Raw genomic sequence first — 132,755 nt, forward strand, 5'->3', positions numbered from 1 at the left:
ACTGAATAATTCCATTTATATAAAGTCCGAAAACAGACAAAACAAAATCATCACATTGAGGGATGCCTGCTTATCTCGTGCGATGGCCTGGATGTTTGTGTCCCCTCCAAATTCACTGAAACCTAATCCCCTAATGGTATTAGGAGGTGGGGCCTGTGGGAGGTGCTTAGGTCATGAGGTCATGGGGGTGAGGTCCTCATGATGGGATTAGTGCCCTTATAAAAGAAGCTCCAGAGAGTTCCCTCACCCCTTCCACCAGTGAGGATACAATGAGAAGTCTGCAACCCGGAAGAGGGCCTTCCCCCACCCTGATGGCACCCTAATTTCTGACTTCCAGTCTCAGGAACTGTGAGCAATAAATTTCTGCTGTTTATAAACACCACAGTCTGTGGTACTTTGTCATAGCATCCTGGACGGACTGACACAATTGGTAAAATTATAAAAACCAAAGAGATTACCACAAAAATCAGGTTTGTGGTCACTTTGGTGGAAGGGAGAAGGAAGTGATGGGAGGGGGATGAGGGGGTTTGGGGAGGTAGACATTTGAGTTCTTGACTTGGGTGATGCCAAGGGAGTGTTTGCCTTGCTAAGTCATTGCGCCGTACACCTGGATTTTGCAACTTTTCTTTTTTTGGCCAGCGTAGGGGTGGGGGGCAAGGAGTGTGTGGGGAAGGCAAGCCTGGGAGGGCTGAGCAGTGGTCTGGGTGAGCAGGCTCAGGGTGTGGACTCCACCTTGCCTGGAGACACACTCGAGATGATGTGGGATGCAGGGGTGAGGAGGCGGCGCCCTTCCCGCCCCTTCACCTGTCTCACACCAAGCATAGCATGGAGCTCACGGTTTCAGCAGCAACGTTCCAGTGCCTAGTCACTTGCTGTGCGGGTGTTGTAACACAGGACCCCTGGTGGTCTCCTGATCCCTGGATCCCAGCTACGGTGGGGTGCCCTGGAACCTGCCTCTTCCAGTGTGTCTCCTGGCTGATGATGGGCAAGGAGGGGTGCTCCTAAGGGAAGGGGGAGACTGAATCACTGTGAACGACGGTGCCGTTTGCCACGGCCCCTGAGACATCTTGCGTTCGTAGGTCATGAAAAGCCTCCCGGCAAACAGGGCCGGTAGGGAGCACCGGCATCTGCCAAGGGGAGAGTGAAACCAGGGGTCGCGGAAGGCTCACCACCAGACTAGCAAGGACGACACGATGCCACCCGCGTCCCTGCGCAGGACTACGAGCAGGACAATGCCATTTCGTCAAGTACGAGCAGACTGAGCACTAGACTGTAAGAGAAAAAAAGAGAGAATGATAAACAGCAAATTCAGCGTAGCCATTACTTCTGGGCGTGGGGCAGGAAAAAGGGATTCGGGGAGACAGATTCTTGCCCAGGAACCGGCAGCGCTCTGTGAAGTCTGGGGTGGGTGATGAGGGCTCCTTTTATTGTATATCTCACATACAATAACGTATCATGTGTAACGTGTGTAAGACACAGGCCACACGTGTCTACGTAACATATGTAATCTATGTAGCACACAGATATTACACATATTTTGGGATGTGTCCAATATTATATTAAAACAATTTAAGAAGACATGGAGATGATGAGGGCCCAGAAGGGTTTTAATGAAGAAATGCTTTTACCCTAAAAATGAAGCACCGGACAGAAGGTGCTTGTGGGCGCTATCAACATTTAGTGAGTGACTCAGCTTAGATGTCATCTTGTGGTCAAAGCAGACTCAGGTGGTGCCCCTCTTTGCGCCTCCCTCCCAGCCCTGTGTCTCCCCCTTTTGAACATCCATCACCCTGGGTTGTGACCCACTATTCTGCATCTCCTCCAGATCAGATTGTGAACTTGAGGGGCAGGGTCCGAGTCTTACTCAGTGCCTGGCCCATAGCAACCGCTTCAGGAAGCCTCGAGGGTCACCATTCCAGGGACCTCCGGGAACTGAGGGAAGAAGAAAAGTAGCCACGGGACTTTCTCCCTTAAGGATGGTGAGCAAGAGACTGCTGGCCACCAAGGTCACACTTTTGAGAAAGTCTTTGCCTTGAAACTTTATTTAAATGGTGCCCTTTGTGTTCCTAAGTCTGCCCATGGCCATTGGCTCCTCTTTTTTTTTTTTTAATATTTATTTATTTATTTGGCTGCATCGGGTCTTAGTTGCGGCATGTGGGATCTTTAGCTGCAGCATGCGGGGTCTTTAGTTGTGGCATGTGGGATCGAGTTCCCTGACCGGGGTCGAACCTGGGCCCCCTGCATTGGGAGCGCAGAGCCTTAGCTACTGGACCACCACAGAAGTCCCATCAGCCCCTCTTGTCACCCTGTGTCACTGTTCTGATCCCTGGGGCCTCTGTCCCTTCCCTCGACAGCTTTCACTCCTGTGGCATCATTATAGAACTTTCCTCTCAAAATGTGTCCCTTGCCGGGTCTGTCCTGGGCCTGGAGGACTTTGACTTTACTGTGATGCCCCAATTGGGGGTCCTCATTTTTCCCCCCCCCAGGCGCTGGGCCGAGCAAGATTTCTAGGACTTTGGTGAGTGACGGAATGACAGACCGAGGGGATGCAACTGACCCCCAGGGCAGCGCGTGAGAGCAAGGCCAGGGAAGGACTTGAGCATGCGGGGATCTGGTTTCCCCACCCCCCGCTGGCTGCCCTGGCTTCGACCTCTCACTTCGGATGCTCCTGGGGCCCTTGCCCCACCATCATGCCACCTGGTCGAACCTCAGTCCCGCACCAACACTGAGGCAGCGACCTCTGCAGTCTCTTTCGCCTTCCCTCTCTGCCCCTCCATTACCCTGGCCAGGCCCCCATCATCTTTCTCCCAGACGATGGCGACAGCCTCCTCCTGGTTTCTGCTGGCACTCCCATCCCTATAATCTGCTCTGCTCCCACAGCCAGATCCGCCTTTTCAAATACAAATCAGATCGTGGCACTAGGACTTCCAACCTCTCCCAGGGTTCTGGGGACACAGCAAGATCCAGCACAAACCTCTCCCCTCAGCTGGCCCGGACATGGCCAGTTGGGGGCCCCACAAACAACCCAAACTAAACTGTCCCCAACTGACCTCATCTCCCAGTCCCCAACTCAGAGACATCCAAGAGCCACCTTCAGCCACTGTCCTCCCCGACCATGGCAAGCCCACCTCCTGTCTTCAGCTCAACTGCCACTGTCTTAGTCCGAGCCACATGTGTGACAACCATGACTACAATCTCATAAGCAGTTTTTCAGACAAGTGCAGGTGATCAATGGTCTGTCAGCTCCGTGGGGCTGGGTGGGAGTCACTGTGTACACGGTGCGGCGGCTCCCAGCATCTAGTCCCCCTTCTGGTGTGCTTTCCTGTGCTGCATTGAGGGTTCCGCACGCAGATCGAATCCTGCCAAGGAGATGGTGTTTGAGGGGCAGGGGCGGCAGCAGCAGTGGCGGGGCACAGTGTCCCAGTGTCTAGTCACAAGTGCCCACATCTTTGCAACTACAAATGGCGCTGCAATGGATCTCTTTGTATGTACATCTTGTGCTTGGCTGAGTATTTCTGCTGAATGGATCCCTAAGAGGGAAACTGCTTGGTTAAAGGTCATACACGTTTTAGTTTGTTAGATGCTGCCAAATTATCCTCCAAAAAAGTTCTACCAATTGATACTCTCACCACTGTGTAGGTGAGACTCTCTTTCCTAACATCCTTGCCAGCAATGGGCCTGATCAAACTTTCATCTCTCTCTCTCTATATATATATTTTTTAATAAATTTATTTATTTATTTATCTTTGGCTGCGTTGGGTCTTTGTTGCTACGCGTGGGCTTTCTCTAGTTGTGGCGAGCGGGGGCTACTCTTCGTTGTGGTGTGCGGGCTTCTCATTGCGGTGGCTTCTCTTGTTGCGGAGCACAGGCTCTAGGTGCGTGGGCTTCAGTAGCTGTGGCACGTGGGCTCGGTAGTTGTGGCTTGTGGGCTCTAGAGCGCAGGCTCAGTAGTTGTGGCGCACGGGCTTAGTTGCTCCGCGGCATGTAGGATCTTCCCGGACCAGGGCTCGAACCCGTGTCCCCTGCATTGGCAGGCGGATTCTTAACCACTGCGCCACCAGGGAAGTCCCTCCCTATATGTTTTATTATGAAAAATATCAAACATATAGTGTGTTAGTTTCCCAGGGCTGCCATACAGATTACCACAAACTGGCAGGCTTAAACCAACAGAAATTTATTCTCTCCCAGTTCTGGAAGCTAGAAGTCCAAAGTCAACAGGGCTGTGCTCTCTCTGAAAGCTCTAGGGAAGAATCTTTCCTTGCCTCTCCCAGCTTCTGGTGGCTCCAGGAGTTCCTCAGTTGGCAGCTGCAAAACTCTGTCTCCATCATCAGTTGGCCTTCTTCCCTGTGTGTCTGTGTCTAAATTTCTCTCTTCTTGTAAGGACACTAGTCACTGGATTTAGGGCCCACCCTAATCCAGCATGACCTTATTTTGATCACATCTGCAAAGATCCTGTTTCCAAATAAAGTGACATTTACAAGTTCTGGATACACATGAATTTTAGGGGGATACTCTTCAACCCAGTACATGTACCAAGGTCAAAAAAAGCTTACAGTGAACACCCATATACTCACCCGCGAGATTTCAATGGTCACTAATATGAGAAATAAAAAATGGCACAGAAAGGGACTTCCCTGGTGGTGCAGTGGGTAAGACTCCGTGCTCCCAATGCAGTGGGCTGGGGTTCGATCCCTGGTCAGGGAACTAGATCCCACATGCATGCCGCAACTAAGAGTTCACATGCCGCAGCTAAGGAGCATGCCTGTTGCAACTAAGGCCTGGCGCAACCAAATAAATAAATAAATGAAAAATTTTTTTAAAATGGCACAGAAAAAGATGAAAGTCTCCCAATTTATTTGAGGTGGTGTCTCTCATCTTCTGACTCTAGCTGTCACTCTGTCTCTTTCCTCTCTTTAAGGCAAACTTCGAGAAAGGACAATCTATACAGTGTCTCCACTTCCTCACACTGACATCGCTCTCACCAAACTGGTGTTGCTAAGTACAAGAAAGTTTTCTGTCCTCATCTTACCTGCTTCCTGGCAGCAGTCGAGAATGACGTTGTTAACCATGGTGTGCTTGAAACGTCCCTGGGTTTTCCCCTTCTCTTTGATGCCCCTTCTCCCATCTCTCTTCTGGATCCTCCTCCTCCCTGCCCATAGTAAGTGCTGGTGTTCCTCTGGACGCTATCCTGGGCGTCCTCTTCTCTCCTTACCTGTATAAAGGAGGGTCCATCTGCAGGAGAAAGAAACCACTCTTGCTACTTTAAGCATTAAGAAGATTAAAACAGGGAAAGGGGAAGCTGTGCGCGTGGAAACCAGCAGAGCCCGCTCCGCCCCGTTCCTTCTGCAGGGTTGGAACCCGCGGCGTCCTCAGAAGTGCAGGAGGCTGTGGGAGCCGGCGGAGCTCCGTTCCGCCCCCTTTCCTACTTGGAGCGTGCGCGCCTGGAGACACGTACAGCCAACCAGTGAAAAGGAGCGGCTGTGAGTGGCATCCACTTCGTCCAATCACCTGAGGGTATGGAAAGCGGTCTTGCGCCCGGGCCAATGGCGGCTCGAGGCGGAGCTCGGGCGGGGGCGACGGTCACCTGATCTGCGGCGGCCGCGGCGGGTCCAGGCAGTGGAGGCCGAGAGGTTATGATGGCGGCGACCGCGGTGGATCGAATGCGGGCGGGGATGCGGCGGGCCCCGGCGCTCTGGCAGATGCCATGGCTGCCGCTGGTGATGGTGGTGGCGGCGGCGGCGGTGGCGTCGGAGCAGCAGGTGCCGCTGGTGCTGTGGTCGAGTGACCGGTGAGCGGGGCGGGCCGGGGCGGGCTGCGCTGCGCGCCGCGGCGGCTGAGGTGCCCTCGCCCGACTCCGGGGCTGTCCTTGGCGAGGGGCGGCGGGGCCCAGAGGGGGACTGTCCCTTGCTCGGCGGCTCCATAGCGAGTGGGCTGGGTCTGAGCTCTGGGCCCCACGCATCAAGCTGGGAGCCCGTGGGTTTCCGATCTCAAGCCATGAGCCCCCGCTTGACAGCACCTCTTCTATCCCCTGCCAGAGACCTCTGGGCTCCTGCGGCCGACACCCACGAGGGCCATATCACCAGCGACATGCAGCTCTCTACCTACTTAGACCCCGCCCTGGAGCTGGGCCCCCGCAACGTGCTGCTTTTCCTTCAGGACAAGGTGCGCCTGCCACAGCCCTCTCTCCTTCGGTCATCAGGAGGCAGGCAGGCCCCCTCCCCCCCCAGGACACTGAGGCCCATTCCTCAAGGGAAGCTTCAGTGACCTTGTCCCAACTCTAGGGAGGTGTGGTTCCTCCCTTGGGAAGGCATGTAGGAGAACGTTCAGTGGGAATGGTGAGGGCCTTGAAATGGCACCCACTTGATTGGGGGAAATAAAGGGTCAGAGGCCAGATGCCCAGTGAGTGCCAGACCCTTATCTGATCTACTCTACATGGTGGGGATGATGAACCCTGTTTACAGATCAGAAGAGTGATGCCCAAGGATGGCAAATGACTTACCCAAGGTCACACAGCTAATGGGTGGCAGAGTCGTGATTCTAACTGTAATCATCGTGAGGGAGAGAATCGAAGAATGATCACTTACTGAGTGCTTCATTCGCACTATGCTGAGCTGATGTCATTATCTTGGTTTTACTGCCAAAGAAGGATTGGCTGAAGTTGTGTGGCTTGTGCAAGCCACAGCTGGTTCCAGCCTGAGTCTGTTGGACACCCCTCCACCCCAGGTTTGTGCTCATATCCAGCACACTGTTTACCCTCCCATCTGGGTCTTTATGCTCCCAAAGCAGGCCTGTAGACCACAAGAAGGTTCGAGGGCAGTGTAGGATTGTCGTTTGGGAGGTTATCGAGCTTCTGCTTGTCTGTTCCTCATTGGTGGCCTGTATGGCTCATTCCCCTTTTGGTCTTGCTCTGTCGTTCTGTGGGCAGGTGGTGGTGGCTGTGCTGGCCTGTAGTCCTTCCAGGAGGTGGTAAATAATGTAGTCAGACTGGAACTCAGTTCTAGTTCTACTACTTACCGGCCTTTGGACACGTGAAATACTCTGCAAATGCCCCTTTCTGCATCTGTAAAATGAAGACACCACTGACATCAGAGGGCTGTGAGGAGCATTTCTCATAGGCCATGTAAAACGTTTAGCTGGCACCCCCACCCCGTCTTGTGGCATTCCTTCAATTCATTCATTTGTCAAATATGGACTACCTACTGTGTACCAGGTATTAAGTGTTGGGGACACAGCAGTGAGAATAACCCCAGCCCCTACCCTGGAGAAGCTGACACTCTCGTGAGGGTGACAGGTAAATGCTAAGTTGGTGTATGATATACTGTCAGTTCTGTAGTCCTTAGAGAAGAAGGAAGCAGACTAAGGGGACAGAGTGACTGGCAGTGCTGTTTAAGATAAGGGTGACCGGGCAAGCGCTCGCTGTGGAGGTGATATCCGAGCAGAGACCTAAGTGGAGGGAGGGATGGAGCCGTGTGGCTGTGGGGGAAGGGCATTCCTGACAGAGGTAACAGCAGGTGCAAAGGCCCTGGGCAAGGAGCGCTCCTGGTGAGCCCGTGGAAGAGCTGGTGTGGCTGGAGAATAGTGAGCGAGAGAAAGGGGTAGGAGATGGTCAGCCAAGGAACCAGGAGACAAGGGGGGAAGACGTTGGTTGCAGTTCTAAATGTGGCAGGAAGCCTTGGGTGATTTCGAGCAGGGAGTGCCATGAGGACACAGCGGTGGTTCCTGGGCTTTCAGAATGAGAGCTTAGGTAGCCAGACAGGGTCAAGATTCCTGCCCAGAAGGGAGAGGAGGCCGGGCAAGTATGTATACTAAACAGGATGAGGTTAGGGAAGCTGATTAAGATCTCCTCTGGGCCTAACTGGGAAAAGCCAGAGGAAGCTGGGAGTTGGGATGGAGGGGCAGAGGTTGAAGGACATCTCTGGGTTGCAGAGGAAGAGGGATGGGCTTGGGGTTACTGTGGTCCAGAGAGCTCAGGAGACTGCAGTGCTTTCTCCAGCATGTTCTGAGATCCGCACCTCTCTCTCCCCTTCCACCAAAACCAGGCAGGGAGGGGCACTTCTCCCCCTCCTTTGCAAAGGGTCTCATCCAGGCCGGACGGACGCGGCTCTACCTGTGGCAGCTGGCGCGCAGGCTCTCCTTGTCTCTGACTTCTGCCCTGGGGGGCGTGCAGTCAGTGCTCCTGGCCGCCCCCCAGCTCCTCCCCACAGCTTCCCTCTTCCCTCGGCAGCTCCTCCTGTCTGCTTGCAGGGGGCGGCTGACTCTTACTCCCGAGGTTACCGTGAATCAGCTGCCCACAGACTTCCTTCCAACCCCGTGACCACCTTCCTTGTTCCCTCACCCTGCCAAGAGGGTGCTGGAGAAAAGAGAACCTTCCACCGCCCCACCCCACCCCTAAAATGTACCCTCGCTCACTCTTCGGAGCAGATCAAATTTGACTCTAAATGAGATTTTGCAGGCCCTGCAAATGCACAGGGAAGGTGTCTGCCCCCTGCCCTGGCCCTAGCCCAGTGTTCTGAGGCCGTCTCCCTGCTTCCCTACTAGCTGAGCATCGAGGACTTCACAGCGTATGGTGGCGTGTTTGGAAACAAGCAGGACAGTGCCTTCTCTAACCTGGAGGTAAGGGTCCTCTCCCAGCTGCAGGCCCTGGAGGCCATCCTGCGCCCCCTCTCCCAGCACAGTAAGAACCGTCCCCTCAGGAGCCAGAGATGCTGGCTGAAGGTAGAAAGGCCTTAGTGTCAGGGCCAGGGGTGTGGCGTGTTTTCTTTGCCACCTGGAATGAGAGCCGGTGTGGGTGTGGGCGTGGGCGTGGGCATGGCTTTCCAGAGAGGTCTGGTAGGCTGGCCCGGGTCCCCTGGCCCCTTGCTAACTCATCCTCTCGCCTGCCCCTCTGTCCCCAGAATGCCCTGGACCTGGCCCCCTCCTCTCTGGTGCTTCCGGCCGTCGACTGGTACGCGGTCAGCACTCTGACCACTTACCTGCAGGAGAAGCTCGGGGCCAGCCCCCTGCACGTGGACCTGGCCACGCTTCGGGAGCTGAAGCTCAACGCCAGCCTCCCGGCCTTGCTGCTCCTCCGCCTGCCCTACACGGCCAGGTACGGCCCGGCCTCTAGCCTCAGGGCCCAGGCTCCGGTGGCGCAGCTCAGCCAAGGGGAGCAGTCCTCCCGTTAGCACCTTGAGGCCCTCCCAGAAGGTGCCTGTGTGGCCAGACGAGGCGGACGCAGGCCTCGCTGGTGGGGAGCCGGCCCGCCTAGCGGGGACCATACACGGAGCAGGAGGCAGGGACTTGAGCGGGACTCCGAAGCTGGGGCAGGAGGGCCGGGGGATTCCAGGCAGGGCTGTGAGGTGAGCAAAGGTGCCGGTGGTGGGAGTGAGCCCCCAGCTCGAGCGTGCTAGGTGGCGGGGCTACCAGGCAAGGACGGCGGCCCAGGGCGGCGGAGGCCATTTGGATTTGGGCGTCTCTAACGTTCTGTCTCTTCCCTAGCTCGGGTCTGATGGCGCCGAAGGAAGTGCTCACAGGCAATGGTGAGCGGGGGCGGGGTGGGGCGCGGTTTCTGTCCTCATCCCACCCTTGGCCGCAAGGAGCCCGCGCTCCTCAGCCCCTCCGCCCTCCCAGGGTGGCCCCCCTGCTTCTTGGCAGCAACTGGCCAGCTGAGCAGGGCCCCGCCGGTCCCCAGGCCTCGGCCCTCTCTGGCTGGGCCCAGCCTGGCAGAGCTGTTGGATGTCCAGGGGCCTTCTGCGTGCCGCCTGGAGCCAGTTTCCACTCAGGTGGCCTGAATCCTAGGGTTTGGGCTTGAATATACCAGCAACGTTTCAAAAAACAGTTCCGAGGACTGGTCTTCCTTTGGCTGTAAAGGACAGTCATTCCTCCTGGCAAGGTCACTGGACACTTTCCGGGGGTAGAGTTGGAGTTTTCTGTGTCTGTCTGTCTCTCCTCCTTCCGCTGAGTTAGGGTGTGGCATTAGGGACTCAGTGACTGGGGCCACGGTGGCCGGGGGAGGCTGGGGCTGGGGGGATGATGAGAAGCGGCTGCTGGAAACAGCGAACACTAGTGAAGGTTGCTGGGGCCCGGCTCTGCGAGTGTCTCAGCGTCCCACCAGAGGACGGTTGCTGGTGTGTGGGGACTGCGCAGGGCAGACGTCCGGTGCGCCCCACCTCGACACGGTGACGCCGCTGAGCACCGTCAAGAGGCGGCGCCGAGAGGGTGCATGGAAGGGCCCAGCCTTGCCTCTGCAGCGCCACAGTCAGACGGGTTCTCGTGGGCAGTGGGAGCGTGGCCGTGAGTGGCGGCCTGCGACTTGCTTCTCTGCTCTCCCCGTTGCTCCTCAGATGAGGTCATCGGGCAGGTGCTGAGCATGCTCAAGTCGGAAGACGTTCCGTACACGGCGGCCCTCACGGCAGTCCGCCCTCCTAGGGTACGTGCCCTTGCCCGGGGTTCCGGGAGGTGTGGCCGGGGGCCTGGAGGGGGGCCGGCTTCTCCTCTGGGCAGATGTCGGGGCGGGGGGCGTGCATGAGCCGTGAAGTCCTGCTTCCTCCTTCCAGGCGGCTGCTGCCCATCTCACCCCAACAGCCTTACTGTCTGGCGTATTCGGACCATAAGTCCAAGTGTTCCTAAGGTGCAGAGACGAGAAACCTCACACAGGCTTAGGGGCCACCAGGGGAAAGCTTCCCAAAGGAAGCTTTTGAGTATGAGCGTGGCTGGTGGGACTTGCGATGGTGGAGGGAGTGCCCAGCGGGGACCGCGAGGGCAGGCCGCTTGGCTCAGGGCCTGCTGAGAGAACCAGGGCTGTTGAGAGAAGGCTTGTGGGCTCTTTCTGCAGGTGGCCCGCGATGTAGCCTTGGTGGCCGGGGGTCTGGGTCGCCAGCTGCTGCAAAGACAGTCGGCATCGCCTATGGTCTTTTCCCCTGTGAGTTACAATGACACTGCCCCCCGGATCCTGTTCTGGGCCCAAAACTTCTCGGTGGCATATAGGGACCACTGGAAGGACCTGACCTCCCTCACCTTTGGGGATCAGGACCGCCTCAACCTGACCGGCTCCTTCTGGAACGACTCCGTTGCCAGGTAAGGGCGAAGTACATGCCACTGAGGGGGTATGTGTTGGGGGCTGTTCGCCGTGGGGATGCAGGTGGCATTGTGGTGGGGGGAGGCTGGCGGAGGGCTCCTGAGTGGGCATTGTTCAGAGTTCTGCCTCCTCACGCCTTCTCGTCCTTGGCCCGACCTCGGTGCTTAACACCTTGGATCCTGCTGCTTCCCCCTTGAGCAGCCTCAGCAGTCCCAAGGGGGAGCTGAAGGGAGTGGCCGTGGGTTCAGGGGAACCAGAGGGAGGAGCTCTCAGCTGGAGGTAGGGAACCTGTGTGCTGGCTGGTTCCTGACTTAGGGTGTGATGGGGCCTCAGTTTTCCTATCTGTCAAGTGGAGGCACTGCCTCTTCAGGTGGCTGTGAGGACCCCGTACAGCTTAGGTAGCAGGATACCCGAGGAACTTGCTCTGAGATGCTCAAGGCCGTCCCAGAGCCTGAAAACTCACCTCTTCCCCTGACTCTGCAGGCTTGTGCTGACCTACGAACAGCTCTTCGGTACCACAGTGACATTCAGGTGAGTCCGAGAGGCAGGTGCGGGTGGGCTCGTGCGGCTCCGGCCTCTCCAGCTGCCTGACACCTCCACGGCCTCCCCCAGGTTCATTCTGGCTAACCGCTTCTACCCGGTGTCCGCCCGACACTGGTTTACCCTGGAGCGCCTTGAAATCCACAGCAACGGCTCCGTCGCCTACTTCAATGCCTCCCAGGTCACGGGGCCCAGCATCTATTCCTTCCACTGCGAGTACGTCAGCAGTCTGAACAAGAATGGTAATCTCCTCGTGCCCGGCACACAGCCCTCTCTCTGGCAGATGACTTTTCAGGACTTCCAGGTAGGAAGGGGGAGGGACCGCGCCTGGAGGTGGGGAGCCCAGGTTGGAGGTAGCCCAGTACTGGGAGGGGCTGGGGGAGCAGAGGCCTGCAGTCTCAGTGTCCTTTGGGTTGGGGTTAGGGCTTGGGAATGTAGTTGAGAGTCCGGTCCCCTTGGTGCTCCCACGCCCTTACTGGGCCTCCCTGTGTGGGGCCACTCGGTGCTTTCTGCCCCCCAGATCCAGGCCTTCAACGTGACGGGTGAGCAGTTCTCCTACGCCAGTGACTGTGCAGGCTTCTTCTCCCCGGGCATCTGGATGGGGCTGCTCACCTCCCTGTTCATGCTCTTCATCTTCACCTACGGCCTACACATGATCCTCAGCCTCAAGACCATGGACCGCTTTGACGACCACAAGGGCCCCACCATAGCTTTGACCCAGATCGTGTGACCCTGCGCCTGTGGGGGGTTGAGGGCGTGCTGGTGTCCAGGTCGTCGCGTTCCCACCAGAGGCATGCTGGCAGGAGGGCTTCCCCTCTTCCTACGGTAGCATGACTCCTGGCTCCCCTCAGCCTGTCTGGCTCTCTGTTCCACCAGCTGAGGGTCTTCCCTGGGCTGCCCACTCCCCATCTCTATCACCAAGGTGTATGTATTCTGCGTAGATAGTAGGCAAATTTCCCAGGCTTGGTCATTGTGAAGGAAGGGGCCGTGAGTTCTAGGGCCCGTCCTCCTCCCCCTTTCTCCTTATTTATTCTCATTTCTCCGCCTTCGCCCCTTGCTGTTTATAGTGCTTTTGTGTAGCCAGTGCTCCCTCCCCAGGCTCTATGGGGCTCCTTGTAGCAGCCAGGAGCTGGAAGTTCCCTGAGTGTGGGGGGTGTGGAAGTACTATTTAACTGTCTGTCCTGCTTGGCTGGTGTTACTGTTTTTTGGTGATGTTGTGCTAAGGATAAGCAGTGCACTGGGGTTTTTTTTTTTTTTTGGTCTGAGAAGGAAGGGACCTCCATGGCAGGGGGGCTGGGTGTGATCACTGGGTGCCTGGCAGGAGCCTGGGGTGCTCGTGGTTTCCTTCCTAATAAAATAAAGACGGGTCGCCATGCTTGGGCCTCTTGTTACTCATTTCTGCGCTGGGCACAAGGGAGGATGCGCTTGGCTGAGGGCTGCCGGAGGAGGCGTGCGAATGTACCCGTAGCCTCGCGCGACCAAGAGGGAGGCGGGAAGGTCTCGCACGGGTCCGTCCTGCGGGCTGCTTTTCCGGGGGCCAGGGGAGGCCGGGAGGGTTGTTAGCAAGCTGCGTCCCTAACCGACTAAAGGAGGGCGGGGGCGGTCAGCGCCCGGGAAGGGGGTGGAGACGGCCGCGACAATGGCCGCCCCCACGTCCCTAGGGGGCCGCCTCGGGCTGCCGCAGCGGCGCGCACCCAACCCGCGGGGCCGCGCTGAGCTTCCCGGGGGGCGGGGCGCGTGCGGCTCCCGCGCACGGATCCCTCGCGGACCTCAGTACCGGCTGCCGGGCCGCCCCGCCCGCCCCGCCCCGCCCCGCCGCTCTCCCCTCAGGGCCGTTGGCGAACGGGCGCTGCCCGCAGAGCCGCGCTGGTGCTGGGGCCCGGGCCCCAGCAACCCTCACGGGAGACAACCCGGGGAGGCGGTGGCCCCGGTCGGCGCGGCGGGGGCGGGGAGGGGCCGGGACTCTTTGACGCGGCGGAGGGGTCGGGCTACGGCCGAAGCGCCGCCATCTTTGGTCCAGTGCGGCGGCGGCGGCGGCGGCGGCGGCGGCGGCGGCGGCGGCGGCGGCGGTGAAGGAGGAGGAGGAGGAGGAGCTGACGGGCGCTGACACCGAGGCCTGACCATGGACGAGGAATATGATGTGATCGTGCTGGGGACCGGCCTTACCGTAAGTGCGGCCTCTGGCGTCCGGGGCTCCGCATCGCCCTCTCCTCCCCGGGATGCTGCAGCCCTCGGCCCCATCCTCCCATCGTTGCCATCGCGGCGCTGCCGCCCCCGGCGTTCGTGTGCCCGAAAAGACAGCCCCATGCCCATCCCCCCTCGACGTTGCTTCTACCCACTGCCATGGTCCATCTCCAAGAAGCGGCCCCTCTTCTGGCCGCCCCCCCCAACTCCCCGGGCCCCGACCCCTGGCCCCTCCCGTCCTCCCTATTCCGGCCGGCAGGGCCGGAAAACGCACCCCCGCTCGCCCCGATGTCTCCCGTTGCTCCCTGACCCCGCCCACCCGGCCCCCACCCAAGGCCAGCCCAGCATCACCTACCATCTTGCGCTAATTCTGGTGGGGATGTAGTAGTACAAGGACCGCCGGTCAGGTCGGGGGACCTCGCCAGGATGGGCCCTCATCCCGCCTCGGGGCCCAGGGACCCATGGAATGTTCCAGAAGGAGCAGCAGTGGGGACAGTGACAACATTCCCGTTACCCCACCCCGGTTTCCCGTGGAGACCTCAGGCTGAGTCGTATTTGCAGCCTTTGTCCTTGGGCTGGTGACAGTGACTGGTGAGGGTGTTTACCCTCCCCCAGACCCCCTCGGACTGCTGCCTTGAGAGATGCATCCCCTTCAGTCGGGCGCAGAAGCCCCTCCCGTGGCTGGGAAGGCTCACGGTCAGGGGCTCTCCTCTTTGAGGAAAGAGCAGCCCAGGGTGGGGCCTGGGATTTCAGTACCATGCTAACTAAGCCTTTCTTCGCTTCCCTTTTGGGTCCCTTTGGCTGTGCAGCTAGGTCTTCCCCGTGGTTCATTGTGTTTTATCTGCTTTTCTGTGGGGCTCTACATAGGTAGATGATTTGCTTGGTATCTGGGTTGCCGGAAGACCGTGCGTGTGCCTGCTGGATACTCTCTTCCTTGTTCACCTTTTTGCCCAGCAAGGTTATGAAAGGAAACCGTGGTCAAATGAAGCACCACCCCCGATTTTAGGCAAGGCGACCAGCCACGGATGGAAGGAGCTGTCCGTTGGGGCACAGTCCTTCCAGCTTTGCTCTCCTCTCAGGGTTGGGGTGGGGAATACATCAGGGCTGCTGGTGGGAATGTGGGCAGGTAGGAGTGCAGCGAACGTCGCCCCTCGCCCAGGAATGTATCCTGTCGGGCATCATGTCCGTGAACGGGAAGAAGGTGCTGCACATGGACCGGAACCCCTACTATGGGGGCGAGAGCTCCTCCATCACCCCCCTGGAGGAGGTGGGTGCTTGGGGCCCAGGCCCAGCCCTTGTTAACCTCGCGCGTGGGGTGCAAAACGAAGCAGCTCCCCAGGTTTTCTGGGCGGGGGGTGGGGGCGGGAGGGGGGTCCTCGGGGTGCATCTCTGTCTCTCTCTCCTGCCTGCAGCTGTATAAGCGTTTTCAATTGCTGGAGGGGCCCCCTGAGACGATGGGCCGGGGCCGAGACTGGAACGTTGACTTGATCCCCAAGTTCCTCATGGCCAACGGTGAGGGAGATGAAGGAGGTATTATGGGGGGTGATTGGGATGACCAGAGGAGGGTCAGACTCCAGAGAAGGGCAGCCAGACCAGCTAGAGCTTCTGGAGTGAGCCACGCTGACTCTGTTGCCTTGCCCACACCACCCCGCAGGACAGCTGGTGAAGATGCTACTGTATACAGAGGTGACACGCTATCTGGACTTCAAGGTGGTGGAGGGCAGCTTTGTCTACAAGGGGGGCAAGATCTACAAAGTACCGTCCACCGAGACCGAAGCCTTGGCTTCTAGTGAGTGTGGGTCCCCTGAGCCAGGGAATCGTGGGGGGGGGCAGCTGTCCAGAGCAGGGCGCCCCTTGCCCGAGGTCACGTTCCTCACGCCGTACCAGAAGCCCCTTGCTCTGTCGTCCCTCTGCGCCCGGGGCCACGCCTCCCACTGGTTGCCAGGAGGGGAGTCCGCGTGCGGAAGGAATGTGGGGTCCTTGACAGGGGCTCCACCTGATTAGTGAAACATCCCCAGGTGTCGGAGCCGGGAGGGCCCTCAGAGCCTGTCCAGCCCGACTCGCTCTTCGTACGTATGGGGAAACTGAGGCCAAGAAGCACAGAGGGGTTAATCTGAGGTCCCATGGGGGTCAGCTGGGAGCTAGGGTGCCCGCTCGCTCCGCCTGCTTGGCGGGATGGAGAGTTTCATTGTCTGTGGTGCAATGATTGTTTTCACGTTGCCTGCGTAGATCTGATGGGCATGTTTGAGAAACGGCGCTTCCGCAAGTTCCTTGTGTTTGTGGCAAACTTTGATGAGAATGACGCCAAGACCTTCGAGGGCGTCGACCCCCAGAACACCAGCATGCGTGACGTCTACCGGAAGTTTGACTTGGGCCAGGATGTCATCGACTTCACTGGCCACGCCCTGGCGCTCTACCGCACCGATGAGTGAGGGGAAACTGGCATGGCAGACCACCCCTCATCCGGCCCACACCCTGCCCTCCCTGCTCCTGCCTGCTGTTCTCTTGGCCCACGCCTCTCGTACTCAGCCTCGTGCTCGCTTGCCTGTCGCCTTTTCTGTCCCTTCCCTACATTTGACCCGTGGTCTTCCCCAGGCCATTGAGGGTGGTGGGAAGGCTGGCCTGGTGCCTGGGTGGGGTGAACTGGGGGTCCTGCTGTTGGAGCCTCTTCTGACCCCATCCCCCCAGCTACCTGGACCAGCCCTGTCTTGAGACCATCAACCGCATCAAGTTGTACAGCGAGTCCCTGGCCCGGTATGGCAAGAGCCCGTACCTGTACCCACTCTATGGCCTTGGCGAGCTGCCCCAGGGCTTTGCAAGGTAAGGGCGTGGCTTCGGTCGGTTGGCGGTCCCAAGAAGGACTGAGGCCAACGATGGAAACGGCCCCCTTGGGTATCTCCACAGCATTTTGTACTTTGCCACTGTGGTCCTAGTTCATTTCACACCATCCTTGGGTGATGGCACTACAGTGGGGTATTGACGTGCAGAGTTGAAGGACCACAAATGGGGGCTTGCTTGGCTCCTGGCCTGAGTCAGGCAGTGCTAGGACTGGGCGCGGGGCCTGGAAACCTCGAGTCGGATTCTCCAGAGCCCTTCGTTCTGTCCCCCAGAACATTTCCGTGAGGAGCCACCCTCACGCTGGCCCTTCGCAGAACATTCTGGCGTTCAGCTCCAGAGAGGAAGGAGCACTCCAGGTTCAGTCCTGAGTTTGTAGCGGTGACAGAGTTGGGAAGGACCACCAGGTCTCCTGAGCTCTGCCTGCCTGGGGCCGCCTTCTCTGCACCCTCGTGCTGGTAGGGGCAGGTGGTGCAATAGCACTGGTCCCCGTTTGTCCTGGGAGGGCGCCCTCACCATCACTCTCCCCACCACAGGTTGAGTGCCATCTACGGGGGGACCTACATGCTGAACAAACCCGTGGATGACATCATCATGGAGAACGGCAAGGTGGTGGGCGTGAAGTCCGAGGGAGAGGTGAGCCGCCCCCGCCGCGCAGGCACGCTGGTCTGGGCGGGGTTCGCCCCCTCCTTAGAGGCGCGCTTCCCAGTGACCCTGGCTCTGCTGGGTCTGCTGCTGCTCGGCTCTGAGGGCCTCAGGCTGGGGACCGGGGCTCCAGAAGAAGACTATGTAGCCGATCCTGTTGGCAGACATCTGCGTATCAGGGCCCCCCTCCCCGAGGCGCAGGAGGAGGCTGCACGTTGTGGGAGTGTCCCGCCTGCTGGAGCTGCCAACCCTCATCGTGAGTCCGGGCCCTGAAACACCGAGGGGTGTGATTAGATAGGGACAAGGCCTTTTGGTGCTTTCATAGGTGGCCCGCTGCAAGCAGCTGATCTGTGACCCCAGCTACGTTCCAGACCGCGTGCGGAAGGCTGGCCAGGTTATCCGTATCATCTGTATCCTCAGCCACCCCATCAAGAACACCAACGATGCCAACTCCTGCCAAATCATCATCCCCCAGAACCAGGTCAACAGGAAGTCAGGTAGGCCAAGCCCCACGTGACTTCCTCCAGCGTGTTCTCTTTGGTGTGGCTCATGCCTGTCCCCCTCAGCCTGGGGGCTGGCTCTCTGCCAGATCCCTCCATGGAAGAACAGGGACCCACACTGCGGTCCCCGTGACCTGAGGCTCTAGGGATTGGCGGGCTTGGCCTCTCCTCCTCTGGGACGGCGGCAGGGCTGGGGAGGGCGGGCGGGCCGAAATTGAGCTCGGGCCCCCACACGCCCACGTTAACCGAGCCCCTCCTGCGGGCAGACATCTACGTGTGCATGATCTCCTACGCACACAACGTGGCCGCGCAGGGCAAGTACATTGCCATCGCCAGCACCACGGTGGAGACCGCAGAGCCCGAAAAGGAGGTTGAGCCGGCCCTGGAGCTGCTGGAGCCCATTGACCAGAAGTGAGGGGCTGGGGGGCTGGGGCTGAAGCTGGGGGGAGGAAGGGAGCCAAGGAGCCGGAGGGTGGGCATCAGGGAGGGCAAGGCTGGTTGTGAGACCTGTCTCGTCCCTTCCATCTGCCCGTCAGGTTTGTGGCCATCAGTGACTTGTATGAGCCCACCGACGATGGTTCCGAGAGCCAGGTAAGCAGCCTGTCCCGGCCCCGGCTCCTGGCTGCCCGCCCAGGGCCCCTGCCCAACTCACCTCGGGCCCCGGGCGCTGGCTGTTTCCAGGTGTTCTGTTCCTGCTCCTATGATGCCACCACACACTTTGAGACAACCTGCAACGACATCAAAGACATCTACAAGCGCATGGCAGGCTCCGCTTTTGATTTTGAGAACATGAAGCGCAAACAGAACGATGTCTTTGGAGAAGCTGACCAGTGATTGCCGACCCCCGCCCCAGCCCCTGGTGCCCTCTGCCCCAACCTGAGCCTGTTCTCCTCAAGGGCTGGGGAGATGGGCGTGGCTGGGCACCCCCGTTTCCAGCATCCTCTGCTTCCCCCACCACATTCCTGTCACCCACCTCATTGATTCACTGACCAAATCCTTAACCTTAGTGATGGTTTGGGAGACGGCGGGGGGGGGGGGTTGGTTAGTATCCTCTTTCTTGGCCCTTCCTTATTCAGGGAGAAGGGGGTTCCTCTCCTTGTGTGTGTCTCTCCCCCCATCCCTAATTCTTCTGCTCTGTTCGGGAGGAACGTGGAGGAAAAGCTGACTTCTGCCCCCACCGCTCTTACCCCCGCTCTAGTGGCCTTTGGAGATGCCCCCTGCCTCCCCCCACCAGCTCTTGTGTGTTGGAGAGAAGGGGCCCTCCCAGCACAAAGTTGCAGTCCTTTCCCTACCCCACTCCCGTAATTTATTCTAATTTATTAACTTCGGCCCACCCTGTGTGAGAAGGGAGCACTGTGCCCCGCGGCCTCACGGTGCGGCCTGGGGCTGTGGAGCAGCTACCCTGGCCTGGCCTTCCTAACCCTGGCGACCCTGGTGCAGCCTGGGAAGGAAGAGGGCTTGGGTGTGGCCCCATTGGAGGTTGATTTGGTTTTTGTTTCTTGTCTTTGTGTTTGTTGGTACTTGCTGAGAGAGAAGAGACATGTGAGCAAAGCAGAAGGAGGTGGGAAAATGGATCCAAACCCCGTGTGCCCTGCCCTATTCCTTCCCCTTAGTGGTGGGAGACCCTTATCTCGCAAAGTGAATGTGTCCCCTTCCCCAGCCTCTAGTGTATTTCACAGAAAACAAAACCTCCCAATAAAACTGTGTTGAAACCTGAGCCCATATCGTTAGTTTTATTTCCCCAAAGCTGCATCTGGGGTGGGGCCTTGGCTCCCTGGGCTGTCCTGCTCTCCTACCCAGGCTTGGGACTGCGTGTGGCTTAGCTTTGCTCCTGATGGCTATAAGAGGTGACTTTCTTCATCAGGAAATTGCAGAGCCCCTGAACTGAAAGGGCCTATAGAGGAAACAGGTCACATCACCCTGCCCAAGGGGTTAATGTGAGAGGAATCGAGGGAGAGGGGTCTGGCCTGGGGTGGGGGCTGAAGTGGAGGAAGCAGAAGCGCAGGCCCAGACTCGTGGCCTGGGGAAACGCGGGACTGGGGCCCAGTCTTGGGAGGGGAGTCAAAGCCAAGGAAGCAGGGGGAACCAGGGCGCCCTCAGGCAGGGAGGCAGCGAGGGGATTGGGGGGATCTGCCCTTAGACTGGGATCAACATCGAGGAAGTGAAGGGCCCGGGGGCCCAGCCTTGGGGTCAACAGAGGGAAGCAGGACTGGGGACCCAGCCTCGTACCGGCGGTTATTGTTGAGGAACTGATGGGGAACCTATAAAGAGAGGGACCGGCGTCCAGCTTCCGGCGGCCGGCGGGGCGGGGCCGCTAGCGGGGCGGGGCGGGGCGGGGCGGGGGAAGTCACGTGCCGGGGGCGGGGCGCAGTGGCAGCGCTTCCCCCGGAGGCGGACGTCAGGGCGCCGAGGTCGGTTGACTGCACGGCCGCCTCTACAGCCGGCGCAGCCCCGGAGACTCGGCCGGACCGCTGTCGCTGCCGCCATGGCTCAGTACAAGGGTGCCGCGAGCGAGGCGGGCCGCGCCATGCACCTGATGAAGAAGCGGGAGAAGCAGCGCGAGCAGATGGAGCAGATGAAGCAGAGGATCGCGGAGGTGCGGGCCGGGCCGGGGCGCTTCGGCGCATGCGCGCGGCCCGCCGCCCGTGGTCTGCTCCCGCCGCCTGGGGTCGCGCGGGGCCCCGGGAAGCGGGAGCAGAGCGCGGGCGGCGAGTGGGGGGTGGGACCCTTGCTCGCCCATCTCTAGCAAGGGGCGGAAATGAGCCGGCGACAGTCTGTTCATCTGTAAAATGGACGCAGAAGGCTGAGAGGAGGTAGGTTGTGACAAGCCTCCAGCAGGAAGGAGCCACACTCAGTGGTTACATTTTTGGCATTGGGGCGACCGTCGAGGGCACAGAGCACTCTTTCTCTGGCCCTTCAGCCCTGAGAGTCAGGCCCAGATCCAATGGATATCAGGAAGGGTGGGCCCCAGCCAATGCACTGGACTCATTCTGGAGCCCTTTCCACGGGACAAAGGCAGGCAGGAAGGTCTGGGGTGCTCGCGGTTCACTAAGGGCTTCAGTGAGTGGCCAATGGCAGTGGGCCGTCAGGAAGGAAGGAGCCCTTCCCTTAGGCCTTTGGGGGCGACTCGGTGGAAGAGGAGGGACTCGGCGCAAGGGGAGAGCAGGCCTTAGGTGCAGTGGCGGCCGCCCGGGCCCAAGGAAGCGGCTGCATGCCGAGGCCCGGTGCTGCCTCGGTTTACACTCGTGCCCCAGCCCCACCGTCTCAGTGCGAACTCAGTGGCGGGACGGAGGTACATTTCTCTGCTGGCCACCTCCTGTGGAGGCTGCTGGCCAGAGAGGGACCTGCTTGGTACCAAGTGGGATGGGACTGGGCTGGAGCGAGGAGGCCTCGTGGGAAGCTGTTGGCAACATCTGGGGCCAAGAGGGAGCAGCATTGCTCGGTGAGGGGCTCGGCCGTCAGCCACCCTCTGCTCCCCTTGTCACTCCTTGCCTTGGGTCTCCAGAGCTTCAGCTTAAGAGCTGGGCGTGAAGAACACCAACGGCAGGGAGGACCCACGGCTCCAGACCACTGAGTGAGCTCTGGTTCCCAGCGGGACCTGTGGAGGGGCCGGAGCAGCGCAGATGGCGCGGGGAAACGGCCCCACTTGGTCCCCTCGGCACTGGAAGAGCCTCTCACAGCCCCGTGGAGCCTTCCATCAGTCAAGGGAAGGGGACGTGTCTTTCCCAAGGTCACATCGTAGTGAGTCTAGGGACACACCTGGGACTAGAACCCAGGTCCCCACTTGCATGGTGGGGTGGCAGGTGGCCCTCACTGCTGCTTTCTCTCCCGGACAGGAGAACATAATGAAATCCAACATTGACAAGAAGTTCTCTGCGCACTACGATGCCGTGGAGGCGGAGCTCAAGTCCAGCACCGTGGGTGAGCAAGGCGCTCGTGTCCCCGCTCCCGGGCTGAGGCCGGCTGCGTGGCCGACTCTGGGTGACCGCCTCTTGCCCCCGCGTCTCCTCACCTCGCAGGTCTTGTGACGCTGAACGACATGAAGGCGAAGCAGGAGGCCCTGGTGAAGGAGCGGGAGAAGCAGCTGGCGAAGAAGGAGCAGTCGAAGGAGCTGCAGCTGTGGGTCGCCTCCTCCCAGCCAGCGGCCTCCCCCTCCGGACGGGGCTCGTGCTTGGAGGCGGGTCGGGCTGGTGCCGCACGTGGAAGGGGAGGGGGACCCTTCGTCATCGTCAGAGCCCTGCCCGTGAACTTGAAGTGCCCCGGGCCAGTAGGACTCCTCTGGGCCTGCGCTGAGTGGGACCCGCACTGAGCACACAGGTGGCTCTGGGTCGGGGAAGGGGCCTCGGGGGTGGGGACATGCATGACGGCCACCCATGCCTTGGCAGGAAGCTGGAGAAGCTGCGCGAGAAGGAGCGCAAGAAGGAGGCCAAGCGGAAGATCTCCAGCCTGTCCTTCACCCTGGAGGAAGAAGACGAGGCAGGCGAGGAGGAGGAGGAGGCGACCATAGACGAGGAGGAGCTGGAGAGGGAAGGTGAGGGCAGGCTGCGGACGGGGCGCGGTCCCGCTGGCAGAGAGCTCTGTCCTGGCTTCTGGCTCTCAAGTGGAGAAGCACATCTACCAACAGCTTCGACGGCCCGCCGCATTCGGGGTCCCGGACCTCACAAGTTGGGGCAGGAGGGAAAGGGCCAAGTCTTCACCATGGCAAAGTTGAGTGGGGGGCTCGCTTTCGGTGGCCGACTGAGTGGGAACCAGCTGTGCGGTCCCTGGGCAGGTGTGTGGGGCTCGTGTGGCTGGGCACCAGACTTAATTCTGTTTGAATAATTTCAGTGTAAATTGACCCAGCCGCAGAAACTAAGCGGCTGCTCACTGGACAGTGCAGGCCTTGCCCAAGGGAACAAGGGGCCACAGGAACGACTCGGGAAGGCTGAGGCCACCACGGAAACCCTTGTGTTTCCTTTTGCTCCAGAGATCACTGCAAAGAAGAGGAAACTGGGGAAGAACCCAGATGTGGACACGAGCTTCTTGCCTGACCGAGACCGGGAGGTAAAGGCGGCCTGACCCCAACCCTGGCAGAGGCTTTTGCTCAGGAAGTGGGGCCCTGCGTGCCCCCCTGGGCAGCCCTGGGCAGCCCTGGGCCTCCCTCCTTTGCTTCTTTCTCTTCTAGGAGGAGGAGAATCGGCTCCGGGAGGAGCTACGGCAGGAGTGGGAAGCCAAGCAGGAGAAGATCAAGAGTGAGGGCTCCTGGAGCGGGATGCACGTGGCCCGGGGCTGGGAGCCACGCCCACTCTCCTGCCAACGCTGCTCTGGGCAGTGCCCCGAGCCCCAGGGAGCTGGCAGGGAGTGGGGACACCGGGGTCTGGAGGCCAAGCGGCAATTCTGTTTTGTAGGCGAGGAGATCGAGATCACCTTCAGTTACTGGGATGGCTCTGGGCACCGGCGCACGGTCAAGGTGACGCTGCGGGGCCTGCGCCCTGTGCCCCACGCCCCTTGCCCCTCGGGCCCGGTCTCCTTTGGACTCGGTGGGAAGGAGCTGTCAATCCCGACAGAGCCCTCAGGCCCCTTGGTGTGGGTGGCCCCTGGGGGTTCGGGGGGAGCAGGGAGGAGGGTTCCGGGCTTCCGTCCTCCCTTCCCAACTCCTCGGTTGGTTTCCCCACACGGTTGCCCTCTCGCCTCTCCTCGGGTCACTCACACAGATGAAGAAGGGCAACACGATGCAGCAGTTCCTGCAGAAGGCCCTCGAGATCCTGCGCAAAGACTTCAGCGAGCTCAGGTGGGGCTGCGCGGCCGTGCGACGGGGTGCTCCGGAATCTGCAGTCTCAGCCCTGGCGCTCGGGACCCCAGGTGGCAGCTGCCGCTCGCGGCACGCTGGGCGCCGCGCTCCTGAGAAGGGGGCCGGGCCCCCTTTCCCATCCCCCTCCCAGCATCGCGGGCCTCTGCCTCCTGGCTCTGGTGCCCCGGTGTCCTTGGCCACCTGCTTCCTGGTCCTTTCTCCCTCAGGTCGGCAGGGGTGGAGCAGCTCATGTACATCAAGGAGGACCTAATCATACCCCACGTGAGTCCCTTCTCTGTCCCCGCAGCCCCGCCTGGGGCTGCGGGGAGGGTCTCGGGCTGTGGCACACCCGGGGGCTTCGAGGGGGGCCCCGCCTGCTCTGGGTCTTCGGCTCAGGTGGGCAGGGCTGGAGCCCAGCTTGCAGGCGGCCGAGGTGGCTCACCTGCCGTCGCTTTCCTGCACTCTGCTCCTAGCACCACAGCTTCTATGACTTCATCGTCACCAAGGCGCGAGGGAAGAGCGGTGAGTGTGCCTGGCCCCGCCCCCCAGCCACTTGCCCGTGTCACAGGGCGGCAGCTGAGGGGGCCTGGCCTCTTGTCTCCTTGTCCCTGCAGGGCCCCTCTTCAATTTTGACGTTCACGATGACGTGCGGCTGCTCAGCGACGCCACCGTGGAGAAGGATGAGGTACGGTGGGCGGGGGCGCCGCGCGGGTAGGAGGGGGCCAGCCGCGTGGCCCTGAGCCCTGAGCTGCAGCGCCCGGCCCTCCTCCCGTCCTCAGTCGCACGCGGGCAAGGTGGTGCTGCGGAGCTGGTACGAGAAGAACAAGCACATCTTCCCCGCCAGCCGCTGGGAGCCCTACGACCCTGAGAAGAAGTGGGACAAGTACACGGTACAGAAGCCCTCGAGCGCTGGGTGGGAGCTGGCCTGGCTGCCCGGCAGGAGGCCCGCCCGGCCCTGCTCAGCTCGCCTTTCCTTCTCTGTGCCCTGTTCCTGCACCAGATCCGGTGATGTGGCAGCAGCGTGGCCCCAGCTCCTCCGGCTCCCTGCGGCCCCCTCCCTACGTCCCCAGGATTCCGGGCGCCCGGCTCCCCGCTCCCGAGACGTGACGGGGCCTGCTCAGCCCCTGCCCCTGGCACTGTTGTTTACCGCCTTTTTCTTTTACGACAAAGAGATACACGCGTCAGAGCTGGAGCACCTGTTGTGCGTTTTATTTTAAAGATTTTTTTTTTTATTGAGGTAAAATTCACATAACATAAAATTCACCGTTGTGACCATTTGAAAGCGTACCATCCAGGGGTACTTAGTACGTTCATAATGTGAATCACCCCGAAAGGAGGCCCCACGTCCATTAGCAGCCGCCCCCCAGCCCCTCGCACCCCCTAGTTTACTTTCTGTCTGTATGGATTTGCCTATTCTGGAAGTTTCACATAAGTGGAGCTATACAATATCTTTGCTGTCTGTGTCTTGCAAGCAAGTGTGTGTTTGGCAGGGGTGGGAGGGTGGAAGGGATATTTGGGATCCACTGGGGCCTCAGCAGGCCCAGCTGTCCCTGCAGCCAGCTCGTCCCCACCGCGGCACCTACATGGGTAGGAAGGGCATTCCCCCCCGTGCTTCCCGCCCAGGACTTTGGGCTCCTTTGTGTCTCCTAGCTGCCCGTTCTATAAGGGACACGGCTGTCCTGTGGCTCCCAGCCACCCTGTAACCCTGTCACAGCATCTCTCCCCAGTCTGGACACGGGAAGGCCGCTGTGGCTGCCCTGTACTCACGGCTTGCCCACCCCACCCACGGCCAGCTCTGCTCAGGCTGCCCTGGGGCTGGTCGCTGTCACGGCCCCAAGGGGGGAACCTGGCTTGGGGGTGCGTGCTCCTGCTTCCTGCCCCGCCTTGGCGGCCAGCTCCCCTGGTTCCCCTGGGCCCGGCTCCGGGAGGCTGAGGAAGGTAAGCTCGCCACCCCTGCTCCCCCCTTATTCCCCTTGCCGGAGACCTGGCAGAGGGGACAGGGGACAGACCCCAGCCGGCAGGGAGCGTCTCAGCTCTGGGTCCGGCCCCACCTCCCTGGCCAGTGTGCAGATCTGACGGTGGTGGTGGGCTTTGCCGGGTGCACAGGCTCTTGTGCCTTCCTCCTTTGTGGCAGGGCCCTCTGTCCTGTTCAGCCGTGGCCTGCGGAGGCCCATCTGGCAGCTAGGAGCTGTCACTGGGCTTCCTTACCCTGTGTCTGGGGCGGGGCCATCCAGGGTCACTTGGAGGAGGGAGGAGGGTAGACTAGGCCTGGGCACCTGGGGCACAGCAGGGAGGGGTGGCCAGGCCTGACCCTGAGTCCTGGATGTGGGGAACAACTCTGAGGAAGTCGATGGGGCTTTTTGTTGGGTTCCAGGAACCCTGGGGAGGGGATCCTCTGGCCTGCGCCAACCCCTCCTGCCCTGTTTGAGAAGCCACCAGAAGAGGAGGCTTCCTCGGGAGAGGGAGCCCCTCAGCCAGCTCACCCAGGACTGGATGATTTGAGGGAGCCGCCTTTGGCCCGGCAGCTTCTGGAAAACAAGCCCCTTGAGGCCCAATCTTGGGTCCTGTCAGGGAAGGAGCTGGTTTTTAGAAACAGCCCTAAGTTGTTGGGAAGTCAGGCTGGGAAGAAGGGAGACGTCTGGGGTCAGGGTCAAGGGGGCAGGGAGACTGTCAGGGGAGGAGACCCCCTTCCCTGTGGCCATTGGAGGGATGGAAAAGACACCATGGTTGGCGGGGCCCAAAGGAGGAGCCCCTTATCCTAAGAAAGGGCTGCGGCAGGGCCAGCTTTCTGCTTGGCGGTCTTGGGCTCCCTACTTCTGCCTGGAGGCCAGCGCAGGCCAGCACTCCTGCCAGGAGGGGCACTGTCGTGCTGGGGGCCCTCTCCTCGGGACCTTGAACTCGTGTGAGTGTGGCGTGTAGGGGAGAGGTCTGGGGGCCGCAGAGGAAAGTTGGGGGCTGCTGGGACAGGTATTATCTGATGCTCTAGAACTACACGAGGTCACTGAGTCCAGTGAGTGGTCACCAAGGTTTCTGGGGACTAGTGTTTGCCGGGGGTGGGCTAGGCGGTGAGAAGAGCAGGTGTGGCGACACAGGCAGGCAGGCTGGAGGTGAGTGGGGTGGAAGGGAGGGAAGGAGAGAGGGGAAGGCGGGGAAGGGAGGAAAGGTCAGAGAGGCAGTGCCGGGAATGAGCGGGAGGGGCAGGGCCAGCTCTTCACCCTCCGGGTCCAGTTGCCCCAACAAAGCATCCACGTTTGTCGCTTAACAATACATCCCCCAGTAGCCTACGTGTCTCTCCAGATCTGTGCATACAGAGCCTCCTCCGTTTTAAATCTTTTTAAAATTGTTTGGCCGCGTCATGCGGCCTGCGGCCTGCGGGATCTTAGTTCCCCAGCCAGGGATGGAACCCGTGCCGCTGCAGTGGAAGTGCCAAGTCCTAACCACTGGACCGCCAGGGAAGGCATAATTAATTTTCCAGACAGCGGCAGACTCCCCCCCAGGCCCCTCCCATTTTGCAGCACCACCACCAGGTGAGGGTCCTGGCTCCCAGGCTTCACGCACAGTGCACTGTCACTCCTCAAGGGGCTGGGGGACATACGCAACCTGAGATGGCACATCTGGTCTCTCACTGTGGGATTTTGTTTTTTATTTTCAATTTTTTTCAGCTGAGGAAAAATTCACATAACATAAAAATAACCATTAACCATTTAAAAATGCACATTTCAGTGGCATTGAGTATATTCGCAATGTTGTGCAACCATCACCTCTATCTACTCCCAGAATATTTTTATCATCTTAAAAGGTGAGAAGAAATGTCTATTGTTTTAGCCACTCAGTTTGTGGAACTTTGTTACAGCAGCCACAGGAAACTTATACGCCTTACTTAGACCACACAGAAAAATGAACTTGACATGGGTTGTAGACCTAAAAGTAAAAGCTAAAACTAAAACTATATATAAATAAAACATGGGGGAAAACCTTTGTGACCTTGGTCTATGCAAAGTTTTCTTGGACAGGAGACTAAAAACAATCATAAAAGGAAAAATTGATAAATTGGACTTCATCAAAAATCCAGGGGCTTCCCTGGTGGTGCAGTGGTTGAGAATCTGCCTGCCAATCCAGGGGACACGGGTTCGAGCCCTGGTCTGGGAAGATCCCACATGCCGCGGAGCAACTGGGCCCGTGAGCCACAATTACTGAGCCTGCGCGTCTGGAGCCTGTGCTCCGCAACAAGAGAGGCCGCGATAGTGAGAGGCCCGCGCACCGCGATGAGGAGTGGCCCCCGCTTGCCGCAACTGGAAAAAGCCCTCGCACAGAAACGAAGACCCAACACAGCCATAAAGAAATTAATAAATTAATAAATTAAATTTAAAAAAAAAAGATTTGAATACACAATGTCACAAAAGACGAATAAGAATGGCAATAGCAACACAACATTGTAAATCAATTATACTCCAATAAAAATTTTTTAAAAGAAAAAAAAAAGAAACGGCAATAGCAAGTGAAAAGATGCTCACCGTCTTCATGGTGACAGCAAGCAGGTGGGCAGCCACCTGGGGCTGGGCAGAGGGGCACCGGCTGCAGAGGGAACCCAGAGGGGCCTCTGGGCTGATGGAAATGGCCTGTATCTTGACTGGAGGGTGGTTATGAGGGGTATGCATTTGTCAAAACTCATTGAACTGTACCCTTAAAGTGGGGTCATTTATTGTCTGTAAATTATACCCCAATAAAGCTCATTTTAAAAGAAAAAAGGAAGAGAAGGCAACTAATGAAACTGGTTACCTAAAGGGGTAGGAGGGAACTGGGTGATAGGGATACGAGAGGGAGTGACGCTCCTCTGGATGTCTCTTCTGATGTAGTTTTGACTTCTGGACACATGTTGCTATTTTACATACTAAAAAAAAAATCAACAGGATGGGGGGAAAAGCTAAAACTGAATACAAATTCTCCCAAGTGTATTTCAAATGAATAACATAGCTATATTAAAAGGAAAGATTTTTCTTTTTTGGCCGTGCTCTGCTTGGCTTGTGGGATCTCAGTTCCCTGATCAGGGACTGAACCTGGGCCACGCAGTGAAAGCCTAACCACTAGGCCACCAGGGAACTCCCATAAAGGGAAATTTTTTTTAAAAGCTACCCAAGGGACTTCCCTGGTGGTTCACTGGTTAAGAATCCATCGTCCAATGTAGGGGATGCGGGTTCGATCCCTGGTCTGGGAACTAAGATCCCATGCGCGGCGCGGCCAAAAAAACAAAAACAAAACCAAAAAACAATAATGGATTACAGTCCATCGAATAAAATCCACATCCCCGAGTCCACACTGATAATGGATATACAGATAGATGAACAGAGGAGCTCTTCCTGACAGGAGAATGCCATGAATGAGTGTAGGAGGGATCATGGAGGGAGAAGAATCACTGTTTTGTAACCATCAGAGGAATCATTGATTTAGGCAAGAATTATCAATGACTGGTGACATTTTGATAAGGAACAGAATATTTACCTAGTTTCAAAGTATCTTCCTACAAGCTACTTTTTACTTACAAAGGGAAAAATAATAACTGTCCACTTGAGAAACTGGCAGTCACCACCTTAACCAAATGCTTAAAGTTCACATGACAGTGAAGGGACAAAACAAGAACACTTGCCTCCTGATAAGAAGCACAGAGAGGGCCTGGTAGCCTCCCAACACCACACAACCCAAATCGCACCTGAGAAAACATCGGACAAATCCAACCTGAGGACGTTCCGCCAAACACCTGGCCTGCACTCTTCAAAAATGTCCATGTCATGAAAGGCCAAGAAAAGCAGAGGAATGTTCCAGATTAAAGGGAACCAAAGAGACATGAGAACGAATGCCACGTGGGATCCTAGACTGGATCCTGGATCAGAAAAAACGTCATGAGGACAATTGGTGAAATTCGAATAAGACCTTAGATAAAATAATATTATCGTATTAACATTAACATTTCTGATGTTGATAGTTATACTTTGGTTATGTAAGAGTCTGTAATAATTATACAGTAATTATGCTGTGGTTATGAAATACAGAGTGAAGTATTCAGGGGTAAAGGGGTAAGCTGTATGCAACTTACTTAGACATAGTTGATAAAAATACTATTTTTATATATAATAAATACATATGCACCCACAAGTGAGAGGGAGAGAGAGAGAGAGAATGAGAGAGAGAATGAGAAAGCAAATGGAACAAAATATGAACTCTTGGTGAATGTCGGATAAGGGTACATGGGAGCTTTCTGTACTAGTCTTACAGCTTTTTTGTAAGTCTGAAATAATTTCAAATTATAAAGTTAAAAAGAAAGCTACCGCTTCTATCCAACATTGACTGGAGGGTGTAGCCAGGGCAATTAGGCAACACAATGAAATAAAAGGCATCCAGGTTGGAAAGGAAGAAGTAAAACTATCTCTATTCTCAGATGACATAATCTTGTATATGCAAAATCCTAATAAATGTTCTAAAAAATATATTAGAGCTAATAAATGAGTTCAGCAAAGTTGCAGGATGAAAGATCATTACACAAAAATCAATTGTACTTCTGTACCGTAGCAATAAACAATTTTGTTTACAATAGCATTATAAAGAATAAAATACTTAGGAATGAATTTAACAATAGAAATGCAAGACTTGTACACTAAACTAGACAATGTCATTGAAAGACAATAAAGAAAACCTGAATAAATGGAAAAATATTTATTTAGTTAGGGTTCTCCAGAGTAACAGAACAGGATACACACACACACACACACACACACACACACACACACACACACACACACACGATTTATTTAGAGGAATTAGCTCATGAGATTGTGAGGGCTGGCAAGGTGGCAAGTCTAAAATTTGTAGGGCAGGTCGGCAAGCTGCAACCTCAAGCAGGACTTCTACATTACAGTCTTGAGGCAGAATATCTATTTCTCCTGGAAACCTCAGTTTTTGCTTTTAAGGCCTTCAATTGACTGGACAAGACTCACCCACATTATGGAGGGTAATCTTTACTTAAAGTCAACCGATTGTCGATGTTGACCACACCTACAAAATTCCTTCACAGCAACACTTAGATGAGAGTTTGATTAAATAACTGCAGACTACAGCCTAGCCAAGTTGAAATTAATACACATAAAGTTAATCATCACATCCCATGCTCATGGATGGAAAGAATCTTGTTAAGACGGCAACACTCTCCAATTGATTTACAGATTCAATTCAATCCCTATCAAACTCTTGCTGGCTTTTTTGCAGAAACTGACAAGCTCATCCTAAAATTCACATGGGGCAGACTGGGAGGACTGCTAAGGGGTATATGGGGGCTTGCTTCAGGGGTCATGAGAACGTTTTGGAATCTGGTAGTGGGGATGGCTGCACAACTTTGTGAATATACTAAAAGTCATTGAATGTTACACTTTACATGAGTGACTTACATGACAGATGAATTATAGGTCAATAAAGCTGTTTAAAAAGAAAAGGAAAAGGAAACCAAGGGAATGAAAACCTCCGATTCAGGGCCGGGGTGGCTGGCTGGGGAAGGGGCCAGGTGTAAATGGCCGACAGCCTCGAGTCCTCGTGCTGGGCATCTGCATGTTATTAGCCGCGGGCCCTCCGGATTAAGGACCGTCAGGGGGAGAGTGTCCTGAGCCAGGACCGCGAGTCCCCGGCTGGTGTGCGCCCTAAGGGTTGGGACAGGGGAGGCCGCGCACCGGCGGCAGGTGGCCCCGGGCGCGCCTCCGAGAGCCGGGGCGGGGTCTGCGCGCGCCCCGGGCCCTAGTGGGGGTGTGGCGCGGGCGCGCGCGGGTCCCAGGGTTGCGGGAGGCGGCGGGCCGGGGCGGGGGATGGCGGGGGAGAGGCGCGCGCCGCGGACGCGGCCATTGCGCGAGGGGGGTCGGCTCGCTGGGTGGGGACCCGGGCCGCTCACGGGGCCCCGGGCTAAGCACTGGGCCTCTCCCGGCCCCAGGGAGGGGCGGCCCCCGCCCGCGAGCCCTGCCGCTCGGCCCTCCCTGGGCGCCCCCGCCCGGCGCGGTGGTACGGTCCGGGTTTAAAAGGCCCTGGCGGCCGCTGGCCGGCCCACTGTGTGGGCGGCGGCGGCGGCGGCGGCGGCGGCGCGGGCGCGCGGGGTGTAGGGCGAGTGGTGCGGCGGCGGGGGCGCGCGAGCGGAGCGGTGTGGGGCTCGAGGGCGCGTCCACGTGGCCGGCGGGCGGCCACCCGGAGCCAGCGGCGGCGGAGGGACAGGTAGGTGGCCTCCATCCCCCGCCGCCCGTGCGGGGCCAGCCTGCTCGGCGGCCCTGGGCTCCGGCAGCGCGGGGGTTCGTCTCGGCCTTTAAGGGGTCGGGCCCTGCCCCTGCCTCTCGGGCGCCGGCCTGACTGGTCCTTCGTGCCCGGCGCCGGTAGGGACGGTCCGTCCGCGGCTAGCCCCCGGCCCGATGGGGACCCTTTGTGGCGGAGGAGCGGCCCCTGCAAGGACTGCTGCGGCGCCTCCATCCACTAGGGTCCCCGTGGATCTGCCGGGGGGGGGGGGGGGAATGTCCCTGGTGGGGGCGGGGCGAGCCGGGCAGGCAGCACCGCGCGGGGCGTTGGGGAGCGGGCGCTAGAGCCGGGTCTTTGCGAGGGTCTGTCCCCACCCTCGGGCTCTGCTGGCAGGGCCGTAGCAGAGAGGCTGGGTGTGCCTGTGATGCCCGAGGCTCCCGGTTACAGGCTGAGGTTTGGGATGGGCACTTGGGCTGCAAATTCTGCCTTTCCAGGTCTCCCTCCCGACCTGTCCCATCCCCATTCTTAGGCCTGTATTCCTGTGCGGTGTGGAGGAGGTGAGGGTGGCATGAGGCCTCCCTTCTCCGTCTTCCTTTCTTCTCTGGCTCTTGCATTAAGGATCCAGGATGCGGACCTGACAAAAGAGCCCCAGAGAGATGATCAGCCTGAGCTGAAACTTTGCAGTTCCAAGCTGGGTCTTCTCCTTGTTCTAGCAAATGCATTTTTCCCCTTTTCCTTGGTTGCTGCCTCGGTTTGGTTCCCCGCACCCTCCCCAAGCTGGGTAACTTGTGTCTCCCTTGGGGCTTGGGCACTGAGAGGGTATCGCTGAGCCCTGCCCCCTTGGCTGCCACGACACTTCTCTGCTGTCTTTGCTGCCTGGAGCTGGCCGAGGGCTGGGTGTGGCCTGGGGGTGAAGACCCAGCCAAGCCCAGTACTGCTCCTGTGGTCCCCCACCCCATCTCCCCAAAGTCTCAGCTGTATTTCAGAATGTTGCTCCCCTTCCATAGGGCTCCTTGGGCCCCCTGCGTCTCCCCTTCCCCAGCTAACGTGTGGATTTGGAGGGAGAGCCGCGCAGGGCTGCCTGTGCCTGAGCAGAGCCTGACTTATGTCTGTCTCTGTGCTTTGCTCTGGGGGCAGGCGACTTGGCTTTGTGTTGCAGCCGGTAGGCTAGATGGCAGGCTCCTCCTGGACGGCCAGCAGACGGAGGACCCTGGGGCGAGGAGGAAGGTGGAAGTGGCAGCCCTGGTTCCCATCTGGTCTCAGGCTTTGACGCCTCAGACCTCTGTCCTGGGGTGGTGTCCTGACACCCCCCCACCAATTTGCGATTGTTCTCTCCCTACCTTTTCTCCTTTCCCCAGCTAGGGTGGGAGGCACGTCTGTGGCCTTGGCTTGCCCACGGTTGGGTTGCTCTTGTGTGTGGCTGGCCACCCTCAGCTCTGGGATCTGGTGTTTGGCTTCTCCTTCCTGGAGGGCCTCCCACCCTGCCTTTCCTAGCATCTGGCTCTGCTGACCCCTTGGGTGTGGCCCAGCTGAGGCGGGGCCTCCTGGCTCCTTTCCAGCAGTGGGTGGGGGATGATTGATGGCCCCCAAGCCTGCCTGCGCTCGCTGCTCACTCGTGTGCCCTGGCGGAGGCCCCTCCTCTCTCCCAGCCGTGGTCGCCATCTGGGGCTCTGGCATGGTGGTGGGCGACTGGCCTCCACCCTCTGTGGCGTGGCTCTTGGCCTGCTGGGGGCCCTAGGCCAGGCAGGGCCGGAGGCGGCTGGGCGCCCTGGGCCGGGGGCCTCTGACCGGCACTCCCTGTCTCTCCTCAGGCCCACCCCCGGGGCAGCCGCCGGCCATGCCCGCCGTCGGCCTCCTCCTGCTGTTCCTCCTTGCCATGGGGCGGGCCCTGGGTGGCAGCACGCCGCCCTTCCCTGCCTTCTCAGTGACGGACACCTCGCTCACCCACCTGGCCGTGCACCGGGTGACCGGGGAGGTGTTTGTGGGCGCGGTGAATCGCGTCTTCAAGCTGGCCCCCAACCTGACCGAGCTGCGGGTCCACGTCACGGGGCCCGTCGAGGACAACGCTCGCTGCTACCCACCCCCCAGCATGCGTGTCTGTGCCCACCGCCTGGCGCCTGTGGACAACGTGAACAAGCTGCTGCTCATCGACTACGCAGCCCGCCGCCTGGTGGCCTGCGGCAGCATCTGGCAGGGCATCTGCCAGTTCCTGCGCCTGGACGACCTCTTCAAGCTGGGCGAGCCCCACCACCGCAAGGAGCACTACCTGTCGGGGGCCCAGGAGCCTGACTCCATGGCGGGCGTCATCGTGGAGCAGGGCCAGGGGCCCAGCAAGCTGTTCGTGGGCACCGCCGTGGATGGCAAGTCTGAGTACTTCCCCACCCTGAGCTCCCGAAAGCTCATCGGCGACGAGGACGGCGCCGACATGTTCAGTCTGGTGGGTGAGCCCGCCCACCTGCTCGGCCTCTCGCGCCGCCGGCTGTCCGGCCCCCGACCCCTGCCCTCCCCTCCCCTCCCTTCTCGCCCCTCTGAAGAGCCAGCTCCCGTGCCCTCCTGCCTTCACTCTGTCCTGGCTCTGCGTCTGGAAGAGCCCTGGTCCCAGAGGGGGCAGGCTGCTGAGGACGGGAGGGCGGGCCGGGTCCCGGGACGGGGCTGCTCAGCCTGCCCTCTGGAGCCTTTCTGGCCTGGGGTCCTGTGACCGCGCGGGTCGGGGGCAGGGAGGTTGTGGGGGAAGCCCCCCGGGGGCCATGTGGTGGGCGCAGGGCCAGGCTGGGTGGCGGGGGCCCAGGGGCCATGGCTGGGGAGGTCGAGGGTGGACCTAGGCCTCGTCCCAGGCTCTGTCCTCCACCCGCTCCCCAGGTGTACCAGGACGAGTTCGTCTCCTCTCAGATCAAGATCCCCTCAGACACGCTGTCCTTGTACCCAGCCTTCGACATCTACTACGTCTACGGCTTTGTGAGCGCCTCCTTCGTGTACTTCCTGACACTGCAGCTGGATACCCAGCAGACACTGCTGGACACGGCGGGCGAGAAGTTCTTCACGTCCAAGATCGTGCGCATGTGCTCGGGGGACTCGGAGTTCTACTCGTACGTGGAGTTCCCCATCGGCTGCTCTTGGCGCGGCGTGGAGTACCGCCTGGTGCAGAGCGCCCACCTGGCCAAGCCCGGCCTGCTGCTGGCCCAGGCCCTGGGTGTGCCGGCCGACGAGGACGTCCTCTTCACCATCTTCTCTCAGGGCCAGAAGAACCGGGCCAGCCCGCCGCGGCAGACCGTCCTCTGCCTCTTCACCCTCAGCAGCATCAATGCCCACATCCGGCGCCGCATCCAGTCCTGCTACCGTGGGGAGGGCACGCTGGCCCTGCCTTGGCTGCTGAACAAGGAGCTGCCCTGCATCAACACCGTGAGCCCTCACCCGCCCCCGCCCCCGCCCCTGCCCGCGGGCTGGGCCCTCTGTCCCTTCCTGGGTCTGCGGGGCTCGGTCTTGGGAACGACAGCTTCGCCCGGGGTCCCCCGCCCCCTGTCATCCCCTCCCTGCCTCTGCTGCTTCTCTTTCCTCCCCGGCCTGCCTTCCCGCCGCCTCTCTTGGTGGGTGTGCTCTCTGTGTGGACCACCCCCTTCTTCTTCCCGACCCTCCCCACCCCGGCCTGCTCCTGCCTGCTCTCCGTCCTCCGCCTCCCTCCTCAGCCCCCGATTTCCCGTGGGGTCCCTCCTAGGACGTGGGGTCTCATTGCCTCTGTCCGGCTGGTGCCCCCCAGCTCTGACTCGTGCGTCCTCCTCCTGTTTCACCAGCCCATGCAGATAAATGGAAACTTCTGCGGGCTGGTGTTGAACCAGCCGCTGGGCGGCCTGCACGTGATCGAGGGGCTGCCCCTGCTAGCCGACAGTACCGATGGCATGGCCAGTGTGGCCGCCTACACCTACCAGCAGCACTCTGTGGTCTTCATCGGCACCCGCGGCGGCAGTCTGAAGAAGGTGAGCCCCGGAACGCTCGGCATGTGGGCAAGAGCGTGCGGATGAGCCCTGCAGCACCTTGGACAGGGCCTGGCCGCTGGGGGAAGGGGGCCTTCCCAGGCTGGGCCCCAGGAGCCCAGCTGTGCTCCACGCACATGCTTGAGTGCCACCGCCCGCCGTGGCCTGAATCGCTGGCTTCCTGTGGCTCTGGGGGCAGAGCGGGCCTATCTCCGGGCCTCCCTGCCGGGAGAGCCGGAGCCGCCGTTGCTGGGTCCTCAGTCGAATGAACGAGGAGACAAATGTGGACCTAACCCTCTTTGCCCTCTTGTCCCCTCGTGGGCACGGGGGCTGCAGCTGCTTCTGTTCCAGGGTGTTCTGAAGGGACAGGAGTCAGGACAACTGCCACATTCTCCTGCTCACCCGGGGGATGCGGGGCTGTCCCTGGGGGAGGTCGGGGGTGGCCGGGGGAAGGTTTGTGAAGGGAGCCACTGAGCTCTTGGGGCCTGGTCTGCTTCCCTCCTGGTCCCCGTTTTGCATTTGTCACAGCTTTATTGGGGTGTAACTGCCGTGTCACACCGCCCCCCCCCCCATTTAAAGCATACACCTCAGTGATTTCAGTAAGTTTGCGGAGTTACTCAAGCATAACCGCTATCTCATTCCGGGATGTTGCCATCATCCTAAAAATCCCTTCCGTTTTAGCTCTCGCGCTTTCCCTGTCCCCCAACTCTAGGCAACGCTCATCTCTGTCTCTATGTCTTGGGAGCCTTTTTGGACTGGCTGTGTCACCCCCAAGGGCCTCCAGGGGGCAGCCTTGGCGTCCTCCTTCCCTGGTCTGTGGGACAAGGGGCCGGCGGGCAGGCTGGGTCCCTGGCTTGAGAATAGGATGCCCGGGCGCGTGGGGTGCTGCTGTGGCGTCAGGTGGCTGGTCTCGTGGCCCAGGTACGGGTCGACAGCTCTCAGGAGGCCCACCTGTATGAGACGGTGCCTGTGGTGGATGGCAGTCCCATACTCCGTGACCTGCTCTTCAGCCCCGACCACCGGCACGTCTACCTCCTGAGCGAGAAGCAGGTGGGCCCACGGCAGGTGGGGGGGGGGGTGGGGGCAGGACGGGTTGGGGGACGGGTGCTGACACGGCTGCCCCCAGGTGAGCCAGCTCCCGGTGGAGACCTGCGAGCAGTACCCAAGCTGTGCGGCCTGCCTGGGCTCGGGGGACCCGCACTGCGGCTGGTGCGTGCTGCAGCACAGGTGAGGAGCCGCCCAAGTGCCCACTCCCCCCAGCTGCGCCCCTGTGGCCTCCCCCTCCCTGCCCTTCTACTTTCTCCAGCTAACGAGGGGAACCTCTATCCCGAGTGACATCCCTCGGACCCCAGGGGGTGAGGCCGAGGCATGCGCTTGCCTGGTGCCGTGGGCTGGGCTGGCTGTCCCCTTCGTCCCCCCCAGGCCCCCGCTGCACTCCCGCTCCGGGCCTTGCTGGGGCAGCGGTGGGATGGGCCTGGCCTGACCCCGCGCAGATGCTGCCGCCATGGGGCCTGTCCAGGCGCCTCGGCCCTGCATGGCTTCGCCAAGGAGCTGAGCAAGTGTGTCCAGGTGCGGGTCCGGCCCAACAACGTGTCAGTGACATCGCCTGGGGTGCAGGTGAGTGGTGCGGGGGGTGCAGGTGTAGAGGCCCGTGCACACGTGCCGGGGGTGCGCCCAGCTCTGAGCCCTCTGCTTCCCCCAGCTGACCGTGGCCATAAGCAACGTGCCGGACCTCAGTGCGGGCGTGAGCTGCGCCTTCGAGGAGGTGACCGAGAGCGAGGCCGTCCTGCTGCCCTCTGGAGAGTTACACTGTCCATCGCCTTCCCTGCAGGAGCTCCGGGCTCTCACCCGGGGGCACGGTCAGTGGCTGGGCTGCTGGGGGCAGGGGTGCTCTCTGTCCGCGACTCACGCGTCGCTCCCCTGGGCTCGCTGCAGGGGCCACGCGCACCGTGCAGCTGCAGCTGCTCTCCAAGGAGAGCGGCGTGAGGTTTGCCGGGGCCGACTTTGTCTTCTACAACTGCAGCGTCCTCCAGTCGTGAGTACTGGCCCTCCCGACCCCCGTCCCCGTGTCTCTGTTGCTCGCGGTGTCGTGTGGGCCTCAGGCGGGCCCTGGTGCCTTTTGCCTTTGGTTCCCCATGTGTCCCACAGGAGGGACGGTGAGGGGCCAGGCCCGGTCTTCTCCGTGATTTCTGAAGCCCCTCCCCTCCAGGTGCATGTCCTGCGTCGGCAGCCCTTACCCCTGCCACTGGTGTAAGTACCGCCACGTGTGTACCAGCCACCCCCATGAGTGCTCCTTCCAGGAGGGCAGGGTCCACAGCACCGAGGTGAGGCGGGCGCCACACGCGAGGGGGCCGGGCTCTGCGCGGGCCGGCCCCTGGCTTTTCTGCCTTCGGTCTTGGGGTTTTCTCGGAGCCCCCTTAACCGGGGGCCGGCCCAGCTGGCTGATGGGCGTTCTCCCCTCAGGGCTGCCCTGAGATCCTGCCCAGTGGGGACCTCCTGATCCCAGTAGGCGTCATGCAGCCTCTCACCCTGCGGGCCAAGAACCTGCCGCAGCCCCAGTCGGGCCAGAAGAACTACGAGTGCGTGGTCCGGGTGCAGGGGCGGCAGCAGCGGGTGCCTGCCGTGCGCTTCAACAGCAGCAGCGTGCAGTGCCAGAACGCCTCGGTGAGGCCCACCCGCCCCGCCTCCCTCGGGGGTCCAGGCTGTGCGGGGCTGGGCGTGGTGCAGATCTGTGCCCAGCAGACTGTTCTAGAAGCCTCAGCTGACCGTGGCGAGGGACCTTCTGAGTCTTCTGCTGGGGATTTCTGAGCTGGGGGAGGGGCGGTCTGTGCACCTTCGCTGGGGTCACGCGGGTCCCCCTCCCCCAGTATTCCTATGAAGGTGATGAGTATGGTGACACCGAGCTGGACTTCTCCGTGGTCTGGGATGGAGATTTCCCCATCGACAAGCCCGCTACCTTCCGAGGTGAGCGGCGGGATGGGGCTGAGGAGCTCGCCTCCTGGGGCGGAGAAGGCACGTGCTGGGGCCGGGCCCACAGCGGGACCCTTCGTAGCTGCTCCCCAGCGGTGCCCTCTGTGCCCACAGCCCTCCTGTACAAGTGCTGGGCGCAGCGGCCCAGCTGTGGCCTCTGCCTCAAGGCTGACCCTCGCTTCAACTGTGGCTGGTGCATCTCGGAGCATAGGTGCCAGCTGCGGGCCCACTGCCCGGCCCCCAAGACCAACTGGATGCACCCGAACCAGAAGGGCGCTCGCTGCAGCCACCCCCGCATTGCCCAGGTCGGCCTCCCCACCACCCACCGCCCTCTGGGTACCCACTGCCTCGGCTCACCCTCCCGCCTCCCCTCCTGCTCCGCAGATCCACCCGCTCATGGGGCCCAAGGAGGGAGGCACCCGGGTCACCATCGTGGGCGAGAACCTGGGCCTCACCTCCCGAGACGTGGGCGTGCGGGTGGCCGGCGTGCGCTGCAACTCCATCCCCGCCGAGTACGTCAGTGCCGAGAGGTGAGTGCGGCTGTGCGGGCGCTGGGCCTCCCCCCCGGCCTGTGGCCGGGCGCCCGGGCCTGACCTCCGAGCCGACCCGACCCCTAGGATCGTGTGTGAGATGGAGGAGTCTCTGGTGCCCAGCCCGCCACCGGGGCCCGCGGAGCTCTGCGTCAGCGACTGCTCGGCTGACTTCCGCACGCAGTCTGAGCAGCTCTACAGCTTCGTGGTGCGTGGCTGCCCGCCCCCTTCCCTCTCGCGCGCCTTCCTGGCAGGGGCTGTGGCCCGGCCCTGCTGGGCGCCCGCTGTCTCCCCGCTCCCCTCAGGGCTGCTTCTCCCGTAGACGCCCACGTTCGACCGCGTGAGTCCCAGTCGGGGCCCAGCCTCGGGGGGCACGCGAATCACCATTTCCGGCCATTCTCTGGACGCCGGCAGCAGAGTCACAGTGACCATGAGGGACGGCGAGTGCCAGTTCGTGAGGTGAGTGTTGCACATGGGGGCCGCGGGGCCGGCAGGGGGCAGCCCTGGGCGGCCCACTCCAAGTCCCCGCTTGCTGACATAGGAGGGATGCTGAAGCGATCGTGTGCATCTCGCCTGTCTCCACCCTGGGCCCGAGCCAGGCCCCCATCACCCTGGCCATCGACCGCGCCAACGTCTCCAGTCCCGGCGTCCTCTACACCTACACCCAGGACCCCACCGTCACTCGCCTCGAGCCCACCTGGAGCATCATCAAGTAAGGCCCTCGGGAGAATGGGGCCTGGCTGGCAGAGGGGAGGCTGGGGGCCAGGTCCTTGACTGCCCGGCCTGGGCCTCGCCTGGTGACCTGGTGACCCAGGGTCGGGGGGGCCCTGGGCTCCCATGGCAGCCTCGATAACGCTCCAGGGCTGGGCTCAGGGTGGTGAGGAAGCCTGAGGCCCCTCACCCCCGTCCCTAGTGGAAGCACCGCCATCACCGTGAGTGGGACCCACCTGCTGACGGTCCAGGAGCCCCGGGTCCGGGCCAAGTACCGAGGCATCGAGACCACCAACGTGAGTGCCAGCTGCCGCCATCCCACCCCTGACCCCCTGCCCGCTGTGGCCTCACGTGCTGGGCTGCCCACCTTTGTCCCCACAGACGTGCCAGGTGATCAACGACACCGCCATGCTGTGTAAGGCCCCCGGCATCTTCCTGGGGCGGCCCCAGCCGCAGGCCCAGGGTGAGCACCCTGACGAGTTCGGCTTCCTGCTGGACCACGTGCAGACGGCCCGTTCCCTCAACCGGTCCTCCTTCACCTACTACCCCGACCCCAGCTTCGAGCCACTCGGGCCCTCTGGGGTCCTGGACGTCAAACCTGGCTCCCACATAGTGCTGAAGGTGCCGGTGTGGCGGGCGCCTAGGGCGGGAGGGGCGGGGCGTTGGGGAGCCTGGCCAGCAGCGCTCTCCATCTGCAGGGCAAGAATCTGATCCCCGCGGCGGCCGGCAGCTCCCGCCTCAACTACACGGTGCTGATCGGGGGCCAGCCGTGCACGCTCACCGTCTCGGACACGCAACTCCTGTGTGACTCCCCCAGCCAGACGGGCCGGCAGCCGGTCATGGTGGGTAGGGGGCAGGGAGGCCGCCAGAGCAGCCTGGGGCGGGGGTGGGGGTCAGCTGACGGCGCCTGTCCCTGCAGGTGCTGGTGGGCGGCCTGGAGTTCTGGCTGGGCACCCTGCACATCACGGCCGATCGGGCGCTGACCCTGCCGGCTGTGGTGGGGCTGGCGGCGGGGGGCGGGCTCCTACTGCTGGCCATCACCGCCGTGCTGGTCGCCTACAAACGCAAGACTCAGGATGCCGACCGCACGCTCAAGCGCCTCCAGCTCCAGATGGACAACTTGGAGTCCCGGGTGGCCCTGGAATGCAAGGAAGGTGCCTGCATGGGGGTGGGGGGTGGGGGTGGGGCAGGCGGCAGGGGCTCCCTCCTCCCTCGCTGCTCACTCTCCCTCGCCGGCCCTCCCCAGCCTTCGCTGAGCTGCAGACAGACATCAACGAGCTGACAAACCACATGGATGGCGTGCAGATCCCCTTCCTGGACTACCGGACCTACGCCGTGCGCGTGCTCTTCCCGGGCATCGAGGCCCACCCAGTGCTCAAGGAGCTGGATGTGAGTGCCCCCTGTTGCCTGCCCATGCCCTGTCACCCCCAGGGCCGCCTGCACCCTCTGAGATGCCCTGTCCCCCCCCCGCCCCCAGACACCCCCCAACGTCGAGAAGGCCCTGCGTCTCTTTGGGCAGCTGCTGCACAGCCGCGCCTTCGTGCTCACCTTTATCCACACTCTGGAGGCTCAGAGCAGCTTCTCCATGCGCGACCGTGGCACCGTGGCCTCGCTCACGATGGTGGCCCTGCAGAGCCGCCTCGATTACGCCACGGGGCTCCTCAAGCAACTGCTGGCGGACCTCATCGAGAAGAACCTCGAGAGCAAGAACCACCCAAAGCTGCTCCTGCGCAGGTACTTGGGGCCCCCTCCGCCAGCCCTGCCCCTCCCCTGGGAGGCCCAGCCCTGCCCGGCCAGGGCCCCAGCACCCCTTTCACCCTAGGACCGAGTCGGTGGCTGAGAAGATGCTCACCAACTGGTTCACCTTCCTGCTGCATAAGTTTCTGAAGGTGCGTGCGCTCGAAGGGCAGGCGGGGGGCGAGGGGATGTGCGGAAGCAGTCGGCCACAGGCGGGCGGCAAGCTGTGTCCCGGCCCTGGCTGCAGGAGTGCGCCGGGGAGCCGCTTTTCCTGCTCTACTGCGCCATCAAGCAGCAGATGGAGAAGGGCCCCATCGACGCCATCACGGGCGAGGCGCGCTACTCCCTGAGCGAGGACAAGCTCATCCGCCAGCAGATCGACTACAAGACGCTGGTGAGCGGGGGGCCAGGTGGGCAGGGTATCGGGCCTGAGGGGACGCCTCACCCAGGACCCGCCCTGTGGTCCCCCTCGCCCTCAGACCCTGCACTGTGTGTGCCCGGAGAGCGAGGGCAGCGCTCAGGTCCCGGTGAAGGTTCTCAACTGTGACAGTATCACCCAGGCCAAAGACAAGCTGCTAGATGCTGTGTACAAGGGCATCCCCTACTCTCAGCGCCCCAGAGCTGAGGACATGGACCTAGGTGAGGCCCCTGCCCTCTCCTCCTGGCCCCCCCCCCACCTCCTGTGGCCGCGTTACCTTGGCTGGCGTTCACTCTCCCCACCTGAGCTCTGTCCTCTGAGGGCAGTGGGCCCAGGGTCCCAGGGGACGCGGAGCAGGCCCTCAGAGCTGCCTGTGGCCCGCAGAATGGCGCCAGGGCCGCATGGCCCGCATCATTCTCCAGGACGAGGATGTCACCACCAAAATCGAGTGTGACTGGAAGAGGGTCAACTCACTGGCCCACTACCAGGTGAGGAGCCGGAGGTCCACTCACGCCCAGGGCCCCTGGGAGCCATGGCCCTGCCCCTCCCCTCTCTGGCCCCCGCATCACAGGCCCCCCTCGGGGAGCCGCGGGAGCTGCCCCACACGTGCCCTGCCGGGCCGGGGTAGGCGGTGGCTCAGGCCCCTTGGCTTCTCGGCCTCCTGCATTGCCCCCCTCTCTGTCTCTGGGATCTGCAGGTGACAGACGGTTCCTTGGTGGCACTGGTGCCCAAACAAGTGTCAGCCTACAACATGGCCAACTCCTTCACCTTCACCCGCTCTCTCAGCCGTTATGGTAGGCGTCCTCAGTGTGGGGTCTCTGCTGGCCCCGTGCCCTGCGAGGCTGTGTCGGCCGTCGCGGGGAACCCCCAGCCCCACCCCGTCTGAGCAGCCAGCTGGGCTCCGGCGGCCCCCCTGGACCCTGCTCTCAGGAGGTCTCTAGTTCCTTAGAGCCTAGAATGCGGTGGGCCTGTGAGAGCAGACGGGCCCCCTCGGCCTGCAGGGCTCCCGGGATGGAGGGGAGCGAGAGCCACGGCGATGGCTGGTGTGGCCCCACTGGCCTAAGGGGCACACCACCCTCTGCCCCAGAGAGCTTGCTCCGCACGGCCAGCAGCCCTGACAGCCTCCGCTCTCGGGCACCCATGATCACGCCTGACCAGGAGACGGGCACCAAGCTGTGGCACCTGGTGAAGAACCACGACCACGCCGACCACCGAGAGGGAGACCGAGGCAGCAAGATGGTCTCGGAGATCTACCTGACGCGGCTGCTGGCCACCAAGGTGTGGGCCTGCCCCGCGCCACCCTGGCCTTCGTGCACGTGCCTTCTAGCCCGGCCTTGGCCCTGGGGTTGGCCCGGGCTGCCCGGGGAAGGGGCCACTGGATTGTTCCAACCCCAAGGGACTTGCTCAACGCCTTTGCTACGGGAACTGCCACCCTGAGGTCGAGGCCAAGCTTGCCTGAAGGGTGCTGGCCGAGCAGGGAAGCCCTGCTCGTTGTCAAGCCTCTCCGTCCTCGTCTGTCCTGCCGTGGGGACGTCCCGCCCTGGCTCCCCGTCAGCTGGTGTCCTTGCTGCGCCCCTGCAGGGCACACTGCAGAAGTTCGTGGATGACCTCTTCGAGACCGTGTTCAGCACGGCGCACCGGGGCTCGGCCCTGCCCCTGGCCATCAAGTACATGTTCGACTTCCTGGACGAGCAGGCCGACCAACGGCAGATCAGCGATCCCGACGTGCGCCACACCTGGAAGAGCAACTGGTACTGCCGTGCACCGGCCCTCGGGCGGGGGCGTGAGGAGGCTTGGCTGGGGCTCGGGGACCACAGTCAGGACGCCGGCGGGGGCTTGGCTGGTCACCCTGGCAGGAGAGGACAGCGGCCTGGCACTGGCGGTGCCGCCGAGCACAGAGAGCAAGTGCATGTGATTCCGCAGGCGGGCTCTGCCGGGGCTTCAGGCGGCTGGGATGTGGGTAGTGTGGCCAGCACCCAGAGGTGCCCTTGGCCCTCAGGGCCTTGCTGCTCAGCTGGTGATACCGCTGACACAGGGCAGACATAACCGGAAGCCCGGTCCAGGGCTTAGCCCTGCGAGGGCGGCGCGTTGAAACTCACTGAGGACGGAAGACCGTTCACTGTGACTTCTCACTGCTTGAAGTCAGGCAGAAAATTAAAGAAAAGGCTGCTACCTCTCAGTGCGTCACTCTTGCCGCCTGTGGGCCTGCGGAGGTGAGCGCGGACGGGAGGGTGTGCGCGGGGAGATCGGGGAGCTGCGGGCCTTTGTCCCTCTGTCCAGCCTGCCCCTGCGCTTCTGGGTGAACGTGATCAAGAACCCGCAGTTCGTCTTCGACATCCACAAGAGCAGCATCACGGACGCCTGCCTGTCGGTGGTGGCCCAGACCTTCATGGACTCCTGCTCCACGTCCGAGCACCGCCTGGGCAAGGACTCCCCCTCCAACAAGCTGCTCTACGCCAAGGACATCCCCAACTACAAGAGCTGGGTGGAGAGGTGGGCCCCAGTGTGTGGGGGGAGGCGGGGCCGGGACCCCAGGGGACGCGGCTGCTGGGCGAGGGGGCAGGAGCTGCGCCGCCACGGGCTGGCTCCTCTTCGGGAAGGGCTGGCTTCAGGAAGAAGGCCCGGAGGCTGGCCTGGCAGCCAGGCCAGGGGCTTTGGCTTTTGTGGCGCCTGCTGGCACGACCTCCTCGGGGTCCCAACAGGTACTACCGGGACATAGCCAAGATGGCGTCCATCAGCGACCAGGACATGGACGCGTACCTGGTGGAGCAGTCCCGTCTCCACGCCAGTGACTTCAACGTCCTGAGCGCGCTCAGTGAGCTCTACTTCTACGTTACCAAGTACCGCCAGGAGGTGCGTGCCACCCCCTCCGGCCCCTGCTCTTTGGCTCTGAGGGTACTCCTGGTGGCAGAGGCAGGGGCGTGGTGGGGGTCAGCGAGCCCAGCTCTTGGATTCCTCACAGTTCCTCCCCCAGCCAGGCCCTTAAGGTGGCACAGGTGACACTCTGTAGATGCTGGGATTTGAGGGACCCAGTAGAGAAGCCACTGGCTGGAGCGCAAAGCTCTGGTCCGGCAGAAGTTAGGGGCCGGGAGCACACGGAGGGCTGGGTTGCCGATGGGCTGGGGCCAGAGGTGGGCGGGGTCAGCCCACCTGCCTGGTTTGTGGCTGGAGAGTCGGGGAAGACAGATGCGCCCGCTCCGGGGTTGGATTCCTGGCTGGAGATAAGAATGGGTGGGCCCGGACAGGGCCCCGAGCCTGGATGAGCTCCCCAAGGGGGGCCACGGGCAGCTGGAGAGGGAGACGTGGCCCAAGCACTGAGCCCTGGGACACTCAAGAGGTGGCAGAGAAGAGGGGGGACCGGCTGCAGAGTCTGAGGAGGCTCGGGAGGGGCCCCCGAGTGCCAGACGGGTCCTGGAACACGCGTGAGGACCCCCCCACCCCCGCCCTGGGCGTCAGGGAGGAGGGAGCAATGGGCTGTGTCGGGTGCTGCCCATGGTTAAGGGAGGTGAGGCCCGAGATCGCGGAGACCTGGGTGAGAGAGGTCTGGGGTGGAGGTGGGGGTTAGGAGGGGACGGGAAATGGGGGCCTCCAGTCCAGACCACCCTTTGGGAGGCGCTGTGTGCCGGCCGTGGAAAGGAGGGGAAGAGGGCTGTGCAGTCGGAGGAGGGGTTGGGGTCAAGGAGGAGCTGGAGGCCCTTTCGGAGGCCAGAGGCTGGGCCCCTCCCACGCGCCCAGGGCCCCGGCCCGGAGGGGTACGCTGAGGCCCGAGGGAGGGGCGAGCCCACGCCGGGGAAGGGGGTGCAGCGGCGGGGGGGGGGGGGGGCTTGGCCAGGAGGAGCCCGCCCCTCAAGAGCCCAGCTCGGGGCCTCTTCCCGCAGGTTCTCACCGCTCTGGACCGAGATGCCTCTTGCCGGAAGCAGAAGCTGCGCCAGAAGCTGGAACAGATCATCGGCCTCGCGTCCAGCAACAGCTGAGGGAGGCGGACCCCGTGAGGACGGGGCTTCTCAGTCCTGAGCCGTCCTCCCGTGCAGAGGGGCGTCTCCCGCCTGGGTCCCGGGGCTGAGCCCTGGATCGGGTGGCATGAGGTCACCGGGCCAAGATGCCCTGGGCACAGCCGGGCCCCCGTCATTAGTGCCTTGCTTTGGGCCCTGCGTGGGGAGGGGGTGACCGGACCAAGCCCCCCACCCCGGCAGCAGCAATACCCCCGCCCTCCCACCCTCGTGCCGGGGGTTGTGGTCGCCCCTGCCCTCCTTGCTATTTATACCCCAACCACCTATTTATTTAATTTATCTCCACCTCACCGTCGTCTCCATCTGTAAATACGCGCCCCCTCCTCCCCCACCCCCCGGAGGTTGCCAGCCTCACTCACCTTCTCTCCTTGAGTCCTCCCGGCTCCCTTGTGACAGGGTCAGCCTTGGCCTAGCCTCTGGCCCCGCCCCCTTGCCCTGGCTGGCCCCACCCATGCCGAGGACGGGGCCTCGGCACCAGCAGCCCTTGGGGCGGGTGAGGCACCGAAGTTGCCCTCGGACGGTGGCTCGGCCAAGGGGTCCCCCTGCGGCCACCGCAGCAGCCCCTCCAGACTTCTCGGGCCGGGACTGTACCCCCTCCCAGGGCCCCGTTCTCTCTCAGCGCCTGGAGAGCTTGAACCAGGCTCCTGCCAGGGCGTGAGCTGGGCCTGGGGGCACTGAACTCCCCATCTCCGGGCCCTGCTGCCAAACCCCCTCGGTGTGGTTTGCGCGTCCGGACCCCTCATCCTCCGCTGCCCTGTCCTGCGCCCGCCCCGAGGGGCAGAGGCGGCAGTGCCTTACTCCTTTGTCCTTCTGCCTCCTCGGAGGAATCTGGCCCCGGCCCGCACTCCTGGAAACCCACTTGGCCCCTTTTTCTCTTTTTTGCATGAGGTTTTCTTTGTCCTTGTAATTTTTTTTCCTAATTAAATGTTGAGAAATGGACGCAGCGTGTGGCTTTGTCCTCAGGGCAGGTGGCTGCTCCCCGAACGAACGTGGAAGCAGGTGGGGAGGCTGTCGGACTCTGCATGAGCTGCTCGCCCTTGATGGGGGGGAAGGGTGACACGTTGCAGGGTTTCTGAGGACTTGAGGAGCTCCAGGGCCACGTCCAATCCATCAGTGAGTCCTGGTGGCTCCACCTTCAAGACACATGCAGAATCCGCCCCCTTCTCCCCACCTCCACTGCCCCCAACTGGTCCAAGCCGCCCTTGTCGCTTGCCTGGATGCCAGGGTCCCCATTTCTGCCCTGGCCGCCCTCGGCCTTTTCTCACCATGGGAGGCACTGGGACCCTGGTAACATACACAGTGGACCTTGTCCCCACTCTGTTCAAAACCATCCAGGGCTTCATGGCCACAAACGCCTTCATATCTGACAACCCTTTACTGTCCCAAGTGCACTGCAATCATTGTGCTCCTACCCACCTCCTACCTCTCACCCTCTTACGCCGCACGCCTGTTCAAGTAATCCGGGTGGGGAGAAAGCGGGATGCGATTTTAAATAGAGCGGCCGGGAATGATTTTCAGGTGAGCCAGGGGGATCCCCAGAGGAAGAGGGTTCCAGACTGAAGAGAACCAGTGCAAAGGCCTTGAGGCAGGAGCCAGCCTGGCATGTTTTTTTTTTAAATAAACTTATTTATTGATTGATATTTTTGGCTGCGTTGGGTCTTCGTTGCTGCGCGCGGGCTTTCTCTAGTTGCAGCGAGCAGGGGCTACTCTTCCTTGCGGTGTGTGGGCTTCTCAGTGCGGTGGCTTCTCTTGTTGCGGAGCATGGGCTCTAGGTGCGTGGGCTTCGGTAGTTGTGGCTCGCGGGCTCTAGAGCTCAGGCTCAGCAGCTGTGGCGCGCGGGCTTAGTTGCTCCGCAGCACGTGGGATCTTCCCGGACCAGGGCTCGAACCCATGTCGCCGGCATCGGCAGGCGGATTCTTAACCATTGAGCCACCAGGGAAGCCCCTGGCCTGGCATTTTTGAACGGCTAAGGAAGCCAGTGCGGCTGAATCAGGATGAGCAAGCGAAAGGGTGGGAGTGGAGAAGATCGGAGAGGAAACGGGCTGGATCACATCTGGCTTTTTTTTTTTTTTTTTTGGCTGCACTGGGTCCTCATTGCTGCGCGTGGGCTTTCTCTAGTTGCGGCAAGAGGGGGCTACTCTTCGTTGCAGTGCACGGGCTTTTCATCGCAGTGGCTTCTCTTGCAGAGCTCGGGCTCTAGGCGCGCAGACTTCAGTAGCTGTGGTGCGCGGGCTCAGTAGTTGCGGCACATGGGCTTAGCTGCTCCGCGGCATGTGGGATGTTCCCGGACCAGGGATCGAACCCGTGTCCCCTGCATTGGCAGGTGGATTCTCAACCACTGCGCCACCAGGGAAGTCCCTCACATCTGGCTTTTCAGGCCACTGTAAGTTCTTTGGCTTTGTCCCTAAGAGTCCCTTTTGGAGATTCTTTTTAACAGAAGAGTGACGCAATCCGACTTATGTTTGAAAGCAACCTGGCAGCTTCACCAGTTCATCTGTCAGGCCAAGGCAGTAGGCTGATTCTGGGCTTTGCTGGGTGAGGGAGGGAGAATCAGATGATTGACGTCGGGCCCTAGAGCCTGGGGTACTGTAGCTCGGGAGCTGCTGGCAGAGAGGAGCCTGGGGAACTGCAGAGGGTCCCCCTGGAGTATCAGGGGGTGCTGATCACGCCCCGGGCCTGGGAAAGGGCTGCCAGGAAGGATTAAAGGTAACTATGCTCAGGGCTCAAGCAGGACCTGGATGAGCACCTGTCCCCACTGGCCAGAATGGAAACCTCGGAATTCAAGAGGCCTGAGGGAGGGCACTCAGACGGGTCTTGCCTCAGTAGCGGGAAAATAATTAATTCTACACTAGAAGCTGCTCTAGTGCCATGTAGCAAATCTTAGAAGCAAGATTCTAAAGAATCAAATTGTCTCCAAGTAACCACAGCACCTGAGAACAAAGTTCGAGTATGTTTAGGGATACAAAAATACCCAGGACCCAAGGGAAAACATACAAGGTCTGCTATCCAAGCAAAAACACTTGGCATGAAAATGGTAAGTAAAGACCAGCCCATTAGAAGGAGATAGATAGAGCAATCAATAAAAGGCAACCAGATTGGAAAGGAAGAAGTAAAACTTCCAAGATCGCAGCATATTTTAGAGGGAGCTAACTCCCCCTGCCCAGACCCTGAGCCAGCTGTGCCAGCAGTTTTCTTCACTGATCTGAAACAAAGCCAGTAAACTACAAAATTCCTAGCCTAGTGTTTCTGGGTTGTTTGCTCTTCTCACCCACAGTTTTTTATTTTTGCGGGACACTAACCTAATGGTGACTGACATAGATGTGGGGAAACCAGAATTGTAGTGGGAGGGCACAGTTTCTGCAGTGAGTAGAATAGAACCATTTGGGGAGAAGGCAGAGGGACAGTGGCGTGAAAGTGCTCAATTCTCATCTCCCCATCGATAATTAAAGTCTTAAAAATGGTTTTTAAAAAGGGAAGAAAGAAAAAGACCCTTGCTGTAGCCACCAGAGCTGCTGCGTGCTGGCAGGGGAGATGCTCCTTCATCACCGTCATCGCCATGCCCACCGCCGCCATCCCCAGCACCAGCGTCCCCCTCCCTCCAGCCCACGCTGCCAGAGCTCTCTGGGTTCTGTCCCGGCAGACTCCGCTCACGCACATGCAGGAACAGGGACCGGATCTCCCCGCCACTGGCTGGAAAGAATCCCCTAAATGCAGCCAAAATATATGAAACACAGGCTGTGAAGAAACTGGGCTTCAGGCGAGGGAGGACCGTCAGTGATCTCTGGGAGCTGAGACCCCGAAGAGGTGAGCCGTGCAGCTGCCCCAGCTTGCTGTCTACACGGACTGTCCGGACCGAGTCCAGCCGCCTCCCCGGGTCTCGGGGGTGGATCGCAGAGCGCAGGCAGCCGGAGCTGGCGGGTGGAGGACCGGAGAGGACGCAGCGGCACAGGGAGAGAACTGTGCCCAAGGGCGGAGGGTCCATTGGAGTGCGCCGAGGACCACTGAGCGGCACCAGCGTGGAAGGAAACTGTGCGAGGCGGGGGAGAGGGCCACCCAAAGGATGGAAGGTAACTGCCCAGCGCTCGAGCAGGACAGGGGCTGGGGGCTGTCCCCACCGGCCAGAATGCAAACCTCATAATTGGGGAGGCATCCGGAAGGGGGCTCAGAAGGCTCGCGCCTCAGTAGTGTGGGAAAAAAATGAATCCTATGGGACTTCCCCGGCGGTCCAGTGGTTAGGACTCCGCACTTCCAATGCAGGAGGTGCGGGTTCGATCCCTGGTCGGGGAACTGAGGTTCCACATGACACGGGGTGCGGCCAAAAACTAAAAAAAAAAAAAAAAAGTGAACCCTACACTGAAAGCTGCTCTGGTCCCACACAGCAAATCTTCAAAGCAAGACTCAAAAGGATCTGTCCCCAGTAATCTAACAGCATCCCAGAACAAAGCTCAAAAAATATGTCTAGGAATACAAAGATACCCAGCACCCAGAGGAAAAGGCTCAATGTCTGACACTGAAGAAAAAACTACCAGGGATACAAAGCAGCCAAATCTAATCCTTAACCAGGAGAAAAATTCATCACTGAAAGGCACGCAGATTGGAAAGGAAGAAGCAAAACTGCCTTTATTCTGAGAAAACGTGATCAATGATGAAAATCCAATGGCATCTACCAAAGAGCTACTAGAATAAGTGAGTTTAGAAAGGCTGCAGGATACAACACCTTTTACAGGAAGCTAACTCCTTCTAACTAAAGGCTTAAATGACTGTCCTAGCACTTTTTCTTCACTGATCTGAGACAAGGCCAGTAAGCCACAAAGCTCCTATTCGAGTGTTTCTCGGTTGTTTGCTCTTGTCATACAAACCCAGTTTTTAAAAAAATTTTACCGAGGAGACCCAGTAGTGACAAGGATGTGCGAAACCAGCATTCTGGTGGGAGGGTACATTTTCTGTACAATTTGGAGAGCAATTTCACACACTGCAGCGTGAGAGCTTTACATATTTAACCAATTCTACCTCTTGTAGTCTATCTTAAGAAAACAATCATTCAGGCAAAGCTCTACATACAAGCATTCCACTGAATCGTTACCTATAATATGGCAAAAATTGAAAATAATTTAACATTCAATAATGTATCTTTTATGTATCCATTCAATAATGCTTTTGAAGAATTTTTAGAAAAAGGTTCATGTTAGATGAAAAATATCAGGAAAAATGCTACACTTGCAAAATATTATTACTGTTACACATTTACTACATAAATACCACTATAAAACTAAGAAAATATTCCAAAATGTTGACAGTAGTTAATACTGAATGACAGACAGGACCTATCCTCTTCCATTTCTTAAACTGTCTTCAGTTACGTTGTACTACTTGAATATCTGAATCACAGAACCTCCCCTCCAATCTAAGGACAAAGGCAAGAATATTTAAAGGTGCTGTAGTTGAAAATAAGGTCAGACAGAGCATCGTAGCTCAGTTTTATTTTCAGTAGTTAAGAAACATTTAAGCACCAAACAAAGCAAGTGAACCCTCCGCACCCAAGGGCCAGTAGAGGCAAAAGGTGAGGCCCCCATAGTAAAGTGGCAACTACTGCAGGAATCACTGCCCTAGGAGGGATGCACTGTCTAGGAAGGGACACAAGTTTAGACCTTAACCCCTTTCTCTAGCCCTGGCTTAGCGTGCAACAGGGGGCCCAAAGCGCTGCATGGTCCGTATCACCAGAGAAAGCTGGTCAAGAAAGTTGACGATGGAAATTTGGAGGAGGTGGGAATCTTCAGCTCTCCAGTGGCTAAAAGTGACGGAAAAAGAAAATCAAGGTGATGGTAGCAACCCCTCCAGTCCCTGGCTCTGCCCCTCTATGACACCGAAGCCGCTGCCATCTCCACTGGAGTGCCCGCTGGGGTGCAGATGGGTCCAGTGCACCGCGTCACCTCCCTAGATCCAACCCTGGAGTGTCTCCGAGTCTCCAATAGAGCGCCCTTGGGGGAGACTGGCCCGGCCACCTGCTGCCACTCCCAAGCAGCCCTTTCTAGAACTTACACCGCCAGGACGCTGCCGCTTACTGTGAGCTCCTTCCCAACAGCCCCATGGTGCAGTTCGGCATCTGGGGCCAGGGACCCACGGGCGATCTCCGCCTCCAAGGTGGACGGGAAAGGCACACTTAGGGCGCTGATGGAGATTCGGTTAAGGCACCGTCCACACGGATTTGGTGCTTTGGGCCCTGTCTCAGGGCACCCTGACCAGTCTCACCCCTTTCAGGACTGCTTCCAGCCCCCCCAGACCACTCCTGGCCCTAATCCACCCCAGCCACCCCGCTGCCCCGTGCTCTCATTTCTTCGCCCCCAGGCGCCCCGGGTTTCCTTCTGCCCTTATTTCTCCCCCTCAAGACCACCCCCCAGCAGCCCCTGACTCCCCCTTCTCCCCTTCGCTCCCAGGCTGCCCCTGACTCGTCCGTCCCTCTGTCCCACCTCCCACCGCAGGCAGCCTGCAGCCCATTCCCCACTCCGCCCTCGGGTAGGATACAATACGTGCGGCCGGCTTCCCGGCCTTCCGGCCGTGGACGCGGGGTGTCCGCCCGGCCCCGGAGAGTGCTGTGCCGGCGCGACCCACAGAGCTGCGTCGTTTGCAGCGGCGGCAGCACCCGCGCTGCGAGGGCCGCCCCGGCCCCCCCTGCCCCCCTGGCTGCCCAGGCCTTCAGCGCCGCCCGCCATCCTGCCTGCGCCTGCGTCCGCCTCCGCCGCCTGCATGGCCGCAGCGCTCCGCCTCCGACTCCGTCTTCGGGCCGCCGGTCTCCCCATCCGCTCTCTCCGCGGTCAGCTGAGAGACAACGGCTCCTTCCTGAAGCTCCGCCCCCTCGCGCTGACTCCGCCCCGTGCGCCTGCGCAAACAGGCCCCGCTGAGGCCGAGGGGGTGCGTGGTGGGTTCCCGCGGAGCCGGCCCGCGGCGGGGGGGGGCGGTTCTCCAAGACGCCCTTGGCCGCAGAGAAGCTGAGGCTCCCTCCCAAAGCCCTGGCCCTTCGCAAACTGTGTGACGCGATTTTAACTTCCTTTTTCTGTTTTCCTGCAAGTTTTTGACAGTGACCTTATACGACATTTTTAATCAAAAATAAGTTTTTAAACTGCCATGAAATTTCCGATGGTGATAGTCCTGTTAGTTTTCTGTTTTCCTACTTTGTAATCATAAGGAAGGGCAAAAAGCTGAACTGGATCACCGAAGCCTGTTGGATCTCCCCGAAAATAAATCCTAAATCACCCCACTTCTCTCCACACAGTAGAATCAGCTCTTGATTTTTGATATAAATCACATCATATCATGTCCTTGCTTAAAATCCTAAAACAGTTTCCCATTGCCTTTGGAATCAAAGCCAAACTCCTTCCTGTGTGACCTGGCTCCCGGCTCCTCCGCTCTCTGCCCCCACCTGCCTGCTTCCTCACTCCGTGCAGCCTCTGGGGTCTTTTCTCTGCTCCTGACCAAGGGTGGCCTAGCCCCCATCCCCCTTTGCACTTACTCTTCCTCTTTGGAAGCCTCTGTCCCCAGACTCCGTGGCTGGCTCCTTCTTGTCGTTAAGGTCTTGGCTCCAGTGTCACCTCTGAGAGGCCTTCGGGATCACCAACCTAACATACTACCCCCAGGCGCCCTTCACCACATTTGCCCATTTCAGTTCGCTGCGTTTCTAATAATCTGAAACTGTACCTTTGTTTCGTTCACTTCCGTTGATGTACTGTCTCTGGTACACTTTCACTGCAGTCTATGCAGTAGGGGGTTTGTTGCAAGTACAAAGCTCAGTGTCTTGGCCCAGCAGCGCCACATGTAGGAAGTCACTTCACAAATATGAAACAGCATATTTATAAAATGACTCACTGTAACATAACTGGTAATAGAAAACCATTGGACACAACGCACACATCCATCAGCAGGGAACTGGTGAAATCAATTGTGGTTCATCCATACAATAGTCCTAAGCTGCAGTAAAAAGAATGAAAATCTCTAATGAAAAATGAAATGATTTCCAGGATATATTGTTATATGAAAATATGAGAAAAGCAGGGTGCAAACGACAACTGCACACACGCTCACAGACACACATGCTTATTGGGGAAAAAAAATAAGGAGGATGGAAAACCCTGAAACTAGTGAAAATTATCACCTATAGGGGGTTGAGATGGGTATGAGATTTCTTGTAATATATCCTTTTGTGTAGTTTTGACTTTGAACCATGCAAATATTTTATATGTTCAAAAATACGTTTGAGGGACTTCTCTGGTGGTCCAGTGGTTAAGACTCTGTGCTCCCAATGCAGGGAGCCAGGGTTCGATCCCTGGTCAGGGAACTAGATCCTGCATACTGCAGATGAGACCCAGCGCAGCCAAATAAATAAATAATTAATTAAAAAAACATATATATATATATATTTGAAAGAGTGAAAAAAAAGCTAAAATTGAATATAAACAAAAGCAAAAAAAAAAAAAAACCAAAAAAACAAATAAGCCTAATTGCATATCCAGTTGATAACAGAACCACACAGAGAAAATAAGTCAGGTACCTTCCAAATTCAGCCCTCTGACCGTGCTCCCTTCATGGGATATATTCTAAGCACAGAAAGACTCCGCTTTATTCTCAGTATGTATGTTGTTGGCAATGATAGTGCTGAGGTGATTGTGAAGCTAGAGTCTAAGGTAGACTCTATCTGGTAGAGGACATGAGTAAATATATCCATATATGGATGTTGTCAGGAACATCACTGTGGAATGAGGGAAGGTGAGAAAGAACTGTACTGCCAGATTGGAATTGGGGACTGCAGTATGAACTTAAAAAATAGATTTCCTAGTTTTGTCCAGTGAAAGAGTCTAGAAGCATTGAAACTCCAGTAGCAATGAACACACCCTGTACCCAGACCTTGGTTTCTCAATACCATTCTCCACTAAAAGGAACCAGAGGTCCTTGGAGAGGTGGAAGATTCTAGGTATGGGGCAGGAAAAAATACAAGATGAGCCTGGAGCACTTTGTGGTGCCAGAAAGTAAGGACATGCTTGAAAAGCAAAAGGATGAGGCATGTCAAAGGGACATGGGAGCCAACCAGAAAGAACCAAAGCTAGAACATTTGAGCATCCAAAAGGCTATTAAACCTTTTGGAGGAGGCACCAGGGAAGGTAACATATATGTATTCACTTTAAAATTCCATTGAGCTGTACATTGACGATTTATGCACATTACTCTATGCATGCTATAGTCCAATAAAACTCCCCCTCAAAATGACACTCTTGGATCCTAAGTTGTTGAATAAAAAAAAACAATGCGGGGACTTCCCTGGTGGCGCAGTGGTTAAGAATCCGCCTGCCGATGCGGGGCACACGGGTTCGAGCCCTGGTCCGGGAAGATCCCACATGCCGCGGAGCAACTAAGCCTGTGCACCACAACTACTGGGGCCGCACACTGCAACTACTGAAGCCCGCGCGCCTAGAGCCCGTGCTCCGCAACGAGAGAAGCCACTGCAGTGAGAAGGCCGCGCACCGCAGTGAAGAATAGCCACCACTCGCCACAGCTAGAGAAAGCCCGCGCGCAGCAACAAAGACCCAACGCAGCCAAAAATAAATAAATCAATAAATTTATTTATTGATTGATTGATTTAAAAAACAAACAAAGAAACAATGTGTCCACCATGACAATTGTGAAAAGGGAAAGCTCTTTATAGAGAAATGCCAACTAATAATTGTAGAAAGAAAGAAAGCATGAGAAAACCACCATTTTGCAGCCACCAATGCAATTCATCCAGTTGGGGGTCATCCTTGGATGGTAAAACCATTAGATAAAGGTTGCTGGGGAAAAGATAGTCACTGGGTCTCAAGGTGTCACCCAGATTACTTGTGCATTAGGGAGGGAAAATGCAACTTTACAAGGGAGACACCAGGTGATCAAACCGAGCCTCCCTAACGGTGGGCAGCCCGGCCCCCTGCCCCTCCTCGCCCTGTGCGGGGAGGGAGAAGGACATAGCCTGCCCTGGGTGGTGCTGTCCTCAAAACACCTAAGCTGAATCTAACCAGGAAGGAAGCGGGCAAATCCAGACTGGGACTTTCTACAAGGCGAGTCCCCTGGACTCTTCCAAAAATACTGTTGCCTGATTGCCCGTGGAGAAGGGAGGGTTGGGAGAAGCAAAGTCGGCCTCCCACTTCCTGTCGTTAAAAGCCTGGCCGATGGTGTTGCCCTTCAGGGCCGGGCACAAGTGCGGACGCAGGTGCCAGGCGGGAGGGAACTCCCCGTGCCGCCAGCAACTGGGACATGCACTAAAAGAATGACAGGAGGCTTGTGCAGGGGAGCCGGCCATGGCCTCAGAGTCACAGCCCAGAGCTGTGGTCTGAAGCTCAGAGACAGGGCTGGGATGAGCCACAGACATGGGTGCAAAACACAGAAACGGCGATGAAGGTGGACAGGCTCCCCAGGGAGCGACATGGAGAAGGGGTCCGGGGACGGAGTCTCGGGGCCCCCTGACAGTAAGAGATGGGGGTGTGGGGGGAGAACCAGCAAAGGGGCCAGAGGAGTGAGCCACCAAGTGGAAGGAAAAGCGGAGAGGGCGGCAGCAGAGGTGGCCAGGGGCAGGTCCCCAGGAACTCGGGGAGGCTGCTCTGGCTGGGTCCTGGAGAGGGACAGGGGCGACCGTCTCTCCTGCAGGCTTTTCAAGGCCCAGAGGGCTGAGGCCGCCACGGCTGTCGCGTCTGCTGCTGGCAGGGCCTGGCACGGCTGAGCAGCACCTGTCCCACCTACTGGAGCTGGTGAGGCCTGGTCTCGTCCAGGCCGGCGGGGAAAGCCTGCAAGGCGCCAGCAAATTGTGGGCACAGCTGATCTGTCGCCTGGGCGCTTCCAACTCCATGAGCCCCACCCCAAAAGAAACGCTGCTTTCCTCTGAGTCTGCCCCTCCTCCTGTGTGCCCGTGGGAAATGGCACCACAGGCATCTCATTCCAGGTGCCAGACCATTTCTGTCTGAGAGGCCACTTCAGCTGGGCCCTTCACTCATCCTGCCGTCTCCCAGCGGCATTGCGATCACCACAGTGACTGCGAGCTGCACCAGGGCCCTGGGGATCAGGGACTGTCTCGAGGCCCCTCCGCGAGGAGCGGACAGCGGGTCTCGGGGCCCTACAGCAGCCAGGGGCCAGGGGGTAACAGGTGGGTCAGCACCCACCTCCGGGGCGGACACTTGGCCCAAGGGGTACAGTGCCCGCGATAAACATTCCGGCCCCTGTGGAAGGATCTCAGCATTTGGAGCCTCCGGTGTACATGGGGCCACCCCGAGAATCTAAGGGCAAAGGCAGGGTGCAGCCTGCGGCCATTCCATCTTCACGTGCGGTCGCCCGTCTCCTCTCACGATGGCACGGGCCTGGACCGGAGCCTCCCTGGCCCCTTCCCACCTGGGCCTCCCACCTCTCACGCCGGCAGCATCTCCTCCCTCTCCATCTTCCCTCCCCGGCCCTGCCCCTCCACAGCTACACCCTGCTGCGCAGACAGGCTTCCGGAAGCAGGGGTCCGCGGTCACCGTCACGGCCTCTTCCCCACGGCGCTGCCGACGACCTTCTTGCTACCGAGGCGAGAGGAGGCTCTGCCCTGCCCTCCCTGTGCTTCTCAGCACCACTAGCCAACCCCCACCCCCTTCCTGGAGGGGCGTTCTTGGCCTCTGACACCGAGCTCTCTCTGCGGCCTCCGTAGCGTCTCCAGTTGGTGAAGTCCCGCACGGCCCAGTCCTCTCCTCTCTTTTTACGCCACGCTCCCAGGGAAGCCGTCTCATCCGTCCTTACGGCATCTAGGACACCGTGTCCACAGGCCGCTCCCAAACGTCATGGAAGGCTGCACGGGGCTGTGGCATCAGACCGGGTCCGGATCGCAGTCAGTTCTGTCAGCAAGGCGCCTACCGTGCACCCTGAAGACGCCACTCCTGTCTCCCTGTCCAGCCTGATCTCCCCGCCGCCGACTTCCTGACCCCCCGGTCCAAGTGCCCAGCAGATGGCTTTGTCACCCCCAAGCCGGGAGGCACTGGCACAAGGGACTCAACAACCGCCTCTAGGGTCTGTCTGCAGCATGCGTCTGCGGGTGTCACTGCCCTGCACTGCACCGGTCAGCCCTCCCCGAGGACCTGGCTTTCGCTGAGAATCTCCCTCTCCCGCCCAAGCCCACCCCACCCCCTGCCAAAATGATGGAGGCACCACCCGGTTCTGACCAACGAAAGGACAGCGTTTATTTGCTGGGGGCATCTGAGAAAGAAGCTATGCTACAGGTCGGGAAGGTGCTCCTTGCTGGCTGTGATCGAGGGATTTGGTGGAAGCTGCAGGCAACCATCTTCTGATCCTGAGGCAGAGGCCTGGGATGAAGCAGACACTGCAGAGTGCAGAGGGGAGGTAGGAAGAAACTGGGTATTTGGTGAAACTGTTTATCTGCTGCCAATACCCCTGGACTTCTCAGTTTCGTAAACCAATACATTTCCTTTATTGCTTTAAACCAACTTCCTCTACGGTTAAATCAATTACTGGAAACCAAAAGCCGCCCAGCTAACACAGTTCCTTTCAGATCAAAGTCTCACATTCACCTCTAGTGCGACTGAAGTGTCTGTCAGTATAAACCTTCCTGACTGAAGAGAAATGAGAGTGTAGGCAAGTCTATCACACAGGCCCTGCTGCTGGGCGGGGCCGGGGCCTTCCATCTGTTCTTCAAAGCCTTTGCCCGTCTGGCCTCTGTCCGTCCTCCCAGCCCGGGGACCCGGCGCTTACCCCACGAGGCCCAGGCGGGAGGGCGGCCCAGGCGCCCTCCTCCGAGGAGCAGGTGCCTCGATGATCTCTAGGGCCCAGCCGCCAGCGGCTTCTGCCCCTCCCTGGCCCCCCGAGGTTCCTTGTCAGGCAGTGAGCGGCGTGCACAGTGAAAGTCCCTGTACACACGCGGCAGGGGAAGGGTCTACTTTCACACTGTGGGTGAGCGCAGGGTGTATGGGCCTGGCTGAGTAACCTCGAGCCCATCACCTGTCATCTCTAAGGGTCGAGGACCGCCCGTGTCCAGGAGGAGACAAGCAGAGGGGGTGCCCAGAGAAAAGCTGTGACACTAAGGGCCAGGGCACCCCATCTCTGGGCCACGCTTGGCCATCACTCAGCTTTTGGCCTCACTTTGTATCTGGGACACAAGGGGGAGGATGGCTGCAGACTCCCGACCCCGGGGGGTTGGGGGTAAAGGAAACTGAGGTTTAAGGAGTGGCCCTCACTGTGCAGAGTCAATGGCTGGGGACCAACATGGCACAGGGACTTGCCTAAGGTAACACCCCAGAGCTGGGTGACGTCCCAGACCCCCCAACACGCTTTCCCTTCATCGAGTGCACACTGGTGACAGCAGCTTGAGGGGGCCCAAGGCTGGCTGTCACTTGACCTGCCAATGCCGGACCTGCCAGAGGCGAGGTGACAGGACTGGGCAGCAGGGGCCAGCTGCTTCCCCTTTCAGGCCTGGAAAGGTATTGCTCGAGGGTTTATCCTCAGTGGGCTGAACATGGAATGCCAAAGCCCACCCCTCAGAACCCTTCTAAACAACCCTCTCACCCTGAGGCACTTCTAGAAGCTGGCTGGACTCAGATTGTGGCTCTCCCGCTTCAGCACTAGCGCCAAACGTGGGAGCAAACCCAGGTCAAGAGCTGGATACAGGTACCCGCGTACCCGCCAGCTAGTATTATGAGCCGAATTGCAACATGAGAACACATTTAATGCTACATGCAGCTTGTGGCCTGGCCCGGCTCCTCCCCACACTCCGAGAATCCTACTTGGAGAACCCCTTCTCCATAGCTTCAGTCACTTCAGGGTGCAAGAAGCGGCCAGCCAAGCGTTCGATGTCATCCAGCGTCAGGCGGCTCAGGGACCTCTCATAATCCTGAGGAGAGAAGGCCAGGAGGATTCAGCGGCGCGGGTCGGGGGGGCACACTGGGATAAGGGCAGGGGCTGCGAGCGGCTGGGTGGGACGTGGAAGTCCCGGGCCACGCTGCTCACCCTCTGGAGTTGGTCCAGGACTCTGCTGGCATCTGCGGCGCTGAAGTGACGGGCCAGGACTTTGGAGATTAGAGGCCAGGCGGCTGGGGGTGGGGGCGGGGCCTCGGCCACTGTCCGCGCGCTGCTTTCTTCCAGTAACACCTTCTCCAGAGGTTTGACCACTAGGTTGAGCTTGGAATTGGGCCCAATGCTGTAATCGGAGAGTCTTTTCCCATCTGCCCAAGAGAGATTGATGGAGCTGTGGCCCACGGTGGTGGGAAAGGCCTCGGAGAGGCCAGGCGGAGCGCCGCGGCATCCGGCTGAGGACGCAGCCTCCCCGGGGGTCAAGTGGCCAGAGCCCCCTCCACTCCACTGCTGTCCGGGCTCGGCCCGGACGCCGCGTCCCCTGAATTCCCGCGGGGCTCCCCGGGCGTCTCCTCTCCCCGGTTACCTGCTAGGGCCTTGCCCTTGAACAGCAGCCGCTGCTGGCGGACAGGGATGTTCAGCCTCTCGGAGACCAGATGTTTCAGCGTGGACACCAGCTCGTCCTCCGACACCTGGCCAGGCCGAGGGTGAGAGGCAGGCGGTGAGGCCGCAGCCCCCGCGGAGGGCGGCTCTCCTGGCTTCCCCGGCGCGGCCGGCCCGCCCGGTCCGTCCCCGCCCTCGGCCCGGCCCTGCGCCCGGGGGCCAACCGCGTGAGCCGGCACGGCGGCGGGGCCCGGCGACGCTACCTGCAGATTGCACTCGCGGCCCTGGAGCGCCTTCACTGTTAGCTGCATGGCGGCCGCGGCGGCGTCCACTCCGGCCGGCGCGAAGCCCTACAGCCCCCCGCCGCGCGCAGCCGCCCCGGGCGCGCGCCAGACCCAACCGCCGCTGCCGGAAGTCGCGCGAGGGGCGCGCCCGGCGTCGCGGCCCCGCCCCCCGTGTCGCGTTCCCCCGCCCCCGCCCCCCCCCCCGGCGCTCGGGGACCGGCCCGGACCCGGGCCCCGCGGCGACTGAGCCGGGAAGCCCGCGGGGATGAGAAGGGGCGGAGGAACTAGTCGGGCCCGGTCGGCGGAGTCGGGGAGCTGGGACTCAGGGGAGAAGGCGGGCCAGGGGTTCGCTCGCCCCCGCTCACTGCCCGCGGGCGGAACAGGTCAGCGCCGAGGCCGATTCCCTGCCTCTCAGGAGTCCCCTGATGACCCGGCCCTGCAGAGCTCGCCCCGCGGCCCGCGGGCCTCCTGCCGCCTCCTTTCTAGTCGGCCTGCGGAAAACCAGCTGAGCTTGGGAGCGGGCTGGGGAGCCAGTCCTCTGCTCTCATCTTCCCACCGCTCCTTCTAGAACAGAGAGACCCCACTCTCAAGAGGGGATGCATGGGGAAGGAGGGCTGAGAGAGAAGGTCTGGGCAGAGGTCACCGTGTCACCCAAGCCAGCCCTCCACCCTGGCCCACACTTACCCAGCCACACCCTTCCTTCCCCCACCCGCAGGCCTCAGAGGGCAAAGACTGGAAGGGACCCAAGCTTGCTTCTCTCTTTTATTGAAATATATTTTCTAGGCAGTGCCCACCTACTGAAATCAGCGTGGCCTCTTTGGCACTGAAAGCTGGAGAATAAAAAACGAGTAAAAAAAATAAGCCTGGATTTTTCTGAGTGCATAGTGCATGAGAACTAAAGGCCTTTGGTACAGAGGAACTGTGGGGACCGTGGGTGGAGGCTGGGGGCTAGGGGTGGCGAAAGCTTGCCCCGGGGGGCCTCAGGGAACTGCACACACACTGCTATAGATGAAGTGGCCAGTAACTAAGGCCAGCATCTCTGAGGTGCCACTCAGTGCCACAAGGAAGGGGGCCTGGGAGGCATAGTCAGCCTGCAGGCGGCGGAGGGACAGCTGCAGCATGGCCAAGGCCAGCAGGCTGTTCTGCACCCCGACCTCGATGCTGACGGTCCGACGCTGGGCCACTGGCAGCTTCAGGCACGTGGCCAGGCAGTAACCCACCAGGAGGCCAACCGGGGGCACTGTGAGGCCCACCAGCACAATGGGCAGCCTGACGCCCGCCAGGATGAAGACCCCCATGTGGTAGGCCAGGAAGAGGCCGCCCAGGAGCAGCACGAAGCTGAAGGGCTTGATGACCTGCAGCAGCAGCTGCGAGAACTTGGGGAGCTTGGACTTGATCACCACGCCTGCTGCTATGGGGATGGCGATGAACAGCAGGGTCCCCAGGATCTTGGAAATGGGCACGTGGAGTGTTTCGTGGATGCTGAGCAGGCGGCTGTAGATGGCCGAGGACAGCGGCAGGAAACCGGTGGCAGCCACTGTTGAGATGAAAGTCATGGAGATGGCCAGGGTGACATCCCCCCCAAGGAGGAGGCTGAAGAGGTAGCTCCCCCCGCCGCCAGGCGACGAGCAGGTGATGATGAGGCCCAGAGCCAGGGCCTTGGGCAGCATGAAGACCTTAGCCATCAGAAAAGCATAGAAGGGCATAACCAGAAACTGGCCCAGGAGGCCCAGCAGCATGGGCTGGGGGCTCTGCAGGAGCCCCTTCAGAACCTCGAGCTCTACTTGGCACCCAAATGAACACTTGTTGACAAAGATAAGAGGCAGGAGCAAGTAGAGTACTGGGTTCTCTGAGAAGTGGACCAAGTCAGTGCCAAGGGTGGCAGGGGTGTCTTCAGCAGGTGAGACCTTGATGCAGAAATCTCTCCGCTCCTCAACCAGCGTGGGTGGGGCCTCACGGGGGTCCAGGAGCTGGAGGTGGAGTGGCGCTAGCCCAGGCAGGCCCGAGTGGATGCTCACCACGAAGCCACCCCCACCAGCCCAGGCTATGGCACTCACGTTCTTGATGGTCAGCACCTCTGTGTCCAGGGAGGTGACCCTCAGCATGGGGCTGGGCCCCGTCCCGTTGCCCTGGCCCGGGTACTGGCTTGAGACCACGATGATGCCCTCGCTCTCCTCTGGGAACTCAAACTCCGTCACGGAGCCATCCCCAATGCTCAAGTAGCGGCGCCCTGTCAGGGGCACGGTACGGCCCACAGCCGTGCTAAGACTGGCGCTGGCTGTGCCCCGCGCCCCCCAGAGCAGGCTGACAAGCAGCAGGCTGGCCCTGAGCATGCCTAGGGGGCCTGTGCAAACACTGCCCCCTCCCGGCCACCTCAGGGAGCTGCACCTGCCCCTCCTAAGCACCATGGCTCCTCCCGAAAGACGGGGAGCCCGGGCCCCCTGCGGCTTAGGAGAGCAGCTGTGCGGGCGCCGTCGGGTTGTCCTGAGAAGGGTCCATGGGCAAGGCCTGGCCCTGTGCTGCCTTTCTTGATGGCAGAGCTCTTCCTGAGGAGAGAAGGGACACAGAGAGGTAGGTGGCTGGTGAGGGTGAGCAGCTGCGAGCCCAGGAGCGCAGGATCTGGAAGCCCACTGCTGGGAGACTCGCCAGGGCCCCTTGCCGCAAGCCTGGGGGCGGAAACCGAAGGCCTAGTGCTGGCCCTTGAGTGCCATTCGGCTGTCCCCTCCCCAGTCACAACTGCCTCAAGCTTCCCATCCCTCACCCAGAGGGGCCACCTACAGGTCGGAGTTCGCCTTCAGCCCGCTGATACGCGCTGATTTCCCTGGGTTTGCCCACCACAGTGACCATCTGGAGATGTCCCGATACCAGAGGACCTGGGAGAGCCACCCTCAATCCTGTCACCACTAGCCTGTGCCCCACCTGCTTTGAGACGCAGCTGCCCGGGGATGCCAAGGAAGCAGGCCCGCTGAGAGCAGGTTAGGGCATTTGAGTGTCATCTGCCAGGCAGAGAGCAGCCGGCAAAGGGTGGGGCAGTGGGTGACCACCAGGCCAAAGGCCCCAGGGGCTGATGTTCACCATTGACATGTGAACGGCGTTGCTGTGCATGGCCACCTGGCCTACCCTTCCTGCTGACAGGGGTGAGATGGGGGTTCTGGGAGGGAACAGGTCCCCTCTCCCCAGGGGAGTTGCCGGAAGGGGCAGCAGGAAGGGATCAGATAGGGCCACGTGTCCACTGGGGGGTTTCTCCTCCTTCTGTCAGAGCTCCCACTCCCCTGGCAGTCCCAGAATTTGCGCTCCTAGAGCCACTGTGCCACATCTGAGGGGCTCTGCTCAAAGTCCAGGGACTCCTCCCCTGCCCACGTGTGCCCCTAGCAGAGCCTGGAACTACCAGTGAGAGGAGGAGTGTTTCTAGGTGGGCAGGGCGCCTCAGGGGGAAAGGAGGACGTCTGTCTCCTTCCACTTCTCAGTTTGGGCAGCCAGCAGCCTATTGCCACATCACCTGCAGGAACCGGAGCAACCAGGATGAGGACACAGTGCTTCTTCATCATTACTGTTGATTGACTCACATCCTGCGCTGTCCCAGTCTCGGAAGAGGCCCCTGCTTCTCTAGATCCTATCAGGGTTGGGTCCTGGCCGCTCCCCCGCCCCCCCACCGATGCCGGGGGAGCAGGGGAAGTAGGTGGTTAAGTTCCGCTGTGCCACCCTGCGATGCCATGGCCTCTCCTGGCTTGGGGTTTGCGTCACTTACTCTGGAGGCCTTGATCCAGCCTCGAGTCCCACCACTGAAGAGGGAGGCAGGAAAACCAGAGGGAGTCACAGGGAAAAGATGAAGGCACCCAGTACTGAAGCCACCGGGGTGCTGTGAACCAGTTCAGAAGGGAGAGGAGGCGATGGGCCATCCACCCCGTCCTTCCAGCACCGCTGGCGGCTTTGAGTCACTGAGTCACTGCGTGAGGGGTCTGGCCCGGATCCCCACTATTTCTGCTTGAGGTACCGTTAGAGTTTGGGCAGATGCGCCCCTAGGCAGGCGACGGAACCCCGGGCCGGCGGCTTTTTCCATACGGGCCAAGCGTTCGGTGTCGGGGCAGCTGGCAGTGCTGACCCGGGTCGCCTCCCTACCTGGGAGTCCAGAAGTTGTCGGATGGGGCACAATCAGAGCTCGGGCAGGAATCGGGGAGGGAGGGGAGGAGGAGCGCGCCGCCGCCCCGCAGCCGGCAGGCCGGCGACCCGCCCGGGCGGTCCCGGGGTCTCTCACGCCACTCCCGGTCCCCGCGGCCGCGCCAGGCCTCACGAACGCGCGGTGGCGGCCCTTCCCCGGCCGGGGCCAGAAGCCGCCTTCCAACCGCCCTTCCCGGACCGAGGCTCTCACCTGCCTCCGCGGCCCCGAAGCTGGGCGCCGGCGCCAGCGGCTGCCGGGCGGGCGGACACCTCCGAGCTCGGCCCGCCGGGGCCCCGCCCCGAGCCGACGAGTCCCCGCCCCGCCTACCCCGCGGCGGCCTCCTCACCTCTCGCGGCCGGGGCGCGTCCCGACCGGATGTGGCGTGTCTGGGAGCGACAAGGCGGCGCGCGCGCGCCGGCTTGGCAGCCTTCGGGTGGCGGTTGGTCGGCGCTGGGTGCGGACTCGTGTGGCCACCGAGCCGCGGGTCCCAGCCTTCTGTGGTCGCCGCCGGGGCGACTCGCCCCGGGTAGGCACCCCAGTCATTCCCAAACACGCTGCGACCTCTGGGGGCACTGGGACACAGGCTTAGACGTTAGCCGAGCTAGGACGCCCGAGGGCTGCTGCCAGTGGCGGGAGACCGGGGTCAGGGTTTCGGCCACGTTCCTGCTCAGGGCGCCCAGCCCTGTAGCCCGAGAGCCGAGTCCGACCGACCCAGACTCCGGGGCCCAGGCTCGGCCTTGTTCCACCTTCCTTCGTCCAAGCGTCGACCGAGCGCCTATTTCCACACTGTGTAATATCAGTGAACTTTCCAACCTCTCAAAACTATTTGGGGCCACCAGCAAGGTCCGGAGGCTTCACGGAAAAGGAACGCACACACATGGCATAAGGAAGGGCAAAAAGGTGGTGAGGATGTAGAATGTGGACGTGGGAAGACAGTAAGCAAGCAGTGTAGAATCACGGGGATTTGCATGTTCCCAGAGGCTGCTGGGCAACCGCAGTCAGGCAGCGGGACGATGGCTACCCACTGCTCTGGAAGACCTCTTGTTGGGCTGTGATGGAGGCCAGTGGTGCCCAAACTTGCAGGTTCTTGCCCCCAGGAGGTTCATAAGACACATCGTAGAGAATGTCCAAAAAGACCCGTAGCATCTCTTCTATTTAATTTTTCCAATAAATAATAATTGTAATCATTTAATTAAAAACCTATCAATTTTAATTTAGCCTTATTTAAATACATTTTACTTATTTAAAAATTCTACTTGTGTATGTGTGCTATAAAGTTCAGATTAGTACATGCGTGTGACATGTAAGCACACACATGGTGAGGGTACACACTCAGGGTTTGATTTATGTCAATGATCCAGAAACATTCAGAGGCCATAGCTCTAGGCTGTTCTTTAGTCTCAGTTCATAAGCCATTTGTGTGTGTGGACTTGGTGTCCCAGAAAGTCTGTACCGTCCCTCTCAGATGGGTTGAGGTGTCCTGACGGAAGCAGGCTGGCACAGGCGAGAAGGCCGAGCTTGGCACACGCTGTGTTGAAGACTGCAGTTTGCGCAAGAGCAGCGGTGCTGTCGCTGTCTGAGGATGGGGTAAAACTGGCCACAGGGAGAAGGGGGGTGGGTCAGCTGGAAGAACTGGGGATGGAAAACCTAAAAGATGTGTTTGCTCTTGAGGAAACCTGCGTTTTGATATTCCAACTGGACGGGAATTGGTGCCAGGGGTCAAGGAGAGCAAATGTAGTTAGAAGGCTGCTCCCCGCTATCATCAGTCCCTTCAGTCTTCCCTGAAAAGCCAGAGTGGGCGGGTGGGCTGTCCGACATGAAGGAATTTAGAGGCCTTCCCTGCAGGAAAAAAGGGGTGGCTAAATTAAAGACAAGACAATGTTTGTAGTTAGTTTACGGGATTAATAATTTACCCCAGAAGAGAAGGAAGGTCTCTACGAATCAGTCAAGGATATCTAGTTCCAAAAGAAAAGTCATCTGGACCGACAGAATAGATGGCACAAACGATAGTGACAGCTAAAACAACATCCGTGCACTTCAGATGGGAGACCTGCCACCGTCCTGCTAACAGGGTCACAGTGATGACCCTGAAAAGTGTGCCTACCTCCCGCTCTCCAGGCAGGGGCCTCCAAGTAGACCATGTGATAAATCAGCACGCATGGAAGGCATATTCTATACAAGCACAAGTACGGGATGCATTTGGTATTGACCGGGAAATGTAGTGACAACTGGCGTTTTTGTATGCCCAGCAACAGGTCACGGCCCCCGAGTTTTCTTTGGGGGGCCATCCCTCCTCCATTCTCGGTACACAAGGTTTGCATGAGGATGACCCCAACACTGGCCTCTGGGGTGGGCACAGGCCCAGAGGTAGCCAATCAGAGCCACACAGATTGAGACAAGGATAAACCCATAATCCAATCTGGACCGATGAGAGGTAGTTCCCGGGGACTTGGGCTGGAACGACTGGCAAGGTGGGGGCTCTTTTCTTGCTGGGGTTGCTAACCTGGGACATCCACTGTTGCTCCCCCTGCCTGGGGAAGACAGCATGTTTGAAAAGGATGCAAACACAAAGAAAAGCGGAGCCAAGAGATGGAGAGCCCGTATCCCAAGGACATTACTGGAGCTGGAATCACCCGTAGGCGTTGGGGTCTGCTACAGGAACATTAAGCCTCCCTCCCCTGTCATTCTGTATTTATTTTTGCATATGCCAGTTGAGTTGGGACCCTGTCACTTGTAACTGACGATGTCTTAACTCCTAAGGGTAGGCCTGGGGGACAAAACCCTGGCGGAAGGGGACTGCAGGATGTAGAAAGACGTACCTCCGCTTTGGGAGGTCGGGCGGGCTGCGTTCCACACCACTGCCAGCATCCTACCTGCGTTGGGCCACGTGGGGGATAAAGCTGGCCTGCCGTTTCCACCTGTGTGACTCTGGCGCACGCAGTGAAGGTCTGGGGCAGGTCAGCTGGCTCAGCAGTTGTATAAGAGGCACCTCCCAGCCTTGCGGTGCGGCCCTTCGCTGAGATGCGTTTCATTTGGGGCGAGCGACTAACCTTGCGGGGCCCTATTCATCTGGCTGCTAACCTCCCAGCTCCAGGGAACTTTCCTGAGCACACCAGGGACCATTTATCTTCCGTAAACGGGGCTCACCAGCAACCAGCAGCACTTGCTCGCTAGGGTTGATCACTGTGGCAGCCCCACTGGGTACATCTAGATTCATCAGACCAGTCTCTCTACTTTGGAGGATGTTGAAAATGTCCATAATAGAAGGTTTAAAAAATGAATACATGTATGATACTATAGTGGTAAGTACTCGTCATTATAAACACTGTCAAACGCACAGACTGTACGACGCCAAGAGGCAGCCCTGATGTCCACCCTGGGCTGCGGGTGGTGGTGACGTGTCAGTGGAGGCTGGGTATGCGGGAACTCTGGACTTTCTGCTCAACTTTGCTGGGAACCTAAAACTGCTCTAAAACAGGAAGTCTATTTAAAAATGAAGACACATAAAGCTCTCGGCACAGGGTCAGGCTGCGTCTCAGCTTCTGTGAACACCGTCTCCCAGGTAAGCAATCCGGGCCCTCCTCACATCTCCACTTCCTGATCCTTCGCAGCCATGGCTATGGCCTCACAACCACAGCTTCTCCTCCCGGGCCGTCCCTGGCCTCTCTCTCCTCTTCTGCCACCTCCTTAAATACTTTCATTTCCTGATGCCGTGTTCACACTCTGGCAGCACCTAAGCCCTAGAGGGGGGACCTGCAAGTCCACTGCCCCCGCCACGGCCCCCTTAAGCCTACCTGGCTGGCGCCCCGATTCCTCCACCTGGGAAGTCCCAACCACCTTCTCTCCTTTTTGTGACCCCAGACCATTTCTGCACCCTCATGTACTTTTCCAGAAAACTCCTTATAGCTTCTTGCTGGTTCTCACCCCTTGCAGGGAAATATAACTGCAATCTGCGAGAAATGCCAAATAGCCCTCGTGACTCGGCCTCTTGCTGGCCTGATTTCAAAGGCATCTAACACTGAGCACTGCGGGGGAGACACACGAGCTCCTGCGGGAGGCCGGGGGGAGGGGAAGCTCCTGGGTTGGTTTCAATCCCCATCCCGGTCCCTATAGGCCTGTGCCGTGTCTAAGGGCAACGCTACAGGGACGCCCGCAGGGGGGCCCCTCTGCTCACCACCCGACTCCCCTCTGAATGCACCTCATTCCATCGGGGGCCACCAGTTTATTAAGACGTCATTTAGAAAGCGGGCCCTCTGACAGACAAACCGCAGGAGCTGCCACCCGCCGCGCTAGGAACTGCCATCGGGCTGGCGACCTCACTGCCCGGCCGGCCTGGCTCCCAGGCAGTCACCCCTTCCCGCGAGAGCAAGGCAGGAGGCAGCCAGGCGCCGGGAGTGGCCACCACGTTTGGCGCAGCAGAACGAATCACGCTGGAAACAGGACTGGCCTGCAGAGCAGCGACCCACTCTGGGACGGAGAGGTTCCGGAAGATGCCCCGACCTGCCAGGCAGCTGCTATCAGACTTGGGGCCGCAGGCGCTTGGGACTTGGGTGGGTGTTGGCCGGCAGAGCAGCTTTAGGAAAAGGAGACGGGTACCTGGGGTCCCCAGACAAAGCGCCACGGGGCCGCAGCGCAGCCCCACCGCTGGGCATGGTCTGGTCACTGGTCACCGCCTCGTAGCCCTGATGTGCTGGGGCGGAGCGCTCCTGGCTGCGCGTGGGGTCGGGCCTCAGCGCTGTGCCGGCGCCTCCTCCGGCTGGGTACACACAGCCTCACTGAGTCTGGTCCTCGAGCTTGGCCTCTAGCTGGCCGTGGTCCTCCTGGGGATGCAGCCTTCCATCTCCAGCGCCTCGGGCCAGCCTTCGTACTTATTGGTGTGCTTACTGTTCTTCACGTGCTGCGGGTCGGTGGGGGCAGGAAGGCACGGGCTCAGCCCTCGGGCACCAGGGCCAGACAGAACTCTCTGTCCCTCTGTGCTGGGGTCAACCGAGCGTGCAGCCTCGGGCACCCGCCACCTGTCTGTCCCAGCGCCTCAGCGTTCTCATCTAAAGATGGCAGCAGCTGCCCTGGCCTGCCCCCTCGCAGGTGGGGGGGGGTCACCTTCTTTGAACGTAGGTGGGCCTGGCGCGCGCGGGGAAGGGAAGCAGGGGTGTGTGTCCCTGCCCTCACCAGCCCTCAGGGAGCCGCTGGAAGCTGCGGGAAGAGCGAGGCCACAGGGGGCGTTCCTCCTCTGGGGGCTGAGCTGCTCTTTTGGCAGCCGGAGCCTTCCAGAAACTGGCCTAACAGCCTGTTTGCCTTGTCCTGCTGTGGGGAGCAGGGTGTGCAGGGTGAACTGGGGTGCTGGGTTTTGGGGGGATGGGACGGGACTGAGCATCCTGGCAGGCAGGATCTTAGTTCCCCGACCAGGGATTGAACCCGTGCCCCTTGCAGTGGAAGCGCAGAGTCCCAAACACTGGACCGCCGGGGAAGCCCCAGGAGCATCTTAAAGACGTGTGGGCTGCTGTGTGTGTGGGTGCTGGGCGTGAACAGAGGGGACCTCAGAGGATGCAGGCCGGAGGGGAGGGCAGTGGGGGTCCCAGGGCCTGCGCCCATACCTGCTCAAAGGGGCTCTTGTTCTGCACACCCTTGGCCCCTACAAACACCCAGCTGTCCCGGAAGGCCAGGTCCTTGACATTCTTGCTGCCCAGATCGCTGAAAAGCTTCCTGGTCTCTTCATTCATCCTGCCCCACAGAAGGAAGAGATATGAGCCGTGACCACAGAAGGGTGAGGCCTCGGCCAGCCTCGGCCATTACTTACTTGGTGGCTGGGTCATCGTAGGAAGCCACAAACACCAGGGTGCCTTCATGCAGCGGCCGGATAAACTTCAGTAGATCATTGACATCTGGGGGGACAGTTCCCATGGAGCATCAGGCACCACTGAGCACCCCTCCCTCACCAACCCCTGTTCCCCAGATGGGGAAACTAAAGTAGTGATCAGGCCAGGGACACACCCCGGCCAGGGTCGCTGAGTGAGTGCAGGGACCAAATGGTATAAGAAGCCAGGGCCAAAGCCCTGACCGTACACCTGTCCTTCTCCCCGGCTTTTCTGAACCCAAGGAAGTGCTCAAGACGCCCCAGCGAGCGGACAGAGGGAGCAGCTTTCAGGGGGAAGATGCCGTCTTTCCGCCCACAGTCGGAAGGCGGAGGCCGCGGCTTGACTCACCTCCCGCCCACATGTCGAAGGCGCGGGCCTCGATGAGCTCTCCGCTTACCCCTGGTCGGAGGGAAGGATGGGTGCTGCTGGAAGCTTCTCACCTCCCCCCATATTCACGCCCACCGTGCCCCTCGTTCAGACCGCTGGGACCCACCCGAGGCTGTGGAGCTTCTGCTCAGCACTGGGGGCCCTCCAGGGGCTCCCCATGAAGCAGCCTCCCACCTCCTGGAAACTTCCAGTTCTTCACTGCTGCCACGCTCTCGTCCATTGGGTCACCTCTTCTGTGGAGCCTTCAGCTCGCACAGACCCCTTCCCAGGCCCCGCTGGGAATCCCTGGTGGCGGCAGGTCACGGCTCAGCTTTGCCTCTCCGCTCCGTGGGCAACTCACCGTTCACCAGGGCGATGTTCAGTCCCCGGCCCACGTTGTCCTTGACGCTGCTCATGAGCCTAGCAGGGGGACAGAGCCTTCCAGTGGCACGTCTACCCTGCTCGACCCCGGTCCTCGCAGACCCAGCTCCCCTCCCCACCCCCGCCCGCCTGAGGAGCTCACATCCTGTCCTCCAGGCAGATCTTGGGTCCAATGACGTTGGCAGCCCCGCTGACCATGCGGAAGGCCAGGTGCTCCTCGGGACATGGCTGAGGCAGGCCGCATTTGTACTTCCTGGCCCTCGGCTCTGGGTAGGGACAACAGGGGTGACCCATGGGCCTGGCCCTGGGGGCACCCGAGACCTGAGAGGGGGAGGTCAGGACCAGCCCATAGGGAGGAATGAGTGACCACAGACCAGGGGACTGGCGTGGGGTGGGGACGTGGCTCAGGCCAAGGAAGGGGCACTTCCATGGACACTGTATCCCTCTGGGGCTGGCCTCAGGGCAAGGTGACAGGGACCCCAGGGAGGCTCTTCGGCCACTGGTGGGAGAAGAGAAAGGAGGCAGGAGGGCTGGCCTGGGCTGTGGCCCCACCGGGAACAGAGGACAGGAGGGAAGGAAAGCCGCTGGGAGGGCAGGTGCAAGGACCCCGTGGAGAGGGCACGAGGAGGTTGGTCTCTATTACGAGGTGACCTGTGTCCCCACAAAAGATGTTCTCAAGTCCCAACTCCCAGGACCTCAGAACGTGATCCTCTGTGGAAATAGGATCATTGAAGTTATAATTCGTTAAGATGAGATCATCCTGGAATAGAGTGGGACCTAAATCTAATGACACGTGTTCTTATAAAAGACAGAAGAGAAGACACAGACACGGAGGAGAAGTCCTTGTGAAGATGGAGGTGGAGATGGGAGGGAGGCGGCCACAAGTCCAGGGACACCTGAGGCCACCAGAAGCTGGCAGAGGTGAGTAAGGGTCCTCCCCTGGAGCCTCTGGAGGGAGTGTAGCCTTCCAACACCTAGATTTCAGACTTCTACCTTCCGGAACTGTGAGAGAATACACTTCTGTTGTTTAAGCCACCCGGTTTGTGCTACTTTGTTATGGCAGCCCCAGGAAACTGGTACAGATTCTGATACCAAGAAGTGGGGTGCTGCCATAATAAATCCCTAAAAATGTGGAAATGGCTTTGCAATTGGGTAATGGGTAGAGGCTGTAGAATTTTGAGGTGCATATTAGGAAAGGCCTAGATTGCCTTGAAGAGACTGTTGGTAGAAATATGGACATTACAGGTGATTCTGGTGAGGGCTCAGAAAGAAGAGAGAGGAGCAGCAGAAAGAGCTCCTGCGGTCTGGGATCACGCACGTACCATCGTGACCAGGCTGTCGATGGAAATGTGAATGCTAAAGGTGCTTCTGGTGAGCTCTCACACAGAAATGAGGAACATGTTACGCGACACTGGAGGAAAGGCCATCCTTGCCATAAAGTGGCAAAGAACTTGGCCAAATTGTTTTCTACTGTTTTGTGGAAGGTAGAACTTGTAAATGCTGAACTTGGAGATTGAGCTGAGGAGATTTCCAAGCAAAGTGTTGAGGGTTTCTCCTTGCTGCTCACAGTAACATGTAAGGGAAGAGAGATAAATTGAGGATGTAACTGTTAAGTATGAAGGAACCAGAATGTGAAGATCTAGAAAATTCTCAGGCTAATCATATTGCAAAAAATGAGAAAGCAGGCTCGGGAGAGCACACCAAGGGTGTGGCTGGACAACTGTTGGTAAAGAGCTGGGCCGTGTGACCTGTGGACCAACTCAACCATGTCAGCGGAAGCCAGGAATGGAGAGATGAGGTTATCCAGGAAAGATCTGGAGGACTCTCTTGTCTTACAGCTTAGACCCTCATGAATTGCACAGGAGATCAACAAAGTTTTTGAGAATTTTATACCAGTAGAAACACTGCCAGCCTGGACTGAAAGGGACAGAGAAAGGACAGAAGGGAGGAAGGATGATCCCAAGGGCAGAGCAATGGTTGCAGAGGCCAGAGTTGGCTCAGGCCCAGAGGGAGGGTAGGATCGTCCCCTACGTTCCAGATCCCCCCTACCCCCACCACAGGCCCAGGGATTCTTATGTTTTGAAATCGAATGGATCTGCCCTGCTGGGTTTGGGACTTGCTTGAGACTGATGACCCCTTTATTCCTTCCAATTTCTCCCTTTTGGAATGAGAATATCTATCCTATGCCTGTCCCCCTAGTGTATTCTGGAAGCAGGTAACTTGTTTCCTAGGCTCACAGCATGCAAGCAGCTCCAGTGGGCTGTGACAGCTAGTTTGGGGACGGATGAATGGAGAAGAGAAACCCTGGAGGGCTGGGGACAGGCACGCGTGTCGCAAAAGTGGTAAGAGGGGTGGGCACAGGGGAGGAGCAGGGAGGTGACAGGAGCCTTACCTGCAGTCACTGAGTTCTCTGGGCCTGTGGGTACAGAGAGTTGTTTCTGTTAGTGTGGACCTTTCCCAGGGCCTACAGCAGGGCAGCCTGCTCCTATACTGTGAAGTCAAGGTGGAGGGGCAGTCAGGTTCAGGGGCCAAGGGCTAAGCCAGGCTGACCTTGGCACGTACGTCCCTGCTCAAGTCTAAATGATGTTCAGATGCAAAGCTCTCTGCTCCAGGAAAAGGGTAGATCGGAATTGCAAAAAGTACTTAGGTGATGTGTCACCAGTAACGAGGTGTCGAGTCCCCTCCCCATCTCAGAACCCAGCGGAAAGCCTGCAGGGAACAACTCGGGAGTCATCCCCAGTGTTCAGCAGAAGCCCCCCTGCCCCTCACGCGGGCCCCAGTGAACAAAGGATTCTAATTAGCGGGGACTGGCATTTCCAGCCGAAGCAACTGGGTGGTAGGGGGAAGGCTGTGCCGGATGCCAGGAGGCAGACCGAGGGCAGCTGCAGGTGCCCTGCCAGGAAGAGACAGCAAACCCAGGCCACCGCCACCCCCACCCCGAGCCTCAGGCTGCAGGCCCAGGCGGCCGTGCCGGGGACCTCGTAGCGGGGCGAGGGAGAGTCCCACACTCACTGGCGAAGAGTTGCTGGATGCGAGGAAAGCCACCGCCAGGCCCACCAAGGAGGATGCTGGCTACGAGCCAGGTGAGGCCCACGGTGATGACCAGGGCCACGATGCGGAGGGGACCTAGAGACATGACAGACACGGGCAAGGCCTCCTCAGGTGCCAGCGAGCTCCCGAACGACCCCAGGGCCTCTCATGATCGGATCTCCCCAGGCACTTGGGAAGAAGTGACGGGAGAACAGGAAGGTGGGAGCTCCTGGCGGGTGAAGGAGGAAGCTGAGCTCCAACTCCAAGGCTCAGCTTGGCTCTCCCTGGCGGTGTGGAGGGGCCTCCTAACCTCCTGCTTCTGAGGCTACCAATGTCTTTGAGTCCCTGCCATCCTGCCCCCCTTTCTCCTGTGCTGGTGACGGAGGCGGTTCCTACTCCTTTGCAAGGCCAGGCAGATCCTCCCTTCCCCTGCTGTGAGCTGGGCGCCGAGCTCTCCGCCCTGCTCGGCTTTCTTGGCGTAGCGGTCACTTTGTCTTCCTCTTTCCCCTCTATTTTCAACACCTCCCATCCTCAGAAAACGCGGGAGGAGAGGCCTCCTTCGGAATCACATCCGCAGCCAACGGCGGGGCTCTGCGCCCTCCCTTCCTCTCCCTGCCGGCTCCTCCAAAGTCCTGTGCGCCGGCTCCTTCCATAGGCTTCCCTCCCCGTCTCGCAACCTGCCCCACTCTGCCCTTGCCTCCATTACCCCCGCAGGACGGCTTGTGGCCAAGGCCGCCTGGGGCCTTCTTGGTGCCAGCGCCCCGGGTTACCTGTTGGCCCTAACGTCCCTTGACCCTCAGGTGGCCGCGCAGGCTGAAGCCCTCCCGCGGAAACCCTTCTCGGCTGGCTTCTGGGGCAGCACCCTTGAACCCCACCTGGATGCTCCTCATCCTTCTTGCTTAGATCGTCCTCCTTGACCCTCCCCTGAAAAGCTGGACTTTCCCCAGCTCCTGTCCCACAGTGTCCTCTCTGCCTTTACCCTACTCTCCGTCTCCTCTCCTGCCTCGACTCTACCTAGAGGTGCCCTGCTCTGCTCCCAGCCTTGAACTAACCCTCACGAGCACTGACTGTATGTTACCACTCCAGCCCTGACCACTCTTGAGGCCCCACTCTCCCAGCCAGTTCCTCATGGGTCAGCTTCTCCGGGATACATTCATAATGCTTCAACTTTAGCAGGTATGACGTCCACCCGCCAACCTATCCGTCCCCAAGCCCCCTTCATCTTAGCAGTCCAGGCGACAGCAGGGCTGGCACTGGGTTCACATCTAACCGCAGGGCCACTGTGGTCAGCTTCTCGTCTAAGACCACAGCCTCGCCCTGTCCACCCAGCCGCCGTGCTCCCTGGAGCTCTCTCCCACAGCTCTGTTTCCAAACAGCGGCCAGTTATCCCATTTGGGAGAAACCTATTATCATAACCCCCATCTCACAGCTGAAAAGAGAGCTGGGAGCTGAAGTCCTCAGAGGTGAAAGGATTTGCTCCAGGTCATAGAATGAGTGTTTCTGCAGAGTCCTCTGTTTCAAAAACCAAACCCAGGGACTTCCCTGGTGGCGCAGTGGTTAAGAATCCGCCTGCCAATGCAGGGGACACGGGTTCGAGCCCTGGTCCGGGGAGATCCCACATGCCGTGGAGCAACTAAGCCTGTGCGCCACAGCTACTGAGCCTGTGCTCTAGAGCCTGTGAGCCACAACTACTGAGCCCACGTGCCACAACTCCTGAAGCCCGCGCGCCTAGAGCCCGTGCTCTGCAACAAGAGAAGCCACCGCAATGAGAAGCCCGCGCACCGCAGGGAAGACCCAACATAGCCAAAAATAAATAAATAAAAAATAAATATATGTATATTTAAAAAACCCCCAAACCCCAAACCCCAAACCCAGTGGTCCCACCACCCCCGGCCCTTCCAGACAGACCTCTGGACACCTGGGCCTCCAGCCAAGTCTCCTTTCCAACTCTCTCCGGTTCACTGTGGAAGCCACCCACCTGCCAACCTCATGTCCACTTCTCCCGCTGGGGTGGGGCAGCCGTCAGGTGCAGCGTTTGTGGACCGTGCGCTCTGGGGGGCAACAAAGCGGAAGAGCAGGTTTGGGTGGGGGTCAGGGATGATGAGCCCGTGCTGGGTCCCAGCTGTGGGGCGGGCGCGATCGGTGCACCGACTTGCTCGTCCAACTACCTGGCCAGGCTCCTCGGGAAGGCGGAGAGAAGCCCGGCTGGGACCAGAGGGGCCTCGGAAACCTGGAGGCTCACGATCGTGCCCACGGGAGCCTCTGGGCCTGGGAAGTGGAAGTGCTTCTCCCGGACGCGGGCGTGGGAGGCCCCAGCTCAGGCTCCCCCCGGCCCCCCGGGCCTGGAGGTCGGCGACGCGGGCCGGGCCGGCCAGAGACTTGCCTGGCGGTGGGGGGAATGCGAGCTCGGTCAGGGGCAGCCCCGTCAGGCCGGCTGCCCCGCTCTGCTCGGCGAGGCGAGGCGAGGCGAGGAAGCTCCACGGCGCGGAGCGAGAGGCCCGGCAATGGCGGCCCAGGGCGGTAGCACGGCCCGCAGGCCCCACCCCCGCCATCGGTTGGGGCTGGGCGACCGGCCACCGGGTGGGAGGGGCCCGAGCCGGCCCCACCCCTGACGCACGCTCCGGCGGAGCCGCGGGGCCGGGCTGCCAGGCTGCCAAGGGGAGGGGCCCTACTCAGCCCCGCCCCCGAGGTCTCCTCTGAGACTTCGTTCAGGCGGGGGAGCCCAGCGTTCCCAGGCTTTGAGGGCGGGGCTATGCTCTTGCCCTAAACTCGGATTTCTGAAGTTTAGGAAGGGGTGGATGGATCTGGGGGCGTAATTAGACATTGTTTCAAAGTTCAAATGTGTGCCTTTTCGAAGCCCGGAGGGACAGAAGCGTGTACGGGAAACGGCAGAATGCGAAGAGCCCGGGGTCAGCAGGCTCAGCCTTCCGCGGTCTCCCTTCACAAAGGCGCCCCCGACACCGCCCAGGGCACCCCGATCACCTCCCGCGCTGGGAGAGCTGGGGCCACCTCTGTCGCCTGGACCCGTCTTTCTGGACGGCAGCGGCCTGGCGGCGTGAGAACCACTGAAACATCCGTGCCCTTTGACCCAATGACACCACTTTCCGGAAACCTTCCTAAGGAAAGAACCCAGAATACAGAGAAAGTCGATAGAGCCAGGCAGTGACAGAGCTCTGGTTAGCCCCCAGGAGCTTCTACACTGGCATTCACAACACTCCCTCGTTCTCCCTAACAAGATCAAGGTGATAAGTTTCAGGCCCCTGTGCTGCTGTCACGGGTTGGTATTTGAGTTTTGTCATGGAATTTGGGACCAGAAATAGTACTGACCATTTGCCAAATTCTCACATATCTGTGAGTACCAAGCCCTGGGCACCGTGCCCTCCTTAGTGCTCTTCCCTGTAATGCTGGCAGTTGTGGTGCCCAGTAGGCGAAGCTCCTGCCAGGCACAGGGCAGCGGCCAGACGTCTAGTTCTTAGAGGACAGTGTTTACATCTTGCTCAGAGCAGGCATTTTGGAAAGACTGGTTTAATGAGCCCCCCTGAGGGCCCAGAGGCACATTCACCAACCCCAGGGGCACCACCCTCGAGAGGGCCAGAGGCCTGGGATTCATCCCAAGCCTTCTGTGCCTCAAGGGGCAGCTTTGTTTCTCCAGGAATGTTTTTCGATGGGGACTTGGAGAGCATGAGACCCGCCTGTCATAGATCCTCATGGCCCTGCCCCAGTGCGGGCACCCAGCGGGAGATGGCAGAGAATGTAGTTCCCACAGCTGCGGCGCCAGTTCACCGTGTTTCCTTGGCTCCTCGTGTCCCTGCCCAAGTGTAGGCACCCAGAGCCCGTGCGCTCAGCTGATGCCTCGTTCCCCTCTCAGTGTAGACCCCGAGCACAGAGTTGTCACTTGACAGTGCTCATGTGGGCCTGCATGCTCATGCCCCTGTGCCGGCACCTCCCGCCTCTACCCCTGAGTAGGCACCCAGAGCTGAGGTGACGGGCGACTGTCCTATCGCGGGACCTCTTGCCTATACCCTAGATTAGGCAATCGGATCTCCGGTGACAGCTGAATGCCCTCACCTGAGGCCACCTCTGCCACAGTGTAGGAACCCAGAGCCGAGGTGACAGTGAAATGACCTCTCCGTTCCAGTGTAGCTACCAAGACTTGTGCTTGTAGTCGACTCACCTCACCTGGGCCCTCACGTCTCTGCCCCAGGGTGGCTGCCATCGCTGAAGTGCTACCTGTGTGCCCTCACCTGCCCCTCATGCCTTTACCTGAGGTTGGGCCTCTAAGCCTCGCCCTGGTCCAGGCATCCCACAGTTAAATGTGAGTTGAACGTCGAAACCTGGGCCCAACGCCTCTCACCCAGTGTAGGCACCCAGAGCTAAGGGGGCTGTTGGCTGTCCTCGCCTGGGCCCTCCTGCTCTGTCCCACTGTAGAGATTCAGTGCCAGTTGAAAGCCCTCAGCGCCAATGTTGCCACCCAGAGCTTAGGTGACAGGTGTCTTTCCTCACCAGTGCGTCGTGTCTGTTCCCCATCCTAGGGCCCCAGAGCTGTGACATTTGTCTCGATTCAGCGAGGCCCTAAGGACTATGTCAGAGATGAGGGGACCGGTGACTGTCCTCACGGGGTCCCTCATGCTTGTGGCTCCAGAATGGAGGTGACAGCTGAACGTCCTTACCCGGGACCTCATGCTTCCTCATTTCAGGCTCCTAGAGCTGAGGTCACAGCTACTGTTCCTCTCAGGTCGCTCATCTCTGTCATCACAGGCACCCGGTGTCAGGTGACAGCGGGGCATCCTCACCAGGGCCCTCCCGTCACTGCCACAGGGTAGCACCCAGATCGGAGGTGTCCGTTGATTGCCCTGGCCTGGGCCCTCTGTCATGGTGGGGACACTCAGACAGATGGGGAGGGTCCCCCCCACCCACCCCTCCCTCCCTCCCTCCCTCCCTCCCTCCCCACAGGCGGTTATCACATTTTGGGGGCCCAGGAGGAGCTGGGTCCCTCCTCCACTTCAGGCTCCTGCCCCTACATGGATCTTCTGTGCTGCTGAGTCCCCCTCGGTGACGCCATGCCAGAAGGTTCCCCAAGGGGCCTGGGGCCTGGGAGGACCATCCCCAGCACACAGCTCTACTGGGTCCCCCAAAAGTCTGTAGGCGTCTGTGGGGCTCTGTGAGGGGGCTCTGAGCACCAAGACCCCAGTGGGGTCAGGAAGGGCCCCCTGCACCTCCGTTTATTTGGTTTTTATCCCGAAGGTTTGAGGTCATCCTCAGGCCCGGATTTTGAGGGTTTGAGGTCCCAGGACTGGGCCAGGGACTCAGCTGCCCCTTCCCCGGGAGCAGCACAGCGCCCCCTGGTGGTGAGCAGAAGGCCCGGCTGCGGCTCCCAGGACCCGCTCCATCGCGTTCCGGGCCACCATCTCGGGGTCTGGTGCTCTCGTGCCATCCTGGGCGACTTACGGCCCCTTCTCCAGGCCACAGGCATCGGGAGGACCAAGGCCACTGCCCCCCCCCCGCCCCCAGGCTGAAGCCTGGCCTGTAGTCCTGTCCACGTGGGGCCTTCTCAGCTGCTCTGCGTGGACCTGGGCCAGGAGGCACTGCGGGATCCGGATTCCAGCCGCCCCTGTCCCAGAAAGCCCCTCCCTTCCCCGTTCACCTAGGTCTACGTGAACTCTGTGGTCTCCCTCCTGCACAAGCTGGAAGCGGCACGTCCTCCGGTTACAGGAGGGGTCGGGGAGAGCGGGGATGGCACCTGGGGATGCAGCCGGTGTGCAGGGTGGGACTCACCACCCTAGCTCACGGGACAGGAGGCGGCCAGCCCCCACTCGAGTTCCTTCTCGTCTACTTACTGCTCCTGCAGAGTCCTGGGTGGGAGCCGCCGCTCTGCCCCCAGCCCCAGGGGTCGTGCAGGAGTTAAGGAGAGCTGGTTGTCAGCGTCAGGCTGAGGAGAGGCCTCCGTGATGGGAGCGAAAAGCCCTGGACAGTTGCCTTCAACAGTGGGGGTGGGGACAGGCGGGTCACAGGCCCAGCTGAAGGGAGGGGCCACTGGCCAGGTTCTTGCCAATGGCCTGAGGGCCTGGCCCCGCTGCCGCAGAGCGTCCCGTCCAGGGAGCCCTGAGCCCTGCCAGCTGTGAGGCCCTGGGGCATGGAGTCCGCCTGCCCGGGGCACGCATTGGGCTGCTGGCTCGTTCCCTCCGTAAGACGTACCAGCATCTGAGTCTTTCGTCTGTTCGTCTGGTTCGGGTCAGCCGCGCCTACCAGAACCCAGGCTGTCCCCGGTGCTCGGTGAGAGCGGAGCCGGGGGGAGGGCAGGACAGACGCCCAGGGAGCGTGCTCCTATTCAGAAGTGGGGTGTGTGCAGACGTAATCAGGTTAAGGTGAGGTCATCCTGGAGGAGGCTGGGCCCCAAATCTAATATGACTGGTGTTCTTGTAAAGGGAAAACAGAGCGAGACAGACACACGGAGGAGGATGTCATATGAAGACACAGAGAGACCAGAGTGACGGGTCTACGTGGCCAGCTGAGCCCCTGGAGGGCGCTGGCCCTGGAGCTCAGCCTTCCGGCCTCCGGCACTGGGAGAGGATACCTTTCTGTTGCCTTAAGCTTCCCTGCGTGTGGCACTTTGTTACAGGGGTCCCAGGAAACACAGGCAAGGGAGGCTGGTGAGAAGGCCAGCTGTGCACCTCTCTGCGGTGCCCAGGGTGCGCCCTGGACTTGCCCCTCCCCCTTGGCATCTGTTCCCAAGTCCCTTAGCCACTCCTTCCTAAATACTTGTCGCCTCAGTGGGCCGGCAGTGCCCCCTGAGTGCCCTGGCTGGGGCAGGGGCACTGCCTGGGGAGGGAAGGGGAAATGAACGTGACCTGTTCTTGTGCCCAAGGTGGTCTCGTGACAAAGTTCTAGGGTGCAGGGCAGAGAGGAGGGGAAGGCCGGGCTTGGTCAGGACTGAAGGATACCCACGTTCCCGCCCGAGCCAGCGGCGGAGGGAAGTGGGTGGCGGGGAGAGGCGAGGGCTGGGGCCCGTGGTCGCAGGTGGCAGGAAAGAAACAACCAGGGGACAGGCAGGCCCGTCTGCGGATTTAATGGCAGGGGACTGAGCGGGGGCATCCCACCTGCCGTTTCTGCTTTTCCGGTGGCGAGGGCACCACCTGAGGGCGGGGTGAGATGGGGCGGCCGTGGAGTGCTGAGTTAGGGTGGCCGCGGGAGCTGGGGGGGTCAGAGGGCCACTCGGGAGGCCCGACACAGGCGCGCTGCTGGGCAGCACAGAGGTCCCTTCCAGTGGGGAGCCAGGAATGTCAAGTGGTGCTGAGACTGGGCCGCGCCTGCCCCCTTCCCCTGCGCTCCGAGGACCTTGCCCCCCTGCTGCCCACAACTGCAGCCCTCCTTCTCCTTCCTCCAGCGGGGCTCAGTCCAGGGGGCAGAGGCTGGCTCGGGCGGGGACGGTCACAGTGCTGGGTGGCAGAGGAATGAGACTGGGCCCAGGGGCGGGTGGCGTGGCCCGAGCTCGGGCAGGAATGTGAGGCTGAGGGCTGTGGTCCCGAGTCCTCCAGAGGCGGGTCCTCCCGAGGTGGGTCAGGCGGGGGGGGGGCAGCGGGGGAGCACGGAGAGGCGGGGTGGGGGTGGGCCCAGCACAGGGTCAGAGCTTGTGCGGGTTCACCCACTTGTAGGTGCCCTCGTACTGGAAGCCCACTCTCTTCATCAGCTCGTCCGCCTCCACAGGGCCGCGGCTGGGAGGGGGACAGATGGGGGGAGAGGTGAGGAAACCCTGAGCCCCACGGTCCCCCTCCCCCATCACCCCCATCACCTCCCCGGCCGCCCCCCACACCTGCCGTAGACGTAGGGGATGGGCTGGGCCTTCTCGTGTTCGATCTGGTGCAGCAGAGGAGTGAAGATCCGCCAGGCCTCCCGCAGCTCGTCACTGAGGGGACAGGGGGCGGCGATGGGGTGGGTGGCGGCCCAGAGGGAAGGAGGTGGGGAAGGAGGTGGGGAAGGAGGTGGGGAAGGAGGGAGGGAGGGGCCGCCCCTCACCTGCGCACGAAGTGCATCTGGCTCCCACAGAAGACGTCCAGGATGAGGCGCTCGTAGGCGTCGGGGAGCTTCACGTTCTGCCGGCGGACAGGCGGGAGGGAGTCACCGAGGCGCGCGCCCCTTGGAGCCCTGGCCGCCACCCCCTCCCCGCAGGCGGGCACCCACCTTGTATCTGTTGCCGTAGGTCAGGTCCAGCTCCGACTCCTCGGGGTTGAAGAACATGCCAGGCTTCTTGGTCATCATCTTGGTGTACACGGCCTCATTGGGCTGCACGCGGATCACCAGCTCGTTGCGCTTGCACTGCTGTCGGAAGATGTCCCCGGCCACGTCGCGGAACTGCAGGCGCACCTCGGCCTTGCGCTCGTTCAGGGCTTTGCCGCAGCGCAGGATGAAGGGCACCCCTGGGGGGACAAGGCCAGCCTTGGGGGGCCGTTCGGGTGGATGAGGGGGCCAGGTCCCACCACCGCGGGCCCGGCGGCATCACCTACCGTCCCACCTCTCGTTCTCCACGTAGAGGACGACGGCCGCAAAGGTGGCCGTGGTGGACCCACGGGGCACCGTGGGGTCATCCAGGTACCCTTTGGTGGCCTCTCCCTCACCGTTGGGGTTCCCCACGTACTGGCCCAGGACCACGTTGCTCGCCTGCACCTCTGAGATACACTTCAACACCTTGACCTGGAGAAGAGCCAGGGAGAGGGGCCCCTTGGGTAACAAGGACAGCGGGTGCCAGGAACCATGTGACTCCGAGGGGTGGCTTTCCTGGACGGGTGAGTGGCCCGGATAGTCAGGAGGAGGCTCTGCCACGCAAGGGCCCTCTGGGGCCACCTCAGCCCACCCTCACTGTTTCTGAAGGAGAAGCTGAGGCCTAGAAGGTCAGTTCTGGGACAGGACACCTCGGGCTCAGGACTGGTTGCTGCGGAAAGGGGCGGGGTCTGGGAGGGCGAAGCTCCACCCACCTTCTCATCACGGACGTCATCCGAGTGGGTGGAGGCGGGCTTCTCCATGGCCACCAGACACAGCATCTGCAGGAGGTGGTTCTGCATCACATCCCTGGCGGGAGGAAGGAGCGGACAGTGAGCTAAGGCTCCTCGTTGGCCAGGTTCTGGGGGCTCAGGGCCTGAAACTGGGCTTGTTTCCTGGTCCCCAGTGTCTGCCAGGTCCCCTTAAGGCAAGGAAGAAGACCGTGACCACTCCTGACTGCTCAGACACTCCTGCTGCCAAAACAGGAAGAGGCGACCCTGCAGGGTGGCGGGATGGCCCCCCGCCCATCTCCCAGGAAGGGGAACCAGGCTCTCACCGGATGATCCCAAATTCATCGAAGTAGCCCCCACGACCCTCAGTGCCAAAGGGCTCTTTGAAGGTGAGAATGACGCAGGCGATGTTGTCCCGGTTCCAGATGGGGCCGAAGATCCTGTTGGCAAACCTGCAGGAGGGGCAGGGTGAAGGCTGGTGGGCGTCCGAGGGGGCAGCAGCAGGGCCCCCCAGCGCCCAGCCCTGGCCCCGGTCGCACCTCAGCACCATAAGGTTCTGGACCATCTCCTTGCCCAGGTAGTGGTCGATGCGGTAGATTTGGTCCTCGCGGAACAGGGAGGCGATGTGGTTGGACAGCCGGTCGGAGCTCTGCAGGTCCCTCCCGAAGGGCTTCTCCACGATGATGCGATTCCAGCCTCTGCGGGAGGCCGGAGCTGCGTCACTCCCGCACCCTCGCTGGGGAACAGGGCTGAGACCCTCCTCCCCCTCCACAGCCCCTTCCCCAGGGAGTGAGGGCAGAGCCTCCCTGCGGCCGCTCTGCGGTGAGATGAGCCAGCGGAGCTCTGCCGGGCTGGCCCTCCCGCGGCCTCAGCGCGGAGAGCACCTCCCCTCCTTCCCAGCCCTCAGCGCCGCGCTCAAAGCCTCCTCAGAAGCCTTCTGGGCTGACTGGCCGGCTCTGCTCCCTCCTGGTCCCCGAGGGTCAGGAGTGGCCCCGAGCTAGTGAGAAAACGGGGAGGGGATGCCAAAAGCAGAGCCACCTCCGTGGCTTTTAATGTGGGGAAAGACCCCTTATTCCTCAAGGAGAGTTAATGTGGGACAAAGTGAAACCGACATGGCCGTGGCTTTGGGAAAACAACAGAGCGCTGAGCTGCTGCGGCACAGGCAGCAGGGTTCCCGTGGACCAACGCTGCCCTCTGGTGGTGGTCGAGGGGACCCTGGGAAACGCCGAAAGCTAGAGTAAGCAACCGGCAGCCAGAGTTTCGTGGAGCAACGCTGCCACCTTGTGGTGCTAGCCGGGACTGCTGCCAGGGACAACGGGATTTCATATGGGGCATTTGGAAGGTAAACACGGGTGGTAGCATTTTCAGTAAAGGCTGTTAGAGAACTACTCTTACTCCTATTCCCTTCTTTGGAGAGCTAATTCATGGCAAGAACAAACACGGGACATCTATCTTTTTCAGACTCCCTAGATCGGTCAGCCCAGGAGGCAGGAAGGGAGGGTGAAAGAGCAGCCTTACGTCTGGCTCATGCAGGTTTCGTGGATGTTCTTGGTGACAGCCTCATAGACAGTGGGGGGCAAGGCCAGGTAGAAGAGGCGGTTGGCCTGTGGCCCCTGGTGGAGAGCGTTCATGTGGCTGTTGAGGCGCTCGTAGGAGGCTGCATCGTCGTACTGGCCGGCCACGTAGGAATTGCGGGCAAAGAACTCCTCCAGTTTGGGCTTCTCCTCCGGGGCAGCCTAGAAAATATGGACACAAGGATGTCGGCCCGGCCCCTCCCTCCCTCCCTGATCCCATAGGCAGGGTGGGCTTCCTGAGCAGTCAGCCATCCTAGCCCTGCACTGGGTTCACTCCCATCTCGTCGGCTTTGCACACCCATGGGGGCGGGGGCCGCGTGACCTAAGACGGAAGCCAGAGTTCAGGAAACTTTGACCTGGAGAAAGATCTCTCTCCAAAGTCATTCCACCAAAGTACGGTATGTTGAGAAAAGTCAGGCTTGCAGCATTTCCATGGTGGAGGGGCCGCAGGGTACAGTGGGGAGGAACTGGTGAGCCCAAGTCAGAGGGGGCTGGGAAACAGGGGTCTCAGGCTGGCATCAAGGAAGCAGTGGGAGCAGGTGGGGAGGAGTGCCAGGCTGAGGATCCCTAGGGAGGGAGTGGCCCCGGCACAGGGGGGAAAGGCTGGGCCTGGGGGCAGGGAGGAAGGGCATCTGTGATGGGAGGGGGGTATGGCACGTATGGAGACCCCAGAAGCCGCTCACTTTGAAGAAGGGCTCGCTCTGCTTGCGGATGTCAGCCACTGTGAGGCGGGAGCGGGCATAGCCCACGATGTAGGTGTCTTCGGGCAAAAGGCCATCCCGGAACAGCCACCTGAGGGCAGAGCACGGCTGTGGCGAGGGCGAGGGCAAGAGGGCCGCAGGGGGCAGTGAGCAGTGGGGGAACAAGCTTACCAGATGGTGGGGTAGATCTTCTTCTTGGCCAGGTCACCCTGTGGCAGAGAAAACAGGCATGGTTAGGAGCTGAGGACATGCCCTAGATCATCTCCCTCCAGGACACCCGGGTACCCTTGTCCTGCCCCTGTGTATAGCCTGAGCAGCTTGAACCAGAGCCCAGCCTAGCCCTTGACCCTGACCCGATAGTGCTCGCACACTGCCGGGGGCACTTCGAGGCAAACAGACCTCGTGCTGGCCAGGAGGCAACCACCAACCCGCTGGTTCCACGATCCACAGACCCCAGTCTCTGGTCGAGCAGGCAGAACCAAAGCCAACACAAGATGCCCGCTTCTAAACAGCTCACGGGCTAAAGAAAACCCTAAATTCCCTGGAACCGAATGGCAATGGAAGTAGCACACATCAAAACTGAGACGTGACCTTAAATGCTTAGGTTAGCAAAAAAGAACAGCTGGAAGCTGATGAGCTCCGAATTCAATTGAAGAAGTTAGAAAAAGGACAGCAGAATTTTAAAGCCAAACAAATTACAAGGCAGGGAACAATGAAAAATAAAAATGAATAAAATGGAAAACAAACCAAAAGAAAAGATCAACAAAGCCAAAAGTTGGTGTTTGAAAAAGACTAATCAAAACAGACAGCCCTCTGGCAAGACTGGTTTTTAAAATTAATTAATTAATTAATTAATTAATTATTGGCTGCGTTGGGTCTTTGTCGCTGTGCGCGGGCTTCCTCTAGTTGCAGCGAGCGGGGGCTACTCTTGGTTGCTGTGTGCGGGCTTCTCATTGCGGTGGCTTCTCTTGTTGCAGAGCACAGGCTTCAGCAGTTGTGGCTCGCGGGCTCAGTAGTTGTGGCGCACGGGCTTAGTTGCTCCGTGGCATGTGGGATCTTCCTGGACCAGGGCTCAAACCCGTGTCCCCTGCATTGGCAGGTGGATTCTTAAACACTGCACCACCAGGGAAGTCCCAAGACTGCTTTTTAAACAGGCACCAAGAATTAGGAGTGCAGTGGGACAAAACTACCGACGGGAAAGACAGAAGAGGGGTTTATGAACAACCTTACTCCATGTCTGGCAACTTACGTGAAACGGACACATTTCTAGAAAAATCCAATATACCAAAACGGAGCAAGGGACCTGAGCAGGCAATGGTTATTAAGGAGACAGGATTGCAGCCACAGCCTTCCCACCAAGACAAGCCTGGCCCTGATCCTGGCACAGAAAGCTCTGCCAGCGGGTCTCCCAGGAAGAGAGAACGCCAGTCTGAGGCAAAGCCTGCCTGGGAAGCACCTGCTGAGTCACGTGATGGGGCCCCAGAACCCTGTGGCTGGAACCTCTGAGAAATGCACACAGGAGGCCCCAAGCCCATCTTGTCCATGTACACAGATGCAGATGCAAAATTTCTGCAGAAGATACCAGCAAACCCGATTCTGGAACGTCAAAAATGGAGTATGTCGGAACCAAGTTGGGGTCATCCTGCAAACGAAAGGTTGGTTTGATGCTGAAAAGCAAAAAAAAAAAAAAAAAAAAAAAAAAAACACTGAACTTCACCACATTAACAGATTAAAGGAAAAAAAGCTGTAAGAAATCTGTCTACTCCTTTTGATTTTTCAATCTAGCAGCCTTGCTAAGCTCAGAAGGTGGGGCCCGGGGAACCTGAGGCGGCTGGGGCCGGGGTGCTGGCGGCTCCTCGTGCTCGGCTGTTGGCTTGTGTCCGCGTGAAGCTTTCCAAAGTAAGAGCAAGGGTATGAACACACAGCAACTGTGGGCAACAATATGGTCATCCCACAGAGGTGACAGAAGGCTCACTAAAAAGTCACCAAGTCCCTTCTCTCCACTCCAGTCGCCATAGCCATGGCAACATGCGTTAATTTGGTGACCTGACAAAGGAATTCTCCACTCTGTGGAAGAGGCTTCGAGTGAGGGCATGGCCTGGGGGGCAGAGGAAGCCTGCGGGGCACAGCAGGCCACCCTTTCATGCGCCCGCCCTGTAATCAGGGAGGGCCGCTGGGCGGAGGCGCTGGACTCACCCTGGGCAGGAAAACCACCTCCAGGGATAAGGACCCAAATCTTCACGGCAAAATGACCTTAGGAGCCACGTAACCACTGGACGGGTTCACGTCTATGAACCACTGCAGAACAGAAGCCGCGTGACCAGAAGCGAAGCAATTCCAACCTGATTAAAATCCCTGCCCCCTAGACAGACAGTTAGGAAGGCACTTGGGGGGCTCCTGGGTGGCGGTGGAGGTCGGGGCGGGCCACTTATGAGACTCAAACGTTCGCGTTCCTCCTGTCCTTCGCTTCGGCCTCCAACTCCCAGGCTGAGCCGACCTCTGCATGCAGACAAGCCCAGGTGTCTGTTCCACCCCAGGTCACCACCTCCAGGCTCCACCGGGACCCCGACGGCCCGAAGTGGGCGGTTCCCAAGCCAGGGTTCCCCCTGCTGCCGCCCCTGCCCATGTCTTGCCAACTGCTCAGAACTGATCCCCCACGTGCCTGCCACCTTCCACGGGAGCCACGGACACAGCAGCGCATCAAGGTCCGGCTCCGACTCCCAGCCGGGGCCTCGAGCTGCTCCCGAGCCCAGTAGCCCCCAACTGCGGGCCCCTCCTGCCAGGGCCCATCGGTGCCTGCTTCCTGCTTCCCCATCACTGGGACCGGGCCGGTGGGAGACTCCACTCTGGTCCCCGGGGCTCGGTGGGCCCCGCCTGCTCCCGGGCTTGTCGGGGACTGGCCGGGAGAAACGACCAGCACCACGGCCCACAGCCACCTCCCGCCTTCCTGGCCAAGTGGAATGTTTGCTTCCGATCAAATTCCAGCAGGCTGCCCGCCGGGCCCAGTGTCCTGCCTGCTGACTCACGGCGCCCCACACCCCACTGCTCTCGCCGGTCCCTTTGGGATTAACTAGCGATAGAACCTGCTCGCCTTGTTCAGCTCAGCCCTGCGACCAGTGGCCTGTCGGGCTCCGAGTCACCCGACGGAAAGACGAGGTAGGACCCAGGACAGTGCGGGGCAGGGGCCCGGGGAGGCCCACCCTCCCCACCAGCCTGGGCTGGACTCCTCTGCCAGAACCACCATGGGAAGAGAGCACGCTGCGCATGGTGGGGGCGATGATGGGGCTCCCGAGGACCACAGCGGGGAGGGACGTGCCTGGGGACACATGGTGACGTAGTAGGAGAAGCAGTACCTGATTCAGGTTTCCAACTGTCAGCAAACGGCCGTGGGCCGCCACCTGCCTGTCACCGCCCAGGTCTGACCTCAGTCTCCAGTTTTATAAACCCTTGGTCTCGGTCTCGGAGGCTTTTAGGGTGGAGGGGCGCGGCAGAGAATGCAGAGGCTGGCTGCCAGCTGGAGGCCAGGCAGGGGTGGGCTATCCCTGTCCCCCTAGGGCCACCCGGGTTAAGGATTGCCCAGGTCCCGGGGTGGACCGCAGCTCTGCTGGGGCCCAGCTGGATCTCAGCCACTGGGGTGAGACCCTGGGGCTGCTGAGGCAGGCTGGGCTGCAAAACCAACAAAAGGGCCTCCCTCCTACTCCCTGGGGCTCATGAATCATCAGGCCGTTGGGGGAGTGCCAGAGTCATCATGACACAGCAAGAATCTTATCGCCCTAAGAGGGGAGGCAGCCCAGAAACACCCCGAGGAGAGGGAGGGCTGAGGCTGCCAGGTCATGCCATGCACGGGCCCATCACTGGGATGGGACCTGAGCACCCATCGAGCGCACGGCCCTCGTGGTCCAGGTGGGGAAACCGAGGCCCAGAGAGGCGAGGGATGTGCTGAGGACCGTGCAGTGAGCCAATCCTGCCCGAGGGGGCTCCCAGTCCTGTTCTCCTTCTCTTGCCCCGAATGCTCTCTCCGCCCACTGGGGGGAAAGTGGCTCCAGCCTGGGAGAGGACACATACGATGTGCCAGGCCCCAGGTTCCTCTCCCAGTGCTGGTCTATAAGGAGAAACTGAGCTCCTTCATTCCAGAGCTCTCTGAACTGGGACAGTAAGTACCTCCACTCCCTTCCCGGCCGAGGGTGGGGGTCCTGAGAAGGGGGACAGCGGTCTCAGAGCAGGGAGAAGAGAGTGGCTGAAAGCCCATCGGTAAGGCCACGAGCCAGCCTCAGGACGCCCCCAGGAAGGAAGCTGGGCACGCGGGCGATGGCTGGGTAAGCGGGCCAGGGAGGAGAGGCGGCAGAGGACAGCCCTGCAGCCCAGCCTGCCCCAGGGGCTCTGCGTCCGCTCATCCTTCTGAGAGGAAGGCTCTGTTCCGTGGCCCTCCTCGTGAGCCCTGGGAACACGAAGGTCTGGCAGTGTCTGCTGTCACATGCACTCACCTTCGGTCCCGGCCCCCAGGACAGTTCCCACGAGGAGGAGGAGGAGGGGGAGGGAGGGGGGAAGCCTCCCAGCTGGGCTAGGTGGGAGCTGTTCTAGGTGCTGCCCATGCAGGGACAACCCCACCCCCCCCACCCCCCCCCTCCCCGGCACCAGGAACAGGAGGAGGGAGAAATACACAAGGGCTCTTCCTCAAGGACCCTCCTCCTCCCCCACTCTGCCCTGCTGGAGCAGCACTCCCCACTTCTGCTCTAGAAGCCTCTGGTTATTGCTCCCAGAGCAGAGGAGAGCAAAGGGGAACCCTACTGTTGGCAAAGAAACAAAGTTGCCTAAGCCCAAGCCCGCCCCACAGGAAGGCAGTGGAGTCACAGAGTCAGCTCCGCAGAGCCCAGGGCCCTCCACACTTGTTTCCAAAGACCTCAGGTGCTAAGTGCAGACAATGAGGTTCAGAGAAGGAAAGACACCTGCCCCAGGCCACAGAGCAAACCTGGGTGCTCTCAATGAGGTATCTAAATGTTGAGGGCCTGGGGCCATATGCCATTTACTGAGGCCTGGGACCCTCTGTTGGAGCATCCCGTGACAGGCCGGTATGGGGACGGGGGGAAGGAGGAAAAATAGTCCTGAGTTACTTTCTCCCCCAAGCTATTTCTTGGACACAGTCCCAGGTGTGAAGGTTTCTGGCTCCTCTAAGGGGATGAGGCTGGGCCAGGGGGGTGCTAGGCCTGCTCCGTGTGCTCGTCCTGGGTGACAGGGGGTCAGGGGACAGTGTTTGGGGTGACCTTCCTTCCCTCCCACTGGCAGAGCCCTGCATTCTGGCTCGCTTTCCCAAGTTCTGAACAGAATCACAAAACTGGCAGGAAGCAGGCTCTGCAAAGCACGGTGGCGTGTTACGACACATGAACGAAGAACCAAGTTCCTCCAGAGCTGAGGGGACAGGGGTGTGGAAGTCACAGAGAGACAACGTCTTCCCCATCAAGAGCTGACTAGTTTGGGTAGAACTCTTGCTTGAGGTTTATATAGTAAGTTACCAGCAAAGATGCTCATATCATGGGTAGCAGATTCTTGGTCAAGTCCACGGTGAAAAGTGAAAAGAGACCACTTTCACTTTGAGATGAAACCCTGACAGCTCCCCAGCCCCTGCTCACGTCTTACCACCGGGGAGATCTTGTTTCCACACGGCACGCGGGGAGAGTGCTTCAGTCAGGGGTCATGGCTCTCCGAGGACCCACCCTCCCTCCCTCTCCTGTTCCCCCACCCCCATCACGTATGGTCAGCGTGCTTTACTTCTGCCTTTGCTTCTACTCTTTGGCCTTTCTGATCAGAGCAAAGTGGCAGTTCCACTGGCTAGACAATGGGGCTGGTCTCAGTTCCTCAGCAGGCCTTGGAAGCTGGGGCAAAGAGATGGCGTTTCAAGAAAGGTCGAGTGTTTTTCCTCAGGGAACTTGACGGTAGAGAGATAAGGTAGAGATTCGGCCTCGAATCCTACCTCTGGATCTAACTGTGTGACATCTGTCAAGTCAGAAACAGGTTTGGAAAACATACTCCCAGAATGAATCGCTTCCCCTGTTTGGATCTCAGTTTTCCCTGTGGAGGAGGAAGTCCAACCAGACAGTCTCTAAGGACCTCCCAGCTCCAGGACATAGGTCTACAGTCAATGGCTGCACACGGACTTCAGAAATGCCTTGCGGTGTGTGTATACTGGGTGGTGGCAGGAGGAGTGGCACATGAGCAAGAGCAACAGCGAGAGCCCAACCGAGCAGAGCCCGGGGGACCCGACGACAATCAGTTGGGAAAGCCCAGGTACCTAAAGGGAAGGGACCCGAAGCAACGTCATGCTCTAAGTCTGCTGCTTCTACGATGCGGGGCCTGGGGGAGACTCACCGATGCACCCATGATGATAAAGATATGCGTATCAGCCTGATGGAAGGCATCGCCCTGGTACAGCTCTTCCCGCAGGATCCCGCACACCTGGGTCCGGCTCAGAGCCACCTGCCCTGCCATGATGCTCTCTGGTGGAAGAAAAACTCGTTAACAAGGCAGGAGAACAGAAGAGCATTGAGAAGCTGGCCCCTTTCTGGAGGGGTCCTTTGGGCTCTCACCCAGCTGGTGCCTGATTATTGAAACCACTCACTGTGAATGGCTGGGGAGCAGGATGTTTGGGAGGTTAGAAACTGCTGGCCCTGGGCTCTGGCCATACTCTCTGGGCAACCTTCTTTCATGGTGTATGTTACAAAATTACCCAAAGCATTAGTGAATTCCTACTAGGGCCTCCGCTCTGGGGGACTGAGTAAAACCCTGCTGGAGCATCGTACGACCTGCTTAAGACTATCTCACCCGGGATTCAGGCGGAAACTCCACAATGAGCCGGAGCATGCTAGATTGTGCAGCTGATGGAGTGTAGCTCCAGCCCTCCTCCTGCCACGCTGCGAGACACCGGGAAGTTCCGTGTCCAGTGTGGCGGGGGGGCGGGGATGCAGGGGACTGTGAGATCGGCTAAGACCCTCTCGATTTTGCCCCGTTCCCAAGTATGGGAAATCAAAGTGCCTCGCAGCGCCGCGACCGCCCACTCAGTTACCTGTGCTTCGACACTGCCGCCCGTCGCGCTCGCAGCCCCGGAGTTCCCGGCAGTTTCCGGGGGCTGCTCCCCGCCGGCCCATTTAACCGGCGGGGGCGGGCACCTGGTCTGAGCTGACCAGCCTCAGGCGAGACGCGCGGGTGGGGCCTCTGCAGGCCCCTCCCTCGAGGGGCGGGAAGGGCCGAGGGCGCGGGCAGGTGCGCGCGCATCCCAGGCCGACCCCCCCCCCCCCGCCCCCCACCAGCAGACCCCGTGCGAGGGCCCAGCCCTGGCCCGCCCTGCCCTTTGAGCACCTGCGCTGGCCGCCGGGCCGCGAGCCGCCTCCTTTACCCGCCGCCGCTGCACCGTGTCCCCGGTGCTTCGAGAGTCCGCGTGCTGCTCTCCACTGCTCGCCCGCGTGCCCATCCCCGGCCCGCCCCCGCCCCTATAGTCCGGCTTTCTCGCGGGCCCTGGGAGGTCCCGCGCCTTCGCTAAGGACTCCACTTCCGCCGGCCGCGTGGTCACGCCCCTCGACCTTGTTTGTGGGCGGGGCCTTCAGCAGCCCCGTCCCCTCGCCGGACCGGTCGCCGGCTCAGGTCAAACCGGCCCTATTAGATGATAGCCTCGTCGTGGCTCCTCCCCTAACGGGGGCGGGGCGGCCAAGCGCCCCGTGGCTGGATGCCACCGACGGAGAGACAAGGGGGAATGCGGGTCGCGACGCATATTACTGGGGAGCGTCCTGAGGGCCAGCCGAGGCTGGCGGGCTCGGGTTTCGGTCTGAGGCAGCCTCCCTCACACCTCTCGCCGGCCGGCCGGGGTCGGGGCCTGAGTGTTTTACTTCCGGATCCCACAGCTACGACACCGGAAGCCGGAAGTGGGAATTTGGCAGCGGGAGAAAGGAAGGGCTACCGCGGAACCCGGACTTTCTCGGAGCATCGGGGTCCGAGGAGCGCTCGGGGCCCGCCACTCCCGCCTTTCTCACGTCGGACCGACTCTGCTGACAGGTGTGGTCCTCTTCTCCGAAGACAGGGTACCATCGGTGGGCGTTCCGCCGCCTCCGAGACCCCCCCCTCCCCCCGCCCCGGACGACCAGGCTTCCCCCTCCTGTTGGGCCCCGGCCGGGTTCTGCCGCCAGCTTCTAGACCAGGGGCCGAGGCCGGCCGATTTAGGACTCAGGTTACTTTGGCGGCGAGCGGGACTGTTTCTGCCTCTTCTTCCTCCACCACGGCGGAGTCTGACCACACCCCTAGTTTGTGAATGACTCTTCTAGTTCGGAGACATTTTCTGTTCATCAAACTTGACTGCATTTGAGGTTAAGTTCTTTAAAAAGGTCTCAAATATAACTTGGCAGCGAAGTATCTTAACTCATGTGCCTCATTTTGCTCCCTTTGCAAAAGGTGATTGTCTCCCGGACCTCATATCATTTCTGTGACTTGAGGATGAATGGGCCATCCTGGCATGTTCGAGGAACTCATTAAGGAGGCCACTATACCTGGAGTAGAGTGAGCGAGGGGAAAGTACTTAGAGTGGAAGCCATGGGGGACCAGATAGTGCACGGCCTTGTAGGCGGGTTGTAGGGACTTTGAGTTTTATGCGTTGGGCAATGAGGAACCATGGTAGGGATCCGAGTAGAAGAGGATGTGATCAGAATCACCTTTTAGGCTGATTGTTCTGGCGCGGTGGGGAGAACAGACTGTAGGGGGCAAGGGTAGGAGCAGGGTGACCTGTTAGGAGGTGACTGTAGTAATCCAGGTGAGAGACGATAGTGCTCTGATCATTTTATTATGTAAAATTTCAAAGATGTTCGAAAGTAGAAAGAATAGTCTAGTAAATCCAATGTATCCACTTCCCAGCTTCAACAGTTACCAACTCGTGGCTACTTTTGTTTAATTTATACCCCTCACAGTATTCTGTTATTTTCAAAAATAGTTTTATTGACATAATTCACATACCTTACAATTCACCCATTTAAAGTGTACAGTTCGCTGGTATATTCACAGACTTGCACAACCATCACCATTAATTCCAGAACATTTTCATCACTCCAAAAAGAAACCCCATAAACTTTAGCCATCACCCCCATCACCCCATCTACCCCAGCTCTAAGCATCCACTAGTCTCTATGTATTTGCCTATTCTGGACATTTCACATAAATGGAATCATATAATATGTGGTCTTTTGTGACTTGTTTCTTTCTCTTAACATAATGTTGTAGCGTGGGAACGTACTAGATTTTGTTTATTCATCAGTTGATGGACATTTGGGTCATTTCCACTCTTTGGCTGTTAGGAGTAATGCTGCTGTGAACATCCCTGTGTGGACATGGGTTTTCATTTCTTTCAGGTAGATACCTAGGAGTTCCCCCATTATTTTGAACCAAATTCCAGACACCGTGTAATTTCGTCGGTAAATATTTTAGTGTGCATCTCTAAGAAATGACTTTGAAAGAAACATAACTACGATACCACTATCACACCTAAAATAATTACCATTATTTGCTTAGCATCATCAAATAAATTCTAAGATGCATTTTGACAGGATTTCCTGATGGATCCGATGTGAGCTGTGAGAGGCAGAGAGGACTCAAGAAGGACTCCTAGGTTTTGTCCTGCTAACTGGAGGATGGATTTGCCATCAACTGGTAATAAGGAAGGCCGTGGGTGAGCTGGCTTCTGGGGACTGTCAGGAGTGCAGTTTTAGAGACGTTAGTTTTGAGAGGATGACTAGATACCCAAGTGGAGATGTTGAGTTTGATGTGTTAGTTTGGAGTTCAGGAAAGAGTTCTGATTCGGGGCATCATCAGCATTAAGATGAGGGTTACAGCTTTGAGTATGGGTGGAATTAGTATTGGAGTGACTGGAGTTAGAGAAACGATCCCAGAACAGAGCCCTGGGCACCACCACGTGAAGGGCTGGGCTGATGAGGATGGTCCAGTGAAAGAGCCTGAGCAGGAGCAGCCAGTGAGGTAGGAGGAAAACCAGGAGAGTGGGCTGTTCCGGAATCAGGGACCAGCGATCCGTCAGATACTGCTGATGGGTCAGGAGGGTGTTCAGGTAAGTATCAGTGTAATAGTGAAACGTCCAGGCTCATTCGGTGTTCAAGTCTCTGGCTGAAGCTCAGGCCCTACTCCTGGAAACTTCTGTTGGGATTGGCCTCCTCCTCCACGTAGTCGGTCTTCTTGGTCAGGACTTAAAAGGGCTCCGGGCTGGTGCTGTCCGGCATAGCCTCCCTCTCTGTACTCGAGTTCATAAGAGAACGCAAAGAGCTCAGCCTGTGTCTGCCACTTTCTCTTCGGCTGTGAGCCCAGCTCCCACTTTCGGATGCTTCAGTACACGTCAGGTGCTAGATGTCCGCCTTGGCCCCTCAGGTCCAGGGAACACTCATCAGACTCTGAGTGAAGCCCCTCTTACTTGGTGTATGGATTTCCTAGGGCTGCTGTAGGAGATGTCCACAAGCCAGGGGGCTTAAAACAACAGAAATTTATCCTCTCCCAGCTCTGGAGACCAGAAGCCTGAGATCAAGGTGTTGGCAGGGCCGTGCTTCCTTTGGAGGTTCCAGGGGAGGGTTCTTCCTGCCTCTTCCAGCTTCTGGGGGCTCCAGGTGCCGCTTGGCTTGTGGCCGCATCGCTCCCGTCTCTGCCTCCATCTTCACGTGGCTTTTCCTCTGCGTCTGTGTCTCTGCTCTTCTGTGTCTTATAAGGACCCTGCCATTGGATTTAGGGCCACTCTCATCCAGGATGATCTCATCTCCAGATGCTTAACTTTATTACATCTGCAAAGCCCCTTTTGCCAAGTCAGGTCACAGTCACAGGTTCTGGGGCTCAGGGCGTGGACATACCTTATTGGGGGCCATCATTCCACTCAGTACACTGGGTGAGGGGCCAGCACCCTCCACTCGTGCTTGGAGGTGTATGTGTCGGGGTAGGATTCCCGGCACACTGACACCTCCCTCCAAAAATAATCTTCTCCGTGATTTCTCCTCTCTGGTGAAGTTCTTCAGGTTACAGCCTGGAGATAGTGCTAGGCACAGTTTACAACCAGTGCTGAACCGTGACCTTTCGAAGCGCTGCGTAAACGCCCGTACCTCCCTTTGGAATGGGAGTGTGTGCCACCTCTTAGCACCCTTTTCCGCTTGGCACAGTGCTCGTCAAAGTGTGGCGCCCGAACTCCTCGCCGGCCTGCCGGGTAGGAGAATTCTGCATGGGCCTCCTCATGTGACGCCTCTGCTGGCTCTCTGTTTCAGACCCTGACGTGTTGGATGAGCAGGCCCCCCTGGAAGAGTCCGCTGTGTGAGATGGTGCAGCCTAGCGGCGGCCCGGCAGGGGACCAGGACGTGCTGGGTGAAGAGTCTTCTCTGGGGAAGCCGGCCATGCTCCACCTGCCTTCAGAGCAGGGTGCTCCTGAGACCTTCCAGCGCTGTCTGGAGGAGAATCAAGAGCTCCGAGGTGAGGGAGGCGGCGGGTGTGTGGAGTAAAATGTCCGGGGACCCGGCACTGCTGGGGCAAGGGTTATCCCACTCACCTGCGCCTCTGCATTGACTGGGACTGGGGTGGGCCAGTTAGAGACTCAAGCTCAGCTGCCCTTCCTCTTTGTTTCAGGTGGGATTCCCTGGAAGTGGACTTTGAGATACAGAGTGGCATGCAGGACATTTATTTAGAGTCCTCTTAGGAGTAACACTGGGGAGGGGAAGGGAAGGGCAGGGCAGTGAAGAAGCAGGGGAGGGCCGAGGGAGAAGCTGGGCCGCAGTGCAGGCCAGCCGTACAAGGAGCTCTGGAGCGGGAATGACCCTTCTTCGTTGTCCCACTTGGGCCAACGCGGCCAGACCCCCTCTGTCTCCGTACTGACCAGTCATTAAGCACTGGCTATCCTGGGAAGGGGGCGTGACCTGCTCCAGAAAGGGGCTGTGGTCTGCTCTGGGAATGGGCGTGGCCTCCCTGAGAAGGGCCAGTGGGCTGCTTTGGAAAAGGGGCGTCCAGGCCCTGTGCGCGGGGCATGAGCCCAGCGGATGCTCCCCGAAGATACCGGAGCTGAGGGCTGTCCTCCAGCAGCACCCACCCCCCAGGTGGCCGGGTTCGAGTACTTTCCGGGCCGCCCCCTCCCCATCTCCATCACAGCCCCACTCACTCACCCTCCATGTCCTCACCTGCATCGGGGGCAGCTTCTCCAGGCCCCAGGGGCCGTCGCATCGCGCCCCTCAGCTGGTGTGGCTGCCCTGGGGTGTGACCCACTCCTGCCCGCTTCGCGTGGGACAGCCCTCCCCCCTTGGTGGTCGTGGCCCGGGGGCTCCTCGTCTGGTGTGCCGCTCCTTGGGTACGGTAGCCCCAGTTGCCCAGGCGGCGCCCCTGGCTTCTCACTCAGTGAGACTCTTGTGTTTTGTGCTGTGAGGACCTTCTACACTGCCGAGCCCAGAGCTACAGGTGGGGATGGGCGGCACAGACTCCCCGGGTGGGTCACGGGGAGTGATGGGGCATATGGCCACTTTTGCTTCATCCTGGTTCCTCTTGGCAACTCAGGGCTTATAAAGGTCGCAGCCTTTGTGTACACCGTATCCCAGAGGACGGGGCCTTGGTTGTTTTCACTCAGCCGTCCACTGTCCAAGCTGGCGGGCAGGTTGGCATGTGACATAAGCAGTGGAGGCCACAGTCATGGAGCCACTCCCCCGCCCCGCTGCTGGACAGTGCATCCTCTGGTGTGATGGGATGTCATGTGGGGCCCTGTGCTGACGAGTCACGTGCCCCGTAGGCCTCAGAGACTGGTGTTGGCTGAGGCCCTCCAGGCAGGGACCAAACTTGTGCCTAGAGTATGTGTCTCTTCTTCTGTGAAGATGAGTCGCCTTCTCTCGCAGGATGGAAAGGGTCCAGCGTGGTCAGCCGGCCATGTGGGGGCTGCTTGGTCTTTTGGAGCGCTGGCCTGCTTTGGAGACAGCCCTGATTCGCGCACAGAGGGCCAGGGCCTACCTGCTTTAGGACAGGGTCCTCCCCCTCAGCGCTCAGATATCTGGAGGCTGTTCTGGGCACTGTGGGGTGTTGAGCAGCCTCCCTGGCCTCTACCCACGAGGTGCCAATAGCACCCCTTCAGTTAAGACAGCCAGCAATATCCCCAGATGTCATCAAATGTCTTACTGTATTGGGGCCACATAGAGCTGGCAGCCAGGTTGAGGGGCGGGGGGACAGCTCCCCCTCCATAGCTACGTGCGTAGTCTCTGCTCATCCCCAGGACAGCGCTCTGGCAAAGGGGACTCGGGGGTGAGAGTGTGGCAGGCTGGCCGGACGGGGCCTATGGACCCCCAGCTGCCCCCCAGGGAGCTCGGGCTCTGCACGTTTCTGCTGCTACGGCTGCGGTGTATCAGGCCCTGGTCCAAAGTCCCGGGGCCCGAGGTGTCTGCCCCTGTGATGCTTGTGATCGTGTCCATGGAGGAGGGGGCAGGAGGGAGGACATAGGATTTGCTTGGAGTATTTGTGGGGAAGCTTCATGGAAGAAGTCGCTTCTACCTGGTGTAGGAGTCCATTGATGTGGTGTGTCCGGGAGAGGTGAGTGTAGAGAGAGAAGCATGAGTGGGCGCCAGGGTCCGGGGCCAGAGGGGAAGTGACTGCCAGTGGGTATGAGATTTCTTTTGGAGGATGGAAATGTTCTGGAGCTAGATAGAGGTGATGGGTGCACAGCTTGGTGAATATACTATAGCCACTGAGTGACTGTATACTTTAAAATAGTTAAAATAGTGAATTTGGTGTTCTGTGAATTGCACCTCAGTTAACAACAGAAGTCGCGTGTGAGCTGAGCTGAGCTGAGCCTTGGTGGGGGCTGGTGAGGGACCTGAGGCAGGGGACGGCGGGGTGCAGAAGGCGGCTTTGGAGCCAGGCTCAGGAGCCACTGTGGTTCCAGCGAAAGAATGTTCCGTCAGCAGGCACCAGTTAGCTCTTTCGGGGTTTTGACCAGAGGGGGGCCTGAAGCTACTGCCTGCCCCCCTCTTGTCCAGCTCTGCAGTGGCTAGAACCTTTGCATGCCACGGATCAGTTCTGTCACCCCCAACGGATTTCTGCTGCCTGGGGTGTCCCCGGGTGTGTGGCTGTCCTTTCCTTAGGCCCTGCTGACTGCCCGGGGAAAGGAGGATGGGCTGGTTCTTGAGGTTGTCTTGAAAACCAGGCACTTGGCTGCTGTTTTGTTTACCCTTCCTCATCCTGTGAGATGGGTACGCTTGTCCCCGTTGAACATGTACATGGGGATGGTGAGGCTCAGAGAGGTGGCTAAGTGGCCTGCTCCAGGGCTTCTCGCCCACCCCCCAGGTCTGTGGCCAGCAGTGCCACGGGCAAGTTTGTTCTGGTGGCTGTGCCCCCGAGTCTGATCCCGAAGGCAGTGACCCAGGGCCCCAGGGCGGCCCACCTCTGACCCACGCAGAGGGCAGATGAGTTCCAGAGTCACTTGCGAAGAGAGTGGCATTTGACATGTGCTTTTTTCTTTTTTTCTTTTGGCTGCCCCGTGCGGCTTGTGGGATCTCAGTTCCCCGACCAGGGATTGAACCCACGCCCTGACAGTGAAAGCCTGGAATCCTAACCACTAGGCCACCAGGGAACTCCTGGACACATGCTTTTAAGTGAAGCTGACGTGGTTAATATCTTGGAGACACTGGGGGCACGTCATTTGCGTAGTTGACTTCGAAAGCGCTCGGCGAAGTGAAGGGAGTGTTTGGAAGCTGTCAGGGTGGGAGAGGCCGCGGGGTGGTGGAGGCCGCGGCCGCCGGGCTCACCTGCCCCCTGCCACCTCTGCAGACGCCATCCGCCAGAGCAACCAGATGCTGCGGGAACGCTGCGAGGAGCTGCAGCGTTTCCAGGGCAGCCAGAGGGAGGAGAAGGCCTTCCTCATGCAGAAGTTCCAGGAGGCCCGGGACCTGGTGGAGAGGCTGAGCCTGGAGAAGTGGGAGCTGCACCGGCAGAGGGAGCAGGCCCTGCAGGAGGTGGAGCGCCTCAGGACGTGCCAGCAGGTAGCGGGCCACCGCCGCCCGCCCCGGACCCGCGGGGACTGCGCTCGGGGTCGCCGGGGCGGGGGGGGGGGCTCCCGGAGTTGGCAAAAGCCATTGTCCTCGTGGTCATGGCTTAGTCACCCAGGAGGGATGCGGGTTGAAATCAGCAAAGATAAAAGGAACAGAGGGCGGGTCCAGGAGAGGCTGGGCCACGTGTGATGACATGCACGGGTACCACCACCAGGGAAGCTCCCCTGAGTGGTGCGGTCCGGGGACTTGAGTGGGGGTCAGTCCTGGAGGCCTGGGGCGCCCACGTGACTGACCTTAGTTACTGGGTCTCTGCGCCCCGCAGGTCAAGCTGGTACATGTGGCCTGGGGCCCCGGCCCAAATCACCCTGGTGGCATAGACTGCCTGGTGGGGGCCCTTGGGGAGGTGTGTTAGGTTCCTGGAGGTGCTGTAACAAAGTACCACAAACCAGGTAGTTTTAAGCCACAGAAACGTATTGTCTCCCAGTTCTAGAGGCCGGAAGTCCAAGATCAAGGTAAGGGCAGGGTTGGTTCCTTCTGAGGACCGTGAGGGCAGGATCTGGTCAAGGCCTCTCCCCCAGCCTCGGATGCTGGCTGGCAGGACTTGGCGTTCCTTGGTTTGCAAGCACACTGTCATGTGGCCTTCTCCCTGTGTGTCTGGGCGTCTCTCCTCCTCTTATGAAGACACTGGTGTCAGAGAGCGGCTCAGCCGGCCATTAGGTAAAGGGGTAAAAACAGGTTTTGTTCGGTAACTACCAACAGCAGGGGAAGGCGCCGAGCACCCTTCTGATGGGCACAGAGGTGCTGGCGATTTGAAGGGAGAGTGAGGTGGGGGCAGCGAGCAGGGGCTCAAGTGAAAACCCACGCGGGGTGGCTCAGTGTCAGCCCGGTGAGGTCAGCGGCATCCACCCCGGGAGTCAGTTCTGGAAGTTAGGATTCCATCCCGCGCAGACACGGGCAGACCGAGGCCCTATCCTTCCTGAGGATTCAGTTTCAGAGGAATGGCTCTCAGGTCCCCGAGAAAGACTCCTGGGTTGTCTCAAAGGGACAGAGGAAGGATTCACAAGTTGGGAGCCCTCTTAGGAAAGGCTCTGAGGATGGTGGGGGGCTAGGTCAGGTGTTGGCTGGAACAAACGGTACATTCTTTTGCCAGCCCTCTTTTCTCAGACAGGAACTCAAAAGGGGGCTGGGCCGGCCCAGGGTCGTGACCTTAGGCTGCAAGAAGCCACTCTAGAGTTTGCTCGAGTGTCCGAGTCTTTTGTAGTTCTCAGCAGGCACTGGATCAGGGGCCCACCCTCCTCCAGTACGATCTCATCTTAAGTTGGTCACATCTGGAGAGACCCTGTCTCTAAATCAGGTCCCATTTACAGGTACTGGGGGTTAGGCCGTGGCCATGTCACTTTGGGGCCATCGGTAAAGCCACTGCAATCCTGAACTGGTGTACTCGGCGCAGAAGTGAGAAGGAGAAGGCTGCTGTTCTCAGGCTGCCTTCAGAGCATCCGCTTGCCCCATGCTCACGTGATGGGATGCTGGCTTCACGGTAGCGATCAGAGCCACTGCCAAAGCCCTATCTCTAGCTGACAAGTGCGACAGTAGTGGGTATTGGAGGGGCCGTGGCTTCATGTTGCTGGTGGCAGCATCAGTTGGTGCCACTGCTCTGAAAAACTATTTGGCATTTTCTCTTCCAGTTGAAAATTTAGGTCACCCCCAACTCATCAGTTGCACCCCAGGTATACGTAAGAGAAACTCTTGCACATGGGCAACAGGTGATGGGGATAAGACGGTGACCCCAGCAAAAACCTGGGCATAGCTGAGTGCCCGTCCCTGGAGAAAGTGGTAGAGCCACAGGCTGGAGTTTTTTCCAACAGCTTTTCCGGGATAAAACTCAGCATACCATGAAATTCACCCCTTGAAAGTGTAGAATTCAGTAGTTTTTAGTATAGTCATAGAGTTGTCCAACCATCACCTCCATCTGCTTCCAAAACATTGTCGCCATCCCAAGGAGAAACCCCGTCCCCACGAGCAGTCACTCCCCAGTCCCACCCTCCCCAGCCCCGGGCACACGCTCATCTTCCTGGCTGTGTTTGCCTGTTCTGGGCATCTCCTGTGAGTAGAATCCACCGTGTGGCTCTCATGTCTGGCTGCTTTCACTCAGCATCACGTTTTTTTTTTTTTTTAAATAATATTTATTTATTTGGTTGCACCAGGTCTTAGTTGTGGCAGGTGGGCTCCTTAGTCATGGCATGCGAATTCTTTTTTTTTTTTTTTAACATCTTTATTGGAGTATAATTGCTTTACAATGGTGTGTTAGTTTCTGCTGTATAACAAAGTGAATCAGTTATACATGTACATACGTCCCCATATCTCTTCCCTCTTGCATCTCTCTCCCTCCCACCCTCCCTATTGGCATGCGAATTCTTACTTGCAACATGCCTGTAGGATCTAGTTCCCTGACCAGGGATCGAACCTGGGCTCCCTGCATTGGGACCTCAGAGTCCTAACCACTGCGCCACCAGGGAAGTCCCAGCATCATATTTTTGAGGTTCATCCATGCTGTAGTCTGTCCAAGTACCTCATTTCACTTTATGGCTGGATGATATTCCAGTGTATGGAGAGACTACGTTTTGTTTATCCAGTCGTCATTTGATGGACATTTGGGTCGTTTCCACTCTGGCTGTTAGGAGTAACGCTGCTGTGAACATTCCTGTGTGGACATGGGTTTTCATTTCTTTCAGGTAGATACCTAGGAGTTCCCCCATTATTTTGAACCAAATTCCAGACACCGTATAAGTTCATCTGTAAATATTTCAGTGTGCATCTCTAAGAAACATAGGAACAATACCACCGTCACACCTAAAGTAGTTACCGTTACCTGCTTAGTGTCATCAAATAGATTCTAAGATACATTTTGACAGGATTTCCTGGTGGATCCGATGTGAGCTGTGAGAGGCAGAGAAGACTCCAAGGTTTTGTGCTGCTAACTGGAGGATGGATTAGATGGGGAAGGCCTCACTGGGGTGCCATCTAGTCAGGACTGGAATACATGTGGGTATCTGGGGAAAGACTGTTTTAGAGGTGGGGAAAGCATGTGCAAAGGTCCTGAGGCAGGAGCATGCCTGTGATGTTCAGGGAAGACCGAAGAGGCAAACATGGCTGGGGCAGAGTGGATAGGGGCTGAGGAGGGCAGAGTCATGGTGGGGCTAATCATGTGGGATTAGTAAGCCAGTGAAGGATTCGGGCTTTGATCCTGAGTGTGACAGGAGCCGTGGGAGGGTGCTGTGCTAGTGTGAGACATTATCTGGATTCCTGTCTAGTGTAGGGGGTGTTATGGGTTGAATTATGTTCCCCCAAAAGAAATGCCCATATCCTGACCCCTGGTACCTCAGAATGTGACCTTATTTAGAAATGGGGTGTTTGCAGCTGTAATCAAGTTAAGATGAGGTCACACTGGCTTAGGATGGGCCTAAATCCAATGACTGGTATCTTTAAAAGAAGAGAAACAGACACCCAGGGAAGATGGTCACGTGACGATGGAGGCTGCTACAGCCAAGGGCCCTCAGGAGGAACCAGCCCCGCCGACACCTTACTCTTGGACTCCCGGCCTCTAGAAGGCAATCCGTTTCTGTTGTCTTAAGCCCCCTGCTTTGTGGTCCTTTTGGGGAAAGCTTACTGCAGCCTGCGGGCCTCGATGTGGAGAAGCTGGGCAGGCAGTTGGGTAGCTAAGCTGGGGTGCCGGAGAGAAGTCTGTCCTGGAGGGAGGAATCTGGAAGCCCTCAGCCCGTGGAGGGTACTGAAAGCCTTGAGACGGAGCAGGTCATCGTCGTGCGCGTGTAGCTGGAGAGGAGACGCGGCCCTGAGACTGCCCTTGAGAAGGATGGTGGGCGGGGCCGTGTGTGTGGCCGGGAGCACAAGGGTGCTGGTTACTACCGAGGGGTTACTGCGGAGGGGCCGGGTATGCAGAGGACCGGCGCTGCACCCTGGGCTTGAGCAGCCCGAGGTCTCAGGGGACCGGGATCTGGACAGTTTGATGACGGAGGCACACAGACTCCTGCTGGGCTCAGCCCTCGTGGCCTGGTTGTCAGCCTTGTGAGACTCGAGGCACCTCTGTGCTCCCGTGTCCCTGGGTCTCCTGTTGCCCCATCTGCAGGGATGAGGAGGGGCTGGGAGTGGGGGCTCATGGGACTCGATCCCTTTCCACCACTTCAGTTGCCTCGCTGGGGGCGGGGGGAAGCTTCCAGAGGTGAGAGGTGAGATGAGTGAGGGTGCTGAGGGCTCGAGGGGAGACCCTCGGGGGACCCGTCTCAGTGCTTTCAGCTGCCCTGGGGCTTGGGGCTGCCAGGGGTGAGCAGCTGGTAAGGAAGCATCGCCGACAGGAAGTGGCTTTTTTTCATGCAGCAGATGGCCGAGGACAAGGCCTCAGTGAAAGCCCAGGTGACATCCTTGCTGGGGGAGCTGCAGGAGAGCCAGAGTCGCTTGGAGGCCGCCACCAAGGAGCGGCAGGCTTTGGAGGGCAGGTGAGTAGGGAGGGAAAACCAGCCTGGAGGCCGTTGTCAGGGTGCCCGAGAAGAATGAGGCCATTCAGGGGCTTCCAGAGAGTTCCTCTGTGACGGGATGGACGGGAGCACACGGTCGTGGGGCAGGTGTGTGGTGGGGCTGCGGACTGGGTGTCCAGGACCTGAGTCCCAGCGGCACTTCTGGCCTCTCTGACCTTTTGCTGGAGTTTGGATTATTTCCTGAGGGGGCATTTGCCGGGCAGCGGGGAAGAGCACCCCCGTGATCTGCAGGAAAGCACTCCAGTGCCCTCCCGGCTGAGGTTGATGGCAGGGAAAGGGCACACGCCAGCACCCCCAAGGACAGAAGACACGGGTCGGGGGTGGAGAGCCCCACCCCTTCGGCTTCCTCTCTCCCTCCCATGAGGGGCCAGCCGAGCACTCTCCCTTCTCCGGCAGTCACAGATGCCGCCCTGGAGACCCAGGGAGCCCACTCGAGACTCAGCGCCCCGGGTTTCATTGAGGGCTGGTCGCAGCCCGGCACGTGCCAAACTTCCCGATTCCCAGGGGAAAGCAGGTGCGCCCCATAAACCACCCTGTGGTGCCAGAGTCCAGGCACAGGGACCACCCTTATCAGTAGGGAAAGTGTCTCGTCGATGCAGGGCACTCGCACCAGCCCACTGCCCGGGCACCACCCCAGGGGCAGCCTTGCCAGCCGGCCCTTCCGAAGCTGGCAGCCTCAGGCCCGCCAGTCGCTCTCTCCTGCAGAGGGAGGTTCCTGTAAGTGGGGTCATTGGGTCAAAGGGCACGGATGTTTCAGTGGTTCTCACGCCGCCGGGCCGCTGCCATCCAGAAAGACGGGTCCAGGCGACAGAGGTGGCCCCAGCTCTCCCAGCACGGGAGGTGATCGGGGTGCCCTGGGCGGTGTCGGGGGCGCCTTTGTGAAGGAGGCTGGAGGAGCAGGCAGGGGTGACAGCGTGTGAGCGCGCTGCCCTCTAGAAAGAAGACGGTGAAAGGGAGGCCGCGGAAGGCTGAGCCTGCTGACCCCGGGCTCTTCGCATTCTGCTGTTTCCCGTACACGCTTCTGTCCCTCCGGGCTTCGAAAAGGCACGTGTAATTTTTAGGGCACTTTTGGGTCTTCCCCGCCTATCTTTTTTCTATGCACATGAAAGAAGCCGACTTTGGTCACTTAATGACCCTGCAGGGGCATTACTCCAGCAATTGTAGGCTCTTGGGCACCCTCCTTTCCTGTCCCCCGCCCCCGTCTCCGTGGCTGAGCATGTACGTGCTGAGCTGGACGGCTCGGGGCAGGAAGCCTGCCTGCATCTCATATCATTCAGCGTGGCCATTTAAGTGGCCTCAGACTTAATGCACGTGGCTGCCCTTTGAGCCCTGGCCTGTCACATCGGGCCCCTGGCAGGCAGCACTTCCATCTGCTGATGACAGTGGCAGCCGCTAACTTTTGTCGGCTCACAGATGGGGAGCTGTGTTCAGTAGATTTGGATAGGCGCGTGCACAGAGGCGTGCGCACACGGTGAGACCAGAGACCATCCCCAGTAGCCTCCCCCACTGAGAAGCAGCCGCTGTCGCCCCGCAGGGAGCTGTGTGGACATAGGGATGTCGAGTCGGGAGATCGCGGGCTGGGGCGGATGTAGCTGAGGAGAGCCGAGCCGTCACGGCGCCATGGCACAGGGCACCGGGAATTCTCTGCTGAGGCTGCTGCTATCTCCTGGGTGGGCAGGTGCGAGGCTCTTCGTGCAGGTGTGGACCCCGGGGTCCAGACGGGCCTGCGCCTCCTCGCCACTTCTGGAACAGTGACTGGTCGGCAAAGAGCCTCTGAGCACTGCCCCTGCCTGCCCTCCCCCTCCCCCCGCCCTGCCCCATTTCTCACCTTCTCCCTCTCCGGCTTCCAGAAAGGCTGTTTTTGCTGGCTGTCTCCACCTGCTTTCCTCCCAGTCCCTCCCAACCCATCCACTGAGATGGCTCTGGCCAGGGGCCCCAGCACCCACGTGTCCCAACCCAATGGGCAGTTCCCTGGGGCTCCTCTCCCCTGGGACCACCTCCTTCACCTTCAAAAGGGCTTCTGTGGGGGCCGCCATCAGCCCGAACCTGCCCCCATTCGGCTGCCCTGCAGTTGTCCCTGTTTCCAGTGATAGTGCGTCCACCGTGACGCCTGGAGGACGCCCTTGGTCCCATTGCTCTGTGACTTGTCCCTGCCTCTGCGCAGCGTGGCGGGGATGCTGGGAGCACAGGAGGGTCCTGCTGTGGGCCCTCCGTGACCTCCCATGCCCTCGCCAGGGTCCGGGCCGCCAGCGAGCAGGCCCGGCAGCTGGAGAACGAGCGCGAAGCGCTGCAGCAGCAGCACAGCGTGCAGGTGGACCAGCTGCGCCTGCAGAACCAGAGCGTGGACGCCGCCCTGCGCATGGAGCGCCAGGCCGCCTCGGAGGAGAAGTGAGTGGCCCGCTGCCTGCTGGGAGCCCTTCCAGGGGCCGGCCGTGGGGGAGGGCCCAAAGCTGTCCCTTACCGTTGTCACACCCCAACGATCCGGCTTTCAGAGGGTGACGTTGTTCGCTCTCCGGTCCACATGTTAACAGCGTCCCGTCTGGGGTCCTACCTTCTCCTTGTTGGCGTGTCTTTTGAGTCTTCTTTAATCTAGAACAGTCCTCCTGCTTTTCTCTGTTTTTCTTGAACTTGACTTTTTTGAACAGTACAGGACAGCTCTGTTTTATTATAAACATTTCTTTGTGTACATTTTGAAATGCCAGATTGATGGAAAATGATATGAAATAGGTAGCAAAGCCTGCCTCAGAGCTGACGGCCTTCAAGGCACACAGGCACCCTGAAAGCCACATTCTGGTCTGTGGCCGTGACGAGAAGGAAGAGGGTGGAGTTGGAAGCAGTAAGAACTGTGGCTGGGTCAGGACGAGGTGCTTTCTCCAGCTTAAGCTCCTCTTCCTTAGGAGGAAGCTGGCCCAGCTGCAGGTGGCCTATCACCAGCTCTTCCAAGAGTATGACAACCACATCAAGAGCAGCATGGTGAGCAGTGAGCGGAGCCGAGTGAGTATGCTGGAGGCGTCTCCTGGGCCGCCAGCCTGGGGCTGACTCCCCTCGGTTCAGGGATATTGCAACTCAAGGCCCTACCTTAACAGACTCACAGAGTTGGCTTTGGAGAGGGATACTCAATTCGACCTAGAGCTTTGTCACGGCTGTGGGGTGATGGCTCAGGACAGGCAGTGGGGAGACGGGGACGCTTGGGCTGTGTTGTTTGCAGCCCACGTTGGACTGGGCGGCGCCTCCAGATGCTCCGCCTGCGGGCAGGACCACGCTTGTCTCCGCAGCTGGTCCCTCCCGCCAGGCGTCCCCAGATTTCCTTGGGAATGTTTCCATACCAGTGTTGAAGGTGGCCGATACCCCTTTTCTAGTTTGTCCTCATCAGACTTATACTGAGTGCAGTTTCTAGTGATCACATTTTAAGAAGGATGTAGTCAAACCTGAACATACCTGGAAGAGACTTTTAAGGGTAAAGCCTGAAAGTGGGTCACATGAGGAAGAGTTAGTTATGACAGCGTGGCCCTTTGATCTCCAGAGGGAAGGCTTGGTGGTGTGTGTGTGCGTCTGTGTGTGGGGGGGGGGGTGTGGGGTGGGCGGGGCATCCGTGAGGGACCAGCAGACCCTCGACCAGGTGGCAGAGCGGAAGGACCGATGGGCCTCGGCTTAGCGCGCACGTGGTGGAGCATTAGTGCGTGAGACTGGCTCAGTGCGGAGCACGTGGCCTCAGGAGGGAGTGTGGCCCCCGTCCTTTGAGGGGTTGGAGGACTGTCCAGTTGGGAAGGGAATGTCAGCCTGGGGGGCGGTCGTGCCAGATGACCTCAGAGGTCCCCTCCGGCCTCTGCCTTTCCTGGGCCCTGCACAGCACGGGCTGGCTGGGCCCGATCTCTCGTTCCTCTTGGTTCTGCTTTCCTGGAGCAGCAGCCGGCCTGGGGGCAGCCTGGCCCCAAGGCCGAGCCAGATCGGGCTCCGTCAGCTCCCCGTCGCCCACATCTAGGGATTGCAGCTGGAAGATCTCAAGCAGCAGCTCAAGCAGGCCGAGGAGGCCCTGGTGGCCAAACAGGAACTGATCGACAAACTGAAGGAAGAGGCTGAGCAGCACAAGATTGTGATGGAGACGGTTCCGGTGCTGAAAGCCCAGGTGAGGGCTCTCCTCTGTGGCCTGCGTGTGGGTGAGCAGATCGGGCCACTGGCGCCGGGGCCTGGCAGGTCTCTGGCCTCATTTTGCAGTGGCTTCTCGGAAGCTCTTTGAGTCCCTCGCCATGTTCCTTGAACTCTCAATGCCTTTGGGGTGACCGTCCGCATGCCGTGGGCTCTGGGAGAGCAGGAGCGGGCTCTGCCTTCCCCCGGCCTCCCGTGGCTGGCATGGAGTGTCCAGTGCGTGGCTGACGGAGCGCGGGCGCTGCCCCTGTCTTGGCTTCGCCAGGCGGACATCTACAAGGCGGATTTCCAGGCCGAGCGGCAGGCCCGGGAGAAGCTGGCCGAGAAGAAGGAGCTCGTGCAGGAGCAGCTAGAGCAGCTGCAGCGGGAGTACAGCAGGCTGAAGAGCAGCTGTCAGGAGTCGGCCAGGTGGGCCGTGTGGCGCGGGGCCCGCGGGGGGTGGCGCCGGGCGCTGGGCCCGTCAGGTCAGGGGGAGCTGGCCTCCCGCTCCCCGCCTCGCGCCCCGCCCTTCCACCAGCTTTCTGCGTGCCGGAGATTGACTCATACGTATTGATTGCACGCTTTCTTTTCTCAAAGGATCGAAGACATGAGGAAGCGGCATGTAGAGGTCTCCCAGCCCCCCTTAGCCCCTGCCCCAGGTGAGGGAGCTGCAGGGGGAGGGCTGGGGAGGGCAGGGTGCTGGGAGGAGGTGCTGAGGACCGTGCAGCCCAGCGGAGGGAGCTCCAGGGAGCTCACGCCAGCCCCTGGCCCCTCCTCCCCAGCGGTACCGCCCCTGGGGGCGGGGCTAAAGGGGAGGCGCTAGCGGTGGGGACCCAGGTCACTGGAACCAAGGTGTCTCAGCACTTTCTGCCTTGGCCCTTCCCTGCAGTTTGTGCAAGGGGGCACACAAGAAGCCCGCCCCCACTGGTGCCTATTCTCTTTCCCCAGCTCATCACTCCTTTCACCTGGCCCTGCCCAGCCAGAGGAGAAGCCCCCCCGAGGAGCCGCCCAACTTCTGCTGCCCCAAGTGCCAGTATCAGGCTCCTGACATGGACACCCTGCAGATACACGTCATGGAGTGCATCGAGTAGGGCTGCCTGCCGACACCCAGCCCAGGACAGTGCAATCTGTTGCTTTCCTCTCCTGTCTGCCTGGTCCTGAATTAGGGGCTGGGTGACAGAGGGTGGGCCCCTTCTCTGAGCCCCGAGAGCTAGCCACAGGGCCTTACGCTTCTGCGCCCCCGTCCGCTGGTTCACCTCTTTTAGGGCACACGGAGCCCCAGATAGGCCCGATGCTCTGCTTTTTTTGTTCGTTCTGTCTGCTTGAACTGCTTGTCTCCGGAGTTCGCTCTTCTTCCACCTGTGCTGGGGAAGTCAAGAGCCAAGGCCAGGGCTCCCAGACAACTGCTTCCCAGGCTGAGACAGGCAGGACCTTTCGTCCCGGCCGCCTGGCACAGTGCGGCGCTGCTCTCATGGGCTGTGTGCTGTTCCACTGGCGGCTGCACCACTGTGGATCGAACTTGTCTGCTGCTAATGGACGTTTGGGCTGTTACTGGTCTTTTTACTGTCATAAACAACACCATGGTGAAAATCCTTGTGCATCCATCATATGTACCTTTGGGTTGGATCCCGCAGGAGCGGCACCACTGAGCAGGGGGTAGACAGTGCCGACGCTCCCCTCCCCTGGGCGTGCTTTCCCGCTCCCCCTCACTCCCCATAGCCCTGCCGCAGATGACGGGTGTCCAACCCGTGGGCTTCTGCCATCCACCAGGCGAGCCGTTCTCTGTTAAGAGAGAGCTTGAGCATCTCTTCAGAGCTTGAAGGGTCCTTTTCAGTTCTTCTGGTGTAGACAGCTTGTTTGTATTTTTTGCCCATTTTTCTATTGGGCTGTTAGTCTTTTGTTCCTTGACTTACAGGAGCTCTTTGGTCATTAGTGGGATCAGCTCTCGTGTGTGATAGAAACTTCGGTTATCTTTTCCTCCTGACTTGGTACCGGTGTGTTTGGACTGGAGCTTGTCATCTTTGTAGTCACGTTTATCCACTGCTCCTTCACGGCTTTGGGTTTGGAGTTGTTGTGACCACTTGTTGGTCTGGCGAGGGGCGCGTCCCACACGTACACTTTCCCTGTCCTTGCCCTGACACTGCAGTGCGTGCTTGTCCTCCCCAAGTGCGTTGCCACCCAGCGTGAGGAGTGGCGGCCGTATGTCACCACGTTCCGAAAGTTAGTGATGCCGTTCCGCACGCCAGCCGCAAATGCCCCGGCCTGGCCAGCAGAAGCCACTCAGCAATCTTGGGCAGATCACCAGCACCAGAGGACTCTTCCTTGTTGTTTTGCAAGATTCTGGATATTTCTGAGGATGTCAAAGCTGTGGGCACTACCCCTGCAACTGTGGTTTATTCCTCGGTGCCCAGCCTCTTCCTGCACCCCGTGGGCTGCCCTGGTTGGGAATGGGATGTCACAGATCCGTCCCTGGGTTTTGTCCAGGCCTCGCTGCTGTGTGGCAGTGACAGGGTGGGCTAGGATCGGGGTATAAGTCTCCTGCTGGGAGACGGCCCAGCCAGCATCCTGTTCCAAAAACAAGCCTTGGCTGGGGGCTTTCTTGGCATCTGCAGGGGTGGGAGGGGCTGACCCACTTCCTGAAGCCCAAGTATGTAGTCGCAGATGGTCCTTCGGGAACACGTTAAGGGCACAGATAGGTTCTCTGCGTTTCAGTCCACATCCTGGCAGTTTTTCTACAAGAGCACTTTCTGTTTTGGGGGGAATGTGTTTGTTAGTTTCCTGTTGCTGCTGTAACAAATGGCTACAAACTTGGTGGCTTAGTCTTCTCTGCTTCTGTCTGTGTCCTCTTTCTTCTCTTCTAAGGCTACTTGTCATTGGACTTGGGGCCCACCTGTGTCATCCAGGATGACCTCATCTGTAGATCCTTACTTTCATCACATCCCCAAAGACCCTTTTTCCAAATAAGATCACAGTCGCAAGTTCTGGGGGTCAGGACACGTATATCTCTCTTGGCCACCATTCAGCCCAGCACAGGGGCGTCTTCTGGAGCCCACAGATTAGGACAAACGCAGTCAAAGGCAGGCGTCTCCAGGAGCTGCAGCTCTGTCAGAGGGCTTGTTCCCCAGGGTGATGGTGGTGAGGAAAGCTGGAGTTGGGGGTGGGTGGGCCCTTGCAGGCTTGGGGACTGTCGATCCTTAGGACGTCTTGTCTCCAGCTGGACGCCGCTGCTGGGGCCGACGGACGTGACCGGGAAAAGGGGGCAGCGCCGTTGGACCACCTGCAACCTGTGCTGGCTCCTGGCTGTGTAGGGATTGGCTTCGTGCTTCTAACAGGGTGACAGGGGCGCACAGGAGCCCTTCTCTGATCAGCTCCCTTTTCTGAAAGGGGGTTGGAAGAAGGGGAGACCCTGGAGTGGCGCGAGGCGGACGTTCTCGCCCCCAGGAGTGCGCCTGCGGCTCGGCGGTGACCCCCATGCAGGCCGCACGGCGGCAGTGGCGAGAGCTTGACACACGTGCTGCCCGCGCCCCGGACCGGCTGAGTCGGGGCTGGGATGGGACCAGGCGCCGGCCGGGAACCACTGCTCTTCGGAACCTTCTCTTCCTGGAGGCTGTCTTGATTACTGTAACTTTGGAATATAGTTAGGGAGCCTGATTCCTCCTGTAGGGCCGACTGGACCCGAGAGACCGAGGGTTTTAAACCAGGGCTTCCACTCTCTGGCTTCCGGAACAAGTGGCTGGATTCCTCCCGTGAGGGAAGCAGCCTGCCTGTAGGATTAGCTGTGGCCCCTTGATACTCATGGCCCTGGGTTCGGGAGGTAGAGACAGACAGACAGAAGCACATCCCTGTCATTCCCACATGCCCCACTTCATTACCTGCTGAAGAGGAATCCAGATGAGCCATAAAATAAGCACCATATGAAAGGTTTTCTCCCTCACGAAAGACTAAAACAACACAGACTCAGACTACACAAAAAGTGATGTCAAAATAGCAACAAATGAAGACTTCCAGTGCCCTGCCGACAAGGCGCAGGGACCCCCTTCCGTGGGGGCCAGGCGGGCGGGGTGACGACTTGGGCCTGTGCAGCCAGCGCTGCGGACCCCTCATCACCTGGAACACGCTCTGTAGCACCTTGGTGTGAAAAAGCCCATAGACACAATTACGTATAAAGTGCGACCCCCAATAAAAGAGTAAAAGCTGCCGTGCACGCCCGGCTACCATTTGGATGGATGTGGTGGTAGGATTACCAGTGATTAAGTTTTCCTCATGTATGTATTTTCTAGATGCCTATCATTCGCCTGTATGAGTTTGATACGTAGAGGATGGACGTTACTGCCCTGGGGTGGGTGTGGCAGGGAGGTGTGACTGCAGGTGGCTGGCAGCAGGTGGTGCGAGGGCCGACTTGACGCTTCCGTGCTGCGTGCACACACTGGGTGGGGCAAACGACAGAGACGTCTCGTCTTCCCGTTGTGCAGGCCGGGAGGCCGAGATCCAGGGGTGTGGGCAGGGGCAGTTCCTTCTGGGGACCGTGAGGGAGGGTCTGTTCCAGACCTCTCTCCCGGGCTTGTAGTTGCCGTCTGCTCCTTGTGTCTTCACGTCGTCTCTCCTCTGTGCGTGTGTGCGTCTCCAAATGTCCCCTTTTTATAAGGACACCAGTCCCATTGGATGAGGACCCACCCCAGTGACCTCACTTTAACTCGATCACCTCTGTAAAGACCCTGTCTCCAAATGCAGTGGCATTCTTATGCCCTGCGGGTGAGGGCTCCCATGTATCTTCTTTGGGGGGGACACATTTCAACCCATAGCACGTGGGGCACCCAGCCGTGTTTTATAGGAGGCCCGAGACAGCAACGAGTCTGCTATTTTCTGTTACAAAACGCAGCTCTGCCTGCATTGCGAGTTGGATGCCTTTGGTTGCCAGCTGACCACTGACACGTTAGAAAGGGGACGGGGCTGAGCAGGTTCCCTTGGCCGCAGCAGGACGTTGCCCGTCTGAACGGACAGAGCTGACACGCCCCTGTGCGGGCTTTGCTGAGGAGCAGAGAGCAGCAGCGGCTCCTTGGGGAGGAGACGGGCCCGGACGACGTTTCCCTGGGCCCGTCTGCTGTTTGATGGTGGCCTGGTGATTTTACCTCTCTGAGCCTCAGGCTCCTCATCCATAAAATGGGACCATCCAAGTACTGACTTCCATTTGAGCAGGTTGTCCTTCGCACACTGTTCGTGCATGGTGGATGGAGAAGAGGAAACGAAATAGCACTGCAGTAGCAGCACTTTGCGGGTGGGCAGTGTGGGGTGTGGCTGCTTCATGGTGTCTGCGACCTCATCCCTTACGTATTGGAGAGTCTCATGCCTTAGTGGCGGTGAAGCCATGGCAAGGGCGGCTCTTGAATAACCTTGGACAAGGCAGAGCTGAACTGTGGCTGAGGTACAAACCACAAGCCTCCGAAGCGGACATCTCAACCTACAGTCAAACTGCGCACTGCACCATGGGTGGGTGGGTGGCGGAATGTCCCCAAATCCAGGTGTGTAAAATGGGGAGCATGTTACTGCCGCATCTGTGAGGTCAGCCGGGTGGGCACGGTCGTGAGCCTTCACTGTGTTTCCTCATTTATTTGCAAAAGACCTCTCTAGCCACATCAAGGTAACCAGTGTGTAGATATTCAGAAATGGAATGAGAAAACGTGCTCGGACAGACAGCTGCACACTGACCCGTGCTTGTACCTTTCCCGCTGACCCTGACATCTGAGAGCAGTTAAGTGCAACCAACTGAACATAGGGTGGGAAGCAAAACTGATTTCATAAGAACATAGCGGGACTGTTGGGCTGACACAGATGTCGTAAACACGGTGCTCCACGGCAGAGGTTCCAGTGTTCTTGGTTGGATTAGCTGCTCTGCTAACCACAGGGGTGGCCAAGTCCGTGTTTCACTCAGGCATGAGGAGCTGCTGCTTTAGGAAATCAGGAAGAAGTAAACAGCGCATCTAAGCCTGATTCTCGAGTGTGGTAACACAGCTTGTGAACTGCTGACAGACCCGGGGGTTTGTTGCATAAGTGCTTCTCTTACCCAGTTGCTGGCAAGCACTGACTTCCTAACAGCTGGGCTTCTCTGGGCACGTCCCCAGCAACTGCATGGTGTTGCTCACAACAAACCAGACACACACACACACACACACACACACAACACACTGACTGCTAACTCTTCGTTGATCCCTGGCCTGCCCAAGTGAGACATCGAGGTGTCTGCACTGCTGCCCACTTGTGCTCCCAAAGCAACTTCAAACATAATGCGACTCATTCTGGAAACCTAACAGCACATAATTCCAAACTGGTAATTCATTTTTAAAAAGCTGATTTTTTTTTAACATCTTTATTGGAGTATAATCGCTTTACATTGTTGTGTTAGTTTCTGCTGTATAACAAAGTGAATCAGTTATACATATACATATATCCCCATATCTCCTCCCTCCTGCGTCTCCCTCCCACCCTCCCTATCCCACCCCTCTAGGTGGTCACAAAGCACGGAGCTGATCTCCCTGGGCTATGCGGCTGCTTCCCACTAGCTATCTATTTTACATTTGGTAGTGTATATACATCCATGCCACTCTCTCACTTTGTCCCAGCTTACCCTTCCCCCTCCCCGTGTCCTCAAGCCCATTCTGTAGTCCTGCGTCTTTATTCCTGTCCTGCCCCTAGGTTCTTCAGAACCATTTTTCTTTTTAGATTCCATATATATGTGTTAGCATACGGTATTTGTTTTTCTCTTTCTGACTTACTTCACTCTGTATGGCAGACTCTAGGTACCTCACTACAAATAACTCAATTTCGTTTCTTTTTATGGCTGACTAATATTCCATTGTTTATATGTGCCACATCTTCTTTATCCATTCATCTGTCGATGGACACTTAGGTTGCTTCCATGTCCTGGCTATTGTAAATAGACCTGCAATGAACATTGCGGTACATGACTCTTTTTGAATTATGGTTTTCTCAGGGTATATGCCCAGTAGTGGGATTGCTGGGTCATATGGTAGTTCTATTTTTAGTTTTTTGAGGAACCTCCATACTGTTCTCCACAGTGGCTGTATCAATTTACATTCCCACCAACAGTGCAAGAGGGTTCCCTTTTCTCCACACCCTCTCCAGCATTTATTGTTTGTAGATATTTTGATGATGGCCATTCTGACTGGTGTGAGGTGATACCTCATTGCAGTTTTGATTTGGATTTCTCTAATGATGAGTGATGTTGAGCATCCTTTCATGTGTTTGTTGGAAATCTGTATATTTTCATCGGAGAAATGTCTATTTAGGGCTTCTGCCCATTTTTGGATTGGGTTGTTTGTTTTTTTGATATTGAGCTGCATGAGCTGCTTGTATATTTTGGAGATTAATCCTTTGTCCATTGCTTCATTTGCAGATATTTTCTCCCATTCTGAGGGTTGTCTTCTCATCTTGTTTATGGTTTCCTTTGTTGTGCAAAAGCTTTTAAGTTTCATTAAGTCCCATTTGTTTATTTTTGTTTTTATTTCCATTTCTCTAAGAGATGGGTCAAAAAGGATCTTGCTGTGATTTATGTCATAGAGTGTTCTGCCTATGTTTTCTTCTAAGAGTTTTATAGTGTCTGGCCTTACATTTAGGTCTTTAATCCATTTTGAGTTTATTTTTGTGTATGGTGTTAGGGAGTGTTCTAATTTCATTCTTCTACATGTAGCTGTCCAGTTTTCCCAGCACCACTTATGGAAGAGGCTGTCTTTTCTCTATTGTATGTTCTTGCCTCCTTTATCAAAGATAAGGTGACCATAAGTGTGTGGGTTTATCTCTGGGCTTTCTATCCTGTTCCATTGATCTATATGTCTGTTTTTGTGCCAGTAGCATACTGTCTTGATGACTGTAGCTTTGTAGTATAGTCTGAAGTCAGGGCGCCTGATTCTCCCAGCTCCGTTTTTCTTTCTCAAGATTGCTTTGGTTATTCGGGGTCTTTTGTGTTTCCATACAAATTGTGAAATTTTTTGTTCTAGTTCAGTGAAAAATGCCATTGGTAGTTTGATAGGGATTGCATTGAATCTGTAGATTGCTTTGGGTAGTATAGTCATTTTCACAATGTTGATTCTTCCAATCCAAGAACATGGTATATATCTCTCCATCTGTTTGTATCAACTTTAATTTCTTTTATCAGAGTCTTATAGTTTTCTGCATACAGGTCTTTTGTCTCCTTAGGTAGGTTTATTCCTAGGTATTTTATTCTTTCTGTTGCAAAGGTAAATGGGAGGGTTTCCTTAATTTCTCTCTCAGATTTTTCATCATTAGTGTATAGGAATGCAAGAGATTTCTGTGCATTAATTTTGTATCCTGCTACTTTACCAAATTCATTGATTAGCTCTAGTAGTTTTCTGGTAGCATCTTTAGGATTCTTTATGTATAGTATCATGTCATCTGCAAACAGTGACAGCTTTATTTCTTCTTTTCCTATTTGGATTCCTTTTATTTCTTTTTCTTCTCTAATTGCTGTGGCTAAAACTTCCAAAACTATGTTGAGTAATAGTGGTGAGAGTGGACATCCTTGTCTTCTTCCTGATCTTAGAGGAAATGGTTTCAGTTTTTTACCATTGAGAACGATGTTGGCTGTGGGTTTGTCATATATGGCCTTTATTATGTTGAGGTAAGTTCCCTCTATGCCGACTTTCTGGAGGGTTTTTATCATAAATGGGTGTTGAATTTTGTCGAAAACTTAAAAAGCTGATTTTAAAATTTTATTTTCAAAGGTGTTCTCCAAACACTTCGTGATGTGGGTGTTTTTATAAGTTGTGGTAAAATACACGTAAGCTTTACCATCTTAACCATTTTTAAGTGCACAGTTCAGTGGCATGAAGCACCCGCACAGCGTTGTGCAACCATCCCCACCATCCACCCCCGGAACTTTTTCATTCTCCCAAACTGCAGCTCTCTCCCCGTTAGACACTAACCCCATCTCCCACCCTCTCAGTCCTCATCTCTCTCCTGTGTCAGCAGCGTAGGACATGCAAAGAGCGGCTCAGCCGGCCATTAGGTAAAGGGGTAATAACAGGTTTTGTTCGGTAACTACCGACAGCAGGGGAAGGCGCCAAGCACCCTTCTGATGGGCACAGAGGTGCTGGCGATTTGAAGGGAGAGTGAGGTGGGGGCAGCGAGCAGGGGCTCAAGTGAAAACCCACGCGGGGTGGCTCAGTGTCAGCGCGGTGAGGTCAGCGGCATCCACCCCGGGAGTCAGTTCTGGAAGTTAGGATTCCATCCCGCGCAGACACGGGCAGACCGAGGCCCTATCCTTCCTGAGGATTCAGTTTCAGAGGAATGGCTCTCAGGTCCCCGAGAAAGACTCCTGGGTTGTCTCAAAGGGACAGAGGAAGGATTCACAAGTTGGGAGCCCTCTTAGGAAAGGCTCTGAGGATGGTGGGGGGCTACGTCAGGTGTTGGCTGGAACAAACAGTACATTCTTTTGCCAGCCCTCTTTTCTCAGACAGGAACTCAAAAGGGGGCTGGGCCGGCCCAGGGTCGTGACCTTAGGCTGCAAGAAGCCAGACAGTGTTTGCCATCCCTGAGTGCCAGGGGTTGAATGGAATGTTCCTGCCAAGAGTTCTTGTAGTTCTCAACGTCACCCTCTTCCCCTTCCTCAACTGTGTCTTTAGGCCTTTGTCCCTGCTGGCCTCCCCACCCCCTCGCGGGGAATGCCCTTTTCCAAATCTTTGCATGGCTGGTTTCTCTTTTGTTGTTCAGCTTGAAGTTGAAACATCACCTCCTTCATCTATAGTCTCCATCCTAAATCCATTGCCCTGTTTGAATTCCCCATCTTTTCTGGTTTGTTTTCCATCTCTCTCCACTAGAGGGCAGAATCCCCTGGAACAGTGTGCATACAGAAGGTGTGAGCTTGCCTTGAAGCCCCATCAGTATCCCTCTGTCCATATTTTTGCAGACATCACCCCATCCCGATAAATGGTACTTGACAGAAATGTGTATTAATGTGCTAGAGATGATCACACAGAAAACCTCTTTTAGGGAGCATGTGACTTAACTTGGGTGGGCCTCTTATAAGCATCTGTATTTTTTATTGATATTTTTCTGGAACACGAATGGGTAGATCATGTTGGCCATGTACAGGCAGGAACACAGACCCTGGGGTCACCTGGACAAGTCACAGCTCTGCCCCTTATTTTATTTTATAGTAATCTTTTATTTTTTAATTTATTTTTATATCTATTTTTGGCTGTGTTGGGTGTTCATTTCTGTGCGAGGGCTTTCTCTAGTTGCGGCAAGCGGGGGCCACTCTTCATTGCGGTGCGCAGGCCTCTCACTATCGCGGCCTCTCTTGTTGCGGAGCACAGGCTCCAGACGCGCAGGCTCAGTAGTTGTGGCTCACGGGCCTAGTTGCTCCGCGGCATGTGGGATCCTCCCAGACCAGGGCTCGAACCCGTGTCCCCTGGATTGGCAGGCAGATTCTCAACCACTGCGCCACCAGGGAAGCCCACCTGCCCCTTATTTAATCTCTCTGAGCTGTAGTTTCCCCATTTGTAAAAAGGGCAGGATGCCATCTGGTTACTTCAGAGTTACTAATGAGATGATGCATGCGACACACTTACAGTAGTGCCCAACCAAAGGTAGAACGCAAGGGACTTCCCTGGTGGCGCAGTGGTTAAGAATCCGCCTGCCAATGCAGGGGACACAGGTTCGAGCCCTGGTCCGGGAGGATCCCACATGCCGCGGAGCAACGAAGCCCGTGCGCCACAACGACTGAGCCTGTGCTCTAGAGCCCGCAAACCACAACTACTGAGCCCACGAGCCACAACTACTGAAGCCCGTGCGCCTAGAGCCTGTGCTCCGCAACAAAAGAAGCCACCACAATGAGAAGCCTGCGCACCGCAACGAAGAATAACCCCTGCTCACCGCAACTAGAGAAAGCCCGCGTGCAGCAACAAAGACCCAACGCAGCCAAAAAAACAAAACAAAACAAAACAACAACAAAAAAACCAAAGGTAGAAGGGAAAACCGTGAAGGCAATTCCAGTTCAGGCCATGCCAAAAAACTGGATTTTCCTTTAGATTATAACTATTGTGAATATAAATTTTAAGGAAATTTTAAGGAAAGTCACTTGGCGGCTGCTAGGCTGCAGGAGCTGGGGGAATTGGGAAGTGACTGCTAGTGGGTACAGGGGTGATAAGAAGATTCGGAAATTGGTTGTGGTGATGGTTGCAAAAATCTATGAATATACTAAAACCCGCTTGACTGTGCACTTTAGACGGCTGGATGGTATGATGTGTGAGTTTATCTCAATAAAGCCGTCATAAAAAATGTTGTCCAAGAGCCCTGTGCAGCATCCTATAAGCTCCTTTGAAAATGCAAATGAAGATACAGCAAAACATTTACACCTTTCCCAAAGCTCTGTTTGACAGATGACCATTGGACAGGTGGTGCCATGTGCACTAACCACAGGGCGGAAGAGAACAGGGGACTGTCCGCGTTGGTCTCATGATGCAGGTGACCCCACTCTGTCCTTTCCCTAGAGGCTGCTTTCTCTAGAGTCATTCAGAGGTGAACCCCCCACAGAGGGGGGTGTGCATGTTGGGGGTGGGCAGGCAGCAGCTGACGCTACCACATCCTTGGTGGAGCAAAGCGCAGGGCAAGTGTGGTAGGTCCTGGCGGGTCTGGAAGCAGGGAGACCCAGGGATGGAACGGTTCTGTGAATTCCACTGGTTCCATTGGTTTTGAGCATTGTGGGTCTGGGGGCGAGGTGGGGACTGATTTCTCAGAACCACGTGGATGAACGTCTGCTGCCAACAGACAGGTTGGAAGTCCAAGATCAAGGTACCGGCAGATTTGGTGTCTGGTGAGGGCCCACTTGTGCTTTGTAGACAGCCATCTTCTCACTGTGTCCTCACATGGCAGAAGGGGTGACTGAGCTCTTTGGGGTCTCTTTTGTAAGGGCACTAATCCCATTCATGAGGGCTCACCTTCATGACCTAAATCATCTCCCAAAGGCCCAACTTTGCAGGTTAGGATTTCAACACATGAATTTTGAGGGGACACAAACATTCAGTCTATGGCATAATTCAACCCATAATAGTACCATTAGATGCAAGCAAAAGCAATCAATTCTTTTCTGGAGAATGCCATCCTAGGCTCCAAAGAATCCCCACAAAAAAACTTCTTAAGGACAATGGGCAGTAGACAGTTCAAAAACAACCAAGCACTCAATAACACAAGGCATCCTGAACAGAACAGGGGCCCTGAGACACCTCAGGAAATGGAAATAAAAGCAAAAATAAACGAATGGGACCTACTCAAACTTAAAAGATTTTCCACAGCAAAGAAAACCATCAACAAAACAAAAAGGCCACCTACTGAATGGAAGAAAATATTTGCAAATGGTATGTCCGATGATGGTTTTTTCAAAAAATTTTTATTGGAGTATAGTTGATTTACAATGTTGCGTTACTTTCAGGTGTACAGCAAAGTGAATCAGTTATACATATACATATATCCACTCATTTTAGATTCTTTTCCCAGGTAGGCCATTACAGAGTACTGAGTAGAGTTGCCTGTGCTATACAGTAGGTCTTTACTAGTTATCTATTTTATATATAATAGTGTGTATCTGTGAATCCCAATCTCCCAGTTTATCCCTCCCCGCCCCCCGCCCCCGCTTACCCCCCTGGTAACCATAAGTTTGTTTTCTACATCTGTGACTCTATTTCTGTTTTGTATATGAGTTCATTTCTACCATATTTTTACGATTCCACGTATAAGTGATATCATATGATATTTGTCTTTCTGTGTCTGACTTACTTCACTTAGTATGACAATATCTACGTCCATCCATGTTGCTACAAATGGCATTATTTCATCCTTTTTTATGGCTGAGTAATATTCCATTGTATATATACATATATACCACATCTTCTTTATCCATTAACTGTTGATGGACGTTTGGGTTGCTTCCATGACTTGGCTCTTGTAAATAGTGCTGCTATGAACATTGGGGTGCATGTATCTGCTCGTATTAGAGATGGAAGGGACACCCTACGGAGAAGGGTAAGACTTTGAATGGCTAGTGTTGGGGAGAGAGTGGGTGTGTTTTATCTGTTTGGAGGAGAGTTGCATCATGGGAGACAGGAGACTGACGTTGGCAATATTGTCTGAAAACCTACATGATGGACTAATACACGGAAAGCACTTGAAACAGCGTATGGCACATAGGAAGTGCCAGCTATTACTACGGAGTCCAGTAGCCAGAGGGTGGACCCTGCTGGGTTCTGTGGCTTGGCCACTCGCCATCTACTCCAACCTTCATCCGGTGAGCACTGTTCTACGGCACAACTGTTCTTACATATGTCTCCCCAACGTGACAGGGAGCCCCTGAGGGAGGGATGTGTCCAGGCTCCCCGCTGGGTCCCCCAGGGCAGACAGGCAGGTGAGAGAGACAGGCGGAGACCAGGTCTACCGAGACGGTCAAAAACTGACTCAGAGCCAGAACCGAGAGAAACTGGAAGGGAGGGAAGGTGAGCCAGGGATGCCCCCCACCCCAGGGAAGGGGCAGCCGCTGCCGGGGCCTCTCCCCCTCCACTCGGGAGGGAAGGCTGCTGGGCCTGGAGGTGCAGGGTGGAGAGGACTCTCCAGCCAAGGGGTGGGGATCAAGTGGCCCGGACTGAAGTCCCTGCCCCTCCTCGGTCTCTGGCCCTGGTGCAGTCTCCTCCCGTTGCAGCAGTGGTCGCTGGCAGACACCCACACCCCCCCAGGCAGTGCTGCCCCCAGCCCTGCCGTCACCCCGGCTGTACCTTTCCTGTCGACTTGACCCCCTTCCCGACACAGAAGTAGACCAGCACCCAGCAGGCCAGCAGACACAGGGTCACCTCCCAGCTAAGGGCCCCCAGAACCTCCAGCCCCCCAGAGAGCCGCAAGACTTTGTTCCTGGCGGGAGGGAAAGCCCATGAGGGCTGTGCCAGCAAAGGGCCAGGAGACTGGGGGTGGCCCTGGGGTGGCGCCCCCCGCCGCCCCCGCCGCAGCCCTTGAGTCCAGCCGGTCTCCCCCATGCACCTGGCCGGCCTGGGCCAAGCCTGCAGCCTGGAGTCGCTGCAGTCTGTGTCCCCGGAGCCTTGGAGCCGCTGGCGGCCCGGCTGCACGCCGTCCCCAGTGGGCCCAGCAGCAGCCCCCCGCTTCCCTCCCCAGGCGGGCAGGCACCGCCCGCTCCGCATCCCTGGCCTCATTCCCCCAGGGCCGGGCCCCGACACACGCGCACATGCACGCACAAGCACGCGTGCACACGCACACACATGCAGACTTGAGCTACGTGTGGGAGACCAGAGGGCTGGCCGGGCCTGGCCCAGAGGTGCCCGACTCCCTTCCAGAACTCGATGACAGGGACCTGCGCTCAGCAGGCTGGTCACATGTGAAGTTGGCCAGGCTGGCACTGACACAGACTTCGAAGTGCACGGGGCTCGCCTGGGGTTTGCAGGCTTGGCTGGGAAACAGTCACGTGCCCAAAGGCCTTAGGAGGTGGGCGCGGGTCTGTTTGGACATGCGCACTGGGGAGCTCCAGCCACACTAAGGGGAGGAGCGTCACCTGGAGGCCTCATGGCTAAGCCGCTTACGGGGTGTCTGGGCCCGAGGTAGGCCGGTTAGCGGGACCAGACCCTGTGGGTGTCTGTTTGCGCAGGCTCATTGGGGTTACACAGCGCTCTGAGGTGTGGAGCTGCATAAGGGGGCGCCCGTTGGCTGGAGGGCCTGCAGGCTCTGTCGGTGGGAACCAATCACGAGTCAGGAGGCGTTACCAGGGGTCTGTGTGCGCAGGCGCTCTGGGAATCCCGAGTGGCAGGGGGCGCTAGGGGGTTGGGTTTTGTGAGGGAGCGTTTTGTTCTTCCCCAACTCGTAGGGAGGGTGGAAGCGGTTCTAGATGGAGTCTGAGGCAGATGGTGGAGGAGCCATGAGGGCAGCAGACGAAGGCGCAGGTGCCGCGGCCGTTGCAGCGGGAGCAGCATGTGGTGGCCAGGGTGACCCCGGTGACCCAGTCAATCCTGGCGACCCTGGAGACCCTAGCAACCCTGGCGTCGCAGGAGAGGCAGGTGGCGCAGCCGGTGGCCTTGTGCAGATCCAGCGGGCAGCCCACGCAGCAGGGCCACGTAGAGACGCAGCACCCGGGGCCGGAGGTCCGGGTCAGCAGGCGCTACAGTGGTATCCTTTTGCAGGAGCCCCAGTGGGCCGGGCGGCCAGGGGCTGGGCTGGAGGTGGTTTGGGGGGAGGGGCTGCAGGCGGTGGGGCCTGAAGTGTAGAAGGAGGGAACGCTGGGCGGCTGGAGGGTATGGGCCAGGGGTGGTCTGGGCTGACGGGATGGTGGTGGGGAAAACCAACCTGAGGGAAACCGGAGGGTAGGGGTGGTGATGTCCAGGGTGGCCTCAGTGTATAGGGTGGGAGGTTGTGGATGGCCTAAGGGGTGGTCTGGGGGGGAAGCCGGGGGGTGGGGGGTGAAGGCGGGTCTCAGTGAGGAGGAAGCCTGACGCACAGGCGAAATCAGTAGTGCGGATGGTGCCTTAACCGTATCTCCACCAGCACCCTTACCGTGCTTTTCCCAACGCCCACGGACGCGGCGATCGCCCACCGGTTCCTGACTGTATACTTTCGAGTCCCACCGCCCATTCAGAAGGAGCTCGACGTGGAGGGCAGCGTCCTGGCCATGTCGGTTCTAGAGGGTGCTGGGGGGGGGGGCGGTGGTGGCAGGTGGCCAGAGCCAGGCTCAGCCCCGGTGGAGCTGTAATGGAGGGTTAAGCCTAAAGAAGAAGTGTGCTGCTCTGGGATTGTCGGTGTGGGGGGACAGGGAGGCACGTGCTCTTCCCCACGCACTTGAATTTTATTTTTCCCTCCATTTTAGCCGATTGACTGCTGAAGACCTTGGCCAACTGCGAACTTCCATCACCTCCTGTCTGAACCTGGTTTCCCGGGTGGTTCAGATCATCCAGCGCATGGTGCCCCCCTTTTTTGTTATGCCTCAGCAGTCCACAGGGGGCTAACGCTAACTTATGTGTCCTGTCCTTGGCGTCCTTCCCTAGGGCATTGCTTTCTTCAGTGGTCAGCACTTTGTTGTTGCGGCTTCGTCTTTTGCCTGTACTGGCCCTTGGGCGCTCAGGGTCCACGTATTTCGTTTGGTGATTAAATGTTAACTGCAGAAAATACACCTGAGCTGCTGTTTTGTGTCTGAGTTTAGTTTTAGCTTCTGCACCTCCTAATATTCTTGCATTTGTCCTCAGGTTGGAGGGGAGGTCTGGGATTCAGCTATTCAAGTAGTACACGTAATTGAAGACAATGTAAGAAGTGGAACAAACAGAAAATTGTGTCCTGCCATCCAGTGTTGATTCTGGAACATTTTCTTAGTTTTATAGTTACATTTTTATATTAACATATAACACCCGAATACTAAGTAGGAATTTGTGGCTTACCGACCTTGTTTCAGATCTGCAAAGAAAAGTGCTGGGGCAGTTGGTTAAGTGTTTGGGGTGAGGTGACTAGCTCCCTCTAAAACAGCTTGTATTCTGCAACCTTGCTAAACTCACTAGTTGATAGTAATAGCTCTTTTTATAAATCCCATGGGCCTGTCTACATATACAATCATTCTGTCTGTAAACAAAGGCACATTTACTTCTTCCTTTCCAATCGATGCATTTTAACTGATTTCTGTCATAATGGTTTGGATTTTCCTGCTTCTTTGCATGCCCGGTAAATTTAGATTGGATGCTAGGCATTATAAGATTTCCCTTGGGTGCTGGATGTTTTTCTATTCCTAAACTTATTCTTGAGCTTTGTTCTGGGATCCTATTAAGTTACTTGGAAACAGTTTGATCCTCTTGAGTCTTACTTTTTTTTTTTTTCACACACACACTGTATTTTATTTTTACAAGAGATAAATAGACTGACACCAAGCATTGTACATGGATGACCACAACAAAAGCAACAATGATTGCAATTACCAAACATGAAACACACTCATACTATGTCATAATATTGACATTCAGTCCAGTAATCCTCCACTGTAACAGCTCCTTTACTTTGCAGTGAAAATTGATTTGCATATTCTTTGCCTCTGAGTCCTTGTGGGATTTTTTCTTTTTTTAAATTCAAACAGAAAGTCACAAAAATTATCCTCATCCTCATCAGTTCACTCAGTCCCGTGTAATTAATTTTTTTTTTCATCTTGATCTTTTGTTAGCACTTTTATGAGCTCATCAGTTTTCCATTAGAGTTCTGAAAATGCTTATTCATTCAGTTCAGCAGTACAGTCAGGTACCAGAAACCTGTACTTGTCAGAGTCTTTTCCATGAATTTCCTGAAGATGAAACCCTTTTATAGGAACATATTTACAAAAGCATCAGAGTACACCCAGAACTGTCTGTAAATGACAAAAGACTTAAAAATGACCACGGTTAAAGATTTGATGAAAGTTCATAATAATGCAGTTGACAAGAAAATTAGTTTTTTCTGAGATATACATTTTAAAGTAATAACTAGGATTATGACTTATAACATTATACCAGAACATATAAGATTTTTAGAAATTTCATGTAATGTCTGAAACATTTATATTAACATATTTCCATACAAATAACCCAATGAAAGTTTAGTATTAGTTGTTTTGTTTGTTTGTTTGTTTATACTGCAGGTTCTTATTAGTCATCAATTTTATACACATCAGTGTATACATGTCAATCCCAATCGCCCAATTCAGCACACCACCATCCCCACCCCACCGCAGTTTTCCCCCCTTGGTGTCCATATGTCTGTTCTCTACATCTGTGTCTCAACTTCTGCCCTGCAAACCGGCTCATCTGTACCATTTTTCTAGGTTCCACATACATGCGTTAATATACGATATTTGTTTTTCTCTTTCTGACTTACTTCACTCTGTATGACAGTCTCTAGATCCATCCACGTCTCAACAAATGACTCAATTTCATTCCTTTTTATGGCTGAGTAATATTCCATCGTATATATGTACCACAACTTCTTTATCCATTCGTCTGTTGACGGGCATTTAGGTTGCTTCCATGACCTGGCTATTGTAAATAGTGCTGCAATGAACATTCGGGTGCATGTGTCTTTTTGAATTATGGTTTTCTCTGGGTATATGCCCAGTAGTGGGATTGCTGGGTCATATGGTAATTCTATTTTTAGTTTTTTAAGGAACCTCCATATTGTTCTCCATAGTGGCTGTATCAATTTACATTCCCACCAACAGTGCAAGAGGGTTCCCTTTTCTCCACACCCTCTCCAGCATTTGTTGTTTGTAGATTTTCTGATGATGCCCATTCTAACTGGTGTGAGGTGATACCTCATTGTAGTTTTGATTTGCATTTCTCTAATAATTAGTGATGTTGAGCATCTTTTCATGTGCTTCGTGGCCGTCTGTATGTCTTCTTTGGAGAAATGTCTATTTAGGTCTTCTGCCCATTTTTGGATTGGGGTGTTTGTTTCTTTAATATTGAGCTGAATGAGCTGTTTATATATTTTGGAGATTAATCCTTTGTCCGTTGATTCGTTTGCAAATATTTTCTCCCATTCTGAGGGTTGTCTTTTCGTCTTGTTTATGGTTTCCTTTGCTGTGCAAAAGCTTTGAAGTTTCATTAGGTCCCATTTGTTTATTTTTGTTTTTATTTCCATTACTCTAGGAGGTGGATCAAAAAAGATCTTGCTGTGATTTATGTCAAAGAGTGTTCTTCCTATGTTTTCCTCTAAGAGTTTTATAGCGTCCAGTCTTACATTTAGGTCTCTAATCCATTTTGAGTTTATTTTTGTGTATGGTGTTAGGGAGTATTCTAATTTCATTCTTTTACATGTAGCTGTCCAGTTTTCCCAGCACCACTTATTGAAGAGACTGTCTTTTCTCCATTGTATATCTTTGCCTCCTTTGTCATAGATTAGTTGACCATAGGTGCGTGGGTTTATCTCTGGGCTTTCTATCTTGTTCCATTGATCTATGTTTCTGTTTTTGTGCCAGTACCATATTGTCTTGATTACTGTAGCTTTGTAGTATAGTCTGAAGTCAGGGAGTCTGATTCCTCCAGCTCCGTTTTTTTCCCTCAAGACTGCTTTTGCTATTCGGGGTCTCTCGTGTCTCCATACAAATTTTAAGATGATTTGTTCTAGCTCCATAAAAAATGCCATTGGTAATTTGATAGGGATTGCATTGAATCTGTAGATTGCTTTGGGTAGTATAGTCATTTTCACAATGTTGATTCTTCCAATCCAAGAACATGGTATATCTCTCCATCTGTTGGTATCATCTTTAATTTCTTTCATCAGTGTCTTATAGTTTTCTGCGTACAGGTCTTTTGTCTCCCTAGGTAGGTTTATTCCTAGGTATTTTATTCTTTTCGTTGCAATGGTAAATGGGAGTGTTTCCTTAATTTCTCTTTCAGATTTTTCATCATTAGTGTATAGGAATGCAAGAGATTTCTGTGCATTAATTTTGTATCCTGCAACTTTACCATATTCATTAATTAGCTCTAGCAGTTTTCTGGTGGCAGTTTTAGGATTCTCTATGTATAGTATCATGTCATCTGCAAACAGTGACAGTTTTACGTCTTCTTTTCCAATTTGTATTCCTTTTATTTCTTTTTCTTCTCTGATTGCCGTGGCTAGGACTTCCAGAACTATGTTGAATAATAGTGGTGAGAGTGGACATCCTTGTCTCGTTCCTGATCTTAGAGGAAATGCTTTCAGTTTTTCACCGTTGAGAATGATGTTTGCTGTGGGTTTGTCATATATGGCCTTTATTATGTTGAGGTAGGTTCCCTCTATGCCCACTTTCTGGAGAGTTTTTATCATAAATGGGTGTTGAATTTTGTCAAAAGCTTTTTCTGCATCTATTGAGATGATCATATGGTTTTTATTCTTCAATTTGTTAATATGGTGTATCACATTGATTGATTTGCGTATATTGAAGAATCCTTGCATCCCTGGGATAAATCCCACTTGATCGTGGTGTATGATCCTTTTAACGTGTTGTTGGATTCTGTTTGCTGGTATTTTGTTGAGGATTTTTGCATCTATATTCATCAGTGATATTGGTCTGTAATTTTCTTTTTTTGTAGTGTCTTTGTCTGGTTTTGGTATCAGGGTGATGGTGGCCTCATAGAATGAATTTGGGAGTGTTCCTTCCTCTGCAATTTTTTGGAAGAGTTTGAGAAGGATAGGTGTTAGCTCTTCTCTAAATGTTTGATAGAATTCACCTGTGAAGCCATCTGGTCCTGGACTTTTGTGTGTTGGAAGATTTTTAATCACAGTTTCAATTTCATTACTTGTGATTGGTCTGTTCATATTTTCTGCTTCTTCCTGGTTCAGTCTTGGAAGGTTATACCTTTCTAAGAATTTGTCCATTTCTTCCAGGTTGTCCATTTTATTGGCATAAAGTTGCTTGTAGTAGTCTCTTAGGATGCTCTGTATTTCTGCGGTGTCTGTTGTAACTTCTCCTTTTTCATTTCTGATTTTATTGATTTGAGTCCTCTCCCTCTTTTTCTTGATGAGTCTGGCTAATGGCTTATCAATTTTGTTTACCTTCTCAAAGAACCAGCTTTTAGTTTTATTGATCTTTGCTATTGTTTTCTTTGTTTCTATTTCATTTATTTCCGCTCTGATCTTTATGATTTCTTTCCTTCTGCTAACTTTGGGTTTTGTTTGTTCTTCTTTGTCTAGTTTCTTTAGGTGTAAGGTTAGATTGTTTACTTGAGATTTTTCTTGTTTCTTTAGGTAGGCTTGTATAGCTATAAACTTCCCTCTTAGAACTGCTTTTGCTGCATCCCATAGGTTTTGGGTCGTCGTGTTTTCATTGTCATTTGTCTCTAGGTATTTTTTGATTTCCTCTTTGATTTCTTCATTGATCTCTTGGTTATTTAGTAACGTATTGTTTAGCCTCCATGTGTTTGTGTTTTTTACGTTTTTTCCCCTGTAATTCATTTCTAATCTCATAGCGTTGTGGTCAGAAAAGATGCTTGATGTGATTTCAATTTTCTTAAATTTACTGAGGCTTGATTTGTGACCCAAGGTGTGATCTATCCTGGAGAATGTTCCGTGCGCACTTGAGAAGAACGTGTAATCTGCTGTTTTTGGATGGAATGTCCTATAAATATCAATTAAATCTATCTGGTCTATTGTGTCATTTAAAGCTTCTGTTTCCTTATTTATTTTCATTTTGGATGATCTGTCCATTGGTGTAAGTGAGGTGTTAAAGTCCCCCACTATTATTGTGTTACTGTCAATTTCCTCTTTTATAGCTGTTAGCAGTTGCCTTATGTATTGAGGTGCTGCTATGTTGGGTGCATATATATTTATAATTGTTATATCTTCTTCTTGGATTGATCCCTTGATCATTATGTAGTGTCCTTCCTTGTCTCTTGTAACATTCTTTATTTTAAAGTCTATTTTATCTGATATGAGTATAGCTACTCCAGCTTTCTTTTGATTTCCATTTGCATGGAATATCTTTTTCCATCCCCTCACTTTCAGTCTGTATGTGTCCCTAGGTCTAAAGTGGGTCTCTTGTAGACAGCATATATATGGGTCTTGTTTTTGTATCCATTCAGCAAGCCTGTGTCTTTTGGCTGGAGCATTTAATCCATTCACGTTTAAGGTAATTATCGATATGTATGTTCCTATGACCATTTTCTTAATTGTTTTGGGTTTGTTTTTGTAGGTCCTTTTCTTCTCTTGTGTTTCCCACTTAGAGAAGTTCCTTTAACATTTGTTGTAGAGCTGGTTTGGTGGTGCTGAATTCTCTTAGCTTTTGCTTGTCTGTAAAGCTTTTGATTTCTCCATCGAATCTAAATGAGATCCTTGCCGGGTAGAGTAATCTTGGTTGTAGGTTCTTCCCTTTCATCACTTTAAGTATATCATGCCACTCCCTTCTGGCTTGTAGAGTTTCTGCTGAGAAATCAGCTGTTAACCTTATGGGAGTTCCCTTGTATGTTATTTGTCGTTTTTCCCTTGCTGCTTTCAATAATTTTTCTTTGTCTTTAATTTTTGCCACTTTGATTACTATGTGTCTCGGCGTGCTTCTCCTTGGGTTTATCCTGTATGGGACTCTGCGCTTCCTGGACTTGGGTGGTTATTTCCTTTCCCATGTTAGGGAAGTTTTCGACTATAATCTCTTCAAATATTTTCTCTGGTCCTTTCTCTCTCTCTTCTCCTTCTGGGACCCCTATAATGCGAATGTTGTTGCGTTTAATGTTGTCCCAGAGGTCTCTTAGGCTGTCTTCATTTCTTTTCATTCTTTTTTCTTTATTCTGTTCCATGGCAGTGAATTCCACCATTCTGTCTTCCAGGTCACTTATCCGTTCTTCTGCCTCAGTTATTCTGCTATTGATTCCTTCTAGTGTAGTTTTCATTTCAGTTATTGTATTGGTCATCTCTGTTTGTTTGTTCTTTAATTCTTCTAGGTCTTTGTTAATCATTTCTTGCATCTTCTCAATCTTTGCCTCCATTCTTATTCCAAGGTCCTGGATCATCTTCACTATCATTATTCTGAATTCTTTTTCTGGAAGGTTGCCTATCTCCACTTCATTTAGTTGTTTTTCTGGGGTTTTTTCTTGTTCCTTCATCTGGTATATAGCCCTCTGCCTTTTCATCTTGTCTATCTTTCTGTAAATGTGGTTTCTGTTCCACAGGCTACAGGACTGTAGTTTTTCTTGCTTCTGCTGTCTGCCCTCTGGTGGTTGAGGCTATCTAAGAGGCTTGATGGGAGGCTCTGGAGGTGGGTAGAGCTGACTGTTGCTGTGGCGGTCAGAGCTCCGTAAAACTTTAATCCACTTGACTGTTGATGGGTGGGGCTGGGTTCCCTCCCTGTTGGTTGTTTTGCCTGAGGCAACCCAACACTGGAGCCTAGCGGGCTCTTTGGTGGGGCTAATGGCAGACTCTGGGAGGGCTCATGCCAAGGAGTACTTCCCAGAACCTCCGCTGCCAGTGTCCTTGTCCCCACGGTGAAACAGAGCCAGCCCCCGCCTCTGCAGGAGACCCCCCAACACCAGCAGGTATGTCTGGTTCAGTCTCCCCCAGGGTCACTGCTCCTTCCCCTGGGTCCCGATGCACACACTATTTTGTGTACGCCCTCCAAGAGTGGGGTCTCTGTTTCCCCCAGTCCTGTCGAAG

The 132,755-nt window shown here is 57.6% G+C and overlaps 11 protein-coding genes across 24 annotated transcripts; 5 read left to right on the forward strand and 6 right to left on the reverse strand.

The window, feature by feature from the left end:
- Nucleotides 1-5,578: 5,578 nt before the first annotated feature.
- On the forward strand, nt 5,579-12,971 carry ATP6AP1 (ATPase H+ transporting accessory protein 1). Its single transcript, XM_061177671.1, has 10 exons — nt 5,579-5,788; nt 6,036-6,162; nt 8,539-8,613; nt 8,895-9,088; nt 9,478-9,518; nt 10,323-10,408; nt 10,814-11,055; nt 11,540-11,587; nt 11,669-11,900; nt 12,117-12,971. Exons 1-10 carry the CDS (start codon nt 5,634-5,636, stop codon nt 12,324-12,326), a joined length of 1,410 nt encoding a protein of 469 aa, XP_061033654.1. The 5' UTR covers nt 5,579-5,633; the 3' UTR covers nt 12,327-12,971.
- Nucleotides 12,972-13,653: 682 nt separating this feature from the next.
- Nucleotides 13,654-19,477, forward strand: GDI1 (GDP dissociation inhibitor 1). The gene is made up of 11 exons (XM_061178324.1): nt 13,654-13,763; nt 14,940-15,047; nt 15,193-15,292; nt 15,435-15,569; nt 16,010-16,208; nt 16,469-16,600; nt 17,152-17,251; nt 17,586-17,757; nt 18,027-18,171; nt 18,297-18,351; nt 18,442-19,477. Exons 1-11 carry the CDS (start codon nt 13,719-13,721, stop codon nt 18,592-18,594), a joined length of 1,344 nt encoding a protein of 447 aa, XP_061034307.1. The 5' UTR covers nt 13,654-13,718; the 3' UTR covers nt 18,595-19,477.
- A 652-nt stretch (nt 19,478-20,129) lies between these two features.
- On the forward strand, nt 20,130-24,722 carry FAM50A (family with sequence similarity 50 member A). Its single transcript, XM_061177897.1, has 13 exons — nt 20,130-20,356; nt 21,597-21,681; nt 21,780-21,879; nt 22,146-22,291; nt 22,727-22,803; nt 22,925-22,991; nt 23,148-23,209; nt 23,454-23,530; nt 23,758-23,812; nt 24,004-24,052; nt 24,145-24,215; nt 24,310-24,420; nt 24,531-24,722. Exons 1-13 carry the CDS (start codon nt 20,246-20,248, stop codon nt 24,537-24,539), a joined length of 1,020 nt encoding a protein of 339 aa, XP_061033880.1. The 5' UTR covers nt 20,130-20,245; the 3' UTR covers nt 24,540-24,722.
- Nucleotides 24,723-25,734: 1,012 nt separating this feature from the next.
- Nucleotides 25,735-32,020, reverse strand: LOC133081954 (basic proline-rich protein-like). The gene is made up of 5 exons (XM_061178261.1): nt 31,477-32,020; nt 31,243-31,432; nt 28,045-28,105; nt 26,345-26,458; nt 25,735-25,806 (listed from the first exon to the last, which is right to left on the reverse strand). The coding sequence occupies exons 1-5, from the start codon at nt 32,018-32,020 to the stop codon at nt 25,735-25,737; spliced, it is 981 nt and encodes a 326-aa protein (XP_061034244.1).
- PLXNA3 (plexin A3) lies at nt 31,684-47,052 on the forward strand. Of its 3 annotated transcripts, XM_061178285.1 has the most exons (33): nt 31,684-31,771; nt 33,598-34,223; nt 34,646-35,185; nt 35,575-35,757; nt 36,676-36,804; nt 36,881-36,981; nt 37,248-37,371; nt 37,457-37,613; nt 37,690-37,789; nt 37,964-38,078; nt 38,218-38,418; nt 38,622-38,718; nt 38,839-39,029; nt 39,109-39,254; nt 39,342-39,462; nt 39,577-39,713; nt 39,796-39,966; nt 40,168-40,261; nt 40,347-40,586; nt 40,664-40,807; nt 40,885-41,119; nt 41,212-41,354; nt 41,443-41,699; nt 41,788-41,854; nt 41,950-42,096; nt 42,182-42,341; nt 42,505-42,608; nt 42,818-42,914; nt 43,208-43,398; nt 43,702-43,871; nt 44,401-44,613; nt 44,823-44,973; nt 45,999-47,052. In XM_061178285.1, exons 2-33 carry the CDS (start codon nt 33,624-33,626, stop codon nt 46,092-46,094), a joined length of 5,622 nt encoding a protein of 1,873 aa, XP_061034268.1. In that variant the 5' UTR covers nt 31,684-31,771; nt 33,598-33,623; the 3' UTR covers nt 46,095-47,052. The 3 variants fall into 3 exon arrangements, with proteins under 3 accessions (XP_061034268.1, XP_061034267.1, XP_061034269.1); XM_061178284.1 differs by having other exon boundaries at nt 38,622-39,029; XM_061178286.1 differs by lacking the exons at nt 43,702-43,871; nt 44,401-44,613; nt 44,823-44,973; nt 45,999-47,052 and having other exon boundaries at nt 43,210-43,324.
- Nucleotides 47,053-51,590: 4,538 nt separating this feature from the next.
- On the reverse strand, nt 51,591-52,988 carry LAGE3 (L antigen family member 3). The gene is made up of 3 exons (XM_061178688.1): nt 52,653-52,988; nt 52,170-52,298; nt 51,591-51,918 (listed from the first exon to the last, which is right to left on the reverse strand). The coding sequence occupies exons 1-3, from the start codon at nt 52,925-52,927 to the stop codon at nt 51,804-51,806; spliced, it is 519 nt and encodes a 172-aa protein (XP_061034671.1). The 5' UTR covers nt 52,928-52,988; the 3' UTR covers nt 51,591-51,803.
- Nucleotides 52,989-58,326: 5,338 nt separating this feature from the next.
- UBL4A (ubiquitin like 4A) lies at nt 58,327-60,976 on the reverse strand. Of its 2 annotated transcripts, XM_061178441.1 has the most exons (5): nt 60,842-60,976; nt 60,562-60,667; nt 60,132-60,346; nt 59,909-60,015; nt 58,327-58,491 (listed from the first exon to the last, which is right to left on the reverse strand). In XM_061178441.1, the coding sequence occupies exons 1-5, from the start codon at nt 60,887-60,889 to the stop codon at nt 58,380-58,382; spliced, it is 588 nt and encodes a 195-aa protein (XP_061034424.1). In that variant the 5' UTR covers nt 60,890-60,976; the 3' UTR covers nt 58,327-58,379. The 2 variants fall into 2 exon arrangements, with proteins under 2 accessions (XP_061034424.1, XP_061034425.1); XM_061178442.1 differs by having other exon boundaries at nt 58,327-60,015.
- A 619-nt stretch (nt 60,977-61,595) lies between these two features.
- Nucleotides 61,596-65,356, reverse strand: SLC10A3 (solute carrier family 10 member 3). Of its 2 annotated transcripts, none has more exons than XM_061178436.1 (2): nt 62,920-63,354; nt 61,596-62,832 (listed from the first exon to the last, which is right to left on the reverse strand). In XM_061178436.1, exons 1-2 carry the CDS (start codon nt 63,268-63,270, stop codon nt 61,843-61,845), a joined length of 1,341 nt encoding a protein of 446 aa, XP_061034419.1. In that variant the 5' UTR covers nt 63,271-63,354; the 3' UTR covers nt 61,596-61,842. The 2 variants fall into 2 exon arrangements, with proteins under 2 accessions (XP_061034419.1, XP_061034420.1); XM_061178437.1 differs by adding an exon at nt 65,232-65,356 and having other exon boundaries at nt 61,597-63,408.
- Nucleotides 65,357-66,227: 871 nt separating this feature from the next.
- FAM3A (FAM3 metabolism regulating signaling molecule A) lies at nt 66,228-77,240 on the reverse strand. 3 transcript variants are annotated; one of them, XR_009698904.1, is made up of 11 exons: nt 76,822-77,240; nt 76,632-76,704; nt 74,636-74,749; nt 74,016-74,039; nt 71,766-71,889; nt 71,604-71,662; nt 71,225-71,275; nt 70,819-70,903; nt 70,616-70,742; nt 69,618-69,918; nt 66,228-66,860 (listed from the first exon to the last, which is right to left on the reverse strand). XR_009698904.1 is itself a non-coding variant. In XM_061178446.1 (10 exons), the coding sequence occupies exons 1-10, from the start codon at nt 77,203-77,205 to the stop codon at nt 69,823-69,825; spliced, it is 1,137 nt and encodes a 378-aa protein (XP_061034429.1). In that variant the 5' UTR covers nt 77,206-77,240; the 3' UTR covers nt 69,229-69,822. The 3 variants fall into 3 exon arrangements, 2 of the variants coding, with proteins under 2 accessions (XP_061034429.1, XP_061034430.1); XM_061178446.1 differs by lacking the exon at nt 66,228-66,860 and having other exon boundaries at nt 69,229-69,918; XM_061178447.1 differs by lacking the exon at nt 66,228-66,860 and having other exon boundaries at nt 69,229-69,918; nt 77,037-77,128.
- A 4,463-nt stretch (nt 77,241-81,703) lies between these two features.
- G6PD (glucose-6-phosphate dehydrogenase) lies at nt 81,704-93,470 on the reverse strand. Of its 2 annotated transcripts, none has more exons than XM_061178287.1 (13): nt 93,263-93,470; nt 92,276-92,403; nt 86,084-86,121; nt 85,895-86,003; nt 85,156-85,373; nt 84,177-84,335; nt 83,964-84,089; nt 83,623-83,716; nt 83,155-83,341; nt 82,832-83,067; nt 82,667-82,743; nt 82,464-82,556; nt 81,704-82,365 (listed from the first exon to the last, which is right to left on the reverse strand). In XM_061178287.1, the coding sequence occupies exons 1-13, from the start codon at nt 93,372-93,374 to the stop codon at nt 82,275-82,277; spliced, it is 1,668 nt and encodes a 555-aa protein (XP_061034270.1). In that variant the 5' UTR covers nt 93,375-93,470; the 3' UTR covers nt 81,704-82,274. The 2 variants fall into 2 exon arrangements, with proteins under 2 accessions (XP_061034270.1, XP_061034271.1); XM_061178288.1 differs by lacking the exon at nt 93,263-93,470 and adding an exon at nt 92,970-93,073.
- IKBKG (inhibitor of nuclear factor kappa B kinase regulatory subunit gamma) lies at nt 88,978-111,200 on the forward strand. Of its 7 annotated transcripts, none has more exons than XM_061178294.1 (10): nt 88,978-89,068; nt 97,192-97,393; nt 100,715-100,926; nt 105,328-105,446; nt 107,721-107,873; nt 108,383-108,479; nt 109,468-109,611; nt 109,897-110,039; nt 110,208-110,269; nt 110,559-111,200. In XM_061178294.1, the coding sequence occupies exons 2-10, from the start codon at nt 97,207-97,209 to the stop codon at nt 110,699-110,701; spliced, it is 1,260 nt and encodes a 419-aa protein (XP_061034277.1). In that variant the 5' UTR covers nt 88,978-89,068; nt 97,192-97,206; the 3' UTR covers nt 110,702-111,200. The 7 variants fall into 7 exon arrangements, with proteins under 7 accessions (XP_061034277.1, XP_061034278.1, XP_061034279.1 ...); XM_061178295.1 differs by having other exon boundaries at nt 108,383-108,458; XM_061178296.1 differs by having other exon boundaries at nt 105,331-105,446; nt 108,383-108,458.
- The last annotated feature ends 21,555 nt before the right edge of the window (nt 111,201-132,755 follow it).

The sequence above is a fragment of the Eubalaena glacialis genome, chromosome X (assembly GCF_028564815.1).
Source record: "Eubalaena glacialis isolate mEubGla1 chromosome X, mEubGla1.1.hap2.+ XY, whole genome shotgun sequence".
In the NCBI taxonomy this organism is placed as follows: Eukaryota; Metazoa; Chordata; class Mammalia; order Artiodactyla; family Balaenidae; genus Eubalaena; species Eubalaena glacialis.

Bases quoted from the DNA above. Each gene is read 5' to 3' on its own strand.
- ATP6AP1 (XM_061177671.1), top strand. From the start codon at position 5,634: ATGATGGCGGCGACCGCGGTGGATCGAATGCGGGCGGGGATGCGGCGG. The intron at 10,409-10,813 runs GTACGTGCCCTT...CTCTTTCTGCAG, and splicing joins CGGCAGTCCGCCCTCCTAGG to GTGGCCCGCGATGTAGCCTT. The intron at 11,901-12,116 runs GTAGGAAGGGGG...TCTGCCCCCCAG, and splicing joins TGACTTTTCAGGACTTCCAG to ATCCAGGCCTTCAACGTGAC.
- GDI1 (XM_061178324.1), top strand. From the start codon at position 13,719: ATGGACGAGGAATATGATGTGATCGTGCTGGGGACCGGCCTTACC. The intron at 13,764-14,939 runs GTAAGTGCGGCC...CCCCTCGCCCAG, and splicing joins TGCTGGGGACCGGCCTTACC to GAATGTATCCTGTCGGGCAT. The intron at 17,252-17,585 runs GTGAGCCGCCCC...GTGCTTTCATAG, and splicing joins GCGTGAAGTCCGAGGGAGAG to GTGGCCCGCTGCAAGCAGCT.
- FAM50A (XM_061177897.1), top strand. From the start codon at position 20,246: ATGGCTCAGTACAAGGGTGCCGCGAGCGAGGCGGGCCGCGCCATGCAC. The intron at 21,880-22,145 runs GTGGGTCGCCTC...ATGCCTTGGCAG, and splicing joins CAGTCGAAGGAGCTGCAGCT to GAAGCTGGAGAAGCTGCGCG. The intron at 22,992-23,147 runs GTGAGGGCTCCT...TCTGTTTTGTAG, and splicing joins CAAGCAGGAGAAGATCAAGA to GCGAGGAGATCGAGATCACC.
- LOC133081954 (XM_061178261.1), bottom strand. From the start codon at position 32,020: ATGGAGGCGCCGCAGCAGTCCTTGCAGGGGCCGCTCCTCCGCCACAAA. The intron at 31,433-31,476 runs GTGCTTAGCCCG...GTCCCCACCCAG, and splicing joins CTGGGGCCGGGAGAGGCCCA to CGAGCCGACCCCCCTCGCGC. The intron at 28,106-31,242 runs GTGCGCGGCCTC...TTCCCTCTGCAG, and splicing joins CCCGGGGCCACCTGCCGCCG to CCGGTGCCCCTCTGCCCAGC.
- PLXNA3 (XM_061178284.1), top strand. From the start codon at position 33,624: ATGCCCGCCGTCGGCCTCCTCCTGCTGTTCCTCCTTGCCATGGGGCGG. The intron at 36,982-37,247 runs GTGAGGAGCCGC...GACCCCGCGCAG, and splicing joins TGGTGCGTGCTGCAGCACAG to ATGCTGCCGCCATGGGGCCT. The intron at 37,372-37,456 runs GTGAGTGGTGCG...TGCTTCCCCCAG, and splicing joins TGACATCGCCTGGGGTGCAG to CTGACCGTGGCCATAAGCAA.
- LAGE3 (XM_061178688.1), bottom strand. From the start codon at position 52,927: ATGGGGAGACCGGCGGCCCGAAGACGGAGTCGGAGGCGGAGCGCTGCG. The intron at 52,299-52,652 runs GTATCCTACCCG...AATCTCCATCAG, and splicing joins GGAAGCCGGCCGCACGTATT to CGCCCTAAGTGTGCCTTTCC. The intron at 51,919-52,169 runs GTAAGTTCTAGA...CGTCACTTTTAG, and splicing joins AGCGGCAGCGTCCTGGCGGT to CCACTGGAGAGCTGAAGATT.
- UBL4A (XM_061178441.1), bottom strand. From the start codon at position 60,889: ATGCAGCTAACAGTGAAGGCGCTCCAGGGCCGCGAGTGCAATCTGCAG. The intron at 60,347-60,561 runs GTAACCGGGGAG...TCTCTTGGGCAG, and splicing joins CAAGGGCAAGGCCCTAGCAG to ATGGGAAAAGACTCTCCGAT. The intron at 60,016-60,131 runs GTGAGCAGCGTG...TTCTCTCCTCAG, and splicing joins TCCTGGACCAACTCCAGAGG to GATTATGAGAGGTCCCTGAG.
- SLC10A3 (XM_061178437.1), bottom strand. From the start codon at position 63,270: ATGGTGCTTAGGAGGGGCAGGTGCAGCTCCCTGAGGTGGCCGGGAGGG.
- FAM3A (XM_061178446.1), bottom strand. From the start codon at position 77,205: ATGGCGGGGGTGGGGCCTGCGGGCCGTGCTACCGCCCTGGGCCGCCAT. The intron at 71,890-74,015 runs GTAAGGCTCCTG...GTCCCTACCCAG, and splicing joins AGAGAACTCAGTGACTGCAG to AGCCGAGGGCCAGGAAGTAC. The intron at 71,663-71,765 runs GTGAGCTCCTCA...TCCCCCTGCTAG, and splicing joins ATCTGCCTGGAGGACAGGAT to GCTCATGAGCAGCGTCAAGG.
- G6PD (XM_061178287.1), bottom strand. From the start codon at position 93,374: ATGGGCACGCGGGCGAGCAGTGGAGAGCAGCACGCGGACTCTCGAAGC. The intron at 92,404-93,262 runs GTGCTCAAAGGG...TTCTTCCACCAG, and splicing joins CGGCCCGGCGGCCAGCGCAG to AGAGCATCATGGCAGGGCAG. The intron at 84,090-84,176 runs GTGCGACCGGGG...CCCCTCCTGCAG, and splicing joins CAGAACCTTATGGTGCTGAG to GTTTGCCAACAGGATCTTCG.
- IKBKG (XM_061178294.1), top strand. From the start codon at position 97,207: ATGAGCAGGCCCCCCTGGAAGAGTCCGCTGTGTGAGATGGTGCAGCCT. The intron at 107,874-108,382 runs GTGAGTGGCCCG...CCTCTTCCTTAG, and splicing joins CAGGCCGCCTCGGAGGAGAA to GAGGAAGCTGGCCCAGCTGC. The intron at 109,612-109,896 runs GTGAGGGCTCTC...TGGCTTCGCCAG, and splicing joins TTCCGGTGCTGAAAGCCCAG to GCGGACATCTACAAGGCGGA.